This window comes from Colossoma macropomum, unplaced genomic scaffold (genome assembly GCF_904425465.1).
Source record: "Colossoma macropomum unplaced genomic scaffold, Colossoma_macropomum, whole genome shotgun sequence".
Lineage (NCBI taxonomy): Eukaryota > Metazoa > Chordata > Actinopteri > Characiformes > Serrasalmidae > Colossoma > Colossoma macropomum.
In genome coordinates this window covers 18,352,502-18,474,397 of record NW_023494801.1, presented here as the reverse complement: position 1 = coordinate 18,474,397, position 121,896 = coordinate 18,352,502, and the positions used below count along the sequence as shown (strand labels likewise).

At 38.5% G+C, this 121,896-nt stretch overlaps 7 protein-coding genes across 11 annotated transcripts; 4 read left to right on the top strand and 3 right to left on the bottom strand.

Annotated features, from left to right (window-relative positions):
• Positions 1-5,454: 5,454 nt before the first annotated feature.
• On the top strand, positions 5,455-17,548 carry LOC118821613 (serine/threonine-protein kinase/endoribonuclease ire-1-like). 3 transcript variants are annotated; one of them, XM_036590313.1, is made up of 10 exons: positions 5,455-5,589; positions 5,881-5,952; positions 6,875-6,903; positions 7,777-8,046; positions 8,133-8,702; positions 8,801-8,970; positions 9,430-9,656; positions 10,898-11,027; positions 15,245-15,339; positions 15,469-17,548. In XM_036590313.1, exons 3-10 carry the CDS (start codon positions 6,891-6,893, stop codon positions 15,566-15,568), a joined length of 1,575 nt encoding a protein of 524 aa, XP_036446206.1. In that variant the 5' UTR covers positions 5,455-5,589; positions 5,881-5,952; positions 6,875-6,890; the 3' UTR covers positions 15,569-17,548. The 3 variants fall into 3 exon arrangements, 2 of the variants coding, with proteins under 2 accessions (XP_036446206.1, XP_036446205.1); XM_036590312.1 differs by lacking the exon at positions 5,881-5,952; XR_005008351.1 differs by lacking the exons at positions 5,881-5,952; positions 15,245-15,339; positions 15,469-17,548 and adding an exon at positions 9,768-9,868 and having other exon boundaries at positions 10,898-11,001.
• A 5,047-nt stretch (positions 17,549-22,595) lies between these two features.
• Positions 22,596-34,773, top strand: LOC118821774 (serine/threonine-protein kinase/endoribonuclease ire-1-like). The gene is made up of 7 exons (XM_036590501.1): positions 22,596-22,848; positions 22,957-23,562; positions 24,889-25,058; positions 29,289-29,509; positions 33,122-33,251; positions 34,041-34,126; positions 34,215-34,773. Exons 1-7 carry the CDS (start codon positions 22,596-22,598, stop codon positions 34,324-34,326), a joined length of 1,578 nt encoding a protein of 525 aa, XP_036446394.1. The 3' UTR covers positions 34,327-34,773.
• A 1,365-nt stretch (positions 34,774-36,138) lies between these two features.
• Positions 36,139-46,528, top strand: LOC118821834 (2-5A-dependent ribonuclease-like). Its single transcript, XM_036590569.1, has 6 exons — positions 36,139-36,170; positions 37,769-37,938; positions 39,516-39,736; positions 42,328-42,451; positions 45,854-45,960; positions 46,092-46,528. The coding sequence occupies exons 3-6, from the start codon at positions 39,660-39,662 to the stop codon at positions 46,189-46,191; spliced, it is 408 nt and encodes a 135-aa protein (XP_036446462.1). The 5' UTR covers positions 36,139-36,170; positions 37,769-37,938; positions 39,516-39,659; the 3' UTR covers positions 46,192-46,528.
• A 3,368-nt stretch (positions 46,529-49,896) lies between these two features.
• gcdhb (glutaryl-CoA dehydrogenase b) lies at positions 49,897-59,557 on the top strand. Its single transcript, XM_036589588.1, has 12 exons — positions 49,897-50,027; positions 50,903-51,029; positions 51,339-51,377; positions 51,929-52,069; positions 52,162-52,224; positions 52,591-52,761; positions 53,668-53,797; positions 55,673-55,889; positions 56,930-57,033; positions 57,286-57,411; positions 58,037-58,197; positions 58,945-59,557. The coding sequence occupies exons 2-12, from the start codon at positions 50,927-50,929 to the stop codon at positions 59,016-59,018; spliced, it is 1,329 nt and encodes a 442-aa protein (XP_036445481.1). The 5' UTR covers positions 49,897-50,027; positions 50,903-50,926; the 3' UTR covers positions 59,019-59,557.
• Positions 59,558-61,640: 2,083 nt separating this feature from the next.
• syce2 (synaptonemal complex central element protein 2) lies at positions 61,641-65,836 on the bottom strand. The gene is made up of 4 exons (XM_036590499.1): positions 65,753-65,836; positions 65,514-65,602; positions 65,206-65,401; positions 61,641-61,832 (listed from the first exon to the last, which is right to left on the bottom strand). The coding sequence occupies exons 1-4, from the start codon at positions 65,834-65,836 to the stop codon at positions 61,641-61,643; spliced, it is 561 nt and encodes a 186-aa protein (XP_036446392.1).
• Positions 65,837-86,131: 20,295 nt separating this feature from the next.
• Positions 86,132-98,708, bottom strand: farsa (phenylalanyl-tRNA synthetase subunit alpha). The gene is made up of 13 exons (XM_036589972.1): positions 98,531-98,708; positions 97,754-97,891; positions 96,559-96,657; positions 96,319-96,437; positions 92,427-92,519; positions 90,901-91,029; positions 90,491-90,606; positions 89,554-89,638; positions 89,367-89,466; positions 89,067-89,235; positions 88,757-88,834; positions 88,169-88,283; positions 86,132-86,876 (listed from the first exon to the last, which is right to left on the bottom strand). Exons 1-13 carry the CDS (start codon positions 98,675-98,677, stop codon positions 86,771-86,773), a joined length of 1,494 nt encoding a protein of 497 aa, XP_036445865.1. The 5' UTR covers positions 98,678-98,708; the 3' UTR covers positions 86,132-86,770.
• Positions 98,709-100,924: 2,216 nt separating this feature from the next.
• ilf3b (interleukin enhancer binding factor 3b) lies at positions 100,925-114,905 on the bottom strand. 3 transcript variants are annotated; one of them, XM_036589232.1, is made up of 19 exons: positions 114,851-114,905; positions 112,476-112,554; positions 112,046-112,275; positions 111,579-111,759; positions 111,133-111,280; positions 109,557-109,648; positions 108,364-108,459; positions 107,972-108,083; positions 107,777-107,874; positions 107,565-107,676; positions 107,365-107,478; positions 107,031-107,236; positions 106,606-106,779; positions 105,993-106,130; positions 105,557-105,694; positions 105,008-105,134; positions 104,817-104,864; positions 102,224-102,640; positions 100,925-101,697 (listed from the first exon to the last, which is right to left on the bottom strand). In XM_036589232.1, exons 2-19 carry the CDS (start codon positions 112,476-112,478, stop codon positions 101,567-101,569), a joined length of 2,565 nt encoding a protein of 854 aa, XP_036445125.1. In that variant the 5' UTR covers positions 112,479-112,554; positions 114,851-114,905; the 3' UTR covers positions 100,925-101,566. The 3 variants fall into 3 exon arrangements, with proteins under 3 accessions (XP_036445125.1, XP_036445127.1, XP_036445126.1); XM_036589233.1 differs by lacking the exons at positions 100,925-101,697; positions 102,224-102,640 and adding an exon at positions 103,397-104,168; XM_036589234.1 differs by lacking the exons at positions 109,557-109,648; positions 111,133-111,280; positions 111,579-111,759; ... (1 more) ...; positions 112,476-112,554; positions 114,851-114,905 and having other exon boundaries at positions 108,364-109,368.
• Between the last annotated feature and the right edge of the window lie 6,991 nt (positions 114,906-121,896).

Below are 121,896 nucleotides of genomic sequence, written 5' to 3'. Positions count from 1 at the left end.
ACCTCACTAATTGAACTCCACACTGCTATTAATTTGAACACACCCCTTTCATTAAATGAGTCAATTACACCCAATTAGCAGCGTGCATGTCATGACTGTTGATTCTGTTGGCTGCCCATTGCTCGGCTACACCTAGACATGAATTTTTCCCCATGTTGTATTATCTTTTCTGCCAAAATCAGTAATTAAACACATTAGTGATGTTAGACTGCTATTATTTTGCACATAACTGCAGGTGCACTTTGTAGTTCTCCAATTACAGACTGTAGTCCATCTGTTTCTCTGCATACTTTCTTAGCCCCCTTTCACCATGTTCTTCAGCGGTTAGGACCCCCATGGACGCTCACAGAGCAGGTACTATTTGGGTGGTGGATCATTCTCAACACTGCAGTAACACTGACGTGGTGGTGGTGTGTTAGCGTGTGTTGTGCTGGTATGAGTGGATCAGCCAACAGCGTCCTGTGACCACTGATGAAGGACTAGAGGATGACCAACACAAACTGTGCAGCAGATGAGCTATTGTCTCTGACTTTACATCTACAAGGTGGACTGACAAGGTAGGAGTGTCTAATAGAGTGGACAGTGAGTGGACACTCCAGCAGCAGTGCTGTGTCTGATCCACTTGTACCAGCACAACACACACTAACACAGCACCACCACGTCAGTGTTACTGCAGTGCTGAGAATGATCCATCACCCAAATAGTACCTGCTCTGTGAGGGTCCATGGGGGTCCTAACCACTGAAGAAGAGAGACAGATGGACTATAGTAATTGTAGAACTACAAAGTGCACCTATATAGTAAGTGGAGCTGATAAAATGGACAATGAGCGTAGAAACAAGGAGGTGGTCATAACGTTATGCCTGATCAGTGTATAAGCATGTACACATGCACACATAAGGATTAAAGGAACAACAGATTTCACGTAATGTAGTGGAGTAAAAACTAAGATATTTGACTTTGATTTGTAATTAAAGTTGTAGTAAAAAATCGCCCAAAACAGAAATACTTCAATAGTTCTAAAGGTGACTTCAAAGCTTTATACTGTCTTCCCACTTCAGTGTGCCTGAACAGCATGTAACGCCTTTTGTTGCACTTTCCTTCAAACCATTGGCTGATGCACAAAATGAGAGACAGATAATTCACACTTGTGATTGGCCAATGCGATTTTGATTGACAGTTAATCTGTTATATGATTAGTTGATGCAAGAAACGATTGACAGTGCCTCCGCGTATTCATTACGCCCCCTGGTTGTCCGGGCTGCCAGTAGGAGTTGGATCTCTGTGTGCCGGGTGACGGGCGGAAGTGGACGCTCTTGTGGCCGCAGGAAGCAGCCACTGAGTGGCCACAGCGCGGCCACTTTTATCAGCGGCCGCCATTGGATCCAGTGCGACATCTGCAACAGATGGCTGCACACTGAATGTGCTGGCATCATTCCTGCCACAGTCACCAAAGACATGCCATTCAGCTGTGGATGCAACATTAAACAGCCATACCCTTATGAAAGGTACAAAATATACTGTACTAAAACAAATTTCATCATAAAACAAGAACTATGTTGTGTAATACAGTATTCTCTTTTACAGTACAATGTCACTCCTAAGGAAGGGGATTTTGGTCAACAACAAGACTGAGGATGAAGAAATTAAGGTAATTTAGATTTTTTTAGATTACTGTAGATCAGCAGAATTTTAATAACTTGCGTTCATATTGTTGTAACGCATTTGCAAAATTCTTCTACAATATAATGTGCTAGTCAGTATGCTTTAAAAACATATTTTCACTTTTGCCTGGCAACTGTTTAGTTCATTACATACTGCACATCACACATTGTTTACCATTGTTTTTGTTTGACTACTGCTACACTTTCCTAGTTGATTGCTACTTTTTTATTTATTTATATATTTTTAGAAAATACATGAAGATCTCATAACACGGGCAGTAAAATCTAACAGGATGTATCTGCATGTACATCCCACCTTCGCCCTCGACTGAAGAGCCAGCTAGCCCTACGGATTTCTATTGTTGATGAAAAACAGGTAAATACAAAAGTTTAGGTAAAAACAACTTCTTTTCACTGGGCAATATTTCATGATGTTTGATGTAGGAATATTCACAAGTAACTCAGTTATTGTTGGTAAAAATTTTCCATTCAACAGACAGAAGCCATCATTGAACGAATCTACAAAGTAACAGCACTGCTTATGTTCTGGAGGTTCTGACACCTGAGGTCAAATAAGATGCAATTCAAAATTAATTATTAAAAAATGACAAAATATACATTTTGTAACAATGGAAAACTTTAAAATTGTTTGTTATATTATTGTTCAGCAGACAGTGAGTGACCAGACTTTTTTCTTCTTTGCCATTCAAAGATAACCATCTGGATCCTAAAGAAGATGGAGGGCTTCCATAGATTCCTAGCAGAAATGGCCTTTGTGACAAAAGTATATTTAGAGTAACATTCAACCTTTCTTTAATTTCCCTTTTTTCATTTTTTTAACCTAATCAAAATCAAGGACCAACAATCCTGATGTCTAGTTTTGGCACTGTGTAGGTTGTAAAGTGTTTATTTTGGCCTTTAGATATTAAGGCATTTTATTTGTTTTACTCATCTATTTTTTTACTTATTCTTGTTATTTTCTTTGGATTTATTTGTTCATCATTTACTAAATACATTTTATGCAAATTAAAAATTTCTTTTCAAAGTTACTGTAATTTTTTCATGCCTTTAAAGCTCTAGCTTCATTCTAATTGTAAAAGTTCAAGCAGAATCAAGCAGTATCCATGTGAGAGTGAGGCTTCTGACTTTCTGACAAAACTACTGAACTTCTCAGGTGGTGAAGCAGTTCTGTGAACAGCACAGAACAAACCTGAAATAAAAAATAATATACTGCTGAGTAATTCCCTGATGGATTAAATGAAACACGATGGAAAAAAGGAAAAAATGGGACAAAATGATGAAGTAAAATTAAAATACCACATTGCTAAATATTCTCTGTATAAAACCAAAAAACACAGCTAACACAACTACACAGCATTTTAGTTAGGCTAGATAAAGTCGTCTGTGATGGGTTACTATTTACTTAGACTTTTTTATTTTCTTAGTTAAAAAAACAAATAGCCTACAGTGCTTGTGCCATATAACATATTAAGGAATGTGGTCTTACAGTAATTGCGTATCTCCTAAAACCCCTGAACAATAAGCACCACAAATGCACAGCCCGTGGCAAATCCCTTTAGATAGTGGTGGCTCGTGTAGTTTCTCACCCTAACTGGGCAGATGATGTGACAGACCGCGATGTGACCGCTCAGTGGCGGCCGCTAATAAAAGTGGCCGGGCTGTGGCCGCTCAGTGGCGGCCGCTAATAAAAGTGGCCGCGCTGTGGCCGCTCAGTGGCGGCCGCTAATAAAAGTGGCCGCGCTGTGGCTGCTCAATGGCGGCCGCTGAGAAGGGGAATGCTGTAGACCGGAGCCCTAAAGGGGAGGTAACTGGGGGCGGGAGTCTGTCAATCATTTTTAGCATCAACCAATTAAATAACTACTCTTGGCCGTCAATCACATTTTGCCTTGGCCAACCGCAGAATAGAACGAACTGTCCGTCATTTTTTGCATTAGCCAATCTAAGGGTCTGTCTGCAGACCTGCACTCTCAGCCTGACCTGCACCGCCAGCCTGTTAACGGCATCAGCGCTGCTCTGACACCACAGAGTTTCTGTTGGTTTTATGAGGGAAAAACAGCGAATCACGAACTGCTGGGCAACAAAAGCTACAGTGAACGTATATTAACGTTCTCATAGTGATAATAAGGTAATTAAATATGGAAACTTTCGAAATAAAGCCACGACGATAAAACATAATGTCGGGTTTATTCGCAGAAACACAAACACACTACTGAAACTGATGAAAGCCAGGCTGAAGACGATCAGAACCGTTAGGAATAAAACCTGATGGTTTTGCTTCCTAATGGGAATTGGCTTGATGCCGTTAGAGACCATTAGGAAACGAACAACTATATATGGAATCAGTCCCAGAACAGCTGATTAAATGATCTGAATCCCTGTGATATCAACCCAGAACACCATTAGACTACTGAAAACCACCAGGAACCGACAGACACTTTTAATGGGTTCTATGACTTTTTTTAACTGGTAGGTAAATTAATGTAGTTCTCCAGCCGTGTTCTGGACGGAAAATGGATTAAGTGATGAAATCGCTAAGCAGAAGCAGCCAAACGTTGCCGTGTAATCTGGATGTTGTGAGAAGGAGAATGCTGCAGACCCGAGACCTAAAATCATCATAAGCACAAAACACTGAAGGCAAACAGTTGCATTAGGAACCAAGTGGCTATGAAATCACTTTTTGCGAACAAGCAAAGTTGAGGTGGAATCAGTGTTTGAATAAACTCAGAAAAAGACACGCCAGTCAGAACTGCATATGAGCACATATTTCTATATTGTGTTCATGTATTTACCCACAAAGTCAGGAAGAATATGTTCTATCAGTTCACTGATGCTTTTATGTGTGATGGTCAGTGTTTGCATGAACTCCGTCCTGCTTTACCTGCCAAAGAGACCTAAGCATGTACACATAAGCATATAAGTGAAACAATACTTATAATAATGTCTTGATCTGAAATAAGAAATTAGGTGATATTTAAGGCAACTTCAAAGCTTTAAACTATCTTCCCACTTCCGCGTGCCTGAACAGTATGGAACGCTTTTTTGCACTTTCCTTCAAACCATTGGCTGATGCATAAAATGAGAGACAGGTAATTCCCACTTGTGATTGGCCAGTGCAAGTTTTGATTGACAGTCCACCTCTGTTATATGATTGGTCGATACAAGAAATGATTGACAGTGTCTCCGCCCATTCCTTACGCCCACTGGTTCTCCGGGCTGCAGATACATGTACTTGCAAGTGGGCGTTTCCTAATGGTCTCTAACGGCATCAAGCCAATTCCCATTAGGAAGCAAAACCATCAGGTTTTATTCCTAACGGTTCTGATCGTCTTCAGCCAGGCTTTCATCAGTTTCCATTTGTGTTTCTGCGAATAAACCCGACATTATGTTTTATCGTCGTGGCTTTATTTCGAAAGTTTCCATATTTAATTACCTTATTATCACTATGAGAACGTTAATATACGTTCACTGTAGCTCTTGTTGCCCAGCAGTTCGTGATTCGCTGTTTTTCCCTCATAAAACCAACAGAAACTCTGTGGTGTCAGAGCAGCGCTGATGCCGTTAACAGGCTGGCGGTGCAGGTCAGGCTGAGAGTGCAGGTCTGCAGACAGACCCTTAGATTGGCTAATGCAAAAAATGACGGACAGTTCGTTCTATTCTGCGGTTGGCCAAGGCAAAATGTGATTGACGGCCAAGAGTAGTTATTTAATTGGTTGATGCTAAAAATGATTGACAGACTCCCGCCCCCAGTTACCTCCCCTTTAGGGCTCCGGTCTACAGCATTCCCCTTCTCCTCCGGGCTGCAATTACACGTTCTTGGTTTCAGCCGTTGTCGACAGTTCCGCTCCGGTTTCTGCCCGTTTCTGGACACTATAGAGACTAACCTCCCCGAGCCTCTGTGCTTTAAGGTAAAAGTAATGATTTTATGAGCCACGCTGTGGGTTTGTGTGTGTTTGATGACGTTGGGTTGAATTTGATAAGTCGTAGATGCCAGCAAAAGCAAAAATGAACTCCAGTCCTTTTGCTCCAATATTTTAAACTCGAGTTAAAGCTCGATTAAGAGTTAAATGAAGAGCTGAGGTGAAGTTTGAACAGCGACAGAGAGACAGAGCTGAAGGAGGTCCTCGCTGAAGACTGAGCCAAGCTGAATCTCTGAACTTTCACTTTCATTTCTTGTTCCGCGATTCTGTTCCACTCAGCGGATCCACTGAGCGTTTCTGTCAGACGGTGATGAAGCTGTACTGCACTCCGCTTTCCTGCTTAAACATCTGGTAGTTGAGCTCATTATTTTGTAAAATGTTATTAAAGTGATGAACTGTTGTTGAATGTGACTCCGGTAGTGGATTTAACACCCTGATGTTTTTACAAGTAGTCAGTTTTAGGTCTTCCCTGTTGAGTTAATAAGATGGTGAATGTGATCACTGTGTTGACATCAGCTCGAGTTGGTTTACTGAACTGACTCTTTCAAACGATCTGATTCAGTAGATTCATTTTCCTTCTGCCACTGTGATTAGTTAAAGAGTAATTCCGCTGATTTTACAAAATACCTGCATAATTCAATGGCTGAGATGTTAACAGAGTGATTCAGGGCTTTTAGTGTGAAATGCTCCATTCTAGAGAAACTTAAATTGTCAGAATTATTTACAGTGGTAGCGATAGGAACCAGACGTCCAGAGAGTTTAATGCCTCTGTACTCGCTATCTCACAGAAAGTTACTACACAAAATATTCATGAGCATGTTGCCTGGTACCTGAGACACTGTTTTATGATAGTTTTAAGGTGAGGTTTTTAACCTAAAATGTACTTTTAAAAATGCATTAATGTATTAAAGGTACTCTGATGATTTATTTTTCTTCAGATTTACCACTTCTTCCACTTCCAGCTTTACACATAAAAACCAAGAACACATGCAGGTTCACTGATCATTTTGTATAGTAAATAAAATGGCTATTTTTCATACCATTCCTGTCACCATCACTGTAAAGAAAATCTGCAATGTACCATTTCACATGAAGCCACTCTGCTTACATCTGAACAAATTGAATAGAATTATGAAGTAAAAAGTAAAAATCTGTGTGGCCTGTAGCATTTCACAAACACGCAGTGCAGGCTTAAACATAACGTTTACGTTATGGCCTTCAAAATGTTTAAAATTGCATGCTGTCTGAGTTTATTTCTCTTTTTTTTTTGCAGAATCTTAACACAAAAGATGGAAATTGATTGTAAGTAAGCTATTCATAAGTAGACTATGCACGAACCTAGAGTAACTGCACACAACACTGAGTGCGTTTACATGCACTTAATAATCTGATAACTGCAGAAAATCAGATTTTGTCAGTAGTCCGATCAACATGTTTACATGCACTTGAGTAATCAGATAATGGGGAAACTCCATGAGACAGACAGTGATCAGATTTCCGCTTTGCAACCAGCCAATAAACTCACAGAAGAAGAGTGACGTAAACATGACTAACGTGATGTAAAACTCAAACTTCATGCCGCATCTTTTTTAAAACACAGTTCACTTGAAAATATAAACATACATCATCTAGAAGGTGAAGAATGTATAAATCCTTAATTTCATCAAGCTTGTAGTTGATTTCAGCGTCACTCCAAAAGTTTTGCTGCCATCTCACTGCATCTCTCAATTCCGGTACCGCCGTCTGTTTTCACACATGTGCAGACTAAGAAATCCAAAAGAAATCAGAGTCAGAGTTTACATGCACTGAGAAATCTGATTACTGAGCTAAAATCCAGCTCTTTTTATCGGATTTCTAGACCTTACTGTGATCTTAGAGTCTGCTGTTTACATGACTATTTGAATAATCAGATAAGTGCAGAAATCTGACTCGGTTTATTAAGTGCATGTAAATACGCTGTCTGTTTTGAATGTAATCAGCAAAGAGACAAAGAATGGAAATATTTATTGGCTAATGACAAATTGTCTAATAAATAATAACCAATTGATCAATGACTAAAAATTGATTTATATAAAATAAAATACTAATTGATGGTTAATTGTCTTGTGGTGAGCCTCTTCTAATCTTATAAACTGTTATAAACTGTGACTGATATTTATGATGTCATCTCCTCAGATTCTCTTTTTGTGGACCATGAAAGAGCAGAGCTTATCCAGCGTGTTTCTTTAGTAATGCCGCTGGCTGATGTGCTGCTGTCAAAGAGAATATTGAGTTATGAGGCATATTCAGAGATTCACACAGAAAAGACCTCCCAGGCACAAATGAGAGCACTCTATAGGTTTTTGGACTCTGGAGGACGTACAGCAAAAACTGCCTTTTACCATGCACTGATGAAAGAGAATCCTTTCCTTATTGAAGAGCTGGAGAGAACATTCAGAAATGGAGGTTAGATTTAGTATAATAATAACTTGATTATGTGGTGCTGTCCTTACACTTCTGATTCTAATTTTTATCTCCAACATTACCAACAGAGACGTCACATAACAGACAGGAATCTAGGGAAACAAGAGCAAGTGTGGAGGGGGAGGGACCCCAGAACCTTGAAACAAAATGGCATAAATCCAGCAAGAGATGGCAGAAATATTTAACGGATCTCCTTAAGGATTCTGATCGGCGGAGCGTGGGAAATGGGAAACTGTTGCTGTGCACAAAGAACAACAAATACAAAATCGGAACAGGAGCTGATGGTACCATAGTATACCTTGGAATAAAAGCAGATGGTACTGAGGTAGCCATCAAACGAATGGTCAAAGCCAACAATGAACAACTGAAAAATGAGATATCACATCTGCGTCTCCTTGAGAGCGTCTACATAGTCAGATATGTGGATTTTGTTGAAGACGAAGATTTTAATTACCTTGCTCTCCAGCTTTGTGAATGTGATTTGGAAGAATACAGGAAAAAACTTGGAAAAGAAAAAGGAGAAGAGGACAAAATGAAAGTTTTAAAGAAATTGGCAAGGGAAGTGCTTCTTGGGTTACAGGTTGTCCATGATGCTGGTGGGATTCACAGAGATATAAAACCCCAAAATGTTCTGATAGGTATTACTTATAATTTCTGTATTTTCATATGTGCCACAGGCCTGTGATAGTGTTACAGACTGTATGTAAACCTAATTAACCTTCAAACTGTTTGACAGATGTGGAAGGTAAAGCGAGGCTGGCTGACTTTGGCATAAGTCGTAGACTAGACGGAGGTGAAAGCACCAGGTGCACCTCAAGAGCGGGTACTGAAGGCTGGGAGGCAGCAGAGATACTGGAAAATGAGGATGAAGAGAAGTGCAGATATAACAAGGAAACTGACATACAGGTTTGCACCTGTCATTACATTACAACTTTATGTAATGTGAACACGTGTTAAACTGCAAGACAACATATTGAGTTCCCCACTCTCATAACTTTGTTACTGGCACATTAATTTCATAGTATTTACTAGGGCTGCATTGTGATGATAAATTAAGTCACAATAAGGAGTGTATCGTGGATACAGTCAGCAGCTTAATTTCAAAGAGAGCATAATTAATGCTTGTTTAAGTAGATTTAGTGGAACAGAGTTTGTGAAATGTTTACCATTAAAATGAGGGCATTTCGTGTAGAAATGCACTCTGATCATTAAAGTTGACATAAAAAAAAACAGATATAACTTGTGATTCAAATAGAAATATAAACCCATAATGAAGCATTAAGAGCTTGTTAAATGGAATGGGAATACAGCTTCGTTTCATTCTTTGTTCTAACAGTGATATGTGATGCGTGTTTGTGTTTGCAGGTGGCAGGAATGTTATTGCATTACATTCTTTCGGATGGGCATCATCCCTTTGGCAAACATGCTTTTCGAATGGCAAGTATTGCAAAAGGGGAATACTCTCTTCACGAGACGATTGAAAAGGATGTGGAAGCCAAAGATCTGATTGAGGGGATGCTTCCAAAAGATCCAGAAAAGAGGCTGAAGATTGAAGAGGCTGTAGAGCATCCTTATTTCTGGGATGATGAAAGGTAAGAACAAAAGAAAAGCTTACCTCTGGCCTTTCAAGTGACTTTCAATGCATCCTGGGCTGCTGGACTGTCAGCCTGACTCTGTCCTCTGCTTTTGATTCTGATCTTCAGTTTCCTCTGCAAGACTCTCTCTGTCTCTGGTTCTGATATTTGACTTTCACACTCTCCGTCTTGCTTTTCTATCTGGGACCAGAGGCTTGAATCAGCAGAAGGTGAGCTTCTCCTTACTGCATACTTTAGACTTCAGGACCCATACAGTAAACTACAGCTCTATCACCTCATCCTTCCCCTCTACAGCGATCAATTACTACTGCATTTGTCATTACTTCTGTTTATATTTCATTTTCTACAAACCCAATTCCAAAAAAGTTGGGACAGGGACAACTGGGAAGTTTGTGGTATGATCCAAAACACCTGTTTTCACGTTTCACAGTTAAACAGATGAATAGGTAACAGGTGATTGAGTATAAAAGGAGCTTTCACAAAAGGCTTAGTCGGCACTTTGCAAAAAAACTGTGTGAGTGAAAAGTCCAACAGTTCCAAAAACATTTCTCAAAGCATAATTGCAACATCTACAGTCCATAAAATTATTCAAAGATTCAGAGAATTCAAAGATAGGTGCATAAACCGCAAGGCCATGACCTTCAATCCCTCAGATGGCACTGCATTAAAAACCGACATGCTTCTGTAATGAATATGACCACATGAGCTCAAGAATACTTGTCAGTATATACAGTTTGTTGCTGCTATTACAAATGCAGATTAAGACTCTACTACGGAAAGTGGAAGCCGTTTATCAACAACATCCAGAAACGCTGCCAACTTCTCTGGGCTAAAGCTCATTTGAGATAGACTGATGCATAGTGGAAAAGTACTGTGGTCTGATAAGATTTTCTTTCAAGTTGAACCATTAAATAACTATTTTCAGTTGAGCAGAAAGAATTTGCAAGTCATTGTTGTCTGTTTTTATTTACATTTTTGGAATTGGGTTTGTACTTTTCATCTCCTTTTTTGGGGTAGCAGGTGTGAATGTGCATGTTCAGCGCATTCAGAGTGAAATATCTACAAGTGTTTCTTCACGTACTTGCATGTATTAAAGGAGCATTCTGCATAATGCCCTGAAGATATGCACGTCAGTGGTTGTAGACATATCATAGTGAATGGTGCGTTCTGAAATCATAGAGTGGTTATAGCCTTGCATTATTTGCATAAAGTGATAACTTACGGTTGTTTTCCACTAGGAGAGATGCATTTTTGAGGAAAGTTGGAGATAAGGAAGCTGTTCAGAAATTCAGAAGTGTAGATGAAAAACTTTGCAATGCTGTGGCTAAATACACTGATGGAAGATCCTTTTCTGAATGGAAATCTAAGGTGAGTTAAGAATCCCCATTCAAAATATAAAGAAATTACATGTATGATGTGTATGCAAAGGTAATATCCAAGTTGACCATTTGTTTTGTGTAATTTTCTGATATGCCTATCACAGATATTCTGAAGATAACATATTAATTTCAAATGTTCAAATACATTAGGCTGTGTGATAAATTGTATACTCATCATCATTGTGATATTAGATTCTATGATAAACACATCGTTAAGGGCTGTGACAGCAATAGTGCTAGAGTGATGCGATTTCATCAGCAGGAGTGTAGTTAGAAGCATGTTTCCTTGAGGGAGGATTGAACCCTGGTCTCCTGCACATGGAATAAGGGACTTAATCATTTAACTTAATAGCCAATTATAAAACATGTACATGCAAAACTCTACCAATACTCTATCCTGAACACTAGCCTGTAAAGATACTTTAAACTCGTTGACTATTCTCACACCCAGAGCTATGTATAAAATATATGGAGCTAGGGGTGGGGGGAAAAATCGATTCTTAGATGCATCGCGATGCGGACGTGGACGATTCTGAATCGATTCACAAATGTAAAAAATCGATTTTCTAAATTTTAATTGATAACGTAATGTTGACGGAACGCAAAAGGCAGAACTTTGCAAAGTGCGAAAGTGCAGCACCTGGACAGTCTATGGTGGCACATTACATTAAAAGCTAATGCAGGATTGGTAACCCAAATGTTAATAAGAGTCATTTTGTTCTTTCAACAAAAATCAAACCACCTTGGGAGCCACATCATTTTGAGTCCAATTTACCATCTTGGCTGTACATGTGTCTCAGTATGTGCTAATGTACTAGGGTAGGCTAAAAATATAATACAAACAAAAACGCAGACTACTGCTTTTCTACTGCTCTAGCTGCTTTTCTTGCATCACCAGCTAGAAACCTTTCCACAAAAGTAGAACAGTTTCTTGTAAAATGTCTCTCAATGTTCTACTTTTTATGAGGCTGAAGTTGCTTCTCATTCTCCAGCTTCTCGTTCGAATTTTCCCATTCCACCTTAAACGGTGCCTGAGGCTCCAGAATGTAACTGCTGCACCATTTAAGGTGGAACAGGAAAATTCAAACAAGGAGCTGGTGAATGAGAAGCTGACTTCGGCTTCACGTTTTTTCAGTGTTTAACAGTTTCTTGTTTCAGATTAAACATATCAGGAAACCAACTGAAGTGATTATAAACGTCTATTCGTCTCCAAATTATCGATGTTCGTCTCAAATCTTTCTCTTTGCCTTTTCGTTAGCTACTAGCTAGGTGAACTAGCGGTTATAGGCTACATTAACTCCAGCATTTAAGATCATTTATTGTTAAAACTGTGTTAGAACGATCAGGAGTGCTTTGTTTTACTGCAAAGGAGGATTATTCTGCTGTGGAGCCAGCAGTAAAAGAGCCGCAGGTTGCCGACCCCTGAGCTAGTATATGGAAGCACTTTGGCTTCCGTGGAGCTGAAGGGGAAAACCATATTCCGTGTTTGCACCCATTTTCCGTCCAGTTGTACTTGCTGCGCGACCATCGAGCAAGCGATATCAAAGCTTCCACCCAACTCGGAAAGAACTAAGCGAATTACAAACTCTATCGCAACTTTTATTGCCAAGGATTTGCAGCCATTCTCATCGTTGAGAATCAGGGCTTTCGCGCTATGTTGCACACTTTGGAGCCGAGATACAGCGTCCCGTCTCGAAGATATTTTACTGACACAGCAAGACCAAGACCAAAGTTATAAAATCACTAAAGAAAACGGGTAGAATAGCTGTAATCTGCTGCATGGACACCCACTGCCACAGGATCTTATTTCACTGTAACTGCGCATTTTATCACCAATGAGTGGCAGCAGCGTCTCATGTGCTCCAAACAGGCACAGTGAATGAGAGCCTTCTAGTTCACCTGCCACATCACTTCCATTTGATTTATTAATAGAAGATATTGGAAGTAAATTCATTATGGACTATTACAAATATTTTGCTTTAAAAGTACCAAGAAATCACACAGTGCGAAAAAAGAAATCCTGTCTGAATAAAAAAGATGCATCAAGATCGATAATCGTTTTATAATCGCATCGCAGCCCTCTGAATCGTAATCGAATCAAATCATGAGGTGCCTAGAGATTCCCAGCCCTATATGGAGCAGTAATGGCTGCTGTCACAACAAATCTGCATCACCATAAAGAGTTTTCTAAGGAATTAAATATACATTTATTTTTGTAGGCTTATATAGAAATAGCTTTTTAAGACTGTTAGCTGGTTTTCTAACAGCCTGACAATGCAGTTGTGATATAAGTAGCTTAGTTTAGTAATTGGTATTTCATTATTTTTTTACTTTGTGCAAAAGTGAAATTTGCTTTTGTAATTTTGCATTGTTTGCTATTTGCTTTAATTACAGAGTAAAAAAAAAACTGTCTATGCTTGTGGCATCTGCAGTCAGACACACTGTACTGATAAAATCAACACTGCATTTACATCTATATCATGCAGCCATACTATTAGCGGTAGCATAAATAATTTGAATATTCTAGTATTTACTTGTTATATTTGGGAGTTTGTGGATTCCCGGCAATTTACAGAGTTAGTGGCTAGTTATATTTAGTGGACTAATAATAGATGATTCAAAATCATGTCATATCCAGATAACATTAGCTAAAAGCTGAACACAGCCACACGTCCCCCTATGATTTTGCAGTGAAGCCCCTTCTTTGTAAAGACTGAAGCAAAATAAGCTATTTAAAAATGTTAAATTGCAAGAAAATTACAATATAACATATTTAGAGATGAGCTAGATTTTTGTTCGCCTATTTTACTTGCGATGGATTTGAATTTGAACAGTAAGTTAGCAATGGAATATGACTTTTCAGTAAGTCAGCTAAACTGACTCTGAAAACACTTCACTAGATAAAGATTTTAAAACATTTATATCCTGAAATTGCTTCTGTACTTGATGGTCAATTGTGAAATGTAAATTGTTTTTAAGAACGATATTAAGAGCTACTTGAGTAGTCGTTCTGAAACACCAGCAAGTGTTCAAAGCCTGTAAAATGCTGTTTGGGCCACTCCTATCTCTGAGTGAACTGGCCAAGAATATTCAGTGTCCCTACCTAGCTGGCTGCCCACAAGAGATTTATCATGAGTCATGCTGTCCCATGTTTTCATGTCACTAGCAAAACACTAAGAGTTTTAGTCTATAGGCAGAAGCTTATTTTAGCCACATATTTTTATGTGTGGAGGCTTGTTTTAGCCTCCTGTGTTTTAGAGCAGGAAGTGAGACTGCATCCCAGTCCCTCATGGCCACATGGTGAGCAGTTAGATCCCATTGTTTTGAAGTAGGTGTATAACATTAAGAATTTTCTCTACCGAAACACTTACTTTCTGCAATTAAGTACATTTTTTTGTGCTTTATTGAAAAATACTATGATTTTGTGTGTGTACAGCTGATCAAAGCTGTGTTTGCTAGTCATGTACTGGCTAGCGGTTTTGAGTTCAGCTCAAAATGAGTTAAAATTGTCGCTAATGAAATGATCACAACCGAAACTTTTGATAAAGTTTTGGTAGTGTTATAATTGTCATGGAAATGAAAATAGAATTTTCTGTCATTCATTTTAAGAAACATAATTAAGATATAGTCATTCAAAGCAAAAAAATTTAAACATTCATTCAATAATTCATTCTTTTATCTTCTCAAACTGCTTGATCCAGCTAGTGTTGTGGTAGCAATAGTGAAAGCAGAAATTACCAGAAAACCTTGTCCCTCTCAACTTCCTCCTGCTCATTCTAGGGGATCCCGAGCCCCTCCAACTTGGAGATTATAATCCCTCCAGTGGGTCCTAGATCGACCTTGGTGTCTTGTCTCAGTCAACTGTGCCTAACAAATCTCCTATGAGAGGAGGCCAGGGGGCATCCTGATCAGATGCCCGAACCACCTCAACAGGCTCCTCTCAAAGTAGAGGAGTAGCGGTTCTACTTTGAGCTCATGGATAATTGAGATCCTCACCCTATCAAGTAGAGTGTAGCCCACCACCCTGCCAACCAGTTCGGTAGAATGATCTATATATGAAAAACTGAAAGGAAAATGCACATAAATGTACAAGTGTGTTGATCTTTCAAGTCACACTACATCTCTCAGATGGGCATTTTTTTGGGACAGATACAAACGTATGTTGAAGTTCAGTACATACCTGTAACACTGTAATACTGTTTACAGATTTCCAAAGTTCCCCAGATAAAAGCTCCTGACAAAAACCTTCCAGATGATTTACTTGGCCTGCTACGTTATCTGCGTAACTTACTGGTGCACAAGTAAGTCTAACATCTTTGGAATTATTGTCTTTTCTTTTTTTAAATTAATCATTAACACAATTATTATTGTTAATAAATAATTGATTGATAACTATAACAATGTAACGTGTCTGTTACTTTGTTGCACAGCAAAAAAGCTTTTGAAGACAACAACATGTTTAAAGATCTGTTCCCGGACTTCTTCATCAGCGCACACAAGCTGGCGAAGGAGATGTGTTGGAATGCTTGAGGATACCCCATGAGAAGATGCTCTTAGCCTGATTTTTTATGAACCACTGATGAAATGCAATTACAATCCTGCAGTTTCTATTTTATATTTCCTATTTGTATATTTTAGCGTATATGGCAACTATTGCATATTTCCCTGAATTAGGGAGCTCCACATTCAAGTCATTTTAAAATTACAAAACTGTAAATTGATTACTCATGGACTTATATATTGATTACTGATGTACAGTATAGAAAGCAGGGTTCAATAGGGACAAAGGGACCAAGGGACGTCACAATAAGGGAAGCTAAAGCAACTGTATTGAACGTCCTAGATACTAAGTTTTAAAGGATCTTTCCTTTAAGTTTTAAAGCCATTTCTTTGGCTATGGTTATACATTCTTTTTAAATTTGCTACTTTTTACTGTTAAGATGATTTTGATACTTCTGTATTACTGAGGGTCAGTTCAGTCTGAGGGTCAGTTAAAAATCAGGGGTTTATGTGTTATTTATCCATTTATGTGAGTTTTTTTTTTTTGTTGTTGTTGAAATTTTTTGTATTGCATGACAATCAGTGTCAGTTACTTTTTGGAATTTCTTTTAAAATCTTTCTTCTTATTTGAATTGTGTTTGGTTTTGTATTTTCTTTTCTCAACACCAGAGAAGCAAGTGAAAAAAATGAACATAGGCACTCTGTGTGGAGTCTACACCCTCCATACCAGGGCACTCCCTACTTTGTTTACAGAGGACCTTGTGTCTTGTATTGGGGATGTGTTTTTGTTTGGTCAGTCTTGCGAAAACACACTTAACTCGGTTTGCTTTCATGCTAGAACATTTGTACCATCTGGGGTTTCAAACAGGTAAGAGAGGCAGGTCTGTACATTCGCACCATATAGGCGTCTACTCTGTCTAGTTCCCTCAGAGGGTGGGCACTGCTCCTTGTAGTTTTGATTATTGGCCAGGGAAGAGTAGAGTAGTTAGCTTTAGTTTAATTATGGTTTTGTAGCTCAGTATTATTTGATTCAGAGTAGGCAGGCATGTTTTGTTTGTTTATTTCGATGGTGCTGTCCACATTCTTCTAGAGTGGTACTAGATATTATAACTGTGTTTTTACTGTTTCATTTTTCATTAAAATGGCTTCTGGAACTCTTTTTGCTTGTTCTTCTTTCCTTTAACCCTTCCTTCACCAGTTCAGCATATTAATGCCACATGTTACTGATATCACAGCACCCTAGATAAAATGTAGGGTCATAACAATATCCATCTAAAATGGCAGTTAATTAGTGTGGATACCTAGTACCCAATGTTTTTTATGACTCTGTCACAATGTTTCTAATGATGTTGCAACATTGTATTAATTTCACATTGGTTAAGAGCAATGTTTGGAGGCTTTTGTGTCTTTCAGTTGTCATTTGTTGTCATGTAACAATACATTGTATACAGAACTGTAAACTGTTTTCATCTTATGAATGTTTTGTATTGGTTTTAAACTCACTGAGAGCTTTATGGTTATGGATGTGCAAACACTGTTGCTAGGTCTTGGGCACAGGACTGACATACTGATATATTCCATGACTGCACAAATTGCATTTTGGTCACAATGTGTGGCAGTAGTGTAAGTGGGTTGTGGAATAATGTCTAAGACCAACAGTTATGACACTGTGTGACAGAAGTTTAGAGAACATGTGTCATTAATGATAAAATACAACAAATTAAATCACTATTAAACCCAAAACTGCCATATTTTCTAAATGGTGTAAATTTTGGACAGTACTTTTTTGTTTTTTACTGCAGATCTGTAATGGAACTAAATGCAGTTCAGCAGCGATGTTGACCTCCCCAAAATGATGGCATGCCTGGCTGACAATGATGAATACATGGATGGCAATGACGTGCCTGGCTGAACCCAACATGGCATCTCTATGTGTATATGTATGATTTGAACTCAATAAAAAGTTGTGCCAACTCAGTTCATAGAAAAATGAAGTAGATTTTGACAAGGTTGTTGAGTTTAATTTATAATTTAAACTGTATGTTCAATGAACATAAAAATATTTTTGTGTGCATTATACATACATATAAACAAAATTATACTGAAATAAAGAGAGCAATGACATTATTTTATATATTTTTAAGTATTATTTGCTTCCTGCCTTTCGCCCAGTGACTTCTGGGATAGGCTCCAGCTCCCCCCATGACCCAGAATGCTTAGAAAATGTGTCTGTGTGTGAGTATGTAAAACATCAAATATTGGTGTTTTTTTTTTATTATTTAGTACAGAAAAAAGAATTTACTAATTACTGCTTTCTGTTTTTATTGCCACATAATCACTGTCCCAACCTTTTTGGAATTGGGTTTGTACATGTACATAGTACAATATTTATACCTAATATTTATTACCTTACCAGTGATTACTTAGTACCTAAGTTTGAGATGCTTATTTCTTGATAATTTTTCGTATATCTTGCCGCGGCTGATGAAACTTGACACTTGTTGTAGCTGAAATGATTACTATGTTTCAATAAATCGATTGTGAGTTTATTGTCAAATGGAATCTCATAATTGCAACCATAGTGAGAGATCTTTAAATTAAAAAGTAGCTGCATTTAGTTCATCTTGGAAAAGGCTGCTTCAAAATTTAACAAATTCTAATAATAATTCTGTGCTTACGACTTATTATGCTAACATACAATGTACATGTTTTCAGTAACAATTCCCAGGTTAACATTTATATTAACATTTTTTTAAAGTATATTTTCACACGTTTTGTCCCCGACGGCTTCACATAATGGCAACGTCTAAGTTACGGAGTGCTCTGTGGACGAACTCATAAACTGTCGAAACTTTTTACGTCGTTTACCCATCTTCCTTTACGCACTTACATCTGTTTCCTTAGTTTGTATCGGCCTTTATTTCCCCGTTTCAGCTGTTTTCGACAGCTCTACTCCAGCTGCGCCACGCTGTCATGTTATCGTTCTAGGTTAAGACAGCTTTACTTTGAGATGGGAGTAGATCTCTGATACGCTATTCCGCCGTATTACAGGTCTGTTTATGGTGGAACACAGTCGGACCTTTAAATTGAAATGCGTTAATGGCAGAAAGATACCCCAATAACTTATTTTTCTCATTTTCAGATTTACCATTATTTTACCATTATCATTTTTACGCATAAAAGCAGGTTAACTCGTCATTTTAAATAGCAAGTAAATGACTATGTATGTGTTGTAGACACAGAGGTGGACGAAGTACACAAATCATGTACTTGAGTTAAAGTAGAGATACCCAAGGTAAAATATTACTCCAGTAAAAATAGATGTTCCTCCCTTTAGACCTCCACTTGAGTAAAAGTACAAAAGTATTTGTCTTCAAATGCACTTAAGTATCAAAAGTAAAAGTACTAAAAGATTAATTATGACTCTAATGTCCTATTATCATTTTTGTAACAAGACTCTTGCTTCATTAACTCATTTTAGGTGAAAATACTCCAGTGTCACTCTTGGTAAACCAGTCTTTTAATAGAATGTCATTAATTAGTCTGACACTGATGTCTATTAAAAATATTATAGAAGGCACTGAAGGCAAACAGTTTCCATTAGGTAGAACTGAGTGGCTCTGAAAAAACTTTTTGCAAACAAACAAAGTTTCAGTTTAAGATTTATTTGCAACTTAGTTACAAGTTTAAGTTTAATAAAAACTTGCTTTAAACACAGGTTCACAAATGAGTTTCCTTTACTATATGGCATCTGTAGGTCTCTGTTCATAAATATAAACTAGCAAAAAACGAATTTACTATAAAATGAAATAATGTTTGTATAAATTCAGAAAAAAGACACATACCAGTCACAACTGCATATGTGTACATATTTCTATACTGTGGTCTATTTACACACCTGATTGGTGATTGGTGTTTTTGCTTCAAGCTTCTTTCGTTTTGACATGTTACGTTTTTATACACACATAAACCAAAAGGAACAACAGATTTCTCATAATGTAGTGGAGTAAAAAGTAAGATATTTGACTTTGAAATGTAGTGGAGTGAAAGTGAAAAGTCGCCCAAAATGGAAATACTTCAGTGAAGTACAGATACACGAAAAAACTACTTAAGTACAGTAACGAATTACGTGTACTTAGTTACTGTCCACGACTGTGTAGACATAATGATCCCTGGCTCCCGTCACCACTGTAAAGAAAATCTGCAGTGCATTATTTCACATCAAATTACTCTGAATTAGTTTACTTACATAGTTTACTTACATCTCAACAACTGAAATTTGCAGAAAAATGAAAAATGTGTGGAATTATCTTTTAACTCACAGTACCTCAGTCACCATGGGGCAACATATCAATCAGTCAACCTTTATTTAAACTCAGAATACATTACATAAATCAGGGATTGAGAAGTTGGGTAGTAAGAAGAAATCAAATGTTATAATAATATAATAAAAATCATAATAGTAAAATTTAATAATAAGAAGGTATCAATAAACTGTTAAAATTACAATATAGCTTAATATAACTTAAAAAGTAAAAGATCAGATAAGGATAAAATAAATAAAAACATAATGAAATAAAAAGAAATAGAAGATGTAAGACAATAAATTGACAATAATAAAATACATAAAAAGAATAAAATAAATAAATAAACATTAGCTAAGACATACCAAAAATCAGAGTCTGATAAACTGCAGTATTTACTCTGAGCATTTGAGTGATGTACGATGGCATATGGCCAGTAAGCACTTTATAGATAAAAAGAAGCCAATGTGTCTCCCAGCGCACATATACAAACACACACTGGAGCTTTGTACAGAGTAACATGGCAGCATAGTATATGAAATGTACACCATTTAAGCCCAAAGGGACATGGTCCTATTTAACGATTAGGCCCACCGAGGGGCAGCACACCTCTAAAAGTGGTGGGGCAAAATGTATTGGTTTATTGGTACAGAAACACACATAAACATCTGATGTTTCAGTTGGATTGTGCAGCAGTTAAACTGATTTATTGAAAAGAATTAAAAAGAAGGATCTGTTCATGAGTCGTTCATCACTATATCACGCATGGCTAGATTAATGTTTCAGTTTGTTAGGCAAGCTGTCTGACTTAATTTCATTAACAGAACTAAGAATACCTCTGTAACTCCACATAGTTAGAAAATAGATTTTAGTTTCTTATTTATAAGGTGTCCCATTTTTTAAACTAAGTCTCACCGCCTACATATGAGTATTCAATTGAATTGCATGTGATTGGTCTCTGTAGCTCAGTGTTTCTCAGCCCTGGTCCTGGAGGCCCACTGCTCTGCGTATTTTAATGCTTAACACACCCAACTTTAACACAGTAATGGGCTGTTAATGCACTGATTCGTTGGACCAGGTGTGTTGGGATCAGGAAAGACTAAAAAGTGAGGGTGGTGGGCCTCCAGGACCAGAGTTGAGAAACACTGCTGTAGCTGACTGACAGTAGCTCATTATAAACTGGATATAGTAAAGTGTTTATTAAAAATTTCCTGCTTTACTGTAGAAATAAAGAGAATAATTAGAGATGATGAGAAACTATTTTTTGTTTTACAGTATCAATAACAATATTAAAACTGGCCGACACAGATCTTCTTGTACTTCTTTAAAAACTACTAAACTTTAAAATGAGTTTGTTTTTAATTAAAGTACTTCACCTAAGATGAGCATCTAAAAGTGGGCTATCTACTCAAACACTAAGATTAAAATAAATAGAGACATTCTGATGTGAAAAGCTCCATTCTAGACAGACTATCAGAATTTTTCACAGTGGTCTTGATAGAAACCAGATGTCTAAAGAACTGAATGCCTCTGAAAGCTCCCACAAAGAAAAACATTATATGAAATAGTTAAGAATATGTTGCATGATGCCTGTGACATTGTTTTATGATAGTTTTGAGATGAAAAATATCTTCAATAAACAGCGCATGTTTGTTTATACATGTGTTAAAATGCATTGGGGAAAAAAATATTTTGTTGTGTGATAGAGCTTTATATTATTTTAATTATGGTGGCAGAGTGCTGAAGGGCCTTTATTTCACTTATTTAGTCCTTACATTTTCAGGGGCTTTTCTGTTTATCAGGTTTTTGCACTTGCAGTTGACTGTCCTCAGTTTTTTCCTCAGTCTTTCCACAAACTAAGATAATCATTAACTGTCATTTTTAATAGGTGGTTGCAAATGTTTTGCAGTCAATGACTGCCTTAAGTCAGGAATCCATAGACATCACCAGATGCTGGGTTTCTTCCCTGTGATGCTCTGCCAGGCCTTCTGTGCAGCTGTTTTCAGTTCCTGCTTGTACATGGAGTGTTTTAGCTTCAATTTTGACTTCAGTTAATGAAATACATGCTTGATTGCATTGAGGTCAGGTGATTGACTTGGCTTTGCAAAACACTCCACGTCGTTGCCTTAAAAAGTATTGACTTCCCAGTATGTTTTGGGTCACTGTCCCTCAGTGCTATGAGGTGCGGTCCAATGAGCTTTAAAGCATTTGGTTGAATCTGGGTAGATAATATAGCCATATACACTTCAGAATTCATCCTGCTGATTTTGTCAACAAAAGTAAATACAAGGGAATCAGTTCCATTGGCAGCCAAACATGCCCAAGCCATGACACAACCTCCGCCATGCTTGACAGATGAGGTCATATGCAGTGCCGGCATAAAAAGAAATAGCATTTACTTTTCTGTTTTTAGGACATTTTAAATTGCATGCGTTCAAAGTATGTTGTTTTTTTTGCAGAAGCTGAGGACAAAAGATGGAGAGAGATTGTGAGTAAGCTGTTCATAAGCAGGCTATAAACCTAGAGTAACTACGAACAACGCTATTTTGAATGTAATTAACAAAGTCACAAAGAATAACTATATTTACTGGCATGTTAACATTTGATTACTTTTGTGAGCCTGTAAAACATCCTCTAATCTTAAATTTTATATTATCTTGTAATCTGTTAATGATATTTATGATATCATCTTCTCAGATTCTTTTTTTGTGGACCATAAAAGAACGGAGCTTATCCAGCGTGTTTCTTCAGTAATGCCGTTGGCTGATGAGCTGCTGTCAAAGAGAATGTTAAGTAATGAGGCATATTCAAAGATTCAAGCAGAAAGGACCTCTCAGAACAAAATGAAGGCGTTTTACACGGTTTTGGATTGTGGAGGACATGCAGCAAAAACTGCCTTTTACCATGCACTGAAGGGACAGGAGCCATATCTCATTCAAGAGCTGGAGAATCAAAACACAAGTTACGATTTTGCCATCGTTCCGCGAATAAGACACACTGTTCTAGGTTAGGTTTCTTAAAAATTACGGATAAGTTTTAGTCTATCAGATTACAAAATGCATATATTTGTGATGTGTGATATTGTCCTTACTCTTGATGTTTTTTTTTTTTTAGCCTCAGAATTCGTCCCACAGACACCGCTTAAAAGACAATATCCTTTCCTTGGCACTAGGGAGGAAGAAGCAAATGTGGACGATAAGAAAACTTTGCAAAAAACCCTTAAACAAAGATGGCTGACAAAGAAAGCTAGCAAGAAATGGCAGCAGAAGTTAAACCTTCTCCTTGATGATCCTGATCTGCAGAGTGTAGGGACAGGGAAGCTTTTCCTGTCTACAAAGGAGCAATTGCTCATAGGACTTGGAGCTAACGGTACTCAAGTATATATTGGAATAAAAGCAGATGGAACTGAAGTAGCCATTAAACGAATGATTAAGACTAACACGAAAGAACTAAAGAATGAGATGTCACTTTTACAAGATCTTGAGAGCAGCTACATAGTCAGATATGTAGATATCGAAGAAGATGGTGAGTTTAATTACCTCGCTCTCCAGCTCTGTGAAGGTAATTTGGATGAATACATGGATCAGCTTCGTCTTGAAAAAAAAGAGGACAGAATGAAGACTTTGAAGAAATTGGCAAGAGATGTGCTCCTTGGGTTAGCAGTTCTCCATGAGGCTGGTGTGCTCCACCGAGATATAAAACCCAGAAATGTTCTCATAGGTATGACATTTATATTTTTTTTACTTAAAGCTGCACTGTGTGAGTTTTGTTTTTTTTGTTTGTTAAAATTTAAAGTAGCACGGCTGAACAAAAGTGGAACAAAAACTAAAATACTGTGTGGATGCGCTGCTGTGAGTTGCACTTTAATGTCTGAAATATTAATTTAAATCAGTGGCGTCAGGCACACACAGAAAGTTTTCTGTCGATGTTTAGGTCTCAAATAGAAATCAGTTGTATGCTAATGAAGATATAGATGACAAGACTAAATAATTCACTTACATCCTTAGAAGACATGTCCTTCATCACGTTTTGGCTGTTCTCTTTGAATTCAGCCTGCTCATAAGTATCAGAGTCGTCCAATCTGGGAAAATGTTCTTATGCATGTTGCATGCCATTACACATTCCCACCAGGGAGGTCTCCAAATCCCCAAACCTTACATAGTGCAGCTTTAATGAGATTCTTTTACGTTCAGGTACTACAGGCATGTTTAAGTAGTACAGGTCTGAGTGCTGTGACTATTACCTCATTCACAGCTGGCAATAACATTCATTTTGAGTGATCCAATCATATGTGGGCAGCAGTAAGTACAGGTGTGAAAGGAGTCCAGTGTGTCTCAGAGACGCAATGTGATTCGATCACACAAACCAAGTTCAGAGGTCATCTGGGACGCATATGACCAGATAACATTTGTAGTGTGAACTTGACACGTCCTTGACTGTATCAAAAGACCACCTTAATCAGCAGCATCATCACAGCAGAGGGGAAAGCAGGTGCATACACTTTAATTTTCCATCTCTTCTCCCATTTTTTACAAATGCGTTAGCAATCCATATAATCAAAATTTTTGTAACAGTCCAGGCATTTACAAGAACAAGGACTCATGGGACATTTTTGTCTGACAACAAATGCCGCGAGACCCTTCCTCCAGTCACAAAATCTGATAATTTGGTCACTGAAGATGCATTTCAGACACACGGAAATGCCAGATGTGAACAGCCATACTTCTTGCTGTCCACTTATGATCAGATCAGATATTACAGATGTTAAAACCAATTGTGAAGAGGGACCTATGACATTAGTATAGACCACATATGTCAGGCTCCAGTCCCTGTGGGCCAAAACACTGCAGACTTCAGCACACTGCCCCATTAAACACACCTACTTCAGCTCATCAGCTAATTAACAAGGTCTTCATAAACTGAATTCAGAGTGTAAGATGAGGGTAAATGCTAATCTCCACAGCACTTTGGCCTGGAAGGTCCCCAGTTTGATGTGCCTGGTATAGACAGCATATAAATATAATTTACCTTCAAAACATTTGACAGATGTGAAAGGAAATGCAAGGCTGGCGGATTTTGGCATAAGCCGCAGACTAAACAGAGATGAAAGCACCAGGTGCACCCCAAGAGCTGGTACTCGAGGATGGGAAGCGGCGGAGATACTGGAAAACGAGGATGAAGAAAAGTGCAGATATAAAAGGAGCTCTGATATACAGGTTTGCCCCGTCAATGCATTACAGCCATACAGTCAAAGTCATACCACCATAAAATCAGTCTGTATGCAGATGATGTTTTACTGTATATTACTAACCCTTCACTATCCCTTCCATCAGTTCATGATCTGATAAATAAGTATAGCAGGGTTTCTGGTTATTCCATTAATTGGTCCAAATCTGAGTTTCTGCCTCTAAGTAAATTCAACGGGGATGACGAGGTCTATGATATACCATCTGAACATATCGCCCAGTCTATTAAATATCTTGGTATTCATATCTCTTCTAACATAAATGATTTGTATAAACTTAATTACATACCTTTAATGCAAGAAATAAAGGATAATCTAGAAAGGTGGAATAAATTACCATTATCTCTAATTGGCCGAATATCAGCAGTTAAAATGAATATCCTTACTAAAATCAATTATCTGTTTTCTATGACCCCTGTTACCCCACCGTCAGGCTGGTTCTCCTCTCTTGACAATGCAGTGACTAAGTTCTATTGGAAGCACCAAAAGCCTCGAATCAAGTTAACTACCCTCCAGAAACCTAAACATCTTGGAGGACTTGGAGCCCCAAATTTCCACTACTACTTTCTATCACATCAATTGCTTTACATTAGACATTGGACAACTAGCTCAAACCAACCCTGGCAAGATATTGAGGAAAGTTTAATTCAAGAACTGGACATTAATAGTATCCCATTCATAGACAAAGCTATAAAAAAAACAAAATTTTATAAATACAGTACAATAAGTACCACCCTGAATGCATGGTGGAATTCAAACAGAATTCTTAAATACAGCTACTCTCCCTCCAGTCAAACTCCTTTGTGGAAAAACCCCATGTTTTTAATAAATAACAAACCTTTCATATTCTCAGCCTGGAAACAGAGAGGAATAACCAGCCTGGCACAGTTGTTCTCTGGTGGCTTGCTCATGACCTTTGATGACATCAAAGAAAAATACAATATACCAGATAATTGTCACTTTCAGTATATACAACTCAAAGATGTTCTAAAGAAGACAGTTAATAGTGGAAATCTCTGCAATCACACTCCTCCCCTCTACTTAAAACTACACTCCCTAAAACCTCAGAAAATGTTATCACAAATATATAAACTTATAGCCTCAAAGGACAACACTATCTCACTCCCAACTGAAAAATGGACCTCAGATATAAAAGAAACATGTAATATCAACTGGCAAAATATATGCTGTGATATCTTCTCTATGTCCAGCAATTCAAAACTCCAGCTAATTCAATATAAAACCCTTCACAGAACATATATCACAGCCTCTAAACTACACCGTATGGGATTTAGTCACAGTGATAAATGCCAACATTGTCCAGCTTTAACAGACAACTACTATCATGCTTTCTGGAATTGTCCCCCGACCCAGCAGTTTTGGTCAGAGGTCATGGACAGGCTATCAGAGATTTTGGGCCTTGTCATCCCTTTATGTCCCATTATAGCGCTACTTAATGACCTTTCCTCACTTTCAGCACCCAATCACCTCAAATGCTTCATATTCATATCACTTACCATTGCCAAAAAAGTTATACTGCTGAACTGGAAGGACAGAACCAAAATTTCGATAAAGCATTGGCTTAATCTCCTCATGGATCACTGCAACTTGGAAAGACTCACAGCAAATTTTAAAAATAACACAAAATTATTCAAGGAAACCTGGTCACAATTTTTACAATATATTGAGAGCTGATTTCTCTCTTTAAACTCATCAGGGGAAGGTTAAAACACCTACATAGAATTTGATAACTACCCACGTTATAATTACATAAAAAAGGGGCATTACTGTCTTGTTTATTGTTTTGTTAAGTGTCTGTATTTGTCTATTCTGTATGTCCAGTTTGTCATTATTATTATTATATACTTCTGTTGTTATTTCTGTTCATTGTTTCACTCAAATCAGGGGATGGGTGCGAGGGTGGCGGGGTGGTGTTTGGAGGGGTGTTGGGTGGTTGTGGTGCCACATCACCTTATATCTGTATGATCATTAATAAACGATGAGTTGCGATATTAATAGCGAAGTGAAAGAAAAAGAATATATAAGTATATAGCAGTATCAGTATAGCAGTATAATTTGCAGCTCCAGTTAAAAAAAATGTAACAGGGGAAGTTTAAAAGTGAGATTCTGTCACATAGAGCTTGTTATTTTCTACCTATTTAAAGCCAAAAAATGTGAAAATGTCATCAATGGTCTGTGAATTTGGTACTTAAAATGGGTACTTGAAATGAGCTTTGCAAAAAACAAAAGTCTAATGTTAGGTTAATAGTCATCAAAGGTAAGACATAAATGCACCATAAGCGTTTGTCTCCTGTGGCTGCATACTTTTGCCTAACATTATTAGGTTTAAGTTTTTCAGCATGCTGTGTTGTTTTTCCTCACCTTTGCACATCCCAGCTGTCTGATTTTAACTCAGTCATGTTGTCTTCTTTGGGTCCACCCGCTGTGCCAGTGTGCTTTAGCCTAGGTTGATTAGGTTTGGGCTTTTAAGTTTGCTGTGTTTTTTTCTTCATGTTTGTACATCTTTGCTGTATGATTTTAACTTAGTCATGTTGTCTTCATTGAGCAAACATGCTTGTTGTGAGCACATGCATGCTTTATAGTGATTGCAGTGTTGGTTTGATTCATAAGAATCCAGCTTTCTGGTTGATTGCTAATGTTTTGTATCACCATAGAGCAGAAACATTAGGTAGGGTGATGACTGCATGGCTGTCAGGACTGCAGTAGCACATTTGGAAATTGCCTACTCACTTTTTCACAGGCCTACCAAAAATGTATTTTTGCCACTGTTGTGCAATAGGCAACATCTATCCCTAGTACATGTCTCAAAAGTATATTGAATATAGTTTTTACTGGGGTAGAACACAGGCACCAAATTTCACCTTTTTTTCAGGTAAAGAGGAAGAGTGTGTGCAAGAGTATGACGTTAGCTGCGTTCCAAACCCTAGGCTGCATTTCTCAGCCGGTACGTTATAGCAGCCCGTTCCAAAGTGAAGAATCCTTCATATACAGCCTAGAAATTCATGTACAGCCTAAGTTCAGAGTGATTTCAAGGATGCATCAGATGTATCCTTCCAGGCTTTCGGTTACCCACAGTTCGCTGCACACAAACAAAGCGAAGGAAAAAAAACAGCTCCACAAAAATGGTGAAAAACAGATGTAAACTAATTTTAAAATGTAAGCTGTTCATGTCTTTGAAGTCGTCTTCGTCACCTTATAAAGTGTAAAATCACTGATTAAGTAAAGCGTTTGTCATATATCGCGTATCTTCCATATATCGTATTTTAATCAGAGGTATTTATGTAGATTATTGTACTACATAACATCTCCTCCATTTCCATGAAGAAATGAAAAAGCAACAAACTCAATGCAACGAGTTCCATTTTCTCTCACCAGTTCCCTCATGAGTTTCGCGCTACTCTGGTGACGTCACCACACAGCCTTATTAGGACTGTTCCATTTGTGTGACCAATACGCTGCTAAAGAGGGCCAACTTCGACTGCAGCCTAGGCTTTGGAACGCAGCTAAAGATTTTAGCTTACAGGAAATGCATTTGCACATGAATATTTCCACTACTGAGGAGACTGTTCAGTACAGTTATTCCTCAAAATATTTACTTAGTAGCACTGAGATAAATAATCACATTGATTTATTAGTCTACTCATTCTTTAGCAAGGACTACAAACAGTGTTTTTAATAAATGAGCATTGATGACATTTCATTTAAAGTCTGTTTACAGGCTAATTATTCTAAATCTATTCTTCGAATATTTAAAAAATAACTGAATTCTGAATACTGCCATTTTAAAATGTAACTTGGAATGAGCACAATACTTATATTACGTTGCATCCTGACCCTATAGTTATAACTTACAGAGCACCCGTCATGTAATGAGACCAGGTAATATATTCAGTTACTCAGTTCCTCACCCTCACAACTTCGTAACCAGCACATTAATCAACAATAATCAATAAGCCTTAAGATGAATAACTGAATAACACGCAGTTAAAAAAAGACATAACTAGGCAATAATGCATACAAATTTTTAGACATAGAAGTGCCTTTTGATAACAGCTTGTTGGATGGGATGGGAATACGTGAACTTCATTTTTATTCTGTGTTCAGTAGCAGTAATATGTGATGCGAGATGTATGGTTTAAGTAAAAGAGTTACTGAATGAAAATGTGTTTTTTGGTTGCAGGTGGCTGGAATGTTGGTGCATTACATTCTCTTGGATGGGCTTCATCCTTTTGGCAAAGGTACTCGTGTAGAAGTAAACATTATGGATGGGAAGTACTCTCTGGGAAAAATAACAGACATGGAAGCAAAAGATCTGATTGAGGGGATGATTCAAAAAGATCCACAACAGAGACTGACGATTAAAGAGGCTGTAGATCATCCTTATTTCTGGGATGATAAAAGGTACGAGCAAAACTTCTTTCGTTATTTGTGTAAATGTAAACCATTAAAATTGGATTAATATTATGTAATTATTTTTCTAACTGACAATATGAATAACACAAAGTCTTCTTATTCCACTGTTGCCCACTCACAGTCCTGGAGTATCCTGCTCTAACACACATTATAAAGCTGCACTATGTACAGTTTTGGTTGCACTTTATTTCGCTTTGCATGTAATATTTTGCATAGTAAATACAAAGAAACTTTTTTTTTTGGCTATATGGTATGCAGAGCATAACCATACATAGTGTTTATAACCACACATAATGTTATGGATCTGCTGTAGGTTAAACCATGACAGAATGGTAAGAGGTGTATACATTGTAGTGTGAAATATGGATTATATTATTATATGGATGGTATTAAAGTACTGAACTACAATACACAACAAAGTAGATATTAGACTTGAGGCGTGACCAAATAAAAGTGTCAAAAGACCTGGAAGATACTGGAAATGGCTAACTTATGTACACAAAGGACACAGAAACATCCCTCTGTCCTTAAACACACACACACACACACACACACACACAGACATACAGTCACACCCAGAGAGACGAGACTTATGTACAGAATATCTATGAAACACTGAAGAATCCTAAAGGGCAAGAGCAAAGTGTAGCAGATGCTAAAAAGTCTCGCTTGCAACATATGGAGAAACAATGGGAAGATGTGGACTGGAGCACTGGACTGAAATAAAACTGCTGTTATTGCTGAGTTACTAAGTACAAAAGTCCGATACAGTGCAATTCAGCACTCCAGTCCACATCTTCTGGTATAATGAAAATAGTTGATGCTGTCAAAAATTGATGCATTAAGCTGAAATTCGAGTTTGTGTGTGTGCAGTATACATATGACTGAAGTTGCATAAAAAATTGACGCTTGTCTGTGCAGAGGTAGGGCAAAACATGCTGTGTTCAGGTTGCAGAGGAAGACGTTATCCTGTAGAAAGAATTTAGATTGCTTACAGGAAATTGTTTACATTCTGAAAGGTGACCCTTGAGAATCATTTTTGTATTCTGTACTCTGAATAAATGTTCTGAATACTTGTATTCCATAACATTCAAACCCTGAATATAGACACTAATTATATTTTACATTCTGCTTTTAACCTACAGCACATCTATAACATGAACACTATGTTTGCTTATACTCTGCATACCACAAATACTACAAAACAGATAGTTATGGTGTAGTTATTATGTACAATGTTACACTTTATTTTACAGTCCAGTTACCTCAGTATTACAGAGGGCTTGAATGAATAGAAAAGACATCACGCATCACTTTTTAGAATGTATGATGACTGTAGCAGATCATTTACTTACATCATCTGAAGACATCTTGTTTTGACTGAGTTCTCTTTGAATTCTCTTTCAATGCACTCACAATTATCAGATTCACCTGCTCAGGGAAGGGTTCTGAAGCACAACCAATTTACAGAGTGTAGCCTTAAACTAATAAAGGGTTTATTAGCTGGTGAGCTGAGTCAAGGATCAGTGAAACCAATCAAAACGTGCAATTCAGAAGTACACAGAGCTGCTAGCATTTTCATAGCTTTGATAATTGGATAAACAAAGGCTGCTAACAGACTTAATTCTTCTATGCTAAATACAGCTATGTAAAGACATGTTCAGCTGGTCCATGCTTTTGACTACATGGACACACCAGACACATCTCAGCATAAATAATAACCCGGTTTCAAATACATTATACTAATAGCACAATTGTATGTAGCTGTAAGACAGACAAACCTAGACATCCCAGTAGACTATATAGGGTCTTGAGTGGTGTGGGAATCAGAGATAGCCATTTGTGCTTCCAGAGTAATACTCGGGTGGCACGGTGGCGCAGTGGGTAGCGCTGTCACCTCACAGCAAGAAAGGCCTGGGTTCAATTTCTTGGCCAGGCAACCAGGGTCCTTTCTGTGTGGAGTTTGCATGTTCTCCCTGTGTGTGCTTGGGTTTCCTCCGGGTACTCCGGTTTCATCCCGCAGACCAATGACATGCAGTCAGGCCAATTAGACATGCTAAATTGCCCCTAGGTGTGAGTGTGGGTGTGAATGTATATGTCTGTCTGCCCTGCGATGGACTGGTGACCTGCCCAGGGTGTATCCTGCTTTCCACCCAATGTCTTTTGGGATGCTGTGTGTGTGTGTGAGTAATACTCACAGAAAGCTTGATAAATTGATGCAGTCTAAGATTAAGCGATTATTAGCTAGCATAATAGTTGGGGTACATTTTAGCCACACTTGCTCAGGTGCTGCCTATATAGACAACAGTGTGACTGGATGACTCAGTGGTGATGGTGTTAATGAGGGTTTCAGGGTCTTCAATTGACTTGTATGCTAGCCTGCAGTAAAGCTGTCTCTACTTCTTGCCTTGCAGTTGACTCTCAATCAGCCTGAGTTGCTGGACTATTAGACTGTCCCGACTCTGTCCTCTGCTTTTGCCTCTGATCTTTAGCTTATTCTGCAAGACTCTCTTTTTCTAGCTCTGGCTTTTGACTTTCACTTTCTGTTTCACTTTGCTGCCTGAGAACCAAGCTTGAAGCATCAGAAGGTGAGCTTTTTCTCACTGCATATATCAGACCTCATGATGCATACAGGAAAGTAGTTGTCTTCTCTTAGATGTATATGCAACTGTCCACTTTTAACCTTTTAATGTTAGTTTCTGTAAATATGTTTTGGGTAGCAGGGGTGAATGTGCACATTTAGACAGTTAAATAGCCATATTTGCAATGCCCCAATGAGGTAATGCAAGCAACAGTAGAAATACTACTGTCCAGTGAAGGAACAACACAGAACCAAAACATTATAACCACTCACAAATGAAGTGAATAACACTGATCTTGTATCAGTGGTGCATGTCAAAGTCTGGGATAGATGGTAAGTAAACTGTTGGTTATTGTAGTCAGTGTGCTGGATGCAGGAGAAATGGGCAGGTGTGAATACCTGAGTGAAACAGCAAGTCTTGTGGGGTCAGCAGTGGTACCACTGGAGTCCGCAGAGGGACATACCACAAACTGGGACAGAGTGTTGGGCATCCAAAGGTCATCAATGCACAAGGACAATGAAGGCCATCCTGTCTGGTTCAAACCGACAGAAGGACACAGAAGTCACCAGAATTTGTAATGATGATTGAAAGAGGAATGTGCCACCAAGAACTGATCATACCAAGATTCAGGGTGAAAGCGTGAAACCATGGGTCCAGGTATTCATGTGGACTTCAGTTTAACATGTGCCATCTATCTAAGCATCATTGCAGACCAGGTACTCCCCTTCACTGCAATGATATTCCTAGATGGCAGTGGCCTCATTTGGCTGGATAATGCATCCTGCCATGCTGCACATATTGTTCAGGAGTGGTCTGAGGAACATGATGAAGAGCTCAGGTTGTTGCCCTTGCCTCCAAATTCTCCAAATTTCAATCTGATCCAGCATGTGCTATAACAAGGAGTCTGATCCGCAGCGGCTCCACCTCGTAACTTACAGGACTTTAAGGATCTTTAAGGATGTGGTTATGATCTTGGAATAGTTGCATAAAGTGGTATCTTACAGTTTTTCTTCTTTAGGAGAGATACATTTCTGAGGAAAGTCAGAGCTGAGAAAGCTGTTCAGAAGTTTAGCAGTGCAGATGAGAAGCTTCGGAATGCTGTGGCTAAATACACTGAAGGAAAAACCTTTTATGGATGGAAATCTAAGGTGAGTTAAGAATGCCCATTTAAAATAAATGAGAATATTTCCATGAGGAAAGATGTGCATGCAGAGCAGCAGTCTAAACTGACCATCCCTTTTGTTTGTACATTTTTGAGAGTGGCCTAACTTTCATGCTCAGGTTATGGGATTTGAATCGTACTGCCAGGTGATAGGTATACCATCTGTTTTGTATAGGCACACAATCTACTTTCTATGTAAAAATCTACATAGGCTACCAGGTGATTTACAAATAGTGCATGATTTTTTAGCTGTCTATATATGACATATTGTATATGTTGATATCATACATCTCTCTCTCTCTAGAACTGAAGCTAGCCCAGGGGTGTGTTTAGGGTCTGGCTGTTGGGCTACAGCCAGGGGTCTTTTTCTGTAACCATAGGTGTCTTTTTCAATAGTTTATCATAGCTTCACTCACCGTGGTAGACTACTGTATGATTTTCTGACACAGTTTTTAAAGTTGCTTAGCATCTAATTTTATCAGTTGGCCTTCATCATATTACAGTATTACGTTTATTACAGTACAACAGTTAGCATTGTCAAAATACATAAACCTGAACTTTCATACTTTTTTATTTAATAGATAAAGACACTGAATATCTTTACACTTTTCTGTAATGTTGGTTTCTGCAATGTTAGTTACACACGTTTGTATTTTGTAATCACTGGTGGTTAATTCAGCTGTTATTGTAACTGATTTCTAACCAGTGAAAATACTAAGGTGAATTTTAATTTGTTGAGTCCACTTCGGTAAACACAAGCAATGTGCATTTGCAGGTTCCCCAAGAATTATCTATTGACCAAAGACTTCCAGATGACTTACTTGGCTTGCTGTGTTTTCTGTGTGACTTGCTGGTGGACAAGTAAGTTTGACATCCTTAGAAATATTCTCTGTTTTTCTTTATTCATATCATCAACTATGACTCATTTGTCTGTTACTTTATTCCACAGCAAAGACGTATTTCATGAGAACAAGATGTTTAAAGATTTGTTCCCAGACTTCTTCATTAGCGCGCACAAGCTGGCGAAGGAGATGGATTGGAAGCTTGAGGATACCCCATAAGAAGATGCTCTTACTGTGGGTTTTTATGAACTACTGACATTCAGCATGAAATTCAACTACAATCCTATATTTTATAGTTTACTCCTGTGCTTGTCACTACTTATTTGGAGCCATTATAGACTCTGTAAGGTTTTAAGGGATCTTATGCATTTCTTTTGGGCACAACTGGAACTTCATTTGTGTCATAAATAGAAACAAGCACAGTGTTGTTCTCCTCACTCTGGAATGTGCACTCATTAGAAATGTATTTTTTTTAGTCAGTGATTTTTATGCAATTATGCATCTATCCAATCAGCCAGTCGTGTAGCAGCAGACAAGTTAAGATCAAGTGCTTCAGTTATTGTTCACATCAAACATAAGAATGGTGAAAAAATAGGCAGATGAACGTGGGGAAAATGTCACTTGCTCTGATGCATCTCGATTTCTACTGTGACATGCAGATGGTAGGGTTAGAATTCGGCATAAACAGCATGAATCCATGGACTCAACCTGCCTTGTGTCAACAGTTCAAGCTGGTGGGGGTGGTGTAATGGTGTGGGGAGTGTATTCTTGGCGCACACTTGGCTCCCTAACACACATTATGCGTTGACAAAAATCCACAGCCAAAAGTGTCACAGTCTTTTTTCTCACAAACAGTTATAAACTATAGCTCTATCTTTTTCCATGCCCAGATTGCATTATTCATTGTCTGACTCAAAATATCCTGATGTTATTCTGTATAAATTTTCCTCTCTCACCTCTACAAAGCATATACCTAGCCTACAAACTACACAAGTGTATTTTAAAAGTAATGAACAGTTACAGGAGAGAAATATTTAACGGCATGTTAACATGTGATGACTAATTATCTAGTAGTGAGCCTACATATTGTACCTATTTTATAATGCTATGATGTTTATGATGTTTGTGATTTTCTCTCAGATTCTCAAAATACCAATTTTTCCATTTTACAATTGTAATGTGTGGCGCTGTTCTTACTCTTCTGTCTCTTTGATCTCCAACGTTACTCACAGGTGACTCACTTAAAAGACCTCACACTTTTGATACTGCAGATTACTCAAAGATTCAAAGACTTATGATCAGTGAACCTACCAGGTAGGTATCTTTTTTGTGCCTCTTTTTAAGTCTAACTTGCGCACTTTATTAGCATATAGAAGCACATGAATGCATTGGCAAATCATAATTAATTGGTTTAGTCGATCAATTTTGCTTTATTTGCATGTGACACGTTTTAAAGCTGCAGAGCTTTTAGCTCAGTGCTGGTTGTTTTAAAAGTGCTACATAGATAAAACATTTACTTGCTTGCTTGCTTACTAGGGGAAACACACATGCAGAGGATAAAAAAAAACTTCAAGAAAGATGGTATAAAACTAGTGTGAAAAGGCAGGAGCAGTTAAAGCTTCTCCTTGAGGATCCTGATCTGAAGAGCATTGGAAAGCTTTTCCTGTCCACGAAGGAGAAGTACAGAATAGGAAATGGAGCTGACGGTACCCAAGTATATGTTGGAATGAAAGCAGATGGCACTGAAGTAGCCATTAAGCGAATGATCAAGGCCAAAAATGAAGAACTAAAGAATGAGATGTCACTTTTACGAGACATAAACCTTGAGAGCAGCTACATTGTCAGATATGTAGATATCGAAGAAGAAGGAGAGTTTAATTACCTCGCTCTCCAGCTCTGTGAAGGTAATTTGGATGAATACATGGAGCAGCTTCATCAACAAGGAGAAGAGGACAGAATGAAGACTTTAAAGAAATTGGCAAGGGATGTGCTCCTTGGGTTACAAGTTCTCCATGAGGCTGATGTGCTCCACCGAGATATAAAACCCAGCAATGTTCTCCTAGGTATTGCATTTATATTTATACTTAATGAGATTCCTTTCCTTTCAGTCGGACCACACGAGGATGAGCATTTTGAGTAACTTTGCGGTCCAGTTTTGACCGTTTGGTCAGTTTGGTCCAGCTTGAACACAAAAAACAAGCACTCGATTACTCGACAATTAACAATATACAGTCTTACAAATGAATGACATTTATAGGTAACACTTTGTTTGGATAGTCATTTTGGATGCTTTGTAGATACTTAATTTACTTTCAAGTTAAATTCAAATAAATATCTACTGAACTGACCATCATTTTCTTTAACTCTAAACCTGCTCTAACCTAACCTAAAGCTTAACCTCAACCCAAAACCTAAACCCAGCCCTCACCCTGGTCCTAGCCCTAACCCTGGTCCAAATCCTAACCCTAACCCCATCACTGTTTAGAATCAACTGAGTTTCAACAGATAGTTTGTTAACAATTTGAACATCTGAAGATCATCTGTAGGGGAATATAGTGGAATATCCAAATTGTGAGACCCACTTATATTATGATTACATACATTTTAGAACAGAAAAAAGCTGGGCTCCCTTTTCTCTGTTATAAAACACTGTGAAGTTTATTGCACACTGTCTTTAAAAATTATTGAAAAGTTTTGTTTTAATCTAGCCATTGTACTCCAGTTGGTTTATACCAGGCGTCGGCAACCCAAATGTTAAGAAGAGTCATTTTGACCTTTCAAGAAAAATCAAACCACCTTGGGAGCCACAACATTTTATGTCCATTTTACTGTATTGACTGTACATATGTCTCGGTATGTGCTAATGTGCTAGGATAGACTACAAAAATAATATAAATGAAAATGCAGACTTTGTTCTGCTTTAAGCTTTAGCTCAGCTATAGCTGCTTCTCTCGGATCTCTGGCGATAAACCTTTACGTTTCTTGTAAAATGTCTCTCAACGTTCGACTTTTTACGAGGCTGAAGTCGCTTCTCATTCGCCAGCTTCTTGTTCGAATTTCCCCGTTCCACCTTAAATGGTGCCTGAGGCTCTGGAATGTAACTGCTGCACCTTTTAAGGTGTAACGGGAAAATTCTAACGAGAAGATGGTGAACGAGAAGCACCATTAGCTTTGTGACTTTTTAGCATTTGTCAGTTTTTTTCGTTGCAGATTAGGAAGGATCAGGAAACCAGATGAGTGAATATAAGTGCAAATAAGTCTATTCGTCTCCAAATTATCGATGTTTGTCTTAGATCTTCCTCTTTGCCCTTTCGTTAGCTACTAGCTAGGCAAGACTGTTATCTGCGTTGCTATGTGACCAGCAGTCTGCGCGCCAAACTTCAGGGTTAAAGGGTGAATTAGCAGTTAAAGGCTACCTTAATTCCAGAGTTCAAGATCATTTATTGTTAAAACTGTGTTAGGATGATCATCAGACCTTTATTTTACTGCAAAGGAGGATTATTTTATTTTTACCTAAAAATCTAATTCGGCTGCGGAGCCACAACAGGGCAGGAAAAGAGCTGTGTGTTGCCCACCCCTGGTTTATACACAGGTCTGTTTTTTGTAATACCATTTTGATATTATACAACATAAATAAATTAACCTTTCAAACATTTGACAGATGTGAAAGGAAATGCAAGGCTGGGTGACTTTGGCATAAGCCGCAGACTAAACAGAGGTGAAAGCACCAAGTGCACTTCAAGAGCTGGTACTCGAGGATGGGAAGCGGCAGAGATACTGGAAAACGAAGATGAAGAGAAGTGCAGATATAAAAGAAGCTCTGATATACAGGTTTGTCACTTTCCATGCATTACAATTTATAGAATGTGTAATCAGTGAGGGAAATACCCCCTGGTATTCAGGGGGTCCCATGACTGACTGCTAACTCACTCGCCATAGCAGCACTGACGATAACTTCAGTATCAGCAAAATATTTGGTTTAACAATTCTTTTCTAGTTTGGTAATGTGGTCTTCCACACCGAATAATCTAACGCATCTCCTGTCCTGTATTCATTTTGAGAAATAAGTAATTATTCACTCTTCCCACTAAACTCTCGGGAAATTGGGTTTTCAGATGTTGAACTATGCTGAGGCATATTGTAAAGTTTTTTAGAGGTATCTGGGGCATAGTTACCTTTGCTAGGCTATGAAGTAGAGGTCTGCACTACCGCGGACTCCTTTGGGACCCACGGGACCCTCCACAATATCTTGTGGTGCAGGACTAATTTTCAGTGCTGTGCGCGGAAGCAGGCGGGAAATCAGACCCCTTTCAGGCAGGAATGGGCGGAAGCATGCATATAGAGAAATCCTGCAAATTAATGAACAGCCTAAATAAAGTAGAGCGATCATTAAATCATATATGTGAACAATATAAACTAAATAACAGTAAAACAGTTCAAATGAATGAAGTCATTCTCGAGCAATTGATCACGCAAACAACATGCAAATTCTCATAATTCAAATTTTTGACACAGAATACTGTCCAGGCTAAACAAATATACTGTGTACATTTATAAATTCTGTTTTGTTGAGCAGAGAGACTGATGTGACCATTTATCCTTCTGGAAACAGATGGATAAATGGTCACAAATGCTGTATGTATGAAAGGTCAGCGCCTTCCAGCTGTACTGAACGCTTCACTCACACCACGCAGAGGCAGCATGTGTAAACCAGGCTTTAAAGAGATAACAGAGCCTTCGGTCCGACGGCCACAGCTGCCCAACTGCTCTGTGGTTTAATTCCTGCTTGGTGTTTACTGCAAAGAAATGCCGTTTGGTGAAGTTACTTCACAGAGAGCCTCATGACCATGACTGCCATGTTATTACATTATTACAGCAGAGGAGAATGTATTTGTGAATAGACTGTGTCAGATACTGGATTTCAGTCTACCTGGATGGAACTGCATGGGCGGAAGCGGGACAAATCGCTTCGGTTGCGGGCAGGAGCTGGAGAAATGATTCTGATTCTCTGAGGGAGCGGGCAGGAGTAGGATGAAATCTTGCAACCATTTGCTGCAGCGCCACCCTGAGACAGACCTGTGCTTTATCTCAAGACTATCAAAGACAGAAGTTCACAGTTTTTCAAGTGAAGCAGGCTAATATTTAACCTCAAAAGGCCAGAGCACTCTGACCAAACATTCTGCAACAAACACCAACATTGGTTTAAACCAATATAAAAATAAATAATTATAATAGATTGTACGTTCCGGTCTTAGAGATGACTATGATGTATCATGAAACTAGTATTTAAAATTTCTCACTGAAAATAAATTGTATACTTTGATACTTAGTACAGGGTGTTGCAGTAATGTGGGAGATGTATGGTCTAAGTAAAAGAGTAAGAGAGAAAATCTGTTTTGTGGCTGCAGGTGGCTGGAATGTTGGTGCATTACATTCTCTCAGATGGGCATCATCCCTTTGGGAGAGGTAATCGTGTAGAAGTAAACGTTATGGATGGGAAGTACTCTCTGTAAAGAATAACAGATGTGGAAGCAGAGGATCTGATCAAAGGGATGATTCCAAAAGATCCACAACAGAGACTGACGATTAAAGAGGCCGTACAGCATCCTTATTTCTGGGATGATGAAAGGTAGGAGCAAAAGGAAAGCTTTAACACAAATATTCTACTAGTTTAATGAAAGTTAAAATTATTAAGTTAGGGTTTGCTCACTGCTTTTATGGATCAGCTCTATATAATTGTTTTTATAGATCAAATTATATTGTTGAAATGCCAATTAAAAAAATTACTTTTTTGTTGTTTTCAAGTGAAAAAGGCTCAAAATGTCAAACCCTTGAGACATTCAGGTGATGCATACAAAATTTGATCCAGATTGGCCTTAAGGTGGTGCTGCATTGTACAATGAGAAAAATCCAACTGCCATTATTTTCTTTTTCCTACAGATGAATAGCAGGTATCATGTGATTCAGTTCTTGTAGCTGAAAAACTTTTCAATTGCAAGTTATGTTACAAATTGGACTAGCATTTTCACTTATTTGTTCAAAATTTAGCTTAGAATACCAATGTCAAAGGTTCAGTCTATACCAGGGGTCAGCAACCTAAATGTTAAGAAGAGCCATTTTGACAAGTTTTTACAAAAATCTAACCACCTTGGGAGCCACAACATTTTATGTTCATTTTACCATCTTGGTTGTAAATTGTCTCAGTACGTGCTAATGTCTTAGTATAGGCTAACAAATATAATATAAATGAAAATGCAGACTTACTTTGCTCTGCTTTAAGCTTTAACACAGCTATAGCTGTTTTTTTTGCATCTCCGGCAGGAAACTTTTCCGCAAAACTACAATAGATTCTTGTAAAATGTCTCCTAACGTTCGACTTATGAAGCCAAAGTCAGCTTCACATTCGGCAGACTTCTTGTTTGAAATGTCCTGTTCTATCTTAAGTGGTGCCTAAGAATGTAGCTAAATAAGTAGCTAATCATTGCACCATTTAGGGTGCAACGGGAAAAATTCTAACAAAAAGCTGGCAAGCGAGAAGCTGACATCGGCTTTGCAAATTTTTTGTGTTTGACAGTTTCTTGTTGCAGATTAAACATATCAGGAAACCAGCTGGAGTGATTATAATTGCAAATAATTCCATTCATCTCCAAATTATCATTGTTCATCTTAAGTCTTTCTGTTTGCTACTAGCCAGGCAAGACTGTTGACTGCGTTGCTGCAGTGATCAGCAGTCTGCACGCCAACCCTCAGGGTTTAAGGGTTTAGGACCATTTATTGTTAAAACTGTGAACAGAAGAGCTTTATGTTATGGCAAAGAAGCATTATTTTATTTTTACATAAAAATCTTTTTCTGTTGCCGACCCCTGGTCTATACAAAACTTGAAAAAATATCATCACTGAAAGCACCTGATCAATAACTATGACATATAAAGGACATCTAATGAAGTCTGACTCACTATTGTTTGTATTCTGTCTGTAAAGAGGCCCCAGCTGGTTATTAGATCTCTTTGATTGATGCTTGGACCCCGCATATTGACCTAAACTGTCTTTGATGTGAGTTTGCAGTAAAACGGTCTCTATCTCTGTCAAGTGACTCAACGCAACTTGGGTAGCTGGACTATTAGCCTGTCCTGACTCTGTCCTGTGCTTTTGACTCTGATCTTCAGCTTCCTCTGTGAGACTTTCTCTGGTTCTGGCTCTGCAGACATTCGACTTTCACTTTCCACTTTCCTTTCCTTTTTGGGAACAGAGCTTGAAAGGTCATCAGGAGGTGAGCTTCTCCTCACTGCTTATATCAGACCTGAAGGTGTTGAAGGTTCAGTGTGCCGTTTTTAGGTTATTTAAAGCAGAGACACAAGCTCCTACTAAACTACTACCACAATGCAAGGAAAATAATGGACATGATGAAAATAACATTTCCACTGACATTGACATGCATGCAGTGTTTATAACAGAGCAGCCTACTCTGAATGTTGTCCCACTTCATATGAATGGGATAAAATCTTCCCCTCCAACTTCTGCTCCACTGCAAAGGCTCTAAAACACATAATACACACAAGACATTTATAACAGTACAGGGTAAGCTCTGATTTCAAAACAGTGTGTATAATAATTTTAATCATCTGTCAGTGTTGGTGTAAAAAAGGAGAAGGCTCACTGCTATAGCATGTTGGCTAATAGTACCATATCTTTTAAACTTAAAACATATTTTGACTTTCAATATTCACTCAAATCCTCTGATTACAGGACTTTTTCTGGTGAACAGTGCCGCTCTTGCTAATTTCCCAGCAGTGTTTCAGCTCAGAATTCAAGATTGAATGAGGCACAATACAAAGCAGCCAATCAGAACAGAACTCATTTACATATATTGGTCTTAAAGGCCGATAGCAAAAAAAGCCTGAGTAATTCCGGGATAAAAGAGGTTGGAATTTGGTCATGTAAAAATGATTTATGGCCACACAAATGTTGTAAGTGGACTTCAGGGAGAAAATTAAAGTTCAGAGTTGAGCTGCTACTTTTGCGTGTCTGCTACTTAAGCTGTTTTTGAAAAGTTACTTTTGCTTTTACTTACCATTTACCAATGTAACAATACTTTTGCTTGAGTATGGGTTTATTCTACTCCACCTGGCTCTGGACGTAACCTAATGTTCTCGTAAATCAGTGACTGGTTATAGCTTTGTATTATTTGCAGGAGGTGATGTCTTTGTTGTTGTTTTCTAGGAGAGATACATTTTTGAACAAAGTTGGAGATGAGGAAGATGTCCAGAACAAGCGCAAAAGCGTGAGTGTTAAGCTTCGCAATGCTGTGGATAAATACACAACCTTCTCTGATTGGAAACCTAAGGTGAGTTAAGGAGTAATTATGCTAAAAAATTCTGCATTATTCAATCATTACGATGCAAACACTCATTCAGAGTGGTTTGATATAAAATGGCTCATTGGAGAGACACTGAATTTCTTCATAGTCGTGGTCATAAGAATCAGGGGCCACAATGTCTACAACACAAGCATAGCCATTTTATTTATGATCAAAAACCACCAGAGAACCTAATTTTTATATGTAATACCAATACCAGTGAAATACTGGTAAATCTGAAGCTTCAGTGGTGAGCCTCAGTGGTGAGCGACGCCCCACCACTTTTCGAGTTCAGGACACACATAAAAACCTCAGTTTTCTCTAAACTGCATGAAGCACTGACCAGCAGGAACAGACAGAGTAAAACTGAGCAGCAGAGCCAATCAGAATCTCTATTTCAGCTAGGAGGCGCTTTGAGACCTGCCTTGGATGGTGCGTCCAACCTGTCCAACTTTTTCTTTAGTTCAGTTTTGACCTGTGACTCCACCCGAATTCATATCCTAACCAAACAACTAAAACCATGCTAATTAATGAGAGAATTCAACACCAAAGCATGTTTTTCTTCCAGTGCACATTTTCACTGTACTGTCTGCACAATCAGCTGCTTTAACATTTCACTCTTTACAAACGCTCATTTCCTTCCAGTATTGTGAGCTGCTGTAATGACGAGAGATAAAATAGTAGTATAAACAAAGATGATAAACGTTTCTATTTTCTGTAGTTTGGTTGTCAGGGTGATGAATGTGAGAGTAACAGAGTGCTTGCATTCCTGTAAAACTTACTGAACAATAAACAAACACCATCTGTGTAATTTAGTCCACTTTAGCCCTTGCAGTCCACCATCCAAACCAAAGGAAAGAGATATAATACCACACTGTGGTGCAGACTTGAAAATGAACTGGGTATGAAAATAGCCTGATGTTAGCCAGCAAATACCGCTATCTGAGGCTGTACCTACTGAGGCAGCATCAAAACAAACACTGACACTGTTCATGATCAGGTTCAGAGGGTAGAAGAGGGTAAATCAATATTCAAGTAAAAGTATTGATACTTGCATAAAATAATCAGACAAATAAAAGTGCCTTCCCTAAAATAACCAGAGTATAAATACAAAAGTAGCAGGTTGAAAATCTACTTGTCCTGAGTCCTGCAGTGGAACTTCCTACTACATCCAGCATTTATCAGCATAGGAACTGAAGGTTGTGCAGCTCTGTTCTTCTCTTTTTGGGATTCTTTTGGTCTAAAATACAGAAGCTCCAAAGTCAGAGATGTAACTAATCGTAAAGCAGTACAAATATTGCCACCATCAAATCTAAAAACGAATGACTAAAATGTAATGGAGTAAAAGAGTTCTTTACTCACTTTAGTAGAAGTAATATGATTTGAAAATACTCAGGAGTAAAAACCCATCAGTACTTTACTGAAGTACATGTACTTGAGTAAATGTAACTTGTTATTACCCACCCCTGTATAGGTTTTTAAAGACGTCAATAGCATGACATGAAAGGCAGTTGTATCAGCCAGATGATTTTTAAACAATCTGTTTTGCTCCACCACATTCAGAGGCGTAAAAATATGTCTCAGGCCAACAGCTTATAATAAAATTATCATAATACAATGTCTCAGGCAGGGCTGCTGGAACCACGGGGGCATTTGACCCACCACTTTTCAGAGTACTGGGATGACGCCCCACCAATTTCTGATTGAGTTCAGGACACTTGCACTTACAGAATGCTAACCTATAGAGACAAAACTGAAAGAAACTCAAATAAGGACCAATCACAATCTCTATTTCAGCTGGCAGGCAGGAACTTCATGTTCAGAGAGAGGAGCTGCAGCTCAATAATCTAGTAAAAATGTTTTACTGCAATACATGAACTAATGCACTCAGTCACAGTTTATGTTACTACACTATGTTAGTTTGAAAATTAAAAGTCAGTTTGACACTAAATGTCATTTTGAGCATTTTTTATTGCTACTTTGCTAAACCACAGGTGCTATCACATGTACTTTGTTTGGTGTGGAACTAATAAACTTTTTCTTTAGTTCAGTTTTGATGTGTAAACAGAACCACAGAACTGACCCATTTCCGACAAAAATTATGGGTCTCGGTCCGCTTCTAGTGAACCCTACTTGAGTCCACAGCTGGTGGGAACACATTTAGGTCCGAATATGATTTCTGAGTGCACGTCAGTGCTGTACTGTCTGTATAATCTACCTATTTAACACTTTACAAACGGCCATATAGTCCCTGCAGCATGAGCTGCTGCCAATAATGGCAGGGCAATAATATAACACCAAAGATATTTGCTGTTATATTAAGATTTTGACACATGGAGTGTGAAATGTACTGTAGTAGCGACCTGATTGGTTACATTCAAACTGACAAAGTCATCACAAAGAAGCAGATATTAGTAATGTTAATTATTATTGCTTTGATGGTGATACACATAAGCTCTGTCCCAATTCAGGGGCTGCATCCTTTGGAGGCTGCATTTGAAGGCTGATTGCGTCACAGCGGCGCGACTAGGCTGTCCCATTTCTAAGGCTCTTTCATATGCCGCCAATAAATGTCTGAAGCAAAACCTATGCCAACGTGCAGGTGCCGGCAGTGAAGCATCCCTGGCTCTAATAAATGAAAAAATGAAAAAAATCAAATCAAATCAAAGTTTCTAGCTCCATCTCAAAGAACTTAAGGCCAGGAAAAGCAGTGCTGTGACGCAAACAGGAAATCCGCCATAGAGCAGACCGTCTCATTTAAGTTCAGCCTTCACATGTCTATGTAGCCTTCGAAGGACACGCCTTCGTAGACCGCATCCTTCGAGGGATGCAGTCCCTGAAATGGGACACAGTTATGGATGTTAAACATCATGGTGGCAAATGTAAGAGTAACTTATGGCACATTTTATATTTCATGATTTTTTTTTGGAAATATTAAACTCAACAAAAAATGTTAAATATGTAAAACAATTAGCAGAAAATACCATATTCAAGTATGTTCTCTGTAGAAGATGTGTTATCATATTTGCACTTAGAAAATCAACAAAACGTGTTATTTGAATTGGGGTGTTTTGCATATTGAAAACATTTTTTTTCTCTGTGTTTGGGCCTCCCACACATGAAATAGTGTTTAGGTCACTGCCATAGCCACTGTGTTGTTGCATTTCCAACACACTGTCAGGTCCTCTGGACACCACACAGTGTTTTTCTCAAGGCATTTGGTGTGAAACATTGTGCCCTTATGAGCACTTTCAAAATGCTGTTGGTGTGGATGTTGATGGTAGACGAGAGAACAGGCTCTCTTTGTACGTTACACTTCTCAGCTGAGCACCACTGTTGTGAGAAAGATGTAAGAGATTTCCGGAACATATATGCAGTATGTATTTACAGATTACCGAAGTTGTTAAACAGGAAGAAGGGGTACGACTTCCTGACAAAAGCTTTAAAGATGATTTACTTGGCCTGATGCGTTATCTGCGTAACTTACTGGTGCACAAGTAAGTCTAACATCTTTGAAAATATTCTCTTTTCTTTTTTTTAATTTGTAATGAATACATTCATTATGGTTAAGGAATAACTGATTGCTAACTGTAAAACTGTAACACTTGTCTGTTACTTTAATTCACAGAAAAGACGTTTTTTATCAGAACAACAGGTTTAAAGATCTGTTCCAGGACTTCTTTATTAGCGCACACAAGCTGGCGAAGGAGATGGGTTGGAGAGGTTGAGGATATCAAATGAGAAGATGATCTTACCCTGTTTTTTTATGAATTACTGATATTCAATATGAAACTCAATTACAATCATTTTAGCCACCATCAAACACTTCACTGTTTAACATTTTAAAATAACAAAATAGATTTGAATTGTTTATTCATCCATTTAGTATTGCTTATCTAAAAGATTCTTTTAAGCCAGTACAGAAAGCAATGGTTCCTGAGGTTAAGCTAAAAGAACCGTACCAGAGCCAGTTTAGGAGGAGTCTGTCCCGTTACATCAACAAAATGACTGCAAAACACCAAAGCGCGCTCATGAGCGAGTCCTCAATGAATGGGGGTGAATGGTGCTAAATGACTAAAAATGAAAAATTAAACATGTTTCTAACCATTTGGACCTTCCTTTAATTTTGAAAAGTGGAAGGATGTACTTCATTAAAAAAATCAAAGAAAACTTATCAGTATTTTTCAGTTTTCTACAGCAAACAGGTTTTGTGCAGTAGGACACTAGCGTTACTGCTACTGAGTGCTGATTGGCTGGCAAGCTGATCAACTCATTGGCTGAGTAAAGCAGTCTCACTGGCATTCCTGAGGCATTGTGTATTATAACTATGTCATATATCCATTTATGTCTCTCTCTTTGCTGAATGAGAATATGTAGACGCTTTTCTCCTTTCTTTTTTGGTATTGCATGAAAATTAGTGTCAACTGTTTTGTAGATTTTGTTTAACTCTTTTTTTGTTAATGAATGCATTTGTTTTTTGTTAATCAGTGAGATTTTTTACAGCCGGTGTGTAAAATGTTACACTCTCAGAAATTAAGGGACTAAACTGTCACTGAGGCAGTAGCAGTACCCCTCATGTTACTAGGGTGGTTCCCTGGTGCATCTCAGTACCTTTAGTCAGGGAACATAATTGTACCATAATCCACTGACATTATATTTTTAAGCTGTATTTACTCTACAAATCCTGTCTCGTCTCTAGGCTTTTTATTTTATTGTTCTGTTTTAAAACATATATGTACTTTTCCCCTGGGAAAGAAACTTTCACAATTGGACCTTAAAACCACTGCTGTACCTTTGAGGGAACATTTACATTGTTTGTACCTTGATGAATAAAAAAATGTACCTGCACAGAACATTTATTTCTAACAGTGCAGTTGTCTCATTTGTCAGTTCACCACACTGTAAAAGTGGCTCGTCAGATCTACTTAAAAAATTTACTTCATGTGGTAAAAAGCAATTGAACTAGTTTTATTCAATTTAAAAACTATATTGATTGAAAGAATCATTCATTCAAATTATTTATTTAGGTTGAATAAAACTAGTTAATGTACTTCATGTTACCACATGAAGTAATTTTTAGGTAGATCTGATGAGCCACTTTTTAGAGTGCAGCCTTGGTTCCACCATTTTGTTTTTGTTTTTTGGACAGTACCATTACCATCACCTTTTTCTGTTCTAATCACTGAGCAATTGTATAGAAGCATTTTGAATGCATTATACTTAGTTTTTCTTTCATATCAATCCAAAATGGAAGTTAATTGTTGGTAATACTTAGAATAGAATGTTTTGCACACTGTGCTGATACCTGATGTCATGTTTCTAATAACATTGCAACATCATGTTAATTTACACAATTTCAGAGCAGAGTATGGAGAGTTATGCTTATTTTAGTTTTACCTTTTGTCTTATTACAATACATTGTAGACAGTTGTTATGGAAATTGTATTAATTCAATGTATTTGCTTTATTGCTTGCAGAGTGTAAGACTATGTACGGGCAACACCCACTGAGAGCTAAAAAAATAATTTACCACCCTGAAACATCCTGCTCCAGTCTAGCTAGTGAAGGTAGATCAGGTCTACCAACTTGTTCTACCTGACTTTCAGGAATGGACTCAAATTGACAGAACCATTGTAAGAACATCCACAGCTCTGTGGGGGCAGAACTTATAGCAGGATGTCACTCTGGGGGTAGACCAATCAGAACAGAGTGAGTGAGCTGACCAATCAGAGCACACTGGGTTCATTGGGAGGCGGGGCTTAAAGACACAGGAGCTCTAACAGAGCATTCAAGACAGAGGGTGAATACATTATGAATGTACAGTATGAAAAAAATGTGGTTTTGGAACATTGAAGCATGTAAATCTATTCTAATAGACTCCAAAAATAAAACTATGAATACAATTAGCATAATAGGTCCACTTCCAAACAATGACAACACAGTGTGTGGCCCACTGGCATACAGATTAGCACTGGGCTAGTAAAGTGGGTTCATTCAACTTACCAAATGCTGCCCAACAAGCCAGAAAATGCACTGCCTTGCAAGAGGTACTTTTGAGATATTTCACCTCGATGAGCATTAGGGTTCAAATTGAGCTCCAATTTAGCTGAAACTGCTGCAGTAACTGTTGCATCATTTAAGGTGAAGCTGAAAAATCTGGCGACCTTCAGCCTTGTTGGTTTCTATCACCTGGTTTGTTATTACATTACTGAGATACTGATTCAAGCAGGACTACTGCAGGAAATCTGAGTTTGGCAAATTAGGAGGTAATTCACTCCAGACTTGTTGCTTAGCAAATTCGTACTGGATTAAAATCCCGGAGCTTGTTGGTAATCACTAATTTTCAGCGATTCCCCAAGTAATACTAATCCTGCTTGAATAGGTCTTTATTCAATGTAAACGAAATCACATAGCTCACATAAACACATAGATATCAGCCCTATCCAGGGGTGGAAAGTAGTTTAGTAATTGCACTTATGCTTTAGTTTATTTTGTAAGATTTGTACTTTTATACATATTTCATACACAAATTTCAAAATCCAGATTTTTCACTTTTTCCTACACACACACACACACACACACACACACACACACACACACACACACACACATATATATATATATATATATATATATATATATTAAAACATCCATATTCATATCAGTGTAAAATTAAGCTGCACACAACTATTTTTAACTTGCACTAGAACTAGTGCAAGTAGTGATTAGACACTGCACCACAGACCACAAAACAAAGACAACTTTTAATTTATTGTTAAATCTTTTTGACCTTCACTCACATATATTTCCGGCTCCATACTTCCTCTTTTAATTGAGTTAAATTTTGGCAAATTACTTTCACTTAAGTATAATTTCTCTTTACGTTTTTAATGAAGTGTATAGAAATGATGGGGTCTATACCACCTAAAAAGATTAAATATTAAAAATTAAAAATATTAAAAAGCTTAACTCATGTGGCCAGTGGTAGTGCTGACATGTCCAACCTGAAAACACAAAGTTTAGTCAAAATTCAAGGCCGCGTCAAAACCGCACTATCATCAGAAACGATGAGGAATTAGTGCTCGAGCCCTGCAGCTGAACCGAAAACACATCGGTGCTGCAAACCGATTGTGAAACGAACCGAAAATAGCCGAGCGTTATGTGACGAACAGCCTTCAGCGGATTGGCAGTCTGTAACACACCCTCAAACCCCGCCCCCTCTGAGAGAGCCAATAGGAAGTGGAGGTATAAACATCACCAGTGGGGCATATTTTACAGACCCACATTTCGTAATAGACCTTTAGATCTACAGAACAAATTAACAGATCTGCGTAACATGTCATGCTGCAATATGGGCAATAAAATATGATGTACAGTTGCTCGATGTTGCTCAATCTTGTATTTAAAAAAAGTTTTAAACCTTTTTTCTGGAAACCTGCCTCTCTCAACATGGCGCCCTCAGCCGGCCGAGTGACCCGGCCTGACGTCACTGAGCTGCTGACGCCGTCAGTCAGTTTCAGAGTGAAGTCTGCAGCAGCGGGACTGTCTGGGTCTCTTTTATCAGGTAACTGAAATGCGTTTACAGGTCACATCTGAACCTTAAAACTGAGAGTTAACTTTCTTTTGTAATTTTGTAAGCCTGTCATCGTGTCGCTGCTGCTGCGCAGTGGAGTTATTATCAGCTACGCTTAGCTTGGCTGGGTGACTTGCTGGCTGATAGGTCAGGAGTCTAATGCGAGGCTGCAGTGGCTTCATATTCTCCAGCTTCTTGTTCGGATTTTCCCGGTCCACCTTAAATGATGCAGCAGTTACAGTCCGGCGCTGAAACGGGAACATCACAAAAAGAAGCTGGAGAATAAGAAGCTTCTGCTTCGCCAGGCAGGTCGAGCATGTATTTTATTCAATTATAAATTAGCCAGTGTATTAATATATAGTCTGCTTCTCTACGTGTATGTAGACATTTGCGTTGAACAAGAAACGTTAAGTTATATATCAGTGAATGTTGTTTACAGATAGCATAGCGCTACGCTTTATTCGGTGATACAATGCTAGCTAACGTTAGCTGGATTGATACTACCACTGTATGACTATATAAGTCTTTTTAAGAACTGTGTTAAATTAACTGTCTGAAAAGTGTCCAGGCGGGTTATTAGTGTGGCTTCCGGTCAGTCTGATAAAACGCCGAGTTTGACTGGTGCCGTGTTTTATGTGTTGTTATGCAACTTATGCAAGAGCTGCTGGGCTCAGCTCACCAGCTAAGCTAGCTAAGCGAACACAGTGTGTAACTGTAACTTAGCTAGCAGGTGTCACCTCAGGGACTCTTTAAGCTCCGGGTAGTTCAGACCGACCCTCAGCCCACAGAATGTAAAGAACTTGATGTAATTTCACTTCTAAAGTGTCCAATGTGTTGTCATTTCTCCACTCATGCCTGTGTTTCAGTGTCAGAGCTCCGTTGAGTTCAGCATGGCTTTAAGAAGCGCCGTGTGTCGCCTCGTCTTTAAGCCTCAGAGATGTGCCTTCACTGCAGCATTCAGAGCTCAGGGCACTGCAGCACCTGTACAGCGCGGTGAGACGCGTTCATTTAGTATTATTTCATTCTTTAATATTGTACTGTTTTATTATGATATTTAATTTACATTTTAAGTAATGGGCATTTGATAATGATCTGTTGTAATTGTAACCAAATGCAGGATCATCATATTCTTTGCAAAATCTATTATTTTATTGAATCAAGCATTGTAATGCTCCTCTTAAACGCTAATTCTTATAACTTGTGTTTGCAAAACTGTATTTTGCACTTTAGATTGTAGTCAGATCATAATTTTTAATAAATGCTTATTTTGATTCTCTGCATTTCATATATTATCCTCTTCAGAAGCAGAGAAGGGTGGTGAGAAGAAGCAAGTCAAAGCACGTAAGTTGACAGATTATCATTTATTTTTTACGCACAATGTGCTTTATGGGTGAAGAGCCACCAGGTCTACAGGTTTTTGTTCTGATTGTGAGACAATCTGATTTTACTAATGAGCAGTTTTAAGAGAAGTTATTGAAATCAGGCCTTGTTGTGAACAGCTGCAAAAAGAACTTGCAGATTTATATGATAATCTCTGTTCTCTGGACACTAAAGCCTAGTCTAACACACTTCGTTCTAAAATTCAGATGACTGTGAGGGCCTTGCTTAGGCATGTTTGATCAAGTTTAAATATGAAATGATGTATTGACTTTTGATATATTTTATTATGGCAGCACAGCTCAGATGTTTTCAGGGCACATTTTACTAGCTAGTTTCTTGATGAGTCTTGCGTCTTTTTATAGGACTGAAATAGACAATAAAGTTTCATGACAATCAGGCTAAAACATTGCCAAATAGTGATTTTTACACTCTACTGTAAATGGTCTTGTCAGAAGATTTTTATTTTATGCTTCTGTCATGACCTCCTTTTGCTCCACTATGTAACCTCTCAGCTAAAGTGCAGTTTAACTGGCGTGATGCTCTGGATCTGGAGGGATTGCTCACGGAAGAGGAGATCATGATTCGAGACTCCTTCCGAACATACTGCCAAGAAAAACTCATGCCTCGCATCCTGATGGCCAACAGAAACGAAAGTGAATAAAGAATATATATAATATTGATTACAATTGCAGTTGCCCTGTTTGTATTGCATGTGTTTTGTATTGACTGTCACTATGTTTCACAGTTTTCCACCGTGAGATCCTGAATGAGATGGGTGAGATGGGTGTTTTGGGCCCAACCATTAAAGGTATGTTAACTGCTAACCAAAAACATGTGAGAAACATAATGCATGTGTTTGAGTGACCTAGATTTAAGATAGCGTGACACAGGTGTTAGAGAAATGGACTCTGTTCTCTTTATTTGTGACTAAAGGTCTGCCAGAAGTTTACTCTTTATGCTATGTGCGGGTTTTACTTGCTCTTTTAGTGGCAGAAGCCTCTAAAGACTGTGCAGAACCATTAAACCTGGCTAGGTGAAATAGTTTTATTACAGTTGTATTGCATTATATTATATTATCATCTGTTACAAATGGTTAGCACTGCACATTCTGACTTCACTCTCTCTTTCCTTCTCTCTCTCTCTCTCTCTCTCTCTCTGTCTCTCTCTGGTGCAGGCTATGGCTGTGCTGGTACAAGTTATGTGGCATACGGGCTGATAGCACGTGAAGTGGAGCGAGTGGACAGTGGTTATCGGTCAGTAATGAGTGTACAGTCCTCTCTGGTCATGCACCCTATCAACGCTTATGGCACAGAGCAACAGAAGGAGAAATACCTCCCCAGACTGGGTAACACTGCAAATACTCTAAATACTGACTTATCTCCCTCTTAGACTCTCTAATAGTCCACAAGAGATTCTGGAAAATTAAAATTCTAAGATGATGTTGAAGCACACATTATTCAGAAAAGTGTCCTCTGTGAAGCTCATTTTCTTTTCTAAAACTACTGCATTAACATAAGGCCATGTTATGGAATAAAAGTGTCCCTTTTAATAAAGCTGCATGCATCAATGCTGTCATAAGAAAACATCTCATCTTTTGTTTTTTCACAATTTGAAAACTCCAGCCTTTACAGTCTGTGAACATTTCATGACACATAGACTAATAGAAATAATGAAAAGTAAACCTTTAAAGTTTTTTTAAAGCCCCTGTCTATTCATTTCCATGATTTTCTTCTGTTATCTATAGTTTTATGGTACTTTTACTATGAACTGGCAGAGAAAGAATACTCTTGGTCTTTTCTGTTGAGAGATTTTTTTAAATGACTTTTTCCTGCTGTTTTCATCTTTTACATTTTTTATTGGGTGAGACTAAATTTGGCCCAAGCGACATCAAGATCTGCCGAAGTACCAATCGAGTTAGCAATATGTATTCGCATTTATATACTATTAAATTGTATTAAAGTATATATATTTCTTAAGTATAACACTGGTAAACACTTTTTCCATGGTGCATGTTTTGAAACCATGTTGACAGGGGCTTTAAACTTATATAAAAGATGTTAAAAACATTTTTTCCTATAATGTTACTGTTTCAGAAATACAAGGTTTTCTTACAACAGACACAATGTAACTAAATTCACTAAAGGTGTAGGTAATTAGCTGAACTATTGACTAAATTAAATTAGCCTGTGCTGCTAGGATTTTTGGTTACCAGACTTGTGACTTCGTATTTGACCCACTGTGTGCCCAACAGCACGGGGAGAGCTTCTGGGATGTTTTGGCCTGACTGAGCCCAACCACGGCAGTGACCCAGGCAGCATGGAGACCAGAGCTAAGTACAACTCGTCCAGCCGCACCTTCACCCTCACTGGCTCCAAAACCTGGTGAGTTCTGTCCCATACCAGCAGCAAGATACACATCAGCTGCCAAAACTCATCTGCTTACCCATCACTAAGGCTGGGCATGCACTGCATGACTTTAAAATTTTAACAGATTACTGTTTTCAAACACTGTGTCCACTCACTGTCCACTCTGTTAGACACTCCTACCTGTCAGTCCACCTTGTAGATGTAAAGTCAGAGACGATAGCTCATCTGCTGCTGCACAGTTTGTGTTGGTCATCCTCTAGTCCTTCATCAGTGGTCACAGGACGCTGTTGGCTGGATATTTTTGGTTGGTGGACTATTCTCAGTCCAGCAGTGACACTGAGGTGTTTAAAAACTCCAGCAGCACTGCTGTGTCTGATCCACTCGGACCAGCACAACACACACTAACAAACCACCACCACATCAGTGTTACTGCAGTGCTGAGAATGATCCACCAACCAAATAGTACCTGCTCTGTGAGGGTCCATGGGGGCCCTGACCACTGAAGAACAGGGTAAAAGGGAGCTAACAAAGTACGCAGAGAAACAGATGTACTACAGTCTGTAACTGTAGAACTACAAAGTGCACCTATATAGTAAGTGGAGTGATAAAATGGACACTGAGCGTAGAAAGAAGGAGGTGGTCATAATGTTATGCCTGATTGGTGTATGTGCAGTGTATTGTAAAGTAAAATAGTATCCAAAGAGTGTTTGTAGGGTTAGAACTATTTTATCACTATCAAATTTCTAAATATAAAAAAAAAAGTGTAGGTTTGCTAGTTGTTTTGGATAGCAGTTAAAATGGCTGTTTTTGCATCGTAAACACTGCAACCCCTGGTTCCTATCACTACCTCTGTAAAGAAAATCTGAGTTAGTAAGTTTCTGTACAGTGCATCAAAAGACTTGACTGTCTACATCTCAACAATTGAATTATACTTAAATTAGGAAAAAATAGTCAAATTTCCCTTTCAAAATCTGAGTTGCCAAGTTACTGAGTGTTCTATTAACACACAGACTATATTCATATTCACACAGTATCAAAACTCTCCTCGTAATTGTTTTTTGTTAAATAAATAGGAGAATTCTGTTAACACACTAACTGTATTCGTACTCACATGGTACTTGTCAATAGTTATTCTTGTCAAAATGTTGAGAACATTCTGTTCATCTTCACATTATGTAAACTGGCACTTGTTGCCACATTGTTGAAATGGTGTTAACCCATGTCTCTGAAGTTAACCACTCCCAAGCTCATTTTCTTATGTGTGGTTAGATAGGCAGGCAGGCAGAGGTCAAAGCAATATGGACTGCAGACTTTTTTTCTTCCAGCACTCAGGCTGCCTAAAAATAGACAATGGCTCACATTACAACATAGTATATTCCACCTATATTACAGACAAGGAGGGTTAACAACATCACCCTAAACACCTATTTTGAGTTGACATTCCAAAAACGTAATTTAGAAATTTGTATCAAAAAATAAAATTATACCAAACAGACAACTTGGTCACATGTCCTTGTTAGACCTGATAGATGTTTGTAGTATAAAATCAAAAATTAACAAGAAGATAATGCTTAAAAGAAGAATTAAATGGCATTTGATGCCGTGAACACACAGATCAATTTGGGACTGTTCAAGGTCAATGAACTTAACTTCAAGGAAACAGTCTCTGTCATTTGCCCATTTGCCCACTTGAGGGCACCATTTTTAAACTTTCTAGTGCTGTTGTTGTTCCTGTGGTCTGAGTAGAACTGAGTATTAAAGATCCATCAAAAATCTATTAAAAATAAAACCAGTCATGGAGTGGATTTGTCTCAAAAGAATATCATTACATATTGCATGTCTACCTTTATGAAAGTCGTTTATACTATGTAATGTGTTCTCTCGTGTCAGGATTACAAACTCTCCTGTGGCTGATATCTGTGTGGTGTGGGCCAAGTGTGATGATGGTAAAGTGCGTGGCTTCATTCTGGAGCGGGGCATGAAGGGTCTCAGCACACCCAAGATTGAGGGAAAGTTCTCCCTGAGGGCTTCCTCCACAGGCATGATCATCATGGATGATGTGGAGGTGCCAGAGGAGAACCTGCTGCCCAATGTGTCTGGCCTGGCGGTGAGAAACGTCTGCTGTGAACACTGTAGAATAAAGCCAATAAGTTTGATGTATAGCCGTATGCAAATGTTTGAATATCAAGTTCAAATGACATGTTTTGTTGAACACATCCTCTACATGGAACACACTTAAATATGGAACCGTCCTACAAATATCAGTGCATAATTTCTGTTTATTTGCTGAGTCTAACATATTGTAAAAAAAAAATAAACATGAAATATAAAATGTGCAATAACTTTTGCACAGGCCAAATTTGAAGTTTTATTTTTCCCCACTAGTATGTCATATTCAGCAAATAAACAGCAACTGAGCATTTTGATGTGCAATATGTCCTTATTTTCAGTAAATGAACAGATATGTAATTTCACTGGGGAGCCCAAACATTTGAATATGACTGTAAAATTTTACATTTAAAAACGTTAAAATTTTTAAGCTCAAGTTCCATTCATTCCCTTCTGCCATAAGAAGGGACGTAGCAATCAGAGGCTGCTTTAATTCAGTTCATGTTCAAAACAGTAAAACACACAAACAACACAAAGCAAAACAGCTGACACACGTCAGGAGCAAAAAGTTTAAAGTGAATATTTATTTTAAAATGATTTGTATGGAGATGATTCAGGTGTGATACACTTACATGAGGTACAGCACAGTACTTTGTTTGTTCTGTTTTGTACAGAACATCAGTGTTTGATTTGAGACTATAATACCCTAAAAAATTAGCTGTTATAATACAAAGCTTGTAGTGCATAATGCCTCTCATGAGACACGGTGACCATGGCTTTACAGCATGACTTCTGAACATGAATTAGCACAAGCTTATCAAATGACATGTCTAAATATCATTCTGTTGAGAGTCCCTGGCTTGGCAGCGATTCAACTCAGCTTCATTTTATACTGTTGTGATTCAATGATTTCACAAACTTGAGATAAAATAATAGCAATAGTTGCAATCTTACCATCTAACACAGAATTAATACAACTAATATTTGCATACATTTATTTTATTGTATTGCATAAAATTATTTTGTCCTGTTCTTTAGGGCCCATTTGGCTGCTTGAATAACGCTCGCTATGGGATTGCCTGGGGAGCACTGGGAGCGGCAGAGTTCTGCTTCCACGCAGCTCGTCAGTACACACTGGACAGGTAAGACCACTGCTGCAGTCTACTGTAAGTTAATCATTATGGCCAAACATCAGTCAGCGCTCAGTTTCAGACACACAAGCAAAGTATGCCAAAATAAAGCAATGCTTGAAGTAGGATGAGACAAGTTTGTATAAGGATGAGAAACTTGTATAAATGTATGCTGGAGAGAAGTCCAACCGGAAGGACAGATTGTTTCACTGGGTTTATTTTGTGTACTCAAGTCTTCTATCTTCCATCTTTTATTCACACCAGGATCCAGTTTGGGGTGCCACTGGCCAGGAACCAGCTAGTGCAGAAGAAAATGGCTGACATGCTGACAGAGATCACCCTCGGCCTGCAGTCCTGCCTGCAGTTGGGCAGGCTTATTGATCAAAAGAAGTATGCCACATCTGACTATTCAGCAAATCTAAACTATTTTCTCTCTATATGTATTAAGGTGACTAGATCAATGGTGTTCAATTACAGAAAAACAGAACTGCTTTAGTGGGACAGGAGAGGGCTGTAAATTAGTTTTGCTTATTTAATTACCTTACTTTATTATGTGCAGCAGAATTTTGTTTTTTAACCTGCTGTAAATTGCAAGTACAAAGAATTAAACAATTAAATCTGATCACTATAGAGAATGGCCTATTATCTTTGTTGATCTATCTAAAATACAAATGTTTTAATTTCTCCATTTATCTTTTGAAATGCATTGTTTTTATTTGTGCCAGATGCAGGACTTTAGATTTTTGGAATTGTTACATGAAATGCAGGTTAGCTTAATATGTAGCATGATGGATGTTCTGTCAAGTATGGCCTATAGCTGGGGTCCCAGGACATCAGGCCAAGTCATAGCTGATTTAATGTATCTGTTAGTTATCAGGTTTATTAGGTGTGTTTGGGTAGGGAAATGACTAAGCTCTGCTGGAAAATGGCCTTCGAGGTTATGTGGGAAATAGTATTTTTGCCTTTAAAAAGGTGACTTTTGTATGTGTATCATATTCTATGATATTTTCTCTAGAGCATCTCCAGAGATGATCTCCATGCTTAAGAGAAATAGCTGTGGGAAGGCTCTGGACATTGCCAGACAGGCCAGAGACATGCTGGGAGGCAACGGAATTGCTGACGAGTACCACATCATCCGGCACGTCATGAACCTAGAGTCAGTCAACACTTATGAAGGTGAGAATAGGGAGAGCAGTTGGCACAGTCAAAATAACGGAGTTGATGTACAGAGGGAGAAATAAAAATAATTATAATCATGTACGTCAGATCTCACAAACTAATTTGTGAGATCTGATGCACGATTATAATTAGTGTTAAAAAAAACAAAAAACAAGTCAAACCACAAGGGTGCAGTAAAGTCAAATATAAAAGTATGGCACTGTTTGTAACTCAATAAGCCATGAAAAGCTGTGTATTGTTTTTTTTTTTTTAAGGGGTGTTATGCACAATGCCAACTGGCTACAAAATACAATATTGTGAAATAAACTAGTGTGCAAAATATACTTTAGTTAACTGTTGATAAAGATTACAATAAACACTTTTTCTATTTATTCAGTGTAGCTCAGTTTTTTTTTTTGTTTTTTTTTTAACGTAAGGATTTTTAATAACTTGGCACATTAATACAGAACTCGACTGATGTGTGGCCATGTGTGCATACAGCATTTTATGACAGATCTGTATGTAGCTCAGCTAACCAGATTTCAGAACCAGAACTATGTTTTTTTTTCTTTTTAATTCAAATTCTTCCATCACAAATGTTACACATAAGAGCATATACACTGTTTTAGACTACAAGCTCAGAGCCCTGTGTATTGTACATCTTCACAAACTCCACTCCCTCTTTCTTACAACATTACATGAATACCTTTGCATTTTTTGGGTTTTATACTTGGAAATTTCACGCTTTGTTCTCTGCCCTTGCAGGTACCCATGATATCCATGCCCTAATCCTGGGCAGAGCCATCACAGGACTACAGGCCTTTACTGTGGAGAAATAAATTTCTGCTCCTGCTGCTTCAACAGGGCAGAATGTGTACTATATAGATTGCTGCTGGCTTTTACTTTGGTCCTATGGTGATCTAAGGTTACTGCAGTGGGTTTTCATTGAACACTACCCCCCTACAAGTTTTTAACACTGAAAATACTGTGCAGAAGTGAGGTTTAAAGACAGAGGGAATCTCTGATTAATGTAAGTCATTTGTAAGTTCATCATATGTAATTACTTTAAGTAGCCCTTAATCTCAAAGCAAAGAACTATTTTTCTACTCTGAATATGATAAACCCCTTGGACTGTAGTTTCATTTCAGGTTTTGTACATAGAATAAAATGTACATGTAAAGATTGTACTCTCGGAGTGAGAGTAAGAACGGTGGTATCTAAACATTCATAAGGACAGAGTAAAATGTAATACAATATTAAAATAAAGGTCAAATCTGTGAATGTTTTGAGCCAAAGCTAAATGTAACCAACTGAAACAAGCATGTCATTCTAGAGTCTGACACTATTTTCAATGTAGGTAAATAAACAGTGAACTGAGTTTGTTGTTTGTTCATGCCTATTTGTCTTTCCTTTCACGTTAACTGTTGCTCACTTATGTCTAATTGCTTAATGTAAAATACTTGGAATAATAGTGTGTTTCAACTTAGAATTTAGTAGAAAGGAATTTGTTCCTTTTTGAATGAAAAGTGGCTGAATGTGGTATTTTTCCAAAAGCTTTAGTTTGAGCTGATATTTGCTTGATAAGACACTAGTTTTTTGGTCATTGATTCACCCACCAAGCCAAAATCTTTGGGTGGCTTTTTAAACTCCTCGATCCTTAATTTGTAACAGATATAAAAATGTCTATAAATTCTTTAAAACTGGTTGGAACTTTAAATGACCACAGCAATCGCATGAACTTCACTCTTTGCAATTCATTCTTTGCGGAAAACAAAAATGGTGTTGACAGGCCTGTCACAGTTATTACATAATTTTTTTATTTGCAATTATCTGAGATGATCGCAAGTGTTTAAGCTGACTACAATATTTTCTACAGATTTAACAACAATATTGTGCTTCAACAAGCAAAATGAAGCATTTGATGCGCTGGATTGACGCAAATAAATGTAAACAATAGCAGTAATGCATTCCTAAACGCACAACATGGGACTTGCAAAAATTTCTAACATGGTGCTCTAACATGTTTAGAGGGCAGCGCGAGTAATGTTTGTTTAGCTATGTAGCTAACTAAGATTTTTAGCATGATTCAGAATTGATGTTTTGTTCTGTTGACGATTTCACTCTCAAGAACAAATCTAGCTTTGATTTACTCTACAAAAGATTCTATAACTGTAGACATTTATTTAAGCAAACATGGCAGCAAGGAAGCAAGATGGATAATCAGTTAATTTAACCACTTTAGGCTGGTACTTTAATAGTTGCACACAATGAACAAAGACAAATTTATTAATTGCAATTAGCTATATGACAATTAATTGTCAGCCAAAATTTCACAATCATGACAGCCCTGCATGTCACACAATCCTCAAAGTACATGCTTTCAGTCTAAGACTGAAAAGAGCACCCACCAAAAATTGGGTAAAAAAATAAATAAATAAATAATGACAGTTGTACATAATTTTTTTTCATAAAATAGTGAATGAACCTTTCCTTATTCAGCTGCCTTACAAAATAACTGATTTATTATCCTCCTTCAGGTAATGCAGTGTAACACAACACCCAGACCATTATGATACACCCAAAGCAATCATTATCATATGCATGTCAATTTTAGAAACAGTCTAGACTGAATCTGAATTACAGTGAATAATTACAGTGAATAATTTTTCATCTTACTTTACTAGCCATGACATGCTTAATGTCATATGGTTTCATAAACTGTTTAACATCTGTGACACAAGTGTTTTGAAATACTTGCCAATCAGAATAATGCATAGTACGGTTAAACTTTCTCTAAGCTCTTTATGTTCTGCTCCATTGTACTATTATCCTAGTTACAAGGTGATTGTGTGCATGTTACCGTGAAAAAAGCCCTTGTTACCTGATGGTCCACTGCTTTTTAGCACTCTGTCTTATCCAGTCCTCATTTTATGATGGTCTGGGTGTCTATATGTAATGAATAGCTTATTATGTTGTAACATTTATAACAACGGCTGACATCAAATTAAACAGAATTAGGTTTCTAAAAATAAGGTTGGAAGAAAAACTTTCATCGTACAAAGCCTCTCTCTTCATCTTACGCAGCAATAACTACACAAACATAGCCTGATAGTTAATGCTTTCAGTAAGTTTAATAAAACTAAACATCAATCACAAAGAGCACAAACACATCCTTTCAGGTTCTTGTGCCTTACAGTACTTTTTCAACAACATTTATGTTTTAAATTAAACTTTTTGTTGTTCCACTAACAGAGCAGCATTACATGCTGTAAGTTTTGGATTTATTCTAGAAAAAAAATAATTTCTGCTAGAGACATAAAATGAGTGAGCGTTTCACTACTCCAGTAATATAAACAACTTCTATATTATTGTACTATGGTGTTCCACTATTAACCTCTACTGGCTTTCAGGTATCTGGTGCTATGGAAGTATTTTAAGTGCTGTGTGATGTGGCATTGTGTCTACTGGGCAGTTTGTTGTAGACCTTTGTTGATGGCTGCCAGTGTCTGACTGGCTCCCTGTAGCTCCATGCTAAGCTGAGTGCTGCGCTCCAGCACCTCTGAAAGCTCTGTGAGCTTAGTCTCCATCCCTCGACTGTGCTCCTCATAATACTCAAACATCTGCTCCTTCACCTGCTGGCACATCTCACTCATCTGCAGTCATACACAAACACACAGGACAGATGATGGCAAACTTCACAGACCAGGGATGTCCAAACCTTTTTCAAAGAGGGCCAGATCAGACCCTGTCAAAATACCAAAGGACCAAAATATTATTCACAAATGTTTCAAAATATTAAACTGTAATATATATATATATATATATATATATATATGTTTCAGATCACCAAACAAATTTAACCCAAGTAAACACAAAATGCAGTTTATAAATGAAGGTCTTTATTATTAAGGGAAACAGAAATCCAAACCTACAGGGCCCTGTGTGAAAAAGTGATTGGCCCCCCCCTTCTTCAAATGAGAAACAAAGTAATTGAGATCTATCAGTCTGGAAAATGTTATAAAGCCATTTCTAAAGCTTTGGTACTCCAGCGAACCACAGTGAGAGCCATTATCCACAAATGGCGAAAACATGGAACAGTAGCCTTCCCAGGAGTGGCCGTCCGACCAAAATAACCCCAAAAGTGCAGCGACGACTCATCCAAGAGGTCACAAAAGACCCCACAACAACATCCAAAGAACTGCAGGCCTCACTTGCCTCAGTTAAGGTCAGTGTTCATGACTCCACCATAAGAAAGAGACTGGGCAAAAATGGCCTGCATGGCAGAGTTCCAAGACGAAAACCACTGCTGAGAAAAAAAGAACATAAAGGCTCGTCTCATTTTTGCCAGAAAACATCTTGATGATCCCCAAGACTTTTGGGAGAATACTCTGTGGACTGACGAGACAAAAGTTGAACTTTTTGGAAAGTGTATGTCCCACATCTGGCGTAGAAGTAACACAGCATTTCAGAAAAGGAACATCATACCAACAGTGAAATATGGTGGTGGTAGTGCGATGGTCTGGGGCTGTTTGGCTGCTTCAGGACCTGGAAGACTTGCTGTGGTAAATGGAACCATGAATTCTGCTGTCTACCAAAAATTCCTGAAGGAGAATGTCCAGCCATCTGTTCGTGACCTCAAGCTGAAGCGCACTTGAGTTCTGCAGCAGGACAATGATCCAAAACACACCAGCAAGTCCACCTCTGAATGGCTTAAGAAAAACAAAATTAGGACTTTGGAGTGGCCTAGTCAAAGTCCTGACCTGAATCCGATTGAGATGCTGTGGAATGACCTTAAAAAGGCGGTTCATGCTCGGAAACCCTCCAATGTGGCTGAATTACAACAATTCTGCAAAGATGAGTGGGCCAAAATTCCTCCACAGCGCTGTAAAAGACTCATTGCCAGTTATCGCAAACGCTTGATTGCGGTTGTTGCTGCTAAGGGTGGCCCAACCAGTTATTAGGTTTAGGGGGCAATCACTTTTTCACACAGGGCCCTGTAGGTTTGGATTTCTTTTTCTCTTAATAATAAAGACCTTCATTTATAAACTGCATTTTGTGTTTACTTGTGTTATCTTTGTCTAATATTTAATTTTTTTTTGGTAATCTGAAACATTTAAGTGTGACAAACATGCAAAAGAATAAGGAAATCGGGAAGGGGGCAAACACTTTTTCACACCACTGTATAGCACAGAATTTGAGCTTTCTTTAAGTTACTGTGTTTCCTATCACTATATTAAAGATACATTTTTATTGTTTATTGTTAAAGATACTTTTTTATTGTTGGATTGCTCAGAGCAATATATATCAGTAAGCATTTCTAACATATAATAAAGAGTATGTTTAAGAGTAACAATAAACATGTCTCTGTGTAAAGTCTAGTACATTCCTATTCAAGTGTTTACTTGTTGTACAAAATAACCAAAAATCTATACATTTTTGGTTTTGTTAGCTAATGTCCTTAACATATCAAATAAATGCAGCTACCGCATTAAATGCCTTAAAACAAGAAGAGCAAATAAACAGCACAAAGAGCCACATATTTGTTTGCATTTTTTTGGTAATATTTACTGAACTAATGAATTTATTCTGATAAAAAAGTTGGTGCTGTTAGACTCGGGTAGATTGTAGTTGCTTTAGTTTCTCTGACCTATGAGTATTTATTGTATTTCTATGCTTTGTTTTTTATCTACGGATATTAAAAATTACAGACTTTGGCATATGAGGCACACTCATTTGCTGTGGCTCTCGATGGAAAAAGTATTTAAATTTCCATTCTGCCCAAATTGATAATTCACAGTGTTGAGTTTATGCTTTATGGCTGTAGTCTCGACTACATATCATTCGCTGCAAGTCTAGTCAGAGAAGAAAGGCTGTTAAAACTTTAGCTGCCTTCGTTACTACAGTGCTACAGTGCTTCGTTTACAGTGCTGTTGCCAAGCATCAGGTGAAAGGATAAACTGCAACATACTGGCCGGTGGGCCACTTATAACACACAGAAGCCACAGGCCTAATTACAATTAGTCCTCAGGCTGCATTTGGCCCAAATGTAGTTACACCAAATGTAGTTGATCAGCCAAGATGTTTGGTGTCCAACGTTTTCTTTTTCAGTTTTGCACTAAAGCTATGAGGCCAATAAAGTTAAGAATTAATGGAAGCAAATAGGCTTCTATACAAGACATACTATTATCAAAGAGAAAAAGATCTTGAATCTTGTCCATATTGACCATTTTAAATAACAGTATGTCAGACATACTACATAAGAAACCACAAAAGCAAGTGTATTTGAGAATACTTAACAGCTTGACAGAGTTGCAGTATGCATGATGCAAATTGGTATACATAAGCATCTGTTACTTATTAGCAACAGTAGCTTCAGAGCTCCAGTGCAAAACTAAAGAAGCAAACTTCGGATACCAAACATGTCTTGGCCTATCGAGAACATCTGGGACAAGGGGAAAATTGCATAAATAAAATTTTACACAAATGAAAACACATTTGTTATACTGTTAATTTTATGAATACATTCTGTTTCTGCTCCAAACTTCCTGTACCATTTCCTCTTGTCCTGATCATGTTTTCGACCTTCTCTATTTCTCTAGGACATCTGCCACAGCTTGACAACAGAGTATCCAGTAACAAGACGCAGAGACATTGCCAGTGCTGTCTCTGAAATCCCAGCCCAGTCAACTGTTTTAGAACAGTTGAATTTTCTAGGATTGTCTTCTAAGAACAAATCATCCGCTTCCTCTGTCTCCGCTGACTAATTACAAAGGTGATTAAAACCACTAGGTTCAAAATCACCTTCTTAACAAATGTTCCATGACCCTAAGCTCCCATGAGAGTTGTCTGCAGAGTTATGCAGCAGCTTGTGAACTTTTGGATTAAAGTGTTTTTCCTTAGAGTCTTATCTTGCTTCAGTTTATACACCTTTAAACCCAAGCAACAAGCATATTTCCTGCAAACATTTGAATGGTATTTTAAAGTGCTATTTTACAGACTAGGGTTTCTCTAAACAGCAAACAATACCTTCCGCATTAGCTTCTCCTCAAAGCTGTTCAAGACTTTCTGGTCCATGGCCCTGCTCTGGTTGATCCGCTCTATAAGGTCTTGAGCTTTCTTCCCAATCTCATCTATTCTTGAGTTAACAGGGTTGGGGACAACATCATCTACAGTAAGGTTTACAGGTGAACCTCTGCTTGAAACATTGATGCCCGAGTCCTCACTTTAAGAAAAAGATGGAGAGCGAGTGAATATCTGACATGATCAAGGACTTTCATTCTTTTCTTCCCAAAACACTTCATTACCTGGCACCTTTTCCACATCACGTCACTCACCTTTGTTGGTCGTGGCCATCATCTAGTGTTACAAAAGACAGCGTTTCACCTGTTGTCTCATGGTCTATACTATGCCCCTCTTCTGCCAGCTAGGTAAAAACAAAAGATACATAACAAACACTTTCTAATTACTCATTTTTTCTTTTACCTTTTTCAATTAACGTTGCACGAGACAACGTATAGTACCCTTTTACTGCTTTGACCTTAAATAGTAAGATAAAATCTTTAGCTAACGTTACCTTTGTTTGCGCACGATGATGAGCAGCTTTAGGTGTCGACTGAAATGTAGCAGAGCCAGGGTGTCCAAAGAAATGTTGAGCCATGACCTGTAAGACCAAATTACAACTGACTTAACTGTTATATTTAATGTCACAGGTTAACAGATTTAAGCAGCTTTTCGTAACGTCTGCTAGCTAACCGAGCCGCCTTCTAATAGCACGTCAGGAAACGTAACTAACGTTAACGTTAACCGAGCTACCTAGCAACCAGTAGGCTAAACAGCAGCTAGCTAGCTAATTTACTTTACGCTAATTTATTTCTCACATTCGCAAAATTAAGAGGTACTTTGAATCATCTGCTGCTTGGAAACCTAGCCCAATGTAAACCAATGTGTAATGTAGTTTACAAACAGCTCTATTGACATTTAGGTTAGCTAGTTTAGGCTGACATTTCCAACGGCTTCCGAATCCGCACGCGACGGAGAACCGATGTAAGTGAAACAATCGAATCGATTCTTTTCAGTGAATCGATAGAAGCTGAATCGTACTTCGGTAGGATGCGGTTTTGGACGCAGCCATATACACGGCGTTTACATCCGTCTTGCCAGCTGAAGGCTTTGAATAATGATAATAAAAAAACTCACAATACTATATTGTAATGTTTTTATCCAGTCTAAAGACAGAAAACATTACAGTGTGGTAATTTTTGGTTTAATTTAATGTCTTGTTCCTGTGTTTGTTGGTGCTTTCCGAGTCTGACTCCTAAGGCAAATAGAAATGGTTACATATTAAATCTGGGGTCTTGGCAATGAGGTTGTGGGTTGGAGGCCTGAGTCCTTAAAGCCTGAAACCTGAAAGGCTGATCATGCCTATAGGTTGGGGCCTAACTGTGTCTTGGAGTTAAACACTCCCTTCCCTCATAGAGAAACTTACCGAGTCAGAATCGTTCACAGCCGTGGTGATGGGAACCAGACGTCTGTTAAATGCCTCCAAACGCTCCCACACAGAAAGTTATTACATGATATAGTTAAATACAGGGTGTCCCAAAAAATTGACATCATTTCGTAGTCTAATAGCAGCCAATTCTCCCTCAAATGACCTCAAATTTAACAAAATGTGTAAAAACTAACCAAGTTTAATTTTTAATGTTTTTTTCAGGTTGAAGAATGGTGTTCACTAGAAATGAAAAGGCATTTTGTGTGTTAGAATATGCTCAAACACAGTCAAACAAGAGTGTGCAGCATGAATTTTCGAGATAATTCAATAAAAATGCACCAACTGGAAAGCAGATTTGGACATGGCACAAAAAATTCAAAGAGGAAGGCTGTCTGTGCAGGGCAAAGGGATCTGGACGACCACCAGTATCGGAAGATATTACATTTGTGAAGCTTTGCGAAATCGGTTATAAAATCTACATCCCTCTGAATTTCTTGTTCGAATTTTGATGTCTAAATCTTGTATTGTTCAACATGAAGCCTATTTAATTTCGTTTGCCCAGGACATGTAGTTACTCAGATATTCACATCTCAAATGATGTCAATTTTTTTGGGACACCCTGTACGTTACCTGTTGCCTGAGATGTTAATTTACAATAGTTTTATGTTTTTGCCTAATTTATATTTTTCACAACCCATTCATGGCAGACAGGTACATGCAGGGTATTGTAGGGCAAAATAGTCCCAGAAAAAAAACTAATTATTATTAGAAACATTATATATAAATACTCAGAAGAAGTGTGTAGTTTCAGTGGTCATTTTGGATAGTAAATAAAAAGACTTTTTGCTGTAGACATCACAAAGCCTGTTTCCTGTCACTGACATTGTAAATAAGGATCAGTTGGTAAGTTTCTCTAGAATGCTTTCTACAGAATCTAACACACTGTCATTTTTATCCAAAAGAGGACATAGGGTCTTAGGCCAGCGATTCTACAATCCATAATGTATTGCATAATCACAGTAAGATGCTTACCTGGGAATTTAAAACACTTAAAATCCACATCATTGTTTTTTTTTACTGTGCCAAAACAGGGACATACCCAGAGGGAGAGTCGACCCCATATTAAATGCACTGTTTCCCCTGATGTGCATTTGTGGAGTACAGCACCCAGTAATCCCTAAATGGATAAAGCCTTGTGCTTGGCTGTGGGCACATTAATGGACAGAGGTAATAACAATGAGATTGTGCAAGGGACACACAGTTAATCCTTTCTGCTGTTCGGTCAGTTTGGGCAATCTGTGGAGCAATGAAAGAAAAAGTCAGTGGAAGAGAGAGGGTTGAGGTGAGGGAACACTGAGAAAAATGACATTTTAATATGTGTCTATTTTAAGAGGGGGCATTTTTAAAGATCCTATTGTGTTTCATTTCTCCTCTCATTGAAATTCAGGCAAATGAAAATTCATTAATTGATTGTGATGTACAATATCAGGTGATTTCAGGTCTTACAACTACACTTAGTATGACAGAGAAAAATGCCACTTGTTCTCGTTGGTCTAAATCAGAGGTTCCAAACCTTTCGCAGTTCACAGCCCACACAAATGACCACAAAATCTTCAGCCCTCAAAAAGATTTAATCAGTCCGATTGTGTTTTTCTCACTCACCTGATAAGGTACTGATATTGTTTGACAGCTGTAAAATGCTGAATGTCAGGCTGAAGAGGGGACAATGGGTTTTGGTTCATTTCGATTTGGTTTAGATACATGCTCACTATGTGTCGTTTCAAAGTGATGGTGAAAATTCTTTGACTTTTGACATTTGAAGAGACCTCTGAGCAAACAACAGAGCATTTTCAGTTGCTATGTGTTTGAAACCCAGCACTAGCTACTTACTGCTACATTTTCTTCATTTCAGTTTATGCTACTTATGTTTTTTTTTTTTGGTTTTCTCAGTCTCTGTAGATGGACAAGCCTTAGGATCTTTCCTTTGGAAAGACCCTGATTTTAACCATTTGTCCATGATGGATAAATCTCATATGACTTACACTGAAAACATAACTAGCTAGCATTTTGCCAGAACACTCACTGAGCTTGATATAAATACGATGTTTTATTTTTGCAAGTAATTATCACAACAACGTTTGTCATATTAAAAATTATGTTTGGTTAAATGTCTATATTGTAGCAAATCTTTGCAGTCACAGCCCCCTAGTAGTACCCGTAGTACCACTAAGACTCACAGGCGGGCCGTGTCTCACAGGTTGAAAAACACTGGTCAAAAATGATGAAATGTTGTATAGTTATACCTTGAATGATCATTGAACGGTCCCTATTTAATTATTATGCCTTTATTCACAGTCAAATTTTGTTTGATTTTTCTATTTAGAACCCACATTTGCATTTTCTAGTGCTCAGTAGTCCCATGTGGCCAAAAGTCTAGATATTAATAAACAAAAAATAATAAGTCAAACTTACCTTTTTTGTAATATACTTTGATTGATTTGAAAAGTTCTTCAGATTTGTGCTCATTTATGCTCAGAGAACATTTGGACCTAAGGCAGAGGTGCTCAATCCTGGTCCTGGAGATCTTCCACCATGTAGAGTTTAGCCCTAACCGTAAGCTAATGCACCTGATCCAGGTAATGAAAGCCTTCAGGAGTTTCTGACAACTGGAGCCAGGTGTGTTGGATCTGAACTCTCCAGTATGGTAGATCTCCAGGACCAGGATTGAGGAAATGTAAAAGTTCCAATATGGACATTAATGGATTAATGTTTCTTAACCATAAATCACACTTGATTTACTAGATGCTCCTACAAAGCATGAAAGATGACATGATTAGATTTGTATGAAACTCAAAAGCAAAAAAGGCAACTGAAAGCACTCAATGTCAAACTAGGGGCCAAATTTCATTTGAATGCAAAATCCAAAATAGAAAACAGCTGAAAGAGAGGAGGACAGGAAGCTGCTGGGACAGGGTGACACAAAAAAGATGTTGGAACAGACAAAACCTGAGATTCACCTCACTGCTGACATACGTCAAGTCCGATAGAATGGCTGGTTCATCAGTGCCCACAAAAAATCTACTGTGTATGAAGCTTTATATAATATAACACAGATTTCAGATGAAAGCACAGCATATCAGTTTTCACAGAGTTTCACTTTTTATATAAATTTAATACTGCAAGCATGCAGACACTTTTGTTATTTGTTATTTAATATACTTCTAGTGCATATATTCACTTTAACTAGACTTTCTACTGTGTATTCATAAGCATAACAAAGATCTTAAAAAAGGCTGACAGGAAAAATACTCAGACCACAAATTAATAACAGTAGTACTTATTGTTCTCTTTGTAACTGGTGTTCCTGCTGACCACCAGGTGTTTTTTTTAACAATACACAACTTTACCAGCCTTTTGTTGCCCCTGTCTCAACTTTTTTGAAATGTGTTGCTGGCATCAAATACAAAATAGGCATATATTTTTTAAAAACAGTAAAAAGTCTTAGATTCAACATTTGATATGTTGTCTTTGTACTATTTTCAATAAAATGTGGGGTTGAAATGATTCGCATATCATTGCATTCTGTTTTTATTTACATTTTGCAGTGTCACAACTTTTTTTGAAAATGGGTTTTTACATCTGTCTGGGAATGATTAGTTATAGTTCCATAAGCTACCCACTTGCATACTGTAGCTTCCGCCACACACTCCGCATTTCAGAAGGGGCTTTAGATGTGTAGTATGCAAAGCTGTGCCATGCACTCTTCCCCCTCTGTAAAAGAGACAGTTGTTGCTGTTGTTGTGTTGTTGTTTAGTTAGTTTGGATGTGGTATGTGTTGACTGTTTTATTTTCTGTTGGGCTTGGGTGAACATAGTGTGGTTTAGCATATCTACCATAAGGAGGAAACATAGGGCTAGAAGTGACCTAACTGCTGCCCAGCTGAGTTTGCATGTGCTTTTTCTGCTGATGTAAATAGAAGAGCACTTCTTGTGGCAAAAATAATGGCACATTTTATATTTTATGTTTTATTTTTTCCAATATGTTAAATAAATAAATAGAAGTCGTGCACTAAATTTACAGAAAAATGTCTATTTTAGTGTGACAACAAAACAAAACAAAACAAAAAAAACATAACAAAACAAAATCAACAAAATATAATTTGATCAGGGCTGTTCAAACATTTGCATGAGACTGTATAATGTAATGTTTTTTTTTAACTGGACTTGACACTGTCTCTGTATTTGTGTACTATTTTGTCTTTCAGCCCTTGGCTCACCACAAACGTTACACTTTGGCCCCACAAAAAGTTTGGGAACCCCTGCTATACAGTAAACAGATTGGTCCATGACCATGGGATGACCAAAAGATTTATCACTGAGAATTCAAACAACACTACAACAGGGCTGACATACTACAGTGCACTATTTCTCTAATAGGAAGAAGTTCAGAACACAATCATTTCTGCGGTCTATGTACAGCCACAGACTGAATTGAGAATGGCATCATGTTCCAGTTTCAGTTGGAGGTCAGAAATTGGAAACGCAGCAGTGTCAAAGTCAGTGGCAAATGGCTATTGCAAAACCACAGCTGCACTGTACAGTATCCCTGCAGTCTTAGTGTCTCTTACTGAGCAATGCAATACCATCCAGCCGGAGCGAGACACATTCATCTGCTTTATAATAGGCTTTTTAAAGAAAGTAATGGAGCCTCAAATCCCCACACTTAATAAATGATGTCATAAATGTCCTCATTATTTCATTTTGAAACATCAGGTAATACAAAGGATGTTATATCTGACAAGCCATATCATACCTATTCAATCCTGACCTGCAGTTTATTTTTTGCTGTTGTTTTAAAATTGTTTCCAAGTTTCAATCTGGCTATATTATTTTGGTACCAACACAAAGGTTAAAATAAAGCGCAGCCTAAATATTTATTTAGATATTCTCTTAAAAAAATGAACGTGCCTTAAAGAGTTTTTTGGAGTGATGCCACTTTTTTGTCACTTTTAACAACCTTTCTTTAAAGAACCATTTTTGTAAATGAGAGTGCACCCATTGCTGATACACAGTTGCGCACACAGCTTGAGTAATCTCCATAGAAAAGCACAACAGAAAGACAACAGAAAGAGATGCTCTGGTGTAGCTGCACATGAGCCTAAAGTCACCATACCCAATGCCAAGCATCAGCTAGATGTGCATAAAGACAGGGGCATAACTAGAACTTTTAGAACAGGCCAGGTACAACCTAGATGTTTTATTGGGGTGGCACACTGCTGAGAAAAGAATAAAATAGCATTACTCTATTGAAATGACACATAAATAGATGTGTTAGTTTTTCTTTGTACATTACTAAGTCTGTCCATCATTTCCACATGAATAAAATATTACAATACAGCTATTGCTGAAAGTAAACAAAGAGAAATCTGTGATGATGTAACATATTTTAGTCATTCATAAGGAAATGGTGTGTTTGAAAAGTTCATTAAATGCATGACTTTTTAGTGCACAATGTTAACTCAATTATTATTGGTTATTAATTTAGATTACATTCCGTACAGGTTATACATTGACCAGCCACTTCATTAAAACCCCTTCTTTGTATCTACACCCATTTTTTTTTAGCTCCACTTACCATATAGGTGCACTTCATAGTTCTACAATTACAGACTGTAGTCCATCTGTTTCTCTGCATACTTTGTCAGCCCCTTTTTAACAAGTTTTTCAGGTATTATTTTCTATTTCTATATTTCTATTAAATTCTTCAGCAGGTATTATTTGGGTGGCGGACCATTCTCAGCACTGCAGTGAGACTGATGTGGTGGTGGTGTGCTAGTGTGTGCTGTGCTGGTGAGAGTGGATCAGACACAGCAGTGCTGCTGGAGTTTTTAAACACCACAGTGTCACTGCTGGACTGAGAATAGTTCACCAACCAAAAATATCCAGCCAACAGTGTCCTCTGGGCATTGTTCTCCTCTAAAGCCTTCTCATTAGAGAAGAGGCTAAGGGAGAAACCAACTTCCTGTTAATAGTTTTGATTTCAGATGAAACATAGGAGGATCAGGTGTCTACAGATTTTGGGCATACAGTGTAATATTCCCTCTTCCATCTCCAGTGGGGCCTCCAGAGCGGCCCACTCCGCCTCTATACAGTGGAAATCCATCAGGGAAATAGAATGGTCTGGAAAAGGCCCTTTTTTCCACATGGTTGAATCAAAGTGCTAAAGCAAGCTGCTTCTCTTCACTCGAGGCTCTTCACATGTGCTTTTAGAAGTGGGTCATTATGAAACCAACAAATCCTGTGCATGCTCAAACTGGCTTATGTAAGAGGAACACTGCTAGCTTAGCTGTAGCTTAATCATTTTTTGACAGGATGATAAATATTACTGCAAACAAATAATGTTATAACTATAGCTAAAGCGAGTAAACCATACAGAGAAACAGAAAGCTCTTATGTTAAGCTCAAATTTTAGCTTAAGAGGGGCTGTAATCAGCCTGAAAAGTGAACTCAAGACTCAAGCGACGGACTCATGAATTACACAACTGAACACATTTCATCCATGTTCTTATTTCTGCATAATGTATGAACTACAATAATCTGTAAAATCTATAAAGAATAACTGTAACTGTATTTTTTCCCTTTTAAAGATGCATATGGGGCGGTGTGGGGGGTGGAGAGAGCACAAAATAGTGAGAGGGAGAAATAGAGAGAGAGAGAGAGAGAGAGAGAGAGAGAGAGAGAGAGAGACAAAGAGGATGGGGAAAGAGCAGAGGGAGAGAAAACAGGAGAGAAAGAGAGAGTCATAGAGAGGACGAGGAAAAGAGAAACAGAGCAGAAGAGAGAATGAGAGATAGAGGGGAGAGAGATGAAGAGAAAGACAGAGGAGGAGAGAAAAAGGAGAGAGAGAAAGAACAGAGATGGTGGGGGAGAGAAATGGTAATGTGAAAAGTATAACAACAAAAGTAAGAGAAAACAAATGAGTTATAGAGGGAACAAAAGTTAAAGTGTGACATTATTTCTGACATCCTGATTGTCATTCCTTGAAGTTTCCATTAACATCAGCTTCAGGGAATGTTTCCAAATCCATTTTAATTTAAACGGCTGAAGGGTTAGGCTGACACTTAATCTGCAGTCTTCATGAAAGATGATGCTCTATTGAAGGAGAACTAATAGCCTACGTAATCCTATAAGACTACATATATAATATAATAATAGTTTATCATGTATAGTGTGTTCTCTGTAGAGGGTGTGGCCACTTTTTTCACTTAGAACATCAGCAAAACATGGCGTTTACCCAGGGCTGCCCACTTTTTCATACAAATGTATGCATACCGTTCTACCCATCAGTCACATGACAGAAGTTTGATGATAAAAGATTTTAAAAATGTGTGTCTTGTTGCACTCAATAAAATTTACGGTATTCATAGATATAAACTGCTAATACTGAAGATCAGCCAACAAATTATTTGTTCATACATCTTTACTTATCAACATCACCTGCACAGGCTCAAAAAGAAGGTCTGTCTCAATGTTTAGGCATCACATGTAAAGTCAGCATTATACTGATGAAATATGATGACAATAGTCGAAAGCACAATCCACACACACACACACACACACACATATATGTTACATGCAATTACTCAAAGAGGTCTCTAAATCCCCCAAACTTACAACCCCACTTCCACAAAAGTTGGGACGCTGTGCAGAATGTAAATAAAAATAGAATGCAATGGTATGCAAATCATGTACAGCATATTTTTAAAGGAAAATACTACAAAGACAACAAATCGAATGTTAAAACTGAAAAATTGTATTGTTTTTTGAAAAATATATGCCCATTTTGAGTTTTGAGGACGGAGGCATTTTTACCACTGTGTTTCATCATCTTCTTTTAACAACGCACTGTAAGCGTTTGGGAACTGAGGAGACACTGCTGCAGTTTTGAAAGTGAAATGCAGATGTTTTCAGTGGTGACAGGTCTGGACTGCAGACAGGTCAGTTTAGCATCTCGACTCTTTTAATATGGAGCCATGCTGTTGTAACACATGCAGAATGTGGTTTTACAATGTCTAGCTGAACTAAGCAAGGCCTTCCCTGAAAAAGACGTCATCTGGATGGCAGCATATGTCGCCAAAACATGTATATATCATTCAGCATTAATGGTGCCTTCACAGATGTTCACGTCACTCACGCCATGTGCACTAATACACCCCATACTATCATGAATACTGGCTTTTGAACTGTACGCTGATAACAAGCTGAGTGGTCTTTAGCCCAGAGGACAGTGTCCATGATTTCCAAAAAAATTTCAAATGTTGATTTATCGGACCACAGAACACTTTTCCACTTCCCCTCAGTCCATTTTAAATGAGCTCAGGCCCAGAGAAGGTGGCAGCATTTCTGGATCCTGTTTATATATGGTTTCGTCTTTGCAAGTTTTAACTTGCATTTGTGGATGCAGCACCGAACTGTTTTCAGACAGTGGTTTTCAGAAGTGTCTGAGCCCATGCAGTGATTTCCACTACAGAATCATGTCTGTTTTTAATGCAGTGCCGCCTGAGGGCCCAAAGATCATGACCAGCAGCTACTGTTTTTTGGCCTTGTCCTTTGCATACAGAGATTTCTCCAGATTCTCTGAATCTTTTCATGTTATTTTGTACCATAGATGATGAAAAGCAAAAGTCCTTTTCTGTTTTATGTTGAGAAATGTTCTTATTGAATTGTTGCACAATTTGTCTGCACAGTCTTCCACAGAGTGGTGAACCCCCCCCCCCCTCATCTTTACTTCTGAAAGACTCTCTGGGATGCTATTTTTATACCCATTCATGCTACTGAAATGTTGCCAATTAACCACCAGGTATTTTTTTAGCATTACACAACTTTACCAGCCTTTTGTTGCCCCCATTCCAACTTTTTTAGAACATGTTGTTGGCATCAAATTCAAACTGGGCTTATATTTTTCAAAAAACAATAAAATGTCTCAGTTTCAACATTTGATTTGTTATCTTTGTACTATTTTTTTAATAATATATAGGGTTTAAATTATTTGAACATCATTGCATTTTGTTTTTATTTACATTTTGCACAGTGTCCCAACTTTTTTGGAAATGGCGTTGTACATATTATAGTGTTAATGTGTAATAACATAGATTAACATTTGCACAGTCCTAAAAACATTCTTTCCTTTTACTTAACAACTTAAATGACATTAATATCTGGTTCTTTTTCCAGAGCAGAGGCCCTAGAATATAAAAATGTTCTGACTATTGCTAAATCTATCATTACAAATTGACATTAATTGGTGACTAATATTAGTACTAATGGGGTGAGTTTGTAGATGAAAAACAATCAGCTAGATATCTTTAAGTAGATGTGTAAATTAAGCAATGAGTCATCCATCCTCTCCTGAAGCCACTTACACTCTTGGAAAGCACTTTAATCCATGTGATTCCTTAGACTTAGTTTTAACACCAGTCTAAGAACTTCATTCAGAAAGATCCAACAATATCTTGTTATATTTGCCTGCACCCTGTACCAAACACAGTTCATTAGTCTTTGATTCTTTGAGATTAACTGGAAAAGTTTGGGCGCCCCAGTCAAATGACATGTTTTGCTGATTTTCAAATTAACACATCCTCTAAAGAGATGTTAGTTTACCATACTTTTTTTTTCAATATGTTAAACTCACAATTAAAGCATACACTAAAACATACAAAATAAAGTGCCAAAAGGCCATTTCTGCACAATGCTGTAGAAAAACTGCTTCAGATTCCCTGAAAAGAAACTTTTCAGTGGATGGTTCCAGTGGATGGAAACGAGAACCAGTATTGGAAATGAGACGCATGAGTGTGATGAACAATTTTAAAATTTAAAGAACCTCCACATAATATAAAAGTCCTTGGAAGAACAGTTAAATAAAAGTTTCTTCATACTCACAATTCACTTTTTCAAATGTGATTCTTGACGGAGCCAAAAGCATTTCTTCTTTAGCGTTGTTCAAAAAGTGCATCACTAAAATGTCCATTTTTATCACTTAATTTATCTTTTATCATTAAATTCAGCAGGTATTATTTGGGTGGTGGCTCATTCTCAGCACTGCAGTGATATTAACATAGGGCTGGCATTTTAATGTGTGTTGCACTGGTACGAGTGGATCAGACACAGCATGTGCTGCTGGAGTTTTTAAACACCTCATTGTCACTGCTGGACTGAGAATAGTCCACCAACCAAAACTATCCAGTCAGAAGTGTCCCTTGGGCAGCGTCAGATGAGCTACTGTCTCTGACTTTACAGCTAGAAGGTGGACCAAGAAGGCAGAAGAGTCTAATAGAGTGGACAGTGAGTGGACACAGTATTTAAAAATCCAGCAGCACTGCTGTGTCTGATCTACTTGTACAAGCACAACACACACTAACACACAACCACCAGTATTAGTGTCACTGCAGTGCTGAGAATGATCCACCACCCAAATAATACCTGCTCTGTGGTGGTCCTGTGGGGGTCCTGACCACTGAAGAACAGGGTAACAAAGTATGCAGAGAAACAGATGGACTACAATCTGTAACTGTAAAACTACAAAGTGCATCTGTATGGTAAGTGGAGCTGAAACAAGTAGGTGCACTTAATGAAGTGGCTGGTCCTATAATTGTAAAAGAACCATTGGAATGCACTAAGGGTTCTTCTCTATGATGGAACACCTGTTGCATAAGGTTCTTTAAAGAACGTTTTAAAATGGTTCTATATAGTACCAAAAAGGATGGTGCTATTGTTACAAATGTAGGTGTTAGATATAAACACAAGAATAAAACATAGAGAAAGAACGTATTATGCAGGATGTGCTACTCTAAACACCAGTAGACAGTTAAATGCATCACTGTAATGGGAGTATAGGAGTAATCCAGTAGGGCTACAGGTCAGCTGAAAGTGTGAGACTCAGTGTAAACATTTCTCTCACCGAGTGTCCAGACTGACTCTGCAGTCGTCCATTGACGACACCACTCTTAGAAGGATTAGCAGCGTAAACAGATGCCTATGAGAAAAGAAGCGCGTTTCAGGGAGATCACACATCTTCGTGGAATCCCCAACTTAATGGAATTAGTGTGATCTGCTCGGCATTATCGAGGGAGGCACTGGAGTGAGCTCTCAGAGGCGGGCTAAAGTCGGCGTGCTCCCCTCGTATCCAATGATCATGCGCGGAATCGCAGTGGAAACAGGGGCGTGTAGCTCATTTTCAGCACTGAGACTCTCTAATGAAGAGCGGAGACAGACAGCGATTCATTTCAGCACCGCGGACAGCGCAGCTCGCTCTCAGCAGCAGGCTTGACTGCAACAATAATAACTGCTGCTTTCAACTCTAGTGACTTCTAAACCAGAACAAGTCCAGGATTACAGTGATGAATCCAACAAACAAACAGATACAAAGAAGAAAACAGCCTTAACAATGTGAATTTGACATTGTGCTTCCAAGACAGAGCATCCAGTGCATTACGATGAAGGTGAGTATTGGCACAAATGGCCATTTTGTCAGTGAAAGAAATAAAGGAGCCAAAAAGGGTTCTTTGGAGCAAAGAACCACTTTTGTAACTTTTCATTGGATGATTTAAAAGAAACTTTCAGAATCTGTATTTTAGCAGGTAATGAATGTATCTAGTTTGATTCATTGAGCTCAAATCTGAAGATATCTAAAAAGTGTTTTATTAATGAATTGATTATTTTATCAGGTTCAAATCAGTATTTTGTTTAATTTACTTTTATTATTAACAAACATGACAAGATCCTAATTTGACTATGGATAAACATATGAAAATGATGTAATCAAATATATATATATAAATATTTGACAAATCACTATATATATATATATATATATATATATATATATATATATAGGGCAAATCTCTATACTAATCAAAGTTTGATTTTTTACTAGAACTGCACAACCAAGCTTAGAATCTTTTTTCCATCCCTTGTTTAATTGTCTAATTGTGGCTTCATTCTTTGATCCTCTCTTCTAGAACATTATACAACGGTTGATGGTTTGTCCAAGGCCATCCGCAGTAGGCGAGCACTGAGTTGGTGAAAGAAGCAAGAAGCTCCTCGAAATAATTAAGCAAAATAAGAGAGAGTCATGAACTCCCTGAACGTAACCAGTTTCAATATCACGGATGAGACTGGACACGCCTATCAGTACTCCTTTCCTGATGAGGACTCTTTGTACAAGGAGTACAAGCCAGTGCCCCGGGACCTTATACCACTCCCCAAAGCAGTGCTGTACCTGCTGATGGGTGCTTTAGTGGTGGTCGCAGTTGCTTATGCCATCGTGGGCCATCTGATCAAGGATCTCGCCAACGATGTAGTAGGTAAGAACGCATCTGCATTTTTATTAGAAGTGAAAGGCCTTTATTGCAAACATGACAGAAGTGACTGCAAATGTTGTTGACAAGTTTCTTAGCTCCTGCCAAAGTCAGGTCAAGTTTAAAGTCATGATCAAGATTAACATAAGATGTGGCCTGGAGTTCAAATGTCAGCTTCTACTGAAAGCAGTAGGCTTTGACTGGCTTTAACTCTATCCTTTTAATTTCATTGTAAAATGAATATTGCATTCATAAATAAAAAGTGAATGCTTAAAAAGTTCCCAAAGGCTCCTACCCTTTCAATAAAGATCCCTTTTTTGCAAAGAAGGAAGAAATAGTTTCTACCAGTGCACTCTTAAAAATAAAAGTTCCTGAACAGTTCTTGGCTTAGTATAGTTTCTAGAAAAAAACTGTGTATTACTCTAACATGGTTTACCTTACGGTAAAAAGGTTCTTCACACTCTTACAGCATTTGCCCTCTTAGCAAAAAGGGTTCTACCACCAAAAAAGGTTCTATAACATGTAACAATACCATTTTATTGCTGTAATACACTCTAAGTATATAAGTATAAAGGTGCCAGGGTTATTTGTATAGTCCCATAAAGAACCATATTTCTTTGGTTTCAATGGAACTATTTTTTGTAAGTAAGGTGTGCGTGAAGATCCTTTTTAAAGCTTAAAGAACGTCCACATGATGCAAATGTTCAGGTAAATTGGTAAAGAACATTTACATTATTTGAAGGTTTATTAAAGTTGTAAAAGGTTTTTCACACTCAGACATCTTCTTTACAGAAATATTTTTAGGGAAGCGGAAGTGATTCTTCTATAGCGGGGGTCACCGATCATGTCCACAAAGGGTCAGCGTGGCTGCATATTTTCATTCCAGTCAAGCAGAAGTACACCTGGTTCTACTTAATAAGTTTAAACAGTTTGTCTCAGTCTTCAAACAGCTGATTAGTTATATAAGCTGAGCTCCTGCTAGATTGGAATGAAAACCTGTAGCCACGCCAGCCTTTCGTGGATAAGATTGATGACCTTATTTCTGTGGCATCATGCAAAAAAAAAAAAAAAATTTGTGACACCTTTTTTGTTTGAGAACTAAACCATTGGTTACATGGTTCTTTAGGGCTGGGCGATATGGCCAAAAATATTGTGATACTTTACATTTTCATACTACACGATATGCATCACAGTTTTGATTTGGAGATTTGGTAGGTTAGAACAGAGAAAATTAAACATTTATTGCCACAAATGAAAATACTATAATAATAATAATAATAATAATAATAATAATAATAATAAACCTACAATTATAATGATTTTTCTAAAATATTTAACAAAATGCACTGCACTTAATCCATCTAAACAGGTCTATTTTTCCTTTTTTTGCAATTAAACATGCATTTAGTCAGTGTTCATTTAGCACAGATGATATGCATGATGTGCTCAGAAAAGCATATTGTGATATAATTTATCATGATAATGATAAAGTATCATATTGCCCACCCACTTTAAAGAATCATGTTTTCCATCATAGAGAAGAAGCATTAAACCATGCAAAGAGTCATTTATGCACTCAAATGATTTGAGTTGCCATGGTTCTGCCAAGAACCCTTAAAGAACCACTTTTTTTTTTTAAAGGTGTACAAAAAGTTCTCCCATTGTTAGGTTCATTAGGGAACCCAAAGTGGTTCTTCTATGGCATCACTCCATAGATCCCTTTTTGGCACCTTAATTTTTAAGAGCATAATTAACTTTCAAACATGATCAGGTAATCTCCTTTTCTTTTCCCTCAAGATTGTGTGCTTGGCCCAAATGAGGATGAAATGGACAAAGAGAATGACCTAAGGTGCATCTCCCCTCACCACCACATCCCTGCGGCACTGTCCCTGTCCCACTCCAATGCCTTCCATGTGTGGGATCAGGACGACGTAGTGATCCCCCTGCCTCCAGAGGACAGCCCCCAGACCAGCCCCCTGCTGCTGGCTGCCATCCCCTACATCCCCTCCTTCTTCCCACATTCAGGACACTCCCATATCCCCTCCTCTGCGAGCACCACCAACAGCATAGGGCTGCCCAACAGCCCCGGGCCGGCCACCTCCATTCCTCGGGACGTCTAATAGAGCACGGAATCATTATCGCTCGCGAATACTGTGCCTTTTCAAGTGTTGTATGATCACAGCTTGAACAGTGCACTAAAAGGGGGATTGGGAGCAGTCTCCAGCCAGAATGAGACGAGTGAATGGAAACCCAAAACTGCCTCAACTTGGAGGGTCCTGAGAGAAACATCATCTAAATCAAGAACCAAGAGGATAACTTGACTGAGAAACAGCAGATGCTGTGGTCCTTCAAAACTGACTGACAACATGCAAATCTTACCCATCAACGTAAGTGAAGGTATATAAAAAAAAAAGAATTTCAGTCACTTTGTCTTCAGAAGCTTTGTGCATACTCAGACCTCCTTTCTGCCAACTTTGAGGCAGGCCAAGGTCACTCTGGATAGCTGAAATTGGGTTGCTTGAGCTGGTGTATCGCTCATGTTTTTTTGCTGTTGTGTAAGATGATTTGTGAAAGCTGTGCTTCGTACAAGACTTGGTGACTTATCCCAAACTGAAGTGAGGATTAGCAAAAACGATTCGAGCCTTGTATTCTCAATGACTCAGCAAAATCAAACCTCCTTCCCCATGACAGGTTATGTAACTCCTTGAGTCTGACCTTTAAATTCCAGCACAAATGAAAATCCATCGGAGGCGTGGGTCTCTAAGAGGGTTTCATTTTACTGCACTTTGCCTCTTGCAGTCTGGAGCTCAGTATTTGGGAGTTCTAATCCTGTCAGAGCATGACGAAATGGGAAACCAAAAGGGGGAAACTGAAGACAGTGAAAAACGAAGATCCAAAATCAAATGAACTTGGCCAACTATGACAAGACTCTTGACGAAAGACAGGGAGCCTTTAGGATGAGGCCTTTAAGAATGGACAAACTTTTCCGGACATTGCCAATAGAAAAGTGCATCATCCTGTAGATAAATTTAGATTCTGGCTTTGAATTACAGCTATAGTCTCTGTAACATCACTGTATTAGAAAGTTTGAACATTTCTTCAAGTTGTGCCATTAAGCTCAAGTTGACTTAGTTGTTAAGCGCAATTTGAACTGGAAGCATCGCTTCACTCAATAAGCAAATGCTAACAATGCTGTTGCTGTTACGCTGGCTTAATGTTATTGTACCTTGTACAATATTCTGTATTTCTGGAACCCACTGCAAAATCATCTCATAATATAATAGGTTGGACACATCATATGGAAGTTATCGATTTCTTACTTTTATGTTTGCATTGGCACATCATTTGCACCCCATAACACAAATCTGCAAAAATGTCCTGTACTGCTTTATACAAACTACATGTACATGAAGCATTCATGGCATATTCATTAATAGTACAGTAACACTCCATTACAACTGCATAAACTTTCATTAAATACATTCGTTAATTAGTAATTCCTCCTGTTGAGGGAGTTTTTCCTTGCCACTGTCGGATTCTCTGTAAAGCTGCTTTGTGACAACATCTGTTGTAAAAGGCGCTATATAAATAAATTTGACTTGACTTGACTAATAAATGTATAATTCATGATATGATCATGAATACATTAAAATATACATTGCTTCTTTTCAGGGAACCAAAAGAATCTAGGCACGTAAGCAATTTTAAGGCTACCCATATTGATTATATCATTGATTCCTTAACAGAATAAAATAAAAAAAACATTCATGATCAATACATAAACAGAACAAATGAATGACCCTTCATATTCCTATACATCACATGAACTCTGGCCTGCATTTTTAGCTGGATACTAAGCCACTGGCCTCTTACCTTCTCTAAGACTTCACTAAAACAGCTACAAGGGCTTCATCTAGGAGCCACTGAACCAGATCAATAATGTAATTTTACTGTAATTTTACTATAGTTTATAATCCCTACAGGAATACTTCACATAGGAGTAGATATTGTGCATAAATTTTCTATAAATCAATAAATGAATGCTGAATGACAAACAATTCGAATAATAATAGAACATAATCTCTCTGTAGTAAACCTACCTTGAGCAAAGCATTGTAGGCTGTTTATTCCCCGAACAGATATTAATTTACTTATATAGTTCACACTGAACATACCTGAGTGTTTTCAATTCATAACATTATGTTCATTACTCCGTAATGAATTCCATTAATGGATGTTTCAAAATAATATGTAGTGTTACTGTTAATGAATATGCCATGAATACTTCATGTACATGTTTGTTTGAAGTATTATTAAATAGCTTTCTAGGTAACTGGTTTACTAACTGCCTGTGCTCTTGTTATGAACCGTTTCTGAAGCCTTGGCACTGAGAGAACTTTCCAGTCACTGTTCAGACCGGACCACGGGAAAGGTGGTTTAAAGATGTTACTTTCAGATGATGTGGGTGGGTTACTTTAACAGAAAGACTTAAGAAGTTACGACATGTCACTAAGTAAACACGACGAAGGCCTAATCCTTCACCGTCACAGAGGATTCCCTCAATCCCCAGCACTGATGACTGGCTCGCTGAAGGATTTGCGTGCCAATCAGTGACTCTCGTTTGGAAGTCAATGACCAGCCAAGCGCCCACATGGAACAGGAATTTGCTCAGATGAACTAAATAGCTTCCGGAAGAAATGGAAAGAAGTGCAGTCGTCATGTAGCCTATATGGAAAACATAAAAAGCTACTGTTATTTGCACTGACAAATTCAAAGGCTAACCCAGAGTAAAGCTTTTGGTACTACCTTCACTGACCAACGCTAAGGTGTAACAACATGGAAATGCAGGGCCAGAATAGTGAAAGCTAACAGTCACATACAGTACACTGTGCAAAAGCCTTAGACACCTATAAGCATACTAGAATAAATGCTTTGTATTAGATTAAAAAAAATACAAATAATACCAGGCTTCCTGGAGGAGTTGCTTGGAAATGATAAACTGAAAACAGGCACATTAATGTCAAAAGTACTGATTTTAGTTTGGAAAATAAGCAGAACATGCCTATTCCCCATTTAAACAGTTTTTTCCATATAATGTACTCAAGTGTCTATTAAGTATACCAATTCAATACTTTTTTTAAATATAATATTTTCAGGTGCTTGGGATTTTTGCATAGTACTGTATGTGAGAACCTCATGGTCTTTGTCCGAGTTAGATTTCTACCAACTAGAACAAACACTATGTATTGTACACACTGACATCTCTCAAACACAAATAAACACTGTCACGGACACACACTGAGCCTCCTCCTTCATCTGACCGTCTGACAGATTTAGAGGGTGACAGTTAAGCTCAGTGTCTTCACTGGAATTACACAAATAACCTGTAAGTAGTTGGGTCAACCTGCTGAGCGCCTGGAATTTCCATTCAGATCAAGAGAACATCTCGCACAAGCACACACACACACACACACACACACACACACACACACACACACGCCTGGTATGGAACTTCACTACAGTGGCTACATTTAATATTTATAAGAATATTTTATGAATGTTTAAAACATTTCTGTTCAGCTTTGGGGGGTGGGGGGGTGGGGGGGGCGCAACTGTTGATACCTGAAATTTAGCAAAAACCGACAAAACCTACCAAAAAAGAAAAATATTGTTCAGGAAAAATAACGCATTCATACAGAAAATTGGTGTGATGTCTCAGATTTCCCTCACACGCCTCTTACAACAGACATTAACAGCACCGTGGAGAGAGGGGGAGGCAAGAGCGTTTTTAACAGGAATAATAGGCCACCTTTCAGCTCTTACAGACCCTGCTGAAAAAACTGCACAGACCAGCATGCAGTCCATACTGGTCTAAACCAGCTTATGCTGGTCCAGTGATGGTCTTGCTGGTTGACCAGCATATCAGCATCCAAAACACATCATATATTGATTTAGCCACCTTGGGAGCCACAGCATTTCATGTCCATTTTACCATCTTGGTTGTAAATATGTCCCAATATGTGTTAATGTCCTAGTATAGGCTACCAAAACGAAAACGCAGACTTTACGTTACTCTGCTTTAAGCTTTAGCTTAGCTATAGCCTCTTTTCTCGCATCTCCGGCAGGACACTTCTCCACAGAAGTAGAACAGTTTCTAGTAAAAGTCTCAACATTTGACTTTTTATGAGGCTGAAGTCATCTTCTCATTCACAATTTCCCATTCCACCTTAAATGGTGCCTGAATGTAACTGCTGCACCATTTAAGGTGGAACAGGAAAATTCTAACAAGAAGCTGGCGAATGTGAAGCTGACTACAGCTTCTTGACTTTCTAGTGTTTGACAGTTTCTCATTGCAGATTAAATGTATCACGAAACCAGCTGAATGCTTATAAATGCAAATACGTCCATTCATCTCCAAATTATCGATGTTCCGTCTTAAATCTTTCTATTTGTCGTTTCGTTAGCCACTAGCCAGGCGAGACTGCGTTGCTATGGCGACCAGCAGTCTGTGTGCCAGTCTTCAGGGTTAAAGGTTGGTGAACTAGCAAATATTAGCTACATTAACTCATTAACTTTATTCCTTTATTTTACTACAAAGGAAGATTATTTTATTTTTTACCTAAAAAAACGAATCCTACTGTGGAGCCGCAATGGGGAAGCAGAGGAGCCGCATGTTGCCGAGCCCTGGTTTAGGTGGTGATCAGTATGTTAACGTCCATAACTAAAAAGCACCCAAAACAACATTTGCCAGCTTTGCTGGTGACCGGTTACGCTGATTTTTAGCAGCGGAGAGAGATGTCCAGAAAAGGCCACAGTCTTTTTAAATGCAAAGTGCTCAAACAGCAGTACGGCAGAGAACTAATGTGTAGTGATTGTGATAGGCCAATTTATCGATAAACCAAAACTGTGTAACATTTTTTTTTTTCAGGAAATGATGTAAATATGTAAAGCATTTTTATCGCTAATGCGATGAAAGCTCTTGGCCAGCAAAGATCACATTTTTTTATGCATTTTCATTTTATCACTTGTAATTTAGACAGAAATTTAGCTTGTGTTACCCTCTGCAGAAGAGCAAAACCAGATTTAACACACTGTTTAATCTGACACAGATCATTTCAAATATTTAATTTATCATTTCTACAGTCAGAATAATTCCCTTTAAGATGGTTCAGTTGCATTTTGAGTTGTGAAGATAAGCCAGAAGCATGAGAAGATGTTTTCTGTGATACACAACAGCAGAAAACCATTATATATAATGGCTTGGTCAGTAATAAATGAATCAGACTGTTGAAAGTCCCAACCGACAGGGTCATGTGAGAATATGAACTAAATTAGTGAGTTATAACAGCTCAGAAAACATGCAGATCTTTTGGTTCGAACAGTCCACCTGTATAAGGATAAAATATGACTATTTTATAGCCGCCAGTTCCAGCTAACCAAAAGCATGCCGTAACAATGGAAATACACCATCCTGCATAAAAAAGACAAGCATCCACCTCCAAAACATTTATCTCTCAACTCTATTGTCTTTCCATCATAGATGTCTGTCTGACCCTTTATCACTGAGACATGGACAGAGGACTTCAGTAGAGTGTGCGTTATTAGTGAGGCTTACACAGAGCATAACAATGTGGACCAATCCAGAATGCTTTGACGAATCCATGAGGTCTGAATATGAAAGGGTCCTGATGGGACAGGCTTTTTTTTATTTGGCTGCTAGCCTGCCTGTGAGGGTCCCTGAGTACAACTTAAGAGTCCAGGCGACACACCGGACTGTCATAAACCATCTGCAGGTTCACTTTGTGCCCCACTAGCTCACGGATGTTGTTGATGCCATACTTGATCATGGTGGGCCTGTGGGAGCAGGAAAGAGTGCAGACAGTAAGCTTTCATTTAACTTACACTAACACATAGTACTGACAGATATACAGTACTGCTCAAAAGTCAGAGACCACCCTTCATTTATTTAATTTCTAGTCAATTCATTTTTCTGGAGACATTTCTTAGGAGATTACATACAAAATAATTTACTTGCGTAAGGAAGCAGAAAGTCAAAGGAAAATTTGTGAAAAAACAAGCGTTGGAGCTGGAGTTAAAAGATGCAGAGTAAATGGGACTCCTAAAGACCTGGCAGACTGACCACCCTAGATTTCAGACCTCAGCATCACTGAATGTGTTTGGAATTACTTGGATTGCAAGAAGCAGGAAATGCAACCAATTTCTAAGACTGAACTTTGGAAGTGTGGAAAAAAAAAAATGAAAGCAAGCCTCCCAAAAAGTATAATAGCTGTAATAATGGCAAAGGCTAGCTGTACCAAATATTTTTAAAAAAAATGAAATGGCTTATAAATTATTGGGCAAGTAATAAGGTCAAAAACAGACAACAGTAACCTTGTGTGTCCTTCCATATATGTCAAAGCAATCACTACACTAAGCCCTTTAGAGTACACACCCCATCAATGCAAATGAAAAAACAAAGTTTATTACAGCTTTAAAGTAACTCCTAATCTACTGTAGGCCAAACAAATAAATTAAATAAGTAACTTGTCCTGGATTATCTTCCTATCATTTAAGTCAGCTATAAGCAAACATAATCCCAGCCTAAAGCATTTCAAAAAGTAGGGCAAACAGTAGGAGTGTGTGGGGCTGTGTGGAAACATGCACAGCTAGAAAGAACCAGATGTTATCCCGACCCCTGCCCGGCTGGCAGACGCAGGCAGAAGCAACACATTTTCTAGTGCTCTGATGACTTTTTGTATACCCAATGAATACTGGTCTAATGTTCAATAAATAACCAACGTATTTACCCAAAAGTTCTCCCTTTTCAATGTGTGCTGGACGGCCCTAATTTTGGTTAATGCTTAAATAAGCATTACCACCTTCATCAATCACAAGGTTGATGTGGTTTGTCTCACCCACACAGCTTTAACAAAAATGTGTTTCCCATGGTCTCTCAGAGTCAGAGAAACTTACTGCACAAAAACCAACAACCAAGCAAAACCTAACCAAGAAGAATAACTAGCTGGTGTCACACAGATATTTTTTACTATTTACTCTGTTCTCCCTTGAACTTTAAAACTGCAGGACTGGAGTTGAGAATCAGTCACTGCAATACCAATGGTTGCCAGAACTGGACATCCACTTACCGCTCTAAGGACAGCCCCCAGGCAATGACAGACACTCCCTCTGGCAAACCCATGGGCAGCAGCATCTCAGGCCTGAAAACCCCAGAGTTACCGACCTCCACCCATTTCCTCAGCCCTGAGAGAGAGTATGAGCACAATGGGAGCACAAGAACAATGGAAGGAAGAATGAACAAGCAAATGATGCAATTCTGAGATCAAGACTCAACTTGATTTTTAATGAGTTAAAGATATTGTAATCACATGGTAAAAAATATATGTACATCACACAGATGTTTAGATTTGATATTTTAGTATTTCAAACATTTACCATGATGTATTCATGTTACTTGAGAAAATAGGAAAGTTTAAGCGACGCTGGGCTGCTGTGATAAAATGTCAGTGTTTTACTAATTTTACTGTATTTTTAACCCACTACAAATACTGCTCTTTTCTCATAATGCTAATCTAGGTAGATCTAAAACCACCATTTATTTTACATTTTATGAATGTTAATGTATCAGCAGCTTTTATGTACATGAAAAAAAAAAAATCAGATATTTGCCAATCACAACTCCCGCATCAGTGCACTCTACTTCCGCTCATGCTTACCTTCATGATAACTGAACACTTCCATGCTGGGTTCAGTGTAAGGGTTGTAAGCAGGCTTGAAGCGCAATTTAGTGATTCCTGAAAAACAAGTAATACTAATAATAAACAACTTTGTACAGCATCATTCGAATATAAGTATACAGCTCCAACGTAGTTCATTTTGCTGAATAAAAAGCTTGGGACCTGACAGCTTACCTGAAAGCCAACACTGTGGCTAAACAAGTTCAACTGATATGAATTCTATGAATTTCTCCTTGATATTTAATGTGCAGCTAATCAGAGAGAAGGAAGGAAGGAGAGGAAACCTCACCCAGTTTTGTAAAGAACTGGTGTAGAACCCCCATTAGGTCACCCAGGGTAAGGCCATAGTCAGCCACCACACCCTCAATTTGGTGAAACTCAGCCAGGTGAGTGGCATCCAGGGTCTCGTTGCGGAACACTCTGTCTATAGAGAAGTACTTCACTGGTGTAAACTTTTCCTGAAAGAGGAGGAAAACAAATCAACATCTAAATTTCCCAACATGGAATGAGTGTTTTAGTAAGCTGTGGTGCACAATTCCATGAACAGTCGAGCCTGAGCAAAAGAAAGAATGGGAATGTTTGTGTTTACCTGCTGTGCTAGTTTGTAGAGCATGCGTGCGCTCACAGCTGTGGTGTGTGTGCGGAGGATGTTCTTCTGAGCTTCTTCAATCTTCCAGTCATACTTGTACCTGAACCAGACATAAAAAAAAAGAGTAAATATGTATGTTCTAATAAGGAGTGTTCATGCATGTCTGTGTGTGAGGCAAGTATCTCACCCCTGTGATCCATAACCTCCTTCAGAGTGGACCTTTTTCACCCTTTCCAGGTAGTCTGGGGGAAACTCATGAGCCAGTGCTGGATCTGAAACACGAGACAAACTTTAACACCTCAAACAAGTACCGAATTATCAAGTTATCAACTAGCAAATCGGGGTGCCTGATATTATTATCCTTAATGCAATCAAGTTTCTGCGATAAACACATTTTCTAGTGCTCTGATGACAGATCAGATTACCTAACACGCAGAGCGAGAGCAAAGCAAATACATTGGCGGTACGCAGCGATACAAGCCAAACAAGTGCATCCCTGTGCTGGGCTCGAACCCTGCTCTCCCACATACAGAGCAAGTTAGCATTCAGCTAAACAGGCAACTATAAAAACAAACACATGTACAGCTCAAAAACTACTCTTTCTTGAGATACTAGCCAGTAAAATACCTTATACATGACGACTATTCTCACTCTCAGTGTTGTGTGTAAAAGCAGTGACAGCTTCTGCATAGGAATTAAATTTCTTGTTTTTTTTTTTTATAAGCTTATATTAAAAAAAAGGTAACAATATATTTATTTGTTTTTGCGTTTAGGGAATGTCGACTGTTTTTCAGTCTTACACTGTGCAAAAAAAATGTGCTTGCAGTTCTGATATAAGCACCCACTGATATTTCATTATATTCATTTATTATATGTGGTGAAATGGTGATGCAATTATTTTTGCTATCTACTTAAATGAGAGGTTTGTTAGATTTCTGTTAATGTAGCAAAAAATTAGCTAGTCAGAGGCACATTATTTTACTCATAATTGATCACTTCTTAATCATCACTGTGATATGCTATAGTTTTATTAAATATCACATTTTATGTCCATGTCATGCAGCCCTATAGCAAATCCTCATCATCATTATTTAAACACAGTCAAAGAGGTTGAGGTTTCTTACCGGACAAGAAGAAAGTGTCGTGCTGGTCTCTAGCCGGATGCTGCTGGGGTTGGAAAAGAGAGTCAAAGTTCCAGAAAGAACTCTCAATAAAGTTATTGGTGGGCATCTCAGTGAACCTACAACAGGAGGCACACAGCAATTCTCTATGAGATTTCAAGAATATCAAAAAAGACCACAACAAGTAATGACCAAGAGGCCTGATAAATCAGACAACTGATGACTTGAACAGAGCTGGTGTAAAAAGTGTGACAAGGAAGCATTTGCTGCTGAAAATTCTAGTTTTCTCAAATTAACTGGAGAAAAAAAAGAAGAGCTCCTTGTTTGAAGGGCTGTGTTCGGGCTTCACCACATGCATCAGAAGATAAACCGTGTAGAATTAATAAGAGCTGTGAAAGGTGAAAGGAACTGACCCCATCTCCAGGAAGATCTGTCTGAACTGTGTCCGCACCTTCATCAGAGGGTGCAGGTGGCCCGAGTCTGGAGCCACGCCCATTGCCTCAAAGTTATAGGGCTTAAACTTCTTCTCCCTCCAGCTCCCACTGCAGCAAAGAGATATATGCATGTCAGACCTGAATTTCAGTTAAACCTTTAACACTGCTTCACATACAACCAAGAACAGCAGCTCCCACACTGAGAGCCTTATTTCACTTTTATGGACGGCGCTCGTGAGCTCGTAGGTTTGAGCAACAGCTGCAATCAAAAGCTGCCAAATGGTCCGTTGTGATATTAGAACTGGCGGTGTCTTTTTAATTTGACAAGTTAATGAACCAATCCAGCCATCAGGTTCTGGAACAGGCTGACCTGGACATGGCCATGGTCATCCCTGTACAGTGGCATCCTGGGTAAAGCTGAGTTCAGGGTACCCGCCGGCCAGGACAAACATGACGAGGCTGCAATTAGCCTAAATGTGAACAGACAATGAGCAGGTGTTTGTGGCAAAAACAGATGAATCCAAGTGAGAACCACTCTCACAAAGGATACAAAAACAAACCAAAAAAGAATAAGTAAATAAATAGACAAATAAAAAGGCAATTACACCAAAGTTTCTAAATGTCTACATAATGAAATGGTTAAAATGTAAACAGTGTCATTTACAGTGTTTTGATGTGAAATATGCCAGTCTAGAGAAACGTAAGAGTCAGAAATGCTCACAGTGGTGGTAATAAGAACTAGAATTGTTTATTACATGAAATGGTTACAAATGAACTGCCTGGTGTCTGAGACATTGTTTCATGAAAGTTTTGACTTAAAATATATTTTTAAAAATGGGGGAGGTACAAAACGGAGTTGTAAGGCAAAAATGATCTTCAAAGAAAACGTTCTTTTTGAATTTACCACTAATATTGATAATTTACCATTATCAATATTACATATAAAAAACCTCAGAACATGTTCAGGTTCACAGCTCATTTCGGATTGCAAATAAAATGGCTATGCCTGCACCGAAGACATCATGAACCCTGGCTCCTATCACCAGCATCCTAAAGAAATCCAGGTCATTTCTCTATAATTCATCATTCTATACCAAACTACTCCGAATTACTGTTTGAATTATGCCAAACATTTTTTCCCCTTTCATTACCGCCATTACCAAACATCGGACAGCTACTCCAATCAGTCCAGTATAGAATATCTTCAAATTACTTAGTAGTGCACCAAACAGCAAAACGCAAAGACAGTGAGGACAATACAAGCATCATTAAGTAATGAAGTTCATTCAAGACTTCACATCACAATAGCTGGGGTAAGCAGGGTAAGGGCTTGATATAATATGGGTGGTTAGTTTGTATTAAATTCTATGAAAATTAATTTCCATTAATCTGATGACATCCCCCGTTTAAAAAGTAATCAGCAGAAAGGATCTCATGCTATCGTAACAGCCTTGAACATGGTGGTGTAACAGGACCCTGTGAGTGTATGTGAAGTGGCGGCTCACCTGGCGATCATCTCTGGAGTGAGTTCTGTTTCCTGTTTGGTGATGGTGGTGCTGAAGTTGCTGCCCTTGGTGATCCAGTAGGACTTGACCGTACTGAAATCAACAAACAGGAAACATCACAAACATTTATCCTGAAAGCTGAAGCTGATTTCAATCAGTGTTTTCCTAAAATTTCAGATAACAATTTATTACTGAGAAACTCACTGAGAGCTCACACACTGTCCCATAGATTTAAAATGGAAACCGGAGCTCTAAGACTCCTATCACAATCAGCATACATTATCTGCCAAGATGTGGTTCATTTGGTTTGCCAGTGTCAAATATCCAGCTAAGAGCATGTTTAGGAAATTTTACAAGCTCCTGAAGTCTTTCCCTCATTCTATTTAAAATCATTCAGAATACCTACCGAAGGTGTATGTAAAAACTTGAAGTTTATGAAGTCACAGTAAATTACAGTACTATGCAAAAGCCAGAGACCACTCTTTATTTACTTAATTTCCAGACAAAATGGCCATTTACAAAAAACTACAAATAATATAATTTTTAAATACTTGTGTGTCCATTTTTGCTTTAATTACAGCTCAGATTCTTGTCAGAAGACTTGCTTTCAGTTTTTTACAAAAACCTCCAGGGATATTTTTCACACCTCCAAAGTTTAGTCTTAGAACTTAGTGGCATTTTCTGCTTCTCACAATCCAAGTTATCCTAAACACATTCAGTGATGTTGAGATCTGGACTCTGGGGTGGTCAGTCTATTGTTCTGAAAGCACCAGCAGCTTCTCTGATTTGATTTGCAAATTTCTTCTTTCAATCTATTTCCTTTTCTCAGTGAGGGCTTCTTGACAGCTACACATCCTTTCAGACTCATAGTGCTGAGTTTTCTCACAGTGGAAGGATGGACAGAAACACCTGTAAAGGTTTTCAGATCCGAAGCAAGAGTGGAGCTCGATTTTCTCAGATCTCTCAAAGACGAAAGCTTAAAGTACTGTTAATCTGATGGTGTAAATTCAGGTGGTCTACCAGATCTTGCAAGATTTTTAGGAGTCCCATTTTCTCCAGTTCTGGAAACTCCTGTTTTTTCATTTATTATATTATGCCTTTCCCTTCCTGGATTATTTTATATTTAATCCCCTCAGAAAAATATCCTGATAATGACTAACTAATAAATATTTAATGGCTGCTTTGACCAGAAATTAAATAAATGAAGGGTGGTCTCTGGCTTTTGCACAGTACTGTATCTAAACTCTGTATGAAACCTATGAGATCATCAACGTTAAAGCCAATCCTCAGAGAGTTCATAACACACGCTAAGAACAGGAAAACCCAAATGCTTCCAATAAACATCAGAAAATGTCCAGCTAAGTCTCCTAATCCTAATGCTGCACATCAGACAGCGCATTCAAAGCTCAATCCTCATTCCTTTGAGAGGGGTTTAGCTCAAAGACAGAGCACTGATGTAAGACAGCGATCAGTTATCATGTGAACAAACTGGATCTAAAGAGCAATCGGCTAGGCTACATGTCTGAACGCTCACGGCCCCTAATGTGCACGACGCCACATCCATTTGTGATATTAAAAAATGATTCACTAATGCCGGCCAAAGCTCCTCAGCTGGAGCCCAGCCATTTAGGCCACACCTACACACACAATGGCATTTACTATGGCAGGTAGGGCCGGGCCATCTCTACTGTGCCCTTATAATGAATACAAACATTGCTGCTCTTTTAAAGCTAAAGAAACTCACACTAGAAATAAGGATGCGTGCAACAGCCACAGAATCAAGAGGCTAAGCTAAAGCACAGTGTAACCCATTTGTAAATTGCTGCAAAGGTTAAAAAGTACAATCAGATTACATAACGTTCTTTTTTGTAGTACATTAAATCTCATTTGTTTTTATCTTAATGCCACTTGATCCAAATGACTTGGCTATTGCTGAAATCTCTTTTGCACACAGTTCCAAAAGCAAAAGGAGAGGCTTAATGCAGCGAAGGCTTAAAGATTTCTGATTGACAAAATATTTATAAATGTGATGTTTACATTCTGAGAGGTCCAGACTTATCATACAAGTCATGTACAACAAGCATGCTGGTCTCTACAGCAACAGACACCTTTGTTTTTCAGTAACGGATTGTATATATACGTTCATTTTATTATATTTTATTATATACAAAAGATTATTAATATTTTAATAATATTCAATTAAATTGCCTACAGAGGCTATTGCATAATACCACCAACAAAAGCAACAATGTCAACAGCAGCATCTCTTACTGTAAAACAACTTAGAAATCCCTCATCAATTATTTTTGTTCCAATTATTTTTCGTGGGGTTTTTGTTCTTACTTTTTCTAGAATCTCAATACTTAATGAATGATACGTCTAGACAAATGGAGTTGTCTATAGCATTATATCACATTCTGGAGGAAACTATTGAGCAAATTTACACATAACAAACATAATCCTTTGCAAACAGGTGGGATTCAGTATGCCCATGGACATTCTTTAGGACAGTTTTCTGAATTTGAGCCTTTGCTGAATACGATGTGGCCCACACAAACACAGAAATGCACAGAATTGTGCAGACGCTTTGAACTGAATTGCGTGTGTGCATTGTGTACTAAAAAAGGTTGAGTGCCATTTAAACTAGCAAAAGGCATTTAGTGCCACCTGCTGGCCGTAGGATGTAAAAACATAGCAAAGACAAAGTAAAACATGACACTGTCAGCACTACACTCCTTTGCAATCAGATCCCAAATGCATAAACTTTCCACAATAAGCACCACAGCCACTGGAAATGATCAATGTTTGCTTAATAATATGAAGGAGTGGAGATATATTCAATGGTTTTGATTTAATTTTGCTTTAGATTAGAGGTGCATAACTCTGGAGGGTCGGTGTCCTGCCCAGTTTGGTGATTACCCTCGCAGTTCCCCTACTCAAACACACCTGATTCAACCCACAATTCAACTTAACTCTTGCTAAATGCATGTTTTAGTGGCTGTGTTTGAGTAGGAGAATCACCAAACTGTGCTACACTCAAAAAATGAAATATTGGATTTACTTTAAAATGTTGCTTCCAAGTAACACGTTCACACAACTGTGTTAAGTAGTTAAGATATTTGATTAATATGTGCTTCACAACTTCAAGTAAATATTATTTTATTTTATTATATAACATTACTGATTATCTTTAAGTATTAAATGAATATATAAAATAGTATAAAATGAAATGTTGGATTTATTTAAAAATGTCAAGTGGTCCTATGCAACTGTATTAAGTAGCGTTTAAGATGCTAAGTTGAGTGATATGCACTAAATTAAGTTGAAAAGAACATAAATTTATTAGGTTTAAGTTAATGTACATAATTTCATTGAATTATTACTTTGCAACTGAGCTGTTGTAGAATCACGCTCAGCAGGTTACATGGGAACTTACAGCTAACAACAAAATGGCTAGACTGTTAACTGCGGAGCCCAGGGGAAAAACAACACAAGAAGGGTGAGTTAAACAAGTAAAACAAAATGCAAATAGAGGATACCAGGAGCCAATGGGAAAGACACTGAGTTTTACTCAACTAGATTACACTGACCAAACAAACAAACACTTATGAACTAAATCTGAGAACTCACTTAATTTCACTGCAACAACTCAAATGACTCAGTTTCTCTAACTTGCATGCTTCTGATAAGTAATATAAATCAAACTGATTAAAACCAACAACAGAGCGATTTATTTTTTTTTTTTCAAGCTTAGACACCAACCCTCCAAGACCAGAGATGAGCATCCCTGCTTTAGATAATGTTCCAAAAGTCTCCCAGAAAACATTTCTATTAAAGATGCTGGTTTCAAAGCTACAATAACCAGCTGTAAAACAACAAATGCACTTCTTACACTTCTGTGAGAAGTTTTCGTTTCTTCAGCTCATTCTTCTCCTTCTCCTCCAGCTGAGAAGACTGGCCGTTCTTCACCTGCTGCAGCTTCTCCCTCACAGTGTCCTCAATGCTGTTCACCTGCAGGACAGCAACGGTAAAACACTGGCAAATGTGTCTCAATGACCATAAGACTGAGAATTCGAGTTGGATTAGGTGCGTCTTCAATTTACTTGAACTGTATATTAATGCAGAAACCCACCATTCTGAAAACACGAGGTCCTCCTTCATGACCTTTATCCAGACGAATCCATTTGTTGGACATGGCCTTACTGAAGCCCACTTTACCACTGGGAAGTTTCTAGAGGACAAGAAGCACATTTAAGTTACAAGCACTTAAAAGGGGATTCCAGCCTAGAACTAGCATTAAATATGTTATTTGTCACATTATGTAGTATTCTGAGGTGCAGAATCTCTGAGGTGCAGCACTGTCTCTCTCAGCCTTTCATCAGTTTGACAGGGTTCATGTTTTATATCTTTCCTGCGTTTCCCTCCATCAGTGTTCCCTCACTACAGTACCCAGCAGCATTGTGTAAATGTGTTTTACAACACTGGGAACTCCCTCAACACTGAGCATACCATGGTCATCGCCAGAATTTAAAGAACAATGAACAACTGCATGTTTCATTAGAAAGAGAACATAATCAGTCCTGTTTAACCGAATTTAATGCAGTGCACTATGTGAAATGATTAAATACCAATCATTATATTCAAAGTTTTTAAATGTGGCACTAGTGGCACATTTTGTCACTGTCAAAATATTGTGATATGTATAGTGTATCATAAAAATGTTTGAGTATTTTGATGCTATTTCTTCCATATCACCCAGCCCTATATTGTGGCATCACAGTTGGAGAACGTGAAGTAGGCACATTTACAACAGATGTAGCAATGCTTAATTTTTTCATTTTCATACACAAATGTTATTTATTTTTTGAATTGATTCTTTGATAAGATTACTTTCATTCATTACTTCTGAACCGTACTTACTTAAGCATGTTTCAGACATTTTTGAATCAGGACCTTGAATCCAGTTTCCAGTCCTGGATTTGGTAATTGCTGGTAGGCGTCAAATAAGTTACGTCAATAGTTTGATTACAAAATTTAGAACCAAAACTGGATTCACGGTCCTGATATGAAGCCCTTTGGTATAAATGTAATCAATGGATATAAGAACTTTTACTTTAGCATACATTACTAATTTAACTGTACTAATATACCTCACATCTTTAACAGGGCCAATAAGCCTTTTGGAAAGATCTGAGAATCCCAGGGTGGAAGAGGCTGAATGCTCCCCAAGCTTTTCAGAATCATAGTCAACTAAACCTAGATAGCCCAGCTCAGAGAGCCAATTACAGATGTCACGACTGCTTAAACAAGCTTTTCCTCTTTCTCACCATGAGCTCGCTCTGGGGCAGACCCTCTTCTGGGATGGCGTTAAAAACTCTGGCCTCATGGCTTCCCTGCTCAAGTATCTCACTTCCCTCTCCAGTCACTTCCCAGTGCTTGGAAGAACGCTGTGTCGCCTCTATAACCTGTGGACATCAGATAAAGAGATAAGCTAGATGCGATGGTCAGGTTATTGCAGTCACAAAACATAACAGTATACACACATTCGCTCCTCCCATCCCTCATCCACAGGGAGGATCTGTGGAGCTTCAGTGAGCTCAGGTACTGATGCTGGATCAGAGACTCATGTGCAGCGGCTCCTGAGTGTCCCACTCTACTGACAATGATATGAAGACTACAGCTGTGTGTGCGCAACTAAACGCCTTTGTCAGAATTAATGGATTTTACTGAATAGAAAGGCTGTCTGGACACTTTTGGGCACATAGTACACGTCAATGTAAATAACATTCGACATTTCAGCTATCATACTGACGCCACTGAAGATGACTTGTAAATCTGCTTAAAACACAAACCGCCGTCATTCATTCAGCAGCAAACACTTTTCACAATTCGCAGTTAACACCGTGTCTGTTACAGATATCCAGTGTCCAGTATCCTTCACGTACAGACCGCACACTGCCCATATTTTTATGAATTAAAGCTTATTTCCTCCAACAGCGCGCAGCGGATGAATCACATTTGCGCTGCTGTTGCATCAGTCCACCCGGAGCGAGTGAGCTCCAGTTAGCCTAGCATCTCCCTTCAGAGCCGGAGGGAGAACTCACCTCTCCGAGGGCCTGCAGGCTCTTTACGGCCCCGACGACCACTTGGTGGTCCACGCTGAGACTACCGGCCACATCCTGACTGTCAACGCCGCCGTCTACCTTCTCCACAAGCCGTAAAACCGACTCTAACAGCCCGCTGTCCGCCATGCTCAGCGCTGCTCGCCTTGCTGAAAGAAAGCGGAAGTGACGTCTGTGGCGCTGACTACCCTAAACAGCACTGTAGAAGGGCAACGACGACCGCAGTCATTTACCGTAAGTTTCTGTGTTACCAACAACCAGAGAAGAGCGACGCTACCACATTTTTTCCATGTTATACCCAGTAATACCAAAGCTAGTATTCTGATACTTCTATCTGTAGGGTGGGGTAGCAGGATTCTTCTTGCATTATTAGGCTATCAAACAAGCTGACATGTATACTGACTACTGGCCCTAAGGTGACAATGTGCTTGTTTTGTAAATAAAGCATGGACACAAATTAATATACTCAGACCACAATTTACAATATTGTAGCGCCAACGAGAAAGATGGGGAAAACATTGCAGTTTAAAGGATAATGCTCTTTTATTGAGCAGGTGGCAAAAACCGCCACTCAGCGCTATCTGATGCCCTCAGGAAGCAGGGAGGTTACTTCCAACCACACAACTCTCCTTTATACTAGGAACTTACCCAACTACCCCACAACCCAACACAAAATAAGACAACCAACGCTGCTGCACCAGTAACGTCCACAGCAACAATAAAAGAATACATTCAAGTCTCTGTCCTACCGCTTGGCATGGCCACGCCTCCCGCACCCCTACAGCACATCAGTGGCAGGACGCCACAATATTGAGGCCACAAATTACTGAGAACACAAATAACAATACTGAGGCCACAATTAATATACTGTGGACACGAAATGTAAGAAACCTAACTTGTGGCCTCAATATATTAATTCGTGGCCACGCCTTATAATCACAATATCAGCTTAGGGGCTCAGTATGGTGGGGTGAAATAGCTCCTTATGACCTGTCGTTTTAGAGCATTTCGTCCATCTCATGTTGCTGGCTGTGCCTCTGTATGTGTGATGAGCAGAGGGCAGAAGGAAAAGTATTCTATCTAACATTTATATGCTACTATCATTTTCTTACTCTTTCAGCATCAAAGACACACTCACAGACATACAGTGTCACTGAACTAAAGCTATCATTTTTATTATTATTCATTTATTTTTTAGCAATAAAAAACGACTTGAGCGACCTCATCACACCACATGAGGAAAGCTGATTTCTCTATGGAGGAATGAGATTGGATTTTAGGTAATCAGTCCTGTTGTGCCCTGTGGCAGAGCTTTTCCTCCGAATGTCATCCTCTGAATTACAAGGTCATCAAGAAAGCGAAATACAAACACTGGTACATGTGAGCTAGCAAGCCAGCACTGCAGTGCACTGAACTGCCATCAGAGGACAGGCAACCTCAGCAAAACACCCCACACAAACCATCACACCAAACTTTGACAAACACGGTAGTTGAGATGCTTTGGCACTAGTAACTTACAGTTTGAGTAGCTGGATAGAACAGACTTACTTTTGTGCAACGACACCACGGCAACTTTTGCTTGTAGCCTGTAACGTTAAGTTACGTAGCACAAGTCGTATTTCAAATGATAAACGACTGAAGTAATTCAGAGGATCCAGTGACATTCTGAGGGAAAAAAGGGATGAGACAAAATATGTCTAGTTTGCAACAGGGAACGATGGAGGTCAATTAATTAATTATTTATTTAAAAAACAATTAATATCTCCCATAGAACAATCTGCCGACAAGTGACACCCAAGCTCAGAGGCCTATCGCCCCCTCGTGGAGAATTCTTTGCCTGCTGAATATGAGGTACAAGCCATGTTCATGAGGTACTGTGTCTAAAAGGATAAAATCAGTTTTGCGCCAAAAGTATCTATATTTTCATCCAAAGATCAATTCTTTACTTTTAGGATTGGAAGCACTGATAAAGTTTATGTGAATGAAAAATGCTCGTCCCAAGAGTTGACAAAAGTCAGTAGCTTATGTGGCAGATTTGCACTTGATATGAATTAAGTACACTCATAAATATTAACAACTATCTTAATATAATTGTCCAGAAGCAGCGTAGTTTCCCTTTGGAGTCTCCTCAGTTTCTTCTTCCAGCTCTAAAGAGGTTTTTCCTGCCAGTCAACCCCAGATTACACAAACAAATTAAAAACAGCAGTAAAAATAATAATATAGTATTCTAAGCAGATGCTTAACTGTTCATTTATTTGACAAACAGTTGGACAGTCTGTTCTGCTGTCTTTCTATGTTGAGTGCATTAGAGTTGAACATAGAACTGCAAAGTTAAAGACTGTTATTCAGAAAAGACAACTGCAACACACAAACACGTAATTTGTGAGCATGGATTTCCTCCAAAATAAAAGTCTTGTCTTTATTCATACAAACAACGTACATTCTTAAACAATGTCCTGAAAAATAAAAAGTTCCCCATCCCAAAGCACATCAAATGCTACTAAGACCTGAACTGAAGCTTCACACCTTTCACAATTATGTCTAAAGAACTGGTAGAAATAAAAGCACTGCAGTATATCCACCAAAAAAACACTACAATGACAGGCAAAGAAATTATTTTGGGGGACCAAAAGATCTAAAAACTAAAAATCACTTAGTGACAAACAAGCTGAAAAAATAAAAAGGAAATTTGTGTTAACGTCATGAAATTTATGAACATCAGGTCTTCAACATGCATGTGAGTTGGGGTGGTTCTCTCCCCTTTGGGCAGTAGTTGTGGGGAAGTGTAAGAAAAACACAAGCACACATTTAACAGACCACAGAACAGATCATTCAGCACAGAAGTTTAGAACACTTAAGGTTCTTTAAGGTCCCTCCCTCCCCAAGTCCAGTTTTCGGTTTGTGCCCCTGGGCAAAATAAACTGAAGCTGATGGTGAGGACAGTTGCCGCTGCTACTTCAGAAAAGACGTACAAGCTAAAAAGGGGGATGACAGGTGCACATTTGAGTGGGGTTCAGTCTATCTGTACTGGTAGTTCATGCTGGGGTCCCCGCGGCCGTAGCCCACTCCAGTGTTGTGGTATGGAGCTGAGTTGGCATTGTAACTCTGGTTGGTTCCTTGTGCGCTGTAATTTGACTGGTTGTTGTAACCTTGGAAAGGGGGGAGGGATAAACAAACAAGTTAATTGTCTCTGTTCCAAGTTAAAGATCCAGATTTGAGTAATCTGAAGTGACCTATTTAAAACGTTTATAATACAACATCCCTGTATAGTACCATTTAGACACAATTAGTTTTGCACGGGGATATTACAACGTAATTATTACGAGTGATTTTTTTTGGCAGACAGCATTACCACATAGCCTGTACTTACTAAAATGAACATTAGAAATAACCACAGCTTATATAAATCATCCAAAAGCTTCTATATGTAGTAGCATACATGTAGTGAACACAGCATTAGTCCTCAAACCCAATTTATGAACACCAGACCAACATGTTTTTTATTTTACGATGCATAAATCGAGCACCCAGTCCTGGTTCCTACCCAATTCATATGTAATTTATGCTGCAATCAATCAAATATTACTGCTGTCGTTACCTCACAGACACATGTATGGAAAAACATTGCATCCAAATGGTACCATACTGTCTTTAATCCCTACGGAAACATCTTACCTTCATAGCTATAGTCCTGACCCCCCGTTCCGCCAGTCACCTGGGACGGGTACGCCGTGCTGTAGTTGCCATAACCCCCACCTCCAGCGCCACCTTGAGCTTGACTGAAGTTCTTCTTCCCCTGCCCGTAGCCCTGGCTGTACTGGTTGTAGGAGCCTTGCCCTGGTGGTGGGGTGGCCTGATAGGACCCTGGAGCTGCACCTGTTCCTGGAGGCTTGGTGCCCTGGTGCATTGGAGGCTTCTTACCAGGGGATTTGGTCACTGAAGGTGGGGCTGAGTAGCCTCCACCACTCTGGTAATATGAGGTAAAACCACCTGTTCCTGGAGCTCCACCACTTGGAGTGTTAGACACTGGGCCTGCAGTTCCAGGAGCTGGAGCTGCTGATCCTCCATTGGCTCCTCCATTATTGTAGTAATCTGAAGAACAACAAAGTAACTTGGCCCATTAGACAGGAGTATTATAGCAGTGAGCTTCTACAAAAGAAAAATGTTCTGTCATCACATTTCTCAGGCAATACATAAGCATAACCAATGAATGATCTTTGCATATCTTTAGCAGTGGGTCATGTTTTATATCCTGTTCATCACTGTATTGCCCTATTATATCCTGTTCATCACTGTATTGCCCTATAAAATAAACGTTTATTCACCTTTGTTGTGCTACAGTAATTCAGCCAAAACAGTTTATAATAAAGCTATATATTATTTCAATGAATTTAGATACAAAAACCCCCGATTCTAATCCATGTAGCCAAAGACAACTGTCTTACGAACAACACCAAAGCTATTAAGTCCTTGATGTGTAGATGTTTCAGAAAGAACATGGATTAACTTGGTGGTTTCTGGCCCACAATGAAAGTGGCTTGCTTCAGCAATCTAAGTATAGTTCACAGGGGGCAGTGATCAGACACTAAGACTAGAGCATTGTCTTGTCCTGGTTGGATTGTTCTCAAAGAGTTACATACACAATTACAAATAAGTTGTGGCATGAGCACTAACTTTGTGGATACCAATTTAAAAAGTTCTAATTGAGCTGCAGAACAACACACAATATTAAAAGATTATTTAAATAATAGCAGCCCCAAGAAATTCAGAAATCATAGCCAATATGGCCAAAAAGCTAAAAATCCTAAGTCTAACATTCACAAATAATTAAAGAGCTTACATAAATCGCACATGGCTTTAAAAGGGACCTCATGTTTATTTAAAAAACGAAAAAAAATGAAACGAAAGTTACAAAACATCTCCATAAACAAACACTGTAAATGCAGGTATTAGGTCTCCTTTGTATGGTTTCACAGCATTTCATAATATGATACATGAAAAATGTTCATAATTCATAGAGTTTGGTGAACATACACCACAAAATGACCAGTTTAAAAAAAAAAAAAGTACAACACTGAATTTAAAATGTATGGCAATGTGTGGAAGCAACAAAATCATCCTAAAATTACAAAATTAATTTAACAAAAAAGGGGGAAAGGAAAGGCTTAAAAACAGTGATTCAGTGCCTCAGCACAGATCCAAAGGTTGAACAATAGAGCACGATCAATGTGTCCACATCGTCCTCTTATCTGTGTCTTTGAAGTCACCACCCAGTCAGAGAGCTTCAAAACTCTGCAGCTGTGTGATTGACAGGTTCAGCAGACAATAGCAAAGGGTAATTTTTTTGTGTGTTCCTCCGTTTTCTGCAGGGAGAAGCGGCAGCTCAGTCCCAGTGGAATCCACGGTGCTGGACGACTGTTGGGTGCAGGTTTTTTTGGGTGTGGGTAAGGAAATTGTGAGGGGACTGAAGTACACTGATAATTTGTCATGGATCGCGTTCATATTGCCTACTACAATTTCTTTCCTGTATCTTTTGTCATTCACACTTTGCGTGTTTATTGAAAACATCAGACATCTGTCGCAAACTCGTTGTAGCCATAGCAGTCTGAGACAAAGTCACCTAAAGAGTGAGACAGAGCAGAGAAGCACAGTATTAGATGCTTTTTGTGTTGCCATAAAAATGGCAAAAGTCAATGGTTTCAATCAGCCATCAAACTGAGTCAGTTTAAGAACCTAGTCTTTTTTTTATTTATTTTTTTTTAGATTTCTCTGCTCCTGTCACCCTCAAGGAGATCTTTCCTCAGAAAATGGCACTAGGGGTTGGCAACGTGTTTGTTCATCAAGGAAATGTTAAAAAGTCAAGAGTTTGCAGTCCATGGCTTAACAAAGCAGAGAAATGTAAAATTATTCAACCTTGAAGGGAAAACATTTCACATTGGCTTTTTCAGTGTAGACATTAAAAAATAAATAAATAAATAAATAAATAAAATAAGACACCAGTCCTCCATGTCTAAACCTCAGTTCTCAAACCTCAAATAATAACCGACTTCCTGCTACGCACAAACGTAAGTCTATTTGTTGAGAATAATGTTTGAAAAAAAAAAATTAAATGCAATAAACATTGAATATAGTGGGAGTAAAACTGGGAGTAAAATTAGCTCCCAAAGTACTCATGACAATAGTGTTTTAAAAAAAAAACAAAAAACAAAACACTATGGGAGATGAAGGGGGTCTCAATATACCCAGGGTGAAACTGAAAAATACTCACTGTAGCCAGAATTAGCATTGTTCCCATATCCATAACTTCCATAACCACCTAAAAGAAAGGAGAAAAGATAATTAACTCAAGCTGTTAAATGTGTTTTTACTTTAAAACACTAAATACTTTTGCATCAACACACCTGTTAATTCAGAATAATTCATGTTTTTTGCAAGTTTGTCATTAGATAAGTTACATACCTTGATTATATCCTCCACTATTATTAAAACCTCTGCCCCTGCCTCGACCCCGCCCTCTTCCCCGACCTCTGGGATTGGCTGCTGGGTCATCAACTGGTCCACTCATCATTCCAAACCCTGGAGCGTTCTGAAAGACACACCCAATCACCGTAAGAAAACATTCAGTTATCTAAACAAGACAAAAAGGCTTAAAATGAGCAGCATCCCTGCTATTACTAAGCAGCTTAACTGACAAACAAGCCATCATTTACAAAAGTACTATTAATAACTCAGGGGGATGGGTGGTTCCTCAAAAGGTTTAAGGATCAAGACCTAACCAGCTAAAACCTGTGTGCCTAGAAAAAAGTAGTCCTGCCAGCTCTGATATACGATTCCACTACCTCCAATAACTTACGTGGCAATACCACACAGAAGCCTGTTTAAACCAGAGAAAGCAAATATGCTTGAGTCTCACTGGCCCACCTTAATCACATAAAACCTTCAGATGTTTCACTGAATAATCACTACATGGTACAAAAACAAAAAAAAAAAAAAATAGGATGCCATTACCATGGATTTCTTTTTCTTGGCAGCCTCAGAGACCGAGCCTTCTGGGAACAGCTTCTCTAAAGCAGCCAGAGCTGCATATGCCTTCGCCACCTTCTTATTGGAGCCTGTTCCCTGGAACTTCTGTCCATCTATCTCCACCTGAAAAGCAGACATAATGTTTAGGAAAAAACAGATGCACCAAGTATTAGATAAGCAGATACACTCACCAGCTACTAGTTCATTACTGAGACAGCTTTATCAGTTGCTTAAGTAAAGACCCATCTAAACAACTAGATTTACAGTGAGAAAAATATTTTAAGGTCCACTAAGCTGCTTAGCTAGTACTATGCACAAATATGAAATCAGCTGAAATAGAATAGAGCTGTTATATTACACACATCACACAAGTGTGTAGGGAAAATGGTTCTGTTCCAGTTCAAATAAAACATGGTCTCACCTCCATGACAAAGCGTTTGTCATGGCTGCCACCCGTCTCAGAGATAAGTTCATATTTGAGGCCTCTACGTTTTTCATTCAGCTCCATCACCGGGTTCTTGCCATGTTTGGTCAGAATAGGGCCCTGCTGCCGAGCACTCTGAAAGAAGACAGCACAAAATATTGACCTAATGCCTCTCATCTATGAGAAAAATTCTACCAGCAAGTATATTTGGGAGGGTAGAGCAGTACGTGTGTGTTTGTAATGTAAAATACTAAAGATCCAATGCAAAAGGCCAAAAGCTACTTGTGTCAGTGTTAAGTGAGTCACCTTTCACTAAAGCAATTACCAAAACTGAAGCAAATACAATGAGTGTGCAACTTTTACATGCTTAAGCCCTATTCTGACGGGATTCGTTTTCAACTGCCACACCATTTAAGAGACTAAATGAACAACAGGGCCAGAGGTTATACACTATCTGGCTCAGGACATTTCTAGTAAAATGTACACATTTCTAAATGTATCCTTATTTAAAATGTTTCATAGAACATTACTGATCAATGTTTTTCCATCTCAATTAGCTAACACTTTTCCAGTCTGCATACCCACTCCATTTTAACATGATCATTATTACCTCAGCACTCTCGGCAGGCTCAGAGTTTGCAGTCACAGCAGACGGGGCATCCGTTTCAGTCAGCGTGTCCGCCTGCTTCATGTCCTCCTCTGCAGTGGCTGCCATATCATCGGCCTTTACTGGTTCGGCAACCTTTTGCTCCACCCCTGTGGGGAGACCCATGTCCTGCAAGACCTATCACAAAAATCAATGGGTTAATGTTTGTGGAGCCACGGTCTTGGCAGAGTTACCTCCATTTACAGGCAAAAGGTTCACTATGTCAGTTTTGAACTGTCTTTTGTAGTTGCTCAAACATCCACTACTACATATACATCACACAAGCTTTGTATCATCACTAAGGATCAATAATTTGATCTAAAATCAATTTATTAAAATTGCACTAGGAATTGTCAAACATTCTAAACCAGAACAGACAGAACACATACCTTAACTGCTACATGTAGCTTGGCAGTACGTTTAGAGGGGCCAGAGGCTTCATAAGTTTTCCCATCAACCTCCACAGCCATGGTGAAAACTGGCACATGAACTGGGCCAGTCTGAGAAATGAGCTTATACTGGAGTCCAGGCTTAAGTTGGTTCAGTCGCATCAGAGCATTCATAGCCTGAGGAGGCTCTGACTTCTCCTCTGGAGCTGCAATATATCAACAAACTTTAGTGTTACTAACCATAAGCTTTCAGTGCAAACAGAGAGATTCTACAGAATCTCCACAGAGATTCTCTGGCCAAACAAAATGACTATATTGAATGAGATGTAGTTACATTTCTTTTGCAGTTTCTTCTTCTTTTTGTTAGGACTCTTGTCATCACCGCCCTCCTCCTCCTCTATGGGCCGTTTCATGGGTGGAGCATAGGTCGTACTTGGTGGAATCTGAACTGTAAATGTTTAAAAAATTTATTAAATTAAAAACATACATTATTGCTAACCACAAATAAGTGACACTGAGGATCACTGAACAAACCTGTGTAATCAATGGGAGTTTCACTCTTTGGTTTCCTGGGCATTTTAGAAGGCAGAGGGTCCATGCCAAGCACTTTGTGAAGCTGCCCAAATGCTGAAAGCCTCAAGGCATGCTGTCCATCAAAAACAAGGGCAAGAAAAACCTTTAGACTGCATTCAGAAATCACACGCACACAGCGAGTGAAAATGTGGACCATAAATAAAGTACATTACCTGAGCACTCTGGGTAATGTCCTCTCGTTGCTGTTCATCCATGTGACCAATAGCATCAGTTGCCTCCTTCTCACAGGGGTCAGAAATGCCTGAACCATCTATGAAATAACCCAACAAAAAGGAATCAGGACCAAAATTTTTTGTACAGTCAATAACTTATTCTCTATTTATAGGGAGGCTGAAACACTCAATTACCTGCCATCAGGATTCCTGAAGCTAAACACTCAAGAACTCTTCGAAGAGCCTCGCCTGCTCCCATTGGTCGGTTTCCTGTACCAATGGCCTTCTCGCACAAAAGCTCCAAAGGCTTCATAAAAAGGTAGAAAATGCTAAACATCAGTGGTTTTATTATGTGGCATTTTAAAACATTTTTGCCCCATTGATTCACTGACTTGAACTAAATCTTAATTTGGGCACTTCTGACACTCAGAACACACTTTATTCATAGTACAAAGTTAAGATATTGCTGCTGAAGCACAAAAGAATCTGTGACAATATAAATAAGTGAATCCTCACAACACACTTAATCTACTAGGTAACCATGAAACAAACAGTTCAAGGTCAATGAAAGCAAGCTGGCAACTCACCCATCCCCTAAGTGGGGCCCAGGTGGGGACACGTGCGCAAAGGTCCCTCAGGATCCGGATGACGATCACACAGGAGCGCAGCCCATTGGCTCTGGCCTAAAGACACAAGCAGGAAGGAGACGGAGCAGGCCGCGGCTTAGAAACTTGCACCCATTAACCAACACCACAGTACACAACATATGAGACATCAAAGGGGAATAGTATAGCTAGCATTAATAATGTTTAGTGAAGTGATACACTTGTTAAATAACAAAAAAAAACAAAACAAAAAACACAACCATGTTATTTGATTGAATGAACAAATCACATTTATGGCAGTTCATATCAAAAATAACAAAAAATTTATGCGGTTCAGGCAGCGAGAGACCAAACGAGTCTGCAGTTTTGAGTAGCTTTAACATACTGACCAAAGGAATCTGCAGATGGTAAATGTTAGTTGTGCTAAAACTTCCAATTCCCAAACTATTTTCAATATGTGCAACTGAAGTCTCTTTCTTAGGTTTTCAGAAAGCGAAGAGCATTAGCTTCACAAAGAAGGAACAAAAAACATCTGCCAAGGTGCAATATTCCCTTTTTGGGTCACAAAGAGCTACAGCACAGACAGAGCACAGTGAGGTTGGAGTTACATAGCAAAGGACAAAAAACAGACTACAAAAGGTAGAGCAATTACAAGATTACAGAACCAGAGATGCCAGACTGCATACAACTAACAGCTAGGAAATGTGTGGTTTGCACCAGCATTAAAATCACAGTCAGGTGATATGGAAAAGCAAGTGTTCTACAAGAAGCTTGTATTAAAAATACTTCAACATCCAAGTAAAAAGGTGAGAAATTTATCTTAACAGAAATATTGCACCTGAGATATTGCAAACCTGATATTAGCAACAAAGATGGGATATTTGTCAAATATACAGACCATTTGATGTAAAATGACAGTTAGGATGAGATGTCTAAGAGGTCAGTCACACTATCTTTACAGTGACATCAATTCTTTGTTAGGCACTGCTATGAAAATAAAGATTTTCCTCAAAACGCAACATTTTACAGCAGGCGATACAGAATAAAAGAAAGCCTGACAAATATTCACACCCAAAATGTGAATGAAAATAAATTGATAGCAGCATAGAAGTACATTAAAAAAAACAACAAATATAACTCAACTACTAGAAGACAAATAAAGACAAGATGCAAACCTGGAACCACTTGGCGTGGCGAAGAGACGCCAAGGCAGCCAGGCATTTCTGCCTGTCCAGTACATCCGGGGGATCGTTGACTGATAGCGTTTCTATTGGCGGGTGGGATAAGAAGACAAGGTACAGTTTGACCAAGGGGTTTTTTTCTGTCTCACGGCCAGGGGGAGGAGGCAGCCAAGTGACCCCTACCACAGGCAGCAGGGGGGAAGGGGAGGGGGACCTCCCCCACTGGAAACTACTCAAGAAACCAACCCTCCCTGTGCTAATGGGCGCTTTAAAAATAATAATAATAAAAATAATAATAAAAAATAAAATTTAACACACACACCAGAACACCGGAACCCACAAGAGAAGACAAAAGACTAGTTAAAAGTTCCTTAGTCTAGAAACACGTTGTGTCCACCCCATCACTCCCAGTGACTTGTGTATCCATAAGGGTTCTTAAAGGTAATGGAAGCATGCGGGGGGTACATGGGAGTGAGAGGATGTCAGTTTAATGGAGGGTTTCATGGTGTTTGACTAACAGCATAACATGATGCCTCAGTGGAGTTAAGGATGGCTGAGTGTAACGATGTGCCATGGGGGGCAGAACCCCTCCCCTTCACCCCCTTTTATCTCTTTTTTTTTCTGGGTGTACTGCCTTGCCCCTTCCGAGACAGAGAGCGTCCAGTTGGTCAAAGGTCCAGCGTCCCTAAAATTGACAAACTAGAAGGCTTGACAGAGAGAATCAGATTTTGAACCACAGGCAAAAGTAGCAAGATGCACATAAGGTACTACCAAAAAAAAACGAGTCCACACTGCAGCAAAACTGATGGCTTCTCAGGCCCCAAAACAGGCTCGTCTAAAAGTGGGGTCACAGATAGGGCTAGGCTTTAAATTAAGCTATTCCTTAGATTAAGCACCCAGTTATCAGTTTTGAGCGCAGCAAATGTCATGATCCTTATAAATCCCAAACTCCTTGCGGCTTGATATGCGTCTTGTCTCCTATAGACAGTTGTAGATATTTTTGTTGACTAATCGGGGCGAACTAACGTCCAGCCATAGCGTTATCTACAACCCCTTCGCTTTCTTAACTGGAAGAAAAGCACAGTCAATAGACTACTGCTGGTCCTAGTAACCAGAGCTCTTAGCAATCCCCGCTACTCATTTTTGCTGCAATGCAAACTGTTCAATTTCTCAGTATATATAACACATGCAAACAACAAGGTTTGTGTTTTTTTTTTTCTTCTTAATTCTCAGTAAGCCTTCATTATATGGAACTCTTTGGTTGCACTTAAAGGGAAAGGAATGTTTGCTTTTTCACCCCCTCCTCATCCTTTCCTTATTGTTTTTTTTTTTTCTCATTAACTCATTTACTGTGTATTGGGCCATCAAAAATGTACATCACATTACATGGAACTATGAGGCTCTAGGCAGCTATAAACATAGCAAGCTTTCTGTACATGACTGCTCCACACAACATCCCCTAGCTCCATTGAAGGCCCAATAAACAATATCTAACTAATCCTTGTACTACTTCGGCCCATTTATTGGCTTTCAAGGGGGTGCGCCCACTGGCCCAGACAAGCAAACCAACCTCCAGCAGCCCTCTTTTCGGCCTCCTCCCTGACGACAGGTGAAGTAAGATGGATGGTAAGAGTGAGCGGGGGCTGCTTGGTGTTTCTGATCACAATGGCAGCATCACGGATACTTTGAGTGACTTCATAATTATCTTCCGTAATAAGCTGGAGGGACATGAGCAGAGAGAACAGAAGTTTAACAAGGACTTCCTTGCTTTCAGTGGGAACCACTTAAAATGACGTTTGACGAAATTAAAATTAAATTAAAATACAAAGTACTATGGTAGTTCATGGTGCTTTTAACTTGCCCAGCACCAGGGTATTACAGAATCAAGTATAACACCACTGCATACCATCCACAAAAACAACCTTTTTGCATTTTGGGTAATTACTGAAACTAAACTTAAAACTCATAAAATTTTTGTTTAAACAAGTTACTTCATAAATACTTGAATTGTCTTACCTTAAGTTGCACACTGAGGTTCTCAGCCACTTTCCTTAGCAATGTGCTTGTGGGCTTGTCCTTACAAAGCAGCACTAGTTCCAGAGCCAAATCCCCCTTCAGCAGCAGACCTTTGGCCACCAGGCCAACCCTCATCACTCCACGCAGGGTGCGTGTGTGCTGCTCCACTGTCTTAGGTTCACTGTGCCACAAAGCATAAGAGCATTCAATTACATTAAAGGGCAATCAAATGACAGCATACAAACAGGTTATGCGTGAGCACTAGATTACAGCACAAATACTAACTACTGAAGTGTTTTTGCACATTTAATCAACCACATCAGAATAAACTTGGATGCCCCTTGCCCAAACTACACATATACACAAACAAAAAAGGAGGAATTCTTGGGTGTGATGGAGAGAGCATCTACGATCGGATGCAACACTGATAAAAGCCAGGACGAGAAACATGAGCTCCCTTCACTCACCTCTCTTTCTCTCCATCCCCATCAGAGTCTGTGGGATTCGGCTTTGCAATGCCCCGCTCCTGCTCATCCAGCCAATCAGAAACAGCCTTGAGGGCACGCTCAGTGTGGGACACCATATTCTGCACCGCCTCCAGCTCTTCCTGGGTAGGGTAGATGGCCGAGTGTTTTGCCATGACATGCCGATCATCATTCACAAAGATGCGCATTGAGCGATGACGGAGAGGAGGAGGCTACAGGGGGAGAGAGAAAGACAGATACATAAACACTTGCTGCCAGCATTTGAAGAGGAAGAGAAATTTTCTAATACCAAACAGTACAAGCTGACTTGTGTATTCCTGTTAATGTGCAAAGAGCATGTGCATAGGATAACTATCATCAACTGTTAAAACACATTTACAGCCTGAAACACATTCACTGTAAAGGGTTTTACCATAGTTGGAATTAAGTGGGCCTTCAGTTTGGCGGCTGGCAGTGTTAATCTCGAGGTGGCAGAGTACCGCTGCTCCTGTCTGTGTAAAGAAGGCAAAAGATTAGTAGTGCTAATTCTTTGATTCTTTTCGCGAATCCCAGTATAACACAAATGCTGCAGTCCCCCCCCCCTCCCCCATTAACAGCCAAACATATTGACAGAACAACAATTTGTTTCAAATTGTGCTCAATTTTCAGTCTGTCTGTTCCTTGAAATGCAGCATCCCACCAACATTCCAGTGCCTCCTTGCAAGCAGCTCAGTGCAGTGTTGGCAGAGTGATGCTAGCAGGCTCCGGAGAGGTGCTTTATCACTGATGACTCAGACTGCATGCCACTCTCCAGTATGCTGCTGTACCCCCTCTAGCAACAGCGCTGCTTCCGTCATTCTCTTAGAGACAGACAGCCCCAGCAATACATGACAAAAATAGCCATCCAGTCTGTTGTGGTTAATGGTTCAGTGATGCTTTATCTCTGTATCCTTGAAAAAAAATGTAAGCTAACTCAACCTCAGTACTGTACAGGCTTTGGTCTTGTTTTACAAGAGTGTCCAAGAAAGACTATCAACTTACCATTTTTCTGGACTGCTATCAGTTTTTCCAACAGAGGTAGTTATACATTGATACAATAATAGTACTAATACTACTACTACTGCTAATAATAATAATAATAATAATAATAATACTAATAGTAATAGCAATAATAACAATAAAGTAATAATTACTGCTACTACTACTACTACTACATCAGTTTCAATGGATTCCTTTGTATTAGCTACAGAGCTATTCGTTGTCACAAGTTTTGGATGCATTACAGTAACCACAAAGTTAAATCCATTTACTCACACCAGTATGTTATACCAGTATAACCATACACCATTATTACATTTTGATATTTCGTGTTAAAGAATTTTGCTGCCCTTCAGGGTTAAAAAGGGCTTCCAGGTAGCTGATGCTACCTGACTGACTACGTGCTTGCTAAAAACAATTAACCATAACGAATAAACACACAAAAATAATGTCGATTACATAACTAATTGCACGATCAATAGGGAGTCTTAAGGGCAACGACAAGATTAGTAATATCACAAAAACAGTGAACTACACTAAAATGTTAACTGCTCTTAAATAGAACTATGAAAAAGGTCACCTTGTGATTTATTAATAGCTTTAAGCGCAAAAGGACATCACGAAATCAGAGCTACAGCCAACAGAGGGACTGCTGTAACAACAGATCAATGTTATTGAAATCCTCTTGCTGTCGCAGGACAAAATCTTAATCAAATCAGACTAGAAAAATAAATGAGGCTTTAAAATGCTCAGGAATCATTTCGTGCCTTTTTCAGCTTCTTAGAACTCTTTAGCTTTGATACAGGCTTGTCTTTTCTCCTCCTCACGACAAGCAAACAAAAACAAGAGCAAAGCTTCGAGCTCTCCAGTTTCGATCGGCTTCTCTGCCGACATTTTAATCAAGGCCGACTGTTCGCTGCATCAATATACTCATCGCAGCGCTAAATCACGTAAGGTAGTTAGCACACTAAGCGTGAGGTGTTCAGACTAAGGACAAAGAACAAAACATGAAGTCAGTTTACACAACCGAAACGTGAATAACACATTTCTGAAACCTTCTGAGAAAGGTTTAACCTCGTACCGCTAAGCGATGCAAGAGTAACTGCGGGCGGCCATTTTTAACAGCCACACCATCACCGCTGCTCACAGCGAAGAAGTCGCTTGATATGGAAAAATACATTACAGCCGAACTGAGACTGAAAATCAGCCATCTGTTTGCCTCAATGTGACGGGTACTGTGTAATCGACCATGTGAACACGTTGGTATAAACCAGCTTCCCCTTTAATGTAGTAATGTCGCTAACACGGCCAGCTAGCTAAAATGGTTGCTACAACAACCCCAACACGCGCAGCTCAGCTAACTTAGCTAGCATTGGCGAACAGCTGCCGGCTAATTTACCCCGTTTTAAATTACGTTCGTTAAGCGGATAAATGAACATTATATAACGCAAGTTTTCCTTAAAACGCAAAACAGCGTTATTTTCCCAAATCCTTTGTTTTACGAGGTCCTCAGCCAAGTCTACGTACCCATTTAGCCAACCAGGCTAACGGAGCGGATCTGAACAAAGGCGGACATTCGAGCCGCACGGTGCTCGACAATTAGCTAGCTTAGCTTGCTGGATAACTGAGCTTAACTGTTAATATTTCATCTTCTAATGTTATCACTAGCGATATCAGTCCATTTAGCTTTGGAAAGCGCGATATTAGTTTTAAAAGTCCTGTCTAAAAACTGACGAGAAATAGCCAGAAAAGAGGTCGTAGTTAACTCACCAGCAGAGCGACGTGTGGTGGACGCAGAGAGAGAGCCCGCTGAGCCGAGGAACACGGGCAGTCAAGAAGATACTGCAGAACAAGCCCCCGATTGGCCGTCAGCGGCACGTGACCAAACGGGTTAGCCAGTCAACGGAGGTCTTTCAGTCTTGCGCTTAGTCGACTGTGGTTAAGAAGCCACAATGGCAGCGTTTTCCAAACGAAGGTCTATTATTTCTCTGGTCTAAGACATTTAGATCTTACTGTTAGCTCTAGGATGAAGTTCTGCCTTGATTTGACTCCCCCGTAACACAACATTCAGTGTTTAATGTGGTACTAATGTGTGGGAAGAACATCATTATAAATACCAATAGCCAATGCTCGTATGTAACATAAATACGATAATAAAGCGAGGTCAACTGTAATAATTATGTCTTCTAAACAACACACTTGAATTATAATGTACATTAAACAGCAAACTTTTAACAAACTTACAGTGCTTGCATTGTGGTGCATTTTGCAATCCAAGGCATTTTGGAGTGTCTCAAACACACTATTTGGACAAAAGTATTGGGACACCTACACATTGCACCTACAAGAGCTTTTGCATCCCATTCTAAATCCATAGGCATTAATATGGAGTTGGTCCCCTTATTACAGCTATAACAGCTTCCACTCTTCTAGAAAGCAATCTACAAGATTTTGGAGTGTGTCTGTGGAAAGTTTTGCTCATTCATCCAGAAGAGGTGAGGTCAGACACTGATGTTGGATGAAAGGGCCTGGTTTGCAATCTCTGTTCTAGTTCATCCCAAAGGTGTTCGATGGGGTTGAGGTCTGAACTCTGTTCAGGCCAGTCAAGTTCTTCCACACCAAACTCACCCAGTTGTCCTTAATAGAGCTTGCTTTGTGCACTGGGGCACAGTCATGCTGGAGAAGTAAAGGGCCATCCCCAAACTGTTCCCACAAAGTTCCCACAATTGTCCAAAATGTCTTGATCTGCTGAAGCATTAAGATATCCCTTCACTGGAAGTAAAGGGTTTAGGCCAACCCCTGGAAAACTCTCATAGCATTATCCCTCCTCCACCAAACTTTACAGTTGGCACAATGCAGTCAGACAGGTAATGTTCTCCTGGCATTCACTAAACCCAGAATCATCGATCAGACTGCCAGATAAAGAAGCATGATTGGTCACTCCACAGAATATGTTTCCACTGCTCCAGTGTCCAGTGGCGGCATGCTTTACTCCACTCCCTCTGATGCTTGGTATGCGTTGTGCTTGGTAATGTAAGACTTGCATACAGCTGCTCAGCCATGGCAACCCATGCCAAGAAGCTCCCGGCGCACAGCTTTTGTGCTGATGTTAAAGCCAGAGGAGGTTTGGAACTCTGCAGTTACTGAGTAAGCAGAGCACTGGCAACTTTTATGCACTATGTGCCTCAGCACTCTGCGACCCTGACCTGTATCTTTATGTGGTCTGCCACTTCATGGCTGAGTTGCGGTGGTTCCTAAACACTTCCATGTTTTAAAAATACCGCTCACAGTTGATTGTGGAATATCTAGGAGGGAAGAAACTTCACGAACTGACTTGTTGCAACATCATCCTATTACAGTACCACGCTCGAATTCGGTGAGCTCTTTAAAACGACCCATTCCTTCACAAATGTTTGTAAAGTCAGACTGCATGGCTAGGTGCTTGATTTTATACACCTGTGGCAATGGGACTGAATGAAACACCAGAATTCAATGATTAAGACGTGTGTCCCAATACTGTTGTCCATATAGTGTATATATATGTATATGGAATCTAATCATTTTACATATTAGGTAATATCACATTAATGCATTAATCCAACGGGGGTGAGAAGGTAGGACAATAGCTTTATAGGGGGATTGTTCATTTATTATTTGTTTATTTAGACTAGTAGATGAAATATCCTCTCTTTAGATGCTTGAGAAAGTGTGTCACTAGTTTCTTTATATTTATTAAGCACCTTTTCTGCATTACTATTTACAATATCTTTTTTTCAAATCTATTATCTATAATATTTTTCCACTTTTACCCTTTGCTACCCAGCTACACATATGTTGTCCCTGCCCAACTACATTTTAGTAATTACTTGTGACTGTACATTACAGGTTTTTGTGAAAAACTTCAGTTTTGCAGATTGAACAGGTCAGCATTTTATTAAGCAACTCTCATCATAGCTTTTACTGCATCAGATTACTTTGTAAAGTCAACCTGGGACGAAAATTAATTACATTGCAATTCAGCACGTGGGGGGAAATTATATTAATGATAAACAATAATATCACATTTCTTGATTTAACATAATAAAGTACTTTTTATGCCCTGCGATGGACTGGCGACCTGTCCAGGGTGTATCCTGCCTTCCGCCCAATGACAGCTGGGATATCCAGCACCCCACCGCGACCCAGAAGGATAAGCGGTTTAGAAGATGTATGTATGTATGTATGTATGTAAGTACTTTTTAGCCAAACTAGGTATTGGATGATGTCTACAGTTAATACTGGGCTGCTACAAAGAGAAGGTTTGGTTAAACATTGACATTGACATACATAAAAAACCTTAATTATTTTACTGATATTATTTGTATTTATTGTAATATTTGTTTTTTTTCTAAATAAATAAATAAATGCTTACTGACCAGATAGACCTTACACCTTTACACAGTGCTTGACCCTACATGTTCTCACCACCTTTTTTGAAATCCCCCTATTTTGTCATCGCTAGTTGTTGAAGTGAGAGGAAAACAAAGCATTTCAAAAAGTAGTGAGGACAACATGGAAAATTACAAAAATGTATATGACAGGCATTCGGAATATTCTGGAAATAACAGTATCTCACAGTGGCCCAGTAATATTTATTTAACCTCATCAGTTTAGTCAGCCAGGATAGCTAATGCTAGCTAGCAAACCTAGCATTAAATAATAAGACAATTTTACAGTGGTGCTTGAGTAAGAGTGATGTGATCCCATGCAAGTCTCACAATGAGGTAAGTTCTGTGCTGGTCTATACTGGTTTATGCTTGTCTGGTGCTGGTTTAGTTGGTCACCCAGCATGGTCATGCTGGTTGACTAGCATACCGGCGGCAAAACACCACATATGGTTGTTTTGCTGGTGACCAGGCATGCTGGTCCACGCTGGTTTTTCGAGCAGGGTTATCTTTGCCTGGTGAAAATTTAGTCCTAAGTCATAGTGTCAGCGTTAGCTTATGTCTGGTGCTGTAACAGTTAGTGAACTAGCATGATGTAGGATCGGATATGGCTCTAAGAAATCGGAGTATGTTATTTACATGACCACTAGAATAATGATATACCTGCAGAAATCCAATAAGGATTGGATTATTAAGTGCATCTACTCAGTGATATGTTAACAGGACATGAATTAGCTAAATTCATTACAGATGATGTTTAGTGCCTGTTGCTCATCTTCTCAAGATAAATGTGGAACATACTGAAAGCTGCATTTCTTTATAGTTTATCAGTCTGTCATTATAGCCAAGCATTGTCAGCAATGAATGACAGACTTGGCATTTCTTTAATCACAGAGCAAAAAATTATTTCAAGCAAACCTGTTATCACACTTTTACAAATGATACAACCGTGCAATAAAAACTGTACAAAGGTCAGTTATGATCAGCCCTTGCCAAGTATTACAGAAACGCACACAACACACACTATCTAAGTCGCTTATCCTTCTGGGTCATGGGCGGGATGCTGAAGGCACGAAGGCAGGAAACACCCTGGACAAGTCACCAGTCCATTGAAGGGCAGAACGTAAACAACAAAAAAGTTTTAATAATTTTTTAAAAATTTGCACATAAAAAACAAATCTTTGCACAGCTAAGCTCCACAAGTTCTTAGTGGCATGGTAAACTTTGGTCAAACAGGTTTTTTTTTACAGTAAAAGGTGTTAATGTAGAATTCACTTCCTAATGAACTAAATATTGTCTATGAATAGGGTCATTGTAAAGGGAAGTGAAAAGAGTGCTTAGAAGGCAGTCAGTTTTGTGTGAATGTTCTTTGAAAATGTTAAATTGGTCCTTTTGTGTTACTAAATGCCCATCTAGTGACAGACATTGCAAATTAGCATAGCATACCTATAAAGCTCACAAAGGCATCAGGCCTTGTAGTTTTCTATGTTCATGTATCAGTGCCTGTTAAATAAGCATGAAAGATCAATAAATAAACTGAAAAGTTTTGTCTACATTAGGTGATCATTACTGCAATCGGACTCGGAATTAAATGTGGATCCCCTTTTGTAGAAGTTCCTTGGTTGGCTTGGATGTGGGCTTTGGATCATTATCATGTTGGAAGGTTAAACTCCCCATCTTTAGCTTTCTGGCAGAGGCTGGCGGATTTTGTGCCAAAATATTGTGGAGCTCGTCATTATCCCATCTAGTTTGACCAGATCCCCTGTCCCTGCTGAAGTGAAACAGCCCTAAAACATGATGCTTCCACCACCATGCTTCTCAGTAGGTACTGTGTTCTTTAGTTGATGAGATGTGTTGTTTGTGTGCCAAATATATCTTTTAGAATTCAGGCCAAAAACTTCAACTTTTGTCTGATCAGATGGTTTCAAGTGATTGAGTGCATTTTTTTTATTACTTTAACCCACAGCCCAGACGTGTGCAGAGTACAAAAATTGTTGCCACATACAAGGAGCCGATGATACCAGCCAGAAATTGCTGGAGCTTCTTTAAAGCTTCCATCAACATGGTTTCAAATGTTTAAAATTTTGTTTTAATAGTAAAGATATGTCACAGAAAAAGCATTTAGAAGTTGTTTCAAGAAATATATATAAATTAATACAATGTAATAGTAGATAAAAGCTCCAAAAAGTCTGAGCTGTTGCCTAGATCTGAGTGACCGTGTCACACCACATATAGATTGACCCAGCGCCAGAGGCAGTGGTAAACGACACCACCAACAATGCTAGAGAAGGCACATGGAACAGACAGGATCAGTGATTTGGCCCTACTTGTTTGATTTTGAAGAACAAGAGCGCCCCCTGCAGGAAAACAGACCACTTCACTCTTCTCAACCAAACTCTGAATGGTGAGTAAGAAGTGCAAAATGGAGAACAAGCTGTTTTGAGATGTAATTACATTTTGCAGCTAATGTTTGAGGACTCAGACCTTCATCTTATGATGGAGTAGATCACAGACATGTCCTGTCTAATATTTCAACACTCAGCATTGACATTATGTATTCGTAGCCTATAGCTAGCTAACTGCTGAACCGTGCTTCTAAATCTGAGGTCACACAAGCTCCTGTTATGAGTTGGCACCGTCATATTAGTGGATTGCTGGGGAGATTGCTGCCCTAAAACTAAGATAACATCATTTTATTCCTAAAGTTAACCAACATAAGTAGGAATCCCTAGGAATTCCTAACAAACGCCATTAACAAATTAAGAAAAGCTTGCTGAGAGTTGTTATTTACAGTACCATGAAAAAGTTTGGGCACGCTTGGTCAAAATTTCTGTTCCTATGAACAGTTGAGTGAGCATAAGATTAACTGATCTCCAAAAGTTAAAGATAAACATTCTTTTTGAAATTTTAAGCAAGATTGGTGTATTATTTTTGTTTTGTACAATTCTAGAGTGAAAAAAGGAGTACCATGTAAACATTTGGGCAGCCCAAGAGCTTTGAACTCTCAGATGACTTTTATCAAGGTCTCAGATCTTAATTAGCTTGTTAGTAAAGTCCAGGTGATGCAAATTTCAAAGCTTTATAAATACTCTCCTCAAACCATGGCACAACATCAGCAGCCATGGCCCCTAAGGAGCTGCCTAGCACTGTGAAAACTAAAATAATTTATGCCCACAAAGCAGTAGAAAGCTATAAAAAGATAGCGAAGTGTTTTCAGTGAGCCATTTCCTCAGTTTGTAATGTAATTAAGAAATGGCAGTTAACAGAAATGGCGGAGGTCAAGTTAAGGTCTGAAAGACTAAAAGCACTGCTTGTAAAATTGCTATAAAGGCAAATCAAAACGCCCATCTGACTGCAAAAGACCCATAGGTCTTTTAGCAGTCTGTTAAATTTAGTAAATAAACAGTAATTGTATATTAAAGTGTGCAGTGTGTTGAATGTATAGGATGAGTTAACTTATTTTTAATTAGAAAATCAACAAAAATGTCATTTGACCCAGGATGCTTAAACTATTACATACAACTGTAAAACGTTATGGTTTCCCACAGGCATCTACAGCTAAATGCCACAGGGCTACGCTCTGCTAGTTACAGTGACAAACACCTTTTTTAATATGTAAAGCACTACTTTGGACTTGATTTTGTGTGTAACTTATTATCTATGAATGCAGCCAGGATATCGTAGGTCTTTTTATTACAATTCTTTTTCTATTTGTTTTCTCTTGAATTTTGAGTTTTCATTTGAATCATGCATAGTCTTATTTAAGAAGGAAAAATGTCTGACATGGTTTCATTAATCAAAATTTCAAAGCAAAATGGTGCCCATCATACTTCATGAACATCTGGGCCTGTATTTCAAAGCACCTCAGAGCAGGAGTGTTGATCTAGGATCTGTTCCTGTCAGTAAGATCATTGTAAATAGGACATGGATCTGATCCTGAATCAGCACTCCTACTCTAAAAAGCTTTGTGAATACAGGCTCTGTTTCCCATTGAATCTTTCAAAGGATATTCCGTTCTCTGAGCCATGGCCTTATGCTGCTGGGACGCAGTAGGGGGCAGTGTAGCATAATGAAATATAAGCAAAGTCCCTCCATTGGCAGTTTTCACAGGCAAGCAGTCAGATAACACTAGTAAGTAAGTAAACTGAAGGATCAAAAGCCTTTAATACACTTATCTGATCTGCATCACATACTTTGGTACACTGTAAAAATTCATTAATTGAGTGATATATTGAACAGTTGTGGTAAAGTAAACATTTTGAGTTTGAGTTTCTTCTTTGGATGGAACTCTAAACTGAATGATGAAGAATTTACATTTAAATGCAAATACAATTTACATTTAAATGCAAATTACATTTAAATGCAAACACAAATAATGACCCTGATAGCAAG

Bases quoted from the DNA above. Each gene is read 5' to 3' on its own strand.
- syce2 (XM_036590499.1), bottom strand. From the start codon at position 65,836: ATGGCTCAACATTTCTTTGGACACCCTGGCTCTGCTACATTTCAGTCG. The intron at 65,603-65,752 runs GTAACGTTAGCT...GTTTTTACCTAG, and splicing joins ATCATCGTGCGCAAACAAAG to CTGGCAGAAGAGGGGCATAG. The intron at 61,833-65,205 runs GTATTGTTTGCT...GTATGACTGCAG, and splicing joins AGGAGAAGCTAATGCGGAAG to ATGAGTGAGATGTGCCAGCA.
- gcdhb (XM_036589588.1), top strand. From the start codon at position 50,927: ATGGCTTTAAGAAGCGCCGTGTGTCGCCTCGTCTTTAAGCCTCAGAGA. The intron at 53,798-55,672 runs GTGAGTTCTGTC...CTCTCGTGTCAG, and splicing joins CTCACTGGCTCCAAAACCTG to GATTACAAACTCTCCTGTGG. The intron at 57,412-58,036 runs GTATGCCACATC...TATTTTCTCTAG, and splicing joins AGGCTTATTGATCAAAAGAA to AGCATCTCCAGAGATGATCT.
- LOC118821834 (XM_036590569.1), top strand. From the start codon at position 39,660: ATGATTCCAAAAGATCCACAACAGAGACTGACGATTAAAGAGGCCGTA. The intron at 39,737-42,327 runs GTAGGAGCAAAA...GTTGTTTTCTAG, and splicing joins TATTTCTGGGATGATGAAAG to GAGAGATACATTTTTGAACA. The intron at 45,961-46,091 runs GTAAGTCTAACA...TTTAATTCACAG, and splicing joins CGTAACTTACTGGTGCACAA to AAAAGACGTTTTTTATCAGA.
- ilf3b (XM_036589232.1), bottom strand. The intron at 107,479-107,564 runs GTTTGTTCAGTG...AAACATTTACAG, and splicing joins AACTCCCATTGATTACACAG to TTCAGATTCCACCAAGTACG. The intron at 106,131-106,605 runs GTAATAATGATC...GTCTTCTTTCAG, and splicing joins AGCCTGCCGAGAGTGCTGAG to AGTGCTCGGCAGCAGGGCCC.
- LOC118821613 (XM_036590312.1), top strand. The intron at 8,047-8,132 runs GTTAGATTTAGT...CATTACCAACAG, and splicing joins GAGAACATTCAGAAATGGAG to AGACGTCACATAACAGACAG. The intron at 15,340-15,468 runs GTAAGTCTAACA...TTTGTTGCACAG, and splicing joins CGTAACTTACTGGTGCACAA to CAAAAAAGCTTTTGAAGACA.
- farsa (XM_036589972.1), bottom strand. From the start codon at position 98,677: ATGGCGGACAGCGGGCTGTTAGAGTCGGTTTTACGGCTTGTGGAGAAG. The intron at 92,520-96,318 runs GTAAGAAGTGCA...TGTTGATTTCAG, and splicing joins CGAAAACTTCTCACAGAAGT to TACGGTCAAGTCCTACTGGA. The intron at 89,236-89,366 runs GTAAACACAAAC...CTCCTCTTTCAG, and splicing joins TCTACAAACTAGCACAGCAG to GAAAAGTTTACACCAGTGAA.
- LOC118821774 (XM_036590501.1), top strand. From the start codon at position 22,596: ATGCCGTTGGCTGATGAGCTGCTGTCAAAGAGAATGTTAAGTAATGAG. The intron at 25,059-29,288 runs GTTTGCCCCGTC...TTTTGGTTGCAG, and splicing joins AAAGGAGCTCTGATATACAG to GTGGCTGGAATGTTGGTGCA. The intron at 29,510-33,121 runs GTACGAGCAAAA...TTTCTTCTTTAG, and splicing joins TATTTCTGGGATGATAAAAG to GAGAGATACATTTCTGAGGA.